Raw genomic sequence first — 104,087 nt, forward strand, 5'->3', positions numbered from 1 at the left:
TGGACAGCGAGAAGAGCAAAGGTTAACTAGCCTCAGGGCAGCAGTTGGGGCTCCTTTGGGCTGCTGAACCTGACTGTGGGTGCCAGAATAGGCCCATAACTGTCACTGAGCCCCCATGCAGCATTGGCTGGTTTTGTATCTGCTGCTTTCCTCAGCACTGAAAATCAGGGTCTGGTTTGACGTCATGGAGGGTGGATGAGCTCATTCAAAGTCACCCTCCTGCTGCGGGAGGGAATCCAGAGCGTGCACCAGGAGGCAATTCTCTTCACATCTCCACTGATGTAATTCCAGGCTCCGAGGAAACTGAATCGTCCAGCACCTCAGAACTGATGAGCTTGTCGGCCTGAGAAGGGGACTCTGCCACATGGTTTTTCCTCGTGGTCTGCAGAGGGTTGCTAGACATCCAGGTTTTCCCAGGACCATCCCTTTTTGGAGGTAGCTATCCTGGGAAACCCATCAGGGTGCTCAGGACACATTGCCAGCCATCCAGTTTTAGGGGCTTGTGATCATCCTGGGTATCCTCTTTTTTTGTACCACAGAGGTGGCATCCCTAGGCCTGCTTGCGCTGCAGTAAGAAACAGACCCAAGCCAGAGAGCTCTGATCTAGGTCTAAACAATTCCTCCGTGATGGCCTCCGTGATGGCAGCCTCAGCAAAGGGGCCAAAGACTGAAGGTGTTATATACACAATATCCCACCTACCCAGGGGAGATGTCTCCAGGTCAAAGTTGAGGTGCACTGGCGGGGCCATTGGAAGCTTGCCCTGCCACCAGCCATGCTGTATGGCTCTCATAAAATCATAGAAGATTAGGGTTGGAAGAGACCTCAGGAGGTGACCTAGTCCAATCTCCTGCTCAAAGCAGGACCAACACCAACTAAATCATCCCAGCCAAGGCTTTGTCAAGCCAGGCCTTAAAAACCTCTAAGGATGGAGATTCCACCACCTGCCTAGGTAACCCATTCCAGTGCTTCACCACCCTCCTAGTGAAATAGTGTTTCCTAATATCCAACCTAGATCTCCCCCACTGCAACTGGAGACCATTGCTCCTTGTTCTGTCATCTCACACCACTGAGAACAGCCGAGCTCCATCTTCTTTGGATCCCCCTTTCAGGTAGTTGAAGGCTGCTATCAAATCTCCCCTCACTCTTCTCTTCTGCAGACTAAATAAGCCCAGTTCCCTCAGCCTCTCCTCGTAAATCATGTGACCCAGCCCCCTAATCATTTCCGTTGCCCTCCGCTGGATTCTCTCCAATTTGTCCACATCCCTTCTGTAGTGGGGGGACCAAAACTGGACACAATACTCCAGGTATGGCCTCACCAGTGCCAACTAGAGGGGAATAATCACTTCCCTCTATCTGCTGGCAATGGTCCTACTAATACAGCCCAATATGCCATTGGCCTTCTTGGCAACAAGGGCACACTGCTGACTCATATCCATCTTCTCATCCACTGTAATCCCAAGGTCCTTTTCTGCAGAACTGCTGCTTAGCCAGTTGGTCCCCAGCCTGTAGCAGTGCATGGGACAGATAAATGCCTATACTCTAGGGTGACCAGATATCAAGTGTGAAAAATCGGGATGGGGGTGGGGGGATAATAGGAGCTTATATATAAAAAAGCCCCAAATATCGGGACTGTCCCTGTAAAATCAGGACATCTGGTCACCCTACTATACTCTCCAGGGGTGTCAAGCTGGCACCTGCACCAGCGCAAAGTTCCCTGCTCTCTAAGTCTCCACCAGACGTAGCACCAGAAGCAGTCTCAGAGGGATGCTGAGCTTGCCTCGTCCATCTCTGGCGTCATCCGTTTCTGCTCCAGAGAGGTTCACAGGAGCTGCTGTTCCAGTGGGCTAGCAGCCCTAGCTGCCTTTCCTGGCCCCTGTATCTGGGCCTCATTTTCTGTCAGCACCAATTCTACTGCAGCATGCCCTCCTTCACAACCCTTTGCCTGATGAGTCATAATCCTTTCGTCTCCGGATCTCCTGGTGTCACTGGCTGGTGGTAAGTTGCTACTGTGACTCTGCTTGTTATTCCTATCTCTTCAATAATCCTGGCTGTAATTAAGCTGTCTACAAGGACTCCATGTTCGCTAGCAGAATCCTAATACCTTAAAAAGCCACATATGGTAAAACACTGGGCCAAATGCCTCTGCAGCGTAACTCCATTGGAGCCATGGACTCACCTGGAGAATCAACCTGACTCCTCCTTTTTGGAAGCAATTCTGGATGGAGATCAGATATTTTCTCATCTCTCACTCTCTCTTTATTACCCACGGAGATTTACAGGCAAAGAGCTACTCTTGTTTCTTCAAAGCCAGTCCGGCTTTGCTGCCTATTCCCCACCTGAAAATGTAATCCCCTGTTTGTGATCTCATTGCAACCGTTTCCACAACAACCCCCAGTGATGTCACCAACGGAGGATTATGACTTCAGGCAGGGAAGGAGCAGCCGGAGCGGATTTACTTGGCAGCTAAAGGGGCTCATCTTTAGCCAGAAAGAAAGGAGGGTGAGGGTGGGTGAAGGGGAGGAAAATACAGAAATACCACAAGACCTAGAAGCAGAATGGCTTCCCGAAGGCATCTCTGGCCCTTCAAACCCAGGTCCTAAGATCCACCAACTCGCAATGAGATAGCCCCTTGTAAAACCAGCCCCCAACCCTGTCACAGGTGGATTGGCCAATTCCGCAGTGATGCTTCCTCAGGATAATATTGGTCTTCCCCGAATAGGAGATCATTGCAGAGCCACACAGCCCAAGCCTGAGGTCCTGTCTCTTAGGCCATGGCTACACTTGCAAATTTGCAGCGCTGCAGCAGGGTGTGAAAACACACCCTCTCCAGCACTGCAAAGCGCCAGTGTGGTCAAAGCCCCACGGCTCCCAGCGCTGTACGTTATTCCCCACAGGGAGGTGGAGTACGGACAGCGCTGGGAGAGCTCTCTCCCAGCGCTGGCGCTTTGACTACACTTAGGGCTTCAAAGCGCTGCCGCGGCAGCGCTTTGAAGTGCAAGTGTAGCCATAGCCTTAGTCCTTATTCAGGCGTGACTTCCATTGTCTTCAAAGACCTGAGTGTTTGGCCCACAGAATCAGAGATTTGAAGTGTCTCTTAAGTCGTCTCCGTGTCCCCTGGCTGTGGGATTGCTGCCACCAGGATACTGCCCTTTGCTTTGTCCACTCCAGTTTCCTGAGCGTGACTTTATTAGACTTTGAGGGGGCTGATTCTAGGTAAAGCCCTAGAGTGACCAGATAGTGTGAAAAATTGGGACAGGGGTGGGGAGTAACAGGAACCTATATAAGAAAAAGCCCTAAATATCGGGATAGCCCCTAAAAAATCAGGACCTCTGGTCATCCTACTGGGCACGATTCTTCTCTTACTCTAGTATAAATAAAGAGTAACTTCACTGAAACTGATGGAATTACACTGATGCAGAGCTGACATCAGTGATATCAGAATCAGGCCCCTTGTACTACACCTTCCTGCGTAGTGAGAGGCACAAGCAGACCCTGGGATCTCAGAAACAAAAATGAAGGAAAACTTTCTAGCCTACCACCTGTTTCCGGTTTACAGAAGTGATCCCATCAAAGCTAGGGAGAGATCCTAGAATATACAAATAGTTGCATGCTTTGGATTCTGCCTTCCCCAAGCTATTAGCCAAGACAGTTAGGGATGCAACTCCATGCTCTGGGTGTTCCTAGCCTTGGTTTGCCAGAAGCTGGGAGTGGACAACAGGGGATGGATCCCTTGATGATTCCCTGTTCTGTTGATTCCCTCTGAAGCACCTGGCACTGGCCACTGTCAGAAGACAGGATACTGGGCTAGATGGACCATTGGTCTGACCCAGTCTGTTTGTCCTTATGTTCCTAAAAGCAGATCATAACCCCTTGAGTGCCAGGAGGAAGAGGAGGCTCCCCGTAGGCTAAACATGCCCAAGGGCAAACAGCATAACTCCCTGGCAGAGTAAAGAGTTTAAGGGGGTGATGTGCCATGTGATTTACACACGTGTGCCTTTAAGAGGTGGGGGTGGGATAGGGTAGGGATGCAGCCGTCAGAACTCAAGGAGAGGGGAGTGCTTTTGCCATCGATCCCAGGGCAGGCTAGCAAGTCAAGGATCTATCCAGGGATGGCTTTGTACAATCCTCACTAAAACCCATGCTGCTGGGCCTTCACTGCTATTTTTAGCCATGCGAACTAGCTCAACGCTAGTACAGGTATGCCTATCCAAGCAGCATGTCACTTTGGATTGCAGGAGCAGTGCCATCTCCTTGGGTTTCCTTCCTGAGCCCCATTTGGGTAGAATCCCAGCCCTGGAGGAGTGACATTATGATCCAACAATAAAGTAGTACATGGAGCATTTCACTTCCACCCCTTGTTGCAAGGAAGCGTCGGCTTTGCTCATACTCCCAGCTTCCAGGGCGCCTGTCTTGCAGCCCCTCTGTTCCCCGCTGGCCTATTTCAAAACCAGGCATCTTTCAGGAGCAATGCTTTCCTCCCTAGATGTGCTGGCAGTTTACACAAGTTGATTTTTAAACGCTCAGAGCCTGATTTTTCAGAGGTGCCAAGTACCCACACTCCAAAGGGAGCTGCAGCTGCTCAGCGCCTCTGTTGTCTCCAGTCAGGTTTATTTTTAATCCTCCCATCCTGACACCTCATCTGGCCTTGGGAGGGGAAGGGGGAGCACATAGGAAGCAGCTGCAGAATAGGGGTGTTTGGGACAGTCTGATACCACTCAACAGAAACCTCTCTGCCTTATGGGTGGGGGGCTCTTTCCTGGACCATGTGTCCCTGTCTCTCCCTGTGCTCCCCGTAGCTCTCTGGGAAAGGGCCTGGCCTGGCACAGAGACCTGGCTTTCCAAATCTCCACCAGCAAGGACCTCAATCTCTCTTCTCGGTGCCTGTCCCCCAGCATTGCTGCTCCTTCTCCCCTCCACGGCTCCTGCCGTAGTTATGGTCAAGCCCTTTGTCACAAACCCTGAGCAATCCCGTGTCCATTCAAGGTTCACCTGGCTGCCCATGAATTAGAGCTAAACTTGGGAGCCAATCCCACCCACTCTCCCCGTTTACCAGCCCAGAGTTGAGACATCCTTCTTGAAAGTGACCTCATATCTTTCTCCAGGAAAACACATTGTGACATCATCATCTCCCCCCGACTACCTGTTGTGACCTCATACCCATCTCGGTGACAACAGGCTGAACTTGGGTCAGTGGCCAAGGAGACGGGCTTGTGCTGGGGGCGGGGGGGCAGTGGTGCATGGAATGTATGTAACTGAAGAGAGCTTATAGCATCTCAGTACAGCATGGTTTGAAGTGCTTGCAGGGCTGTTCCTTTGACATGCTGCCCCCTGGTGTGCATAGCATCCATGTCATCACCAAACCCACTATCACAGAAGCAGGGAAAGATGGTGGCAAGCCATAGGAGAGGGATTGGAGCCAGTGGCAGCCATCTGCCTTGCACCAAGGAACAAAGAATTTGTCTACGCTAAGGAGTTGGATTGGAAAGATGTAGATACACTGCTACCTGAACCATTCAGTGCAAACACCTACCACGGACATGTTGCACCAGTGCAAGTCACTTTGTAGAATAGGGGTTTGCAACAGTGCAGCGATTTCAGTTAAAGAGAATCCAAGTGTAGGAAAGTCCTTTGACACCGAGCAGGTGTGGTGGCAGGGCCCAGAGAGATGCCCCATCTGGGATGCCCCCCGTGGTACTTGTCCCAGTACTGAGAGGGCTAGCTCAGAATTCAGGAGGCCTGATTCATCCCCTACGAGAGTAGCATTCCCAGCTGGACTAGAGAGGCACAGCGCTCCGCTGTGAGAGGCCTAAAGAGAACAGGGGAAGAGGAGATTCAGGAGAAAATGTGCCTCTGATCAACCAAGGCTACGCTGGCCACTGAGAGGTGACTGACCTGACCGATCCAGCCAGGACAATGAGCCAAATCCTAGCTGCTTGTCTCTGATTTTCCTCCACTTCTTCTCAGCACTTATTTGGGGACAGTTATGCCCCCTCCTTGCCCCCATTGGCTTCCAGTGGGAATTTGTGAATTTTTCACCCCCTCCCCGAGGAGTGAGATCTCTAAGCTGACCTGGTGTAGACCAGGTCTAAGGACTCTTGCCTAAGTAAGGGCAGATTAAGAACTGCATGGAGGGGCTCTGATGCTGGGCCCGTGTGCCTTTCCCTTGGCAAAGCCAATACACTACTGTCATGCAAAGTACCAGGGTCCAGCCTGTTTCCCACCTACCCATTGCCATTGTTTTGCCGAAGCTCTCTCCAAGAAGGGGTGCAAACCAGCGCTGCCCTGTGACACCGGGCAAGTCACTTCCCCTCTCGGTGCCTCTTTCCTCTCCCTGCCTTTGTCTCTCTTCTCAGATTAGACTGCAAGTTCTTTGGGGCAGGGACAATCTCCTGACTGAGTTGGGGATTGGTCCTGCTTTGAGCAGGGGGTTGGACTAGATGATCTCCTCAGGTCCCTTCCAACCCTGATATTCTATGATTCTTACTAAGTGTAAATACAGCACCTTGCACAGCGGGGCCCTGACCTTCGTTGGGGCCTCCAGATGCTACCTTGCTATTGCCAATACTACACTAGGAGAGTTATGACAAAGCTTGATTTTGTGACATATCATTCATACATCAAGAGGTCTGAACCCTCAGTGCAGCGCTAGTCCTAGATATCAACAGGACAGTGCTCGCCCGTCATTTTGACCCTTCCATTTGGTGGTGGGTGCAACATCACAGAACGCATGATCCCACCCTGAAAGAGATCGGCCGAGGATGTCGTTAATAAAAAGTCTCTCAACTATCCTCTCAAGACAAGTACTATTAGTCTCATTTTATAGACAGGGAAACTGAGGCATGGAACCATTGAGTAACTTGCCCCAGGTCTCACAGCAAGCCAGTAGCAGAGCTGGGAATAGAAACCAGAAATCCTGACCCCTAGACCTATTCTCCAACTACTAGCCTATGCTCCCCGGCCACAGGTAAGTGCTGTATCAGTTTCCCCTCATGTATATCAATCACTGCATATCAATCCAAACCTAACACCCCAGCTATGCTAGTCCTGTGCCGCACCTCAGCTCTGCCAATGCACTTCAATTCTGCCCTGCATGAACCAGCTGTGATTCCGGACCTCCCCTACCCAGCTCTGTCTGGGTACCATAGTAGTATCTTTCAGCTGAGCCTATCGTTCCAGATCTGGGACCCCATAAAGTTTTGATGCTGCCCCATCACCCTTACCTGCAGCCCCCCTCTACAGTAATTGCATGGTGTTACTGTGATCTGGAGAAACAGCTTCCAGGACAACGGTTCTCACAGCATATTGTTTGGTGGCCTCAGAGTACAGCCATCAACTCTTGCTGGTGGGCGCTCTGAGAATTTTTCCTAAAATACTTAATTAACGTCAGGAAAAACAAATAAATATGCACAGATACACATCCAGATCGTTGTAATTTATTTATGTAGGGTTCTTTTGCAGACTCGATAATAAAAATAATGTACAGTTTAACCTATGTAGACTGTAAGCGCTTTGGGGGCAGGGACTGTATTACTCTGTCCGTGTCCAGTGCATAGTACAGTGGGGCCCTAATCTCAGCTGGGATGTATCACCCGGGGGCCGACAGTCCAGGTTTCCCACACTGCACCATGGACAAAGGACAGGCTACAGCTGCCATGTTTTGGGAGGGCACTAGGAAGTCTGGGATATGGGTGACTGAACTCAGTTCTCCGGACCACAGGGTGGACGCTGGTGGGGCCTGGGCTCCAAATTTCTTAACATAAGGTCAATATGTCGTGTGGATGCTCAAACTCTGGGCTTGGAAACCCAGGGTCCATAGACTCAAGGCCCATTAACCCTGGGCTTACATTGCCGGGTAGATATATCCACAGATCAGGGTGCGACTTCACAAAGCCCAGACCCCCTCCAGTTCAGCTCATCGCATCTGTCCGCACCATGGAGCTGTCGCCGGGTGACACTGCCCAGCACAATAACAAGGGGCCAAGAAAGCGTTACCAGGTGTGGTCTTGCAGTCACTACCTGTTCAGTACCCAACAGCTTCCATTGCCCTCAATGGGGATGGGAGGGAGGGGACTCCCCGTGGTTCTCAGCAGGGGGAGGGGTGTTCCCCATTGTTCTCAGTGCGGAGGGGGAGGGAGGGGATTCCCCATGGTTCTGGGGGGGGGGGTGAGGTGTTCCCCATTGTTTTCAGTGCCTGCTGAGGGGGAGGGAGGGGATTCCCCATGGTTCTCAGTTTGGGGGGGGTGTTCCCTATTGTTCTCAGTGGGAGCTTCGGGATGCTGCATAGCCCTTTGGAAACTGACCTATTTAATCACATGCGTTTTCTTTTGGGTTCTTTTGAGATTCTGTCCCTAGTTATCCAAAGGAGCTGAGTAACTAAGGGGAATTTATAGCCAGGACAGTGACCTTCATCAGCTAGTAGAGATGGCCAGGGGTCCCCAACACCAGAGTCAGAGCCAAACGTCAGCTTTCCCAGGGTTTGGATCCGGAGTTTGGGTCTATCGATTACTGGAATGCAGTCGCTCCCTGAGGCCTCAGCCACGACCATCAAAGAGCTTCAATGCCCTAGGCTCTATTAACAAACAAAACAAGGGAAATGGGGCTGACATCATTCAAACAACATATTGGGTTGATTCTCCCTGGCTGGTGCCTTGCATGGGCATTTATCCCTGTACCCAGTGGGGGTAAAACACCGCCAACTCATAGCACCCACAGGCACACCCACTCTGCACTGGTGCAAAAGACTGCTGGAAATGCACCATCAGGCAGGATTAGGGAGCCCTGGTCCCCATTGCCTCATGTAGTCATTTAAACCTGTGCAAAAGGAGACCATTGTGATTCACACACACTTTGCACGGGTGCAAAGAGCTTACACAAGCTACAGGAGCGACTGTGGATCTGGCTTAAAGCCCCACCACCACCACCACCCCCCTCATTCTGTCAGCATTGCTTCCTTGTCCCCCAAGGAAGAGAACAGCAACATGACTCCTACCCAGCACGCCACCCATGTGCTGCTATCCCTGCAGGGGAGTTAATAAGAATTGCAACCCCAACTCGCACACTCCTGCCTTTTTATATCCTAGCTGGAGCCTTGACACTGATTTTTTTTCCTTTGGATGGCTCGTATGTAGTAATTAAGAGCCCTTCTCTCCCGCCTGCCCAAGTTCCCCATCTTTGGCAGCTGTTGTTTAACTGAAGGAAACCCCCTTTCGTCCTTTCCCCCCACCCCCTTCTGAACGTAAAGGGATGACAGCGCTCCAAGCCAGGGTCTTTTGCATTTCTGAGTTGGTTCTATTAATTGGAAGGAGGGTTAAGAATCTGCAAGGTCGTTTCAATCTACATCTGACCTTCAGAGTAATCCTCTATGCCAACACCAGAGCATGTCATTAAAATGAGGCCCTCTACCATATCCCGGCATCCCTTTATTCTCTCCTTGTGCACATTAATTGCTCATAAGTTGATTTGATCTCCCTATTCTGCAAGAAGTAAATTGCCCTCTTATTTCGCCATTTTCATCCTGTTTTCTTAATTAGGCCCTTAAAAATCTCTAGGGCCTCAGCCGGGCCGCAGGCCTCATCCTGGGAATAAATTTTGATCTCAGTCTGATAAAGAGTGAGCAAACCCAGAGATTGAACAATGTCATTCACCCCCCCTCCTTTCCTCCCCTCCTCGCTATTCTCTTGACATGAAAAGGCTATCAGTTTTTCTCTGTGTTAATATAGGAAATAATTCACACTTCAGGCGCTGTTCTCTATTTAGTGTTCACACTCCCCAGATAAATCAAATCAGGGTTTTTTTTGTAAGTGTCTGAAACTACTTTCTCTCTCTCCTCTCCACTCCCCTCTCCCCCGCCTTTAACAAAGTTTCCAAGATTAGCCTGTGTGATTTTTCCATCCCAGAAGTCTATTTTAAGGTATTCTTTTTTTATTTTATTTTTTTAAATTCTGTTGTCTGTGAGGAGCTGACCCACAGCCGGAACTTTTCACGAGTGACAGACAAAAATGCCGCAGCTCTGCCCGCACGAGTAGCTTTTTCCTAAAATACCTCACTAGCAAAGAGCTCAGTCGCTTGAAACTTTAGACATGTGAGGAGTTTTGGTGAGCATATGCTCAACCCCTTGCTTGTATGGTGCAGCAGGTTGTTATTGAGGGATTTGATTCTGGTTTGATTTGTGGGGTGGTTCATGATAAAACGGAACCTACCTCCCTTGGGTACTTAGCTGCCACCTTTACTGTAGGATCTGAGTGCCTCACGGTCCTTGAGTGGATTTATCCTCACAATGCACCTGGGAAAAGCGGTTATCTCCCTTTTATAGATGGTGAACAGAGCATAAGTTGCCCAAGTCACACAGAAAGCCTATAGCAGAGCAAGGAATTGTACCTAGGCTTTTTGAGTTCCTGACCAGCACCCTAATCCCTGGGCCATCCTCCATCTCCGGCCTCAAAAACCAGGGGATAACATTTTCAAAAGCAAAGTGACTTAGGAGCCTAATTCCAGTTTCAAAAGCAATTGAGGAATTCAAATCCCCAGTGAGATTTAGGGCTTGTCTACACGACACCACAGTCCAGACTACAGGGGTGCGAGTTGTGGAGCACGTTAACTACCCAGCTTAGACCCTGCTGGTGCAAACAACGAGGTACCTCGTGCACATTACCATAGTCCTGTTTGAAACGGGACTACATCAACGCCTTTTAGTTCACACCAGCAAGATCTACAAGGTCACATCCCTGGAGTCTGCACTGTGGCTCCGCACAGACAAGACCTTCGGTCCCTAAATCACTTAGGCACTCTTGAAAATGTCAACCGGCAGGAATATGGAAAAGGCAGATTACATCAGCAAGCTCGTCTCCCTGCTCTGGCAGCTAGTCACCTAACAGAAGGCAAATGAGAAATTAAAACAATATTGCACTTGAGGTCTGGCCCATTGATTGCAATGGGTATTGAATCAGGCCCTCGGTTTTAACCAAAAGGCCTGGAGAAAAAGATCCAAGAAGCTAGTTTCCCCCACTTCCCTCTGCCTATAGATGGGCTCAGATCCAACTCTTGAACTTTAGAGCACGTGACAACTGCACCCAGATCCAGATGAAAATTTTGTCTCATTGGAACGGGATGACCCAAACACTCAGCTCTGAACCACTCCTGTGATCTGAACTACCTGAAGTTCACCCGATCAGAATGAGGCAGCTTCATCTCCTCTCTGCTCCTAAACTTTGCAGCCTGGTTGGAAGGGCTGGCCTGTTCCCGCTGTAGACCCAGTCCCTCTGCTTCCATGGTTGGGGGAACAAGCCACTGTTAGCGAGAACTCCGCTACGGTTGCTGCTGGGTCAACTCAGGGGAGGCCCTTAAATTTATCTCCAGGACATGTATGAATTTGAGTTTTGAGGGGAGATGGCTGGGTGGGGAGAGGCAAACTCAAACTCTGTGCCCCTGCATGATAACATAGGAATACAAAAAAAATACCTGCTCCTCCGTGGAAGTCGAAGGCAGCCCTCTCTGCAGGCTCTAACAGACGCATGCACCACTCCTCAGGTAGGATCTGGTTTGTTTGAGAGACATGCACCCACCTTCCCAGAGGGTTTAATTAGCCAGCTGGACTGCTAATCAGAGGCCTGCAGCTGCAAGGTGTCACCATGGTTACCAGGCCCAGGCACACAGCCCCCTCAGCCACACGGCAGGATGTCAGAATGGGCCCAATGTAAATGGCTGCTTGGTGGGAGGGGGAGTTTGAGGGGCTGGGGAAACTCGGCTTTTCTACCCACGGCAGCCCTGTGGGCCAAGCTGGATTTCACACAGCGATGGGGGAGCTTCATTTGCACTTAACACTAAATTGGCCAAATTCTGATCTTCAAACAGTGTCAAGCTGATGAGAGCCGTTAGTGCTCAGCACCTCTGAAAACCAGGCCATTTGCTATGGGGCAGAGCCTTCGCTATCCAATATGAAAACTGTTTGTCTGATTGCCTGGTCCAAGATCACAGAGTGGCACAGCTGGACAGAGAACCCATGCATCCTGCCTGCTAGCTCCTCACTGTAATGGCTAAACCAGGCTTCAGCCAGAAGCTGTCTGCAGCCCCCAGGAGTCCCGACTCCCAACCCCTCTGCTGTAACCACTAAAAGCTCCACCCAAACATGTTCCATCAGTAGATCTCAAAGTCTTTGACAAAGGATGTCAGCAGCAGCATCCCTATTTTACAGCTAGGGGAAACTGAGGCACACAGCAGAGCCAGGGCTCGAACCCAGGGCTCCTGAAGCCAAGGCCAGTGGGCTATCCACTAAACCACATTCCCCTGCCACAGGCAGGCATAAAAACAGGTGTGTTTCAAACTCTAGTCTCTCCCCAGAGCTCAGCCCAGAAGTCCTGCCTCCGCAACCTTCCCTTTAACCACTAGGGCATTAGCACCAAGGTTACATCGACCTTACAAGGGAGGGGTGAGAGTGCCCTGCTTGGGTACACACATTAGCTCCCATCAAGCTTGCATGAGCATAAACAGCAGCATAGCACAGGTAGAGGCAGTGGAGACACAGCTGGGTATGTGGGCATAAGCAGGGGAACCGCACCGTTGGTTGTAGCATAGATATAGCCCAAGAAATTCAAGGGGAAACTTGGCATCGCACTCTCCCTTTATCCTCAGACACCCTCACTGTTCAGGGAAACCTGACCACACTGCGGGAGAACCCCTGAGTATATTCAGAAGCCGGTCCCTGCATCCCACCTGGAGAGCGTAAATGTTCAGATTGAGAGCTGCAGTCCCTGTGCTCAAGCCAATTACAGCAAGGCTGAAGGTGGGACTCACGCCTCTCCCCAATAGCACTAGAAAGGGTGCTTTGCTCAACAGCTACTTGAAGTGCTTTAGGTAGAGAGAGAGATGATTACCTTCATCTCTGGCAGGCTGGCAGTATGCCACTGACTCAGGCCCTGCCTACACCACAGCAGGGACGGCGGATGGCATGCGTCCATCACCCAGAGGGGTACATTGCCAGCATGCCGCGGAACAGAGCCAGGCCAGACTTGTCACGTTCATTGTGCCCGAGTCTGGACACACTATGGATTCAGGGTTTCTTTCTCCATTAGCACCCCCCCGTCAACTGCACGTACATATCAGAGATCTTCCCAAACTGACCCACTGAGGATGGGTGGCAGCTGATGATACCACAGAGCTGGTGTGCTTTAGAGAGTACAACACAAACTAGAGGGAGAATGTCTACACAGTTAGGGCACTGGCCTCAGACACGAGACCTTGGTCTCTGCTGCAGACTCCCTGACTTGAGGCAAGTCAGAGCCTGCCTCAGTTTCCCCATCTGCACACTGGCTATAATATTCCTGCCCTGCTTCCCAGGGGGGATTGTTAGGGTTTGGTCTGCGTGGCTCAAAAGCTTGTCTCTTTCACCAGCAAAGTTAGCCCAATAAAAAAATATTACCTCACCCACCTTCTCTTTCTACTATCCTGGGACCGACCCGGCTACAACAACACTGCAAACAAAATTCTACAGCATTTAAAAATAACTCAAAATAGTCTGAATTCCCCCCAAAAGTTGGAAGTTTTGGTGCGTCTTTAAAAGGCTTCTGACTGTCACTATTCAGCACACGCGACAAAGGAAAATAATTATAGACCAGTTCCTCTCATTGATTTCTTTGCAGAAGGCGAGTGAGCTCCAGCTTCAAAATCAAAACCTGGAACAGCTATGCCAACAGCACCATCTTGTGCTCCCAAGTCACAAGTGCAGTATGTTTCAAATGCAGTAATAGTGCACCTGTATAAATAAGGATCTGTTTTTTCTCAGTGACAAGCATCCCGGGGCAAAAATTACATCCTGGAAAAGATCCTGAATGATGGATATGGACACAGATTTCTCTACCACCAGGCATATTTGGAAGTCAGGGTTATATTCGTGCATAAAAACTGTAGCATCATTAGAGAAAACGTGCGTGGGAGGAGATGTGTGTAAAAAAAAGTGTTTGACAAATGGACAAACTGAAGGGGATGGATCCTTATCCCACTGAACTCAAAAGTACCTGTGGCTGAGGGCCGTCAGGATTCGAACACTAAGTCCACCGGTCACATATAAAGTGTCCCAGAACTACCGACTCATTGTGGGACCAGCTTTCATCAAATCTCAGCTCTCATTCGGGCACCCAATTAAAACAGATTTTTAGCCCCCAGCAACTCCCCCTTGTGACACTCACGGCCTGATTTTCAAGAACTCAGCATGTACAGGGCTCTTCCAAAAACCTGGCTATGTATCTAGGTACCTAAATAGTTTCATAGAATACTATAGAGTTTAAGGCCAGATCAATTAGTCTGACCCTCCTACATATCCCAGGCCATTCAGTTGCCCCTTAATACCACTATGTTGAGCCCTACAACTTCAGTAAAACTGAAGCATTTTAGTCCTCAGGACACTGAGCTGTCGGGTGCCACAGGCAGAGACGAGAGACCAAGGTGCCACCAATGCCCAAGACCCCTGCAATGTCAGGGAACTGACTAGGTGAAAAATGCCTAGCTGATCCCAGCAGACAAGTCACACCCTGTGCCATAGGGAAAGGTTAAAAAAAATCTGATTCCTGCTAATCTGACTTGGGGTGAGGGGAATTCCTTCCTGACCCCAAATCTGGTGACCAGAACTCTCTGGAAAATCGGTCCCTGATTATGGGAGATGAGCCCTTTTGAAAATTCTGGCCCATGTGACCTTGGACAAGTCACTTCCCTACTCTGTGCCTCAGTTTTCCCCTCTGTAAAATGGGCATGTGATACTGATTTGCTTTCATAAACCACTTTGAGATCTCTGGGATGACAGCCACTGTGGAAATGCATGGGATCACCATGGTTGCTGCCCTTTGCCCCACACAAATAAACCGCTACACACGGATAGGCTGTAAATAAATATATTTTAATGATTTTTTCCCATTCCAGTTCATTCTTTTGTACATTTATTTATAAAACAGTAGTAAAATTTTTGAATCAGAGCACAGTGCATTAAAAAACAAAAACACAAAAGATAAAAAATCCTTGACTGTTCTCTCATGGCATGGGGAGCACCCCACTTCTCACGCAGGCTGGAGCAGGGGATAATGGTGTGGCATGTTCTGCATCCCATAGCCATGAGCTGAGTGCAGTATATACTGTATCTGATAGACATTGACCCCATTCTGCATACAGCACACACCGCAACTCACAGTCCATGAAGCATGCTACACTACGGTATATACTATGGAGGAGCACTTCACGAAGTGTCTGGCTAAGTTGTTCCAAAGTGACTAGTGATTCTGGGTACCCAACTCAAGTCATCTTAAAGGGGTCTGATTTTCAGAGGGCGGGGTGCTCAGCACTGTCTGAAAATACAGCACCCAAAGTCACTAGTCGCTTTTGCAAACCTTGGCTTCCAAGCTTTGCCCTCCCAAATTCACATGCTTTTCTGAGACGGTTGGGTCCGCATCATATCTGAAATCTTATGTCAGGTCTTCCCACACAAATCTTGGCTTCAGTCAGACTACAGACGCTGCAACAGACCAGGAAAAAAAATCTTTCCACTAGATGACATCACTTCCTGTCCCACCCACCAAAAGGAAGAGTAAAGGCATGCCACGGTTTCAGACCTCAAGAACAAAAAAGTCTAAGTGATTCAAGCTGACATCTTAAGTGAAGGTTACATATGTGCCCATCCGTAGTACATACCATGTCCTGAAGCCACTCAAGCACACGGCATAATGCACACGATATACCGCATCCAGTGTTTGCTGAAGCATGCCGTGAATAGTGCACAGTTATAACACAGAATCAACCTGCTGTGGGTTCAGAAAGAGCTTTGGAGTCAAACCAGACAGTTTTATTTTCCTCTAAGGGACTCTCCTCATGAGAGCACCTGACCAACAAAGCACACTAGGCCTGTCTAGGTACGTTCCTCTCAGCCCACTGGCTATGGCTCCACCAGAACTTCCAAGAATCTGACTCTCATCCCATTGGGCACGGCTCCCCACCCACCTTTCCTGGAACCTCACCCTATCTCACTGGCTATAACTTCACCAACTCTTCCTAAACTGGCTCTGACCGTGCACCACTTCCAGTATCTGCTGGATTTTTAGCCTACATCCACAGGTCTACATGTGCGAGGCTCTGCAGACAGGCAGTGCATCCATAGGCACTTAATGTGGATCTATAAGGTTCTATAGGTTCTGCTGCAGAGGATGCATGCCACCTACCCGCAGGCACTTAGCAGAAGTCCACAAGACTCTCCAGGTGATACTTTAAATGTGTACAGGGACACAGTGCGTCCACACAGACGCTTGTGTTGCGTAAAGGAGTTTAATGGCTGTATTGGAGGATGAACACTGCACATCCATAGGCACTTAACACAAGTCTACAGGGCACCAGGGGCTTGCCCTGAAGGACTACTCCTGTTCATAGGCATGTAATGGCTCACTCGGAGGGAGCCCGTGCCCTGGTTTAACGTGGCACAACGGACACTCCCATCACTCATCCTGCAGGCCCCATTCACTGAAAGAGCCACAGAGAATCCTGTCTGCTCACCTCCCGCAGAAACCCTGCATTTATATCACTGACGTTTGCAAGAGCTCCCCTTGCGAGACTCCTATCTCGGGACACTGACTAGTCGTTCCCTCTCCTGTTACCAAATATACGGGCAAGGGAACATAGGCTAGGGACGTCCTTTTCCCCTCCTCTACGCTGACTCTCCTGACTGCCAGGGGCTGGGGACTGCCCATCTCAAGAGGTGAAGAGGGGCTGCCCTCTCTCCCACTTTCTCTCAGTCGCTCTCTTTGCCATCACATGCAAACGTCACTTCCTACTGGCACTGCTCATTGTCAGCTCGGGAGATGCCTACACCCTGGAGATCATCTCACTCCCATCACAGACCTGCGCTTGTCCCACAGCTGTACCCTATGGTCACGTGCACACGCAGCACCCTACGATCCAATTCCCGAGCTCTTTCCTTCTCAGGGAGTTGGCAGGTTGAGTTTTCCCTTATGATTTTAGGTCCTGGCCAAGCACCAGTCACCACGGTTTGAAGTCAAGGGAGCATTGTGTGCGTGCAGAGGGCCCACCCACGCAGCTCTCAGTGCAGAATCAGGGCTGGAGATGGGGCCTGATTTAAAAAAAAAGCCTGGATCCAAGTGCTCCTGAACTTTGAGGATTGGGATCCAGACATTACTAATAAAAGAAGGATATTACATCATTCTCCAGTAAAGGCCCCAAACACTACAATTTGCTGTAGCCTTCCTGCAATACTTAAGGCAGTTACTGGGGTATAATGTAATATCATTACTAGGGCTGTCAATTAATCGCTGTTAACTCACGCAATTAACTCAAAAAAATTAATCACACTGTTAAACAATAGAATATTAATTGAAATTTTATTACAAATATTTGCACTGTAAAAATTATAAAAGAAATAGCATTTTTCAATTCATCTCATACAAGTACTGTAGTGCAATCTCTATCATGAAAGTGCAACTTTCAAATGTAGGTTTTTGTGTTACATAACTGCACTAAAAACAAAACAGTGTAAAACTTTAGCATCTACAAGTCCACTCAGTCCTACTTCCAGTTCAGCCAATCGCTAAGACAAACAAGTTTGTTAACATTTACGGGAGATAATGCTGCCCACACCACTTTCCCTGAAAATTTGATAAAATGCAAAGAAGATACCAAAGTGAAATTTCTAAAGATAAGCTACAGCACTCAACCCAAGATTTAAGAATCTGAAGTGTCTTCCAAAATCTGAGAGGGATGAGGTATGGAACATGTTTTCAGAAGTCTTAAAAGAGCAACACTCTGATGTGGAAACTACAGAACCCAAAACACCAAAAAAGAAAATCAACCTTCTGTTGGTGGCATTTGACTCAGATGATGAAAATGAACATGCATCAGTCCGCACTGCTTTGGATCATTATCAAGCAGAAATCATCATCGGCATGGACGCATGTCCTGTGGAATTATGTTTGAAGCATCAAGGAACACATGAATCTTTAGCGCATCTGACATGTAAATATTTTGCGACGCCGGCTACAACAGCGCCATGCAAATGCATGTTCTCACTTTCAGGTGGCATTGTAAACAAGCAGATGGCATTATCTTCTGCAAATGTAAACAAACTTGTTTGTCTGAGTGATTGGCTGAATGAGAAGTAGGACTGATTGGACTTGTAGGCTCTAAAGTTTTACATTATTTTATTTTTGAATGCAGGGTATTTTTTGTACATAATTATATATTTGTAAGTTCAACTTTCATGATAAAGAGATTGCACCACAGTACTTGTATTTGGTGAATTGAAAACTATTTGTTTTTTACAGTGCAAATATTTGCAATAAAAAAATAAATATCAAGTGAGCAGTGTACACTTTGTATTCTGTGTTGTAATTCAAATCAATATGTTTGAAAATGTGGAAAACATCCACAAATATTTAAAGAAACGGTATTCTATTTTAATTGCATGATTAATTGCGATTCTTTTTTTTTTAATCGCTTGACAACCCTAATCATTACTAAAGATTGCCCCATCTTCCCCATATACCCCTTAGGCTCTTACTGTAGAATACTGTTGTCTTTTCTTTTAAATAAAAGTGATACCCCCACCACTGTTCCCCACCCCAATTCCCCTTGTGGCTGTGCCGACATCAACAACACTGAGAAAGCAGAAAACAATTGAGCTACAAAGCTGTGCAAAGAAACTCTTCAGTGGTTTGGCTCTTTAGACCAAAAACTATCTGAGGATAGCCGGGGGGAGAGGGGATTGACTCTTAGAAGCCAAAGAGCCCTGGCTAAGATTTTGGCAATCGTTACCAATGTACAATCCTCCTCCGCCTGCTTCATACCAGGGTGGCTGCCCTGTTACCAAGTCTCTATGTGGGGGCCCAGATACAGGTTTACATTAAGGATCCAGAAGACATGGTATAAAGACCGATTTGCCTTCTGTCTGAAGAGCCCCAGCTCAGAATTATGATGACATGAATGAGGTCAGGAGCCAGTGCTGGTCATGTTGAAGGAGTCCTCGATTCCATTCTCTTAATGGACCAAACCTTGTTTTGGTCAGGGATGGAAATATCCTCTTCCAATCAGCGAGAACATAGCTTGTGTTGCCAGAAACATGGAAGCAACTGGGGGCGAGGGGGAAGACAGAGAGCCACGATGAGGACACAGAAGAGACCTTTCCCAGAGTAGGATAACTCCTTAATATTTGCTTTTGACCTCAGCAAAGCTAATTTCCATGGTTTCTAGGATGCCATGCCCAGTGAGAGAGAGCCGAACCTGAACATGAAGACACAGGAAGTCGAAGAGGGACTTGTTGGAGGGAAGAGGTTGTTTTTAACGTTCCCTGGCAGTTCCTCGTCAAAGGGATATTGGTTCTGGGATCAACCTCAAGAAGGGGCAGCATGGGTTGGAGGAGCACCCACCTGAGAGATTTAGAACTCCAGTTTCCCCATATCACTGAGTTCCTCAGTGCTGCCCGAGAACCCTGTAGAACAGAGACCTTGTTCTCCTCCTCTTCAGAGCCAAGTTCATTGAGTAATGAACTCAGATTCCTCCTCCATCCTTCCCCTCCACCCTATGTAACTTCCCCCAGCTTCTACCCCTGGGGCTGGCAGGGCCGGCTCCAGGCACCAGCGAAGAAAGCAGGTGCTTGGGGCAGCCAATGGAAAGGGGCGGCACGTCCAGGTCTTCAACGGCTATTCAGCGGCAGGTCCCTTAGTCCCTCTTGGAGCGAAGGACCTGCTGCCAAATTGCCTCTGAAGAATGAAGCGGCGCGGTAGAGCTGCCAAAGTGCCACCAATCGCGGCTTTATCTTCCCCCCCCCCACTTCGCCACTTGGGCAGCAAAAGAGCTGGAGCCGGCCCTGCTGGCTGGGTTTGTGCTCTTCAAGGGCAGAAAAATTCCCTCCCATGGACATTTCAGCAGAAAGCATTTGGATCCAGGTCACTTGACCTCATGTGGCCATCTTCCACGTGTTCGTGATGACACTGAACACACTGAGCCAAACCCAGAGGCCCCTTAACTCAGGCAAAACCTCCCACTGGCCCCAATGGGTGGCTTGCCTGAGTAAAGACTGAGAAAGAAAACAACTCAGTCAGGTTTTTCACTTATTTCACTGGGAGCAGAGGGCACTCAAAGCCTGCCAGGACCTGAGTGTTTTAACGGAAGACGGGATCTAAGCTCACCCTGACGATAACTGAACCAGTTATTTAGGGTGCCTTCCATGAGCTTGATTTGCTAGGTTCAGGCACTGGGGATGCTGGGTATGAGGGTCCTAACTTGGAGGTTTCAGTGCACAGGGGCACATGCAAACCCCTTTTCCAGGTGTGGTTCATAGGGGAGGTTCCCACACACATATGCCCCCAGGTCTCAGGTTCAGATGCAGCCCAAAGACGTACTCGGTAGTTGCAAGTCACTCAGGGCACGGCTACGGGTGCAGATGGGAGCGCGCCTCCCAGCTTGGGCAGGCGAACACATGCTTGCTCTGCTCCAGCTAGCGCACTAAAAACCACAATATAAATGGCACGGCACAGACAGCAATGCATGCCAGCCTGAGTACAAGCTCACCTCAACCCCTGGCTCACAACGCAACAAGCATATTACTGTTCTTAGCCTGTTCACGTGAGCCCCGCTACCACGTGTCTGCCTGGGCTGGGAGGCTCGCTCCAGCTATGGTGACCAGATGTCTTGATTTTATAGGGACAGTCCCAATATTCGGGGCTTTGTCTTAGGCGCCTATTACACCCCACTCCGATTTTTCACACTTGTTCTCTGGTCATCCTATCCCAGCTGCAGTGTGAATACACCCTTATGTGCATTTGAAAAAGCCACCCAAGTGCTTTATAGTGCAAAATGGCTGGCACCAATAAGTGTGGGTGCAGAGCCAGAAGCTGGTATCTGGACACATCAGTAAGGGTTTAGTTCCATACCAGGCGCACACTGATGGTTTTGACCCAATGTCACTTGGAAGTTTCAGGATTCATCTGAACAGACTGAGAGGAAGCAGAGATGGGCCCAAACCAGCATCCCAACCCCCTAAACGCTTTCGAGCGTTAGGAACCCATCTCTAATGGGACGGAAGTTGAGTGGGTCTCAACAGGTCCACTCTCAAAGCCGTTGCCTTTACAAACCCTGGTGACAAATAAATGAGACTGTTGTATCCAACTCCTGCTCCTGGCTTTGAAAGTGTCCCTCTGGTATCACTAAATAATTTGTTCAGATTACCCTCCTCCTCTTCCTCCTCCCCCCTGCACCTTCTTACCCAATGAGCCTTGAGAAACACACCTCCCCTACACCGTGACGGCCAGGGACACCACACCCTCCCTCAGGAAAGCTGCACATCCCTGCCCAAAAAGAGAAGGGGAAGCCTAATGCGGGAACACGGTACGAGGCAGTCTCTGCCGACGTCTTCAGGACGATAGCGCCAGGGCTTGGGAAGACTTTGAGGGAACGCGAGTTCAAGTGGTAAAGCTTGGCTGGATGCACATTTGCAGCAAGGCGCTCTGAGCAACAAGCCCCCTGTTAGCCTCCACCAGGACTCGAAGGCTCCTTCTCATACCGGATGGGCCGGCTTCCAGCCTCCACTCCTGCACTGCGTGTGGCTTGTGGGAAGTTTAGCTGAAAGGCAAGGCAGCTGGGCTGTAAATCTAGGGTCATTCAAAGCCAGGGAGCTCTGCTCAGTTAATGGCAAAGCAAGAAAGTTTGCAGATCGAGTTGTAGCAACAAGGGTCTGACTTTCCCAGTGACTGTGACAACACTTGCATAGAGAAATGTATTTCTATGTAGGCTCAAGTGTGGACTGGGGTCCTCTTGGGTGTGTGTGTGGGTGGTGTCTTCATAGACAAGCCTCACTCCTCGTCCTTTTCCCCAGGCTCCGAGCGGCTCCTTGTCACAGCATGTCAGCATCCTCCATGCTGAAGCTGCTCCTGCGACTGCTGGCCTTGGAGGCCTCGGGAGACATGGCAGAGAACAAGGGGTCAGAAGCCAGAGGTAACATGGTGTCCTCCATCAGCATCAAGTCCAGCTCCTTCTTGGATAAAGAGGGGAAAGAGACATTGTGGCTGGGGTCCAGCTGGTCGCGGAACCCTCTGGAGCCATCGTCAAAGCTCAGGCCGTGGGTAAAGTCCAGCTGGTAGGAAGACGGAGGCAGCAGCGGCAGGGGTGGCTGTTGCTGTGTCTCCTGGTCTGGAGGTAGCTGGGGCTGCTGAGGCTCCATCGACCCGTCCTCTCCGGTCACTTCTTGCTTCACGACCTGCTGAACTAGTTCTGCCACGTTCACGCCGGAGGGCGAGGAGGCGGGCAGCCCATGGAGGCGTGCCTGCATCTCCAACTCCTGTAGGACAGAGCACACAAGCCAGGAGTCCTTACTAGGGGCACCAATGACACAACTGCTCTGTGGGGAACCCTCCCCCAGCCTGAGAGCTGAACTGACACACTCTGGCAGCCAGGCATAATGGGTAAAAGGCGCCACTGTCACATTAAGGACCGCAGGGTTTACAAAGCTGCCAGTGCAGACGCTACAGGCCAAGACTGTCCAAAGTGACTAGTGATTTTGGGCTCCCAACTTGAGACGCCTTCAGAGGGCCTGATTTTCAGACAGGGCTGAGCACCCACCCCTCTGAAAATCAGAATGGTTTCAGATGTCTTAAATCAGGCACTTTTGACCACCTTCGCCCTGACCACCACTCACTCCAAGTACGGCAAATAAGACCCATGGCTCCCAGAACCACTAGCAGCATTTTTGTGGTTACTCCCACCTCTTCCCATTGCCACTAAGAGTGGTTCACTTCAAATCCTCAAGCTTCACCACTCCTTTCAAACATCCCTGTCAGGGGACTGAACTGGTGACAAGGCCAGATGGAAAAGGCAGACAGACGGGGACCTTGGGAGAGGGGTGAAGAGATTCCAAGAGAGACAGCAGAAGAGAAAGATAGCAAACTACACAAAGAGAGGGGGAGTGGGAGGGGATGCCCGGGGAAAGAGAGAAGGAGGAAGAGACAAAGAAGAAAACAGCACTTCAAAATTTAACCTATAAAGTCCCCAGTCCCTGCCAGGTTTGCTATTTCGTAGGCTGAATTCCAGCGGTCAGTGACCCAAGGATAAGGTGAGACAGACATTGCAGGCTCAGTGCTTTAGTGCAAGCAGGCTGCTCGCTACCCTACATGAAATCCCCGGCTAAAGCTGGCGCCAGCATCCCCACCAGGTACCATAAACCCTAGGTCAACCTGGCGGCCTGGTAACCCTCCTAAATCCACACTGAGGCTCCTTAAAAACCTCTCTTTAGGTGCCCAGAGATGGATTTGAAGCCTGCCATTAGCAAACAGGTTTGAAAGCGTTAGCCCAAGTGCCACAGCCCGGGAAGCACAGGTCACCCCACGGCAGGGACAGCTACGAACACAGCAAACCTGGCTCCCATGTGAATGCCACGAGCTGCAAGTGTTCCTTGTGCCGAATGGAACTTCTCCCAAACTAACTCATCCCTATCACTGGTGGGCACCAGTCAGCTGCAAGCCAAGGGCCTGGCCTGGAAAGCAGCACTCACAAGTCAAGAGTCACAAGTCACAAGACAGGAGCAGCCCCCACCACACCTGAATGTCTGCAGTAAGTGAGCTGTGCAAACAGCATTTCTAGGGGCCTGACGCAAAGCCCATCGAAGTCAGTGGGAATCGAGCCAGTGACTTCATTAGCTTTGGCTCAGCGTGTGCATGGAGCATCTCAAAAGGGACAGAAACGAATTTCAGGTGATTCCAGCGTGAGTCTGGACGGACTCCACTTAGGTCAATGAAGATGCTCCAATTAGGGCCCAGAATCTGGCCCAGACCCACTGGGAAGGGGCAGGAACAAGATTGGAGCCCCTGAAGATGTTTTAGGGTATGTCTACACCAAGAAAAAAAAACGGTGGCACCTAGTCTCCAAGTCTGGGTCAACTAAGTCAAGCTCACAGAGCTAAAGACAGCAACGTAGGTCAGGCCAGAGCCTGCCCTCCAATGCCCTTTCTTGCACAGGGCTTCAGAGCCCGGGCTCCAGCCCAAGACTGCACGGCTACACTACAATTTTTAGCATGCAGCTCTAGCCGCGTGAGGCCAAGTCAACTGACCCAGGTGACCTGTGGCCGTGCCATGGGTCTCTCATTACAGTGAGGACCTACCCTCGGGCTGGGTTAGAACAGAGGGACCGGGGGAAGATGGGAACCCACCTGGATACGGATCAGTAACTGCTTATTCGTCATTTCCAGACGCCGAGAGTGATTCTCCAGATCCCGCGACCTCTGCAGGTCCTTCTGCATCCTCCTGATGTAATCAACCGAGGCCTTCAGGATCGTCCCTTTGTTCCAGCGAACATCCCTGGGGTACAACATGGGAGAAGTCATTACAGTCTGTGCTGTCAGTTCCTTCTAACCAGCTCCAAGGCCAGACAAGTTCTGCAGAGCACGGCTGTACTGAAATGCCCCTCTGCAAATGTAGTGCCCTGAATTACCTCCTGGACACACTGATGAAGGGAATGGCACTGGCCTGGGTCAATACACACACGCCATTATCCCAGTCTCTGAAAACACCAAGCACCAGACTCATAGGGAATCCAATGTGGGACCAGACACTGACACCCAACCGGCCAGTATCAAAGCAGTTGCCCAGCTGGAAGATCAGATGAAGGAATGAAAATTCTCAGTGTGTGAAACAGAATCTGACTCGGCACTGGAACAACCTGTTACCAGGACACAGCAGACAATCATCTATATCTAGTCCATCCCCTGGCCAGGGCAGGCTTGATCTCCATAGTAAATCCTCAGGTGCCTTGTCCAGTCAAGTTTTACATGTCAAACAATGGGACCCCCACTGTTTCTCTTGGACAAACATTCAACAGTTGCCATTAGGAAGTTTTCTCCTGATCTACAGAATAAGTTTCATCCCCCAGGACCACACCATTTGGACCATCCTTAACAATTCCTCTGCCATGCACCACCAAATCCACGTGGGATATCTAAGACAAGGCGACTCATACTGCTTGCAGTGATACTTACAGATCATTGGCTTTTGGGATCAGCATTCCGAGTTCTTTGATGCGATCATTGATGTTAAACCTTCGTCTTCTCTCAACTAAAGAGAGGGAAGAGAAAGAGAAAGATGGAAACTGACCCAGGTTTAGGAACTTGGGATCAGCCTCAACGCTCTGCAGTCTGTACCACGCTCAGCCCCCACTGTCCCTAGCCTGGATTATGGGAATCACCAAGTTCCCCAGATTCTCGTCCCTTGTTCTCCTCACCCAGCTTTGGGCGAAGGGACTAGGAGAGCAATTCAGAAGCTGGCCTGTCCCTGTCACCCAAACATGCATCCTTAAATTCTGGAGGACTGCAGTTTACATGTGATCGATTCCACAGGCACAGGGCAGTCAGAGGTGGGGTGGCAAAGGTCTAGATGGGGAAACATTCAGTGGGTGAGGGACGGTTTAGAGAGGAGGGTGGGTTGCAGGAGACATTGGGAAAGGTGGGGCCGTGTAGAGCCACATTGGATGGGAGAGAAGTGGTTGAGGGTAGCATGTGGTGTCATAGGAGGTACTGGATATGACAAGAGGGCTCGGAGGTGGGGTGGGAGAGATTTAGGGTGCTATTTAGCATAGGAAACCATTGAGACCAAGAGCTTAGCACTATTCAAACAAAGGAAGAGACATTTCTATGGAGAAAGAGAATATTAGAGTTACATTAGACATAGTACCAATATCTATGGGATACAAACCCTCATATTTCAGGGCACAAGCCAGTGATGAGGGCCTGACAGTGCTCATGAAGAAACTTCCCCCAAAACAGGTTATCCTATAACTGTCCAGAAGGGACTGTCTCATCTTACTTCGATTGTAAGACCTTTATGGCAAGAACTGTCTCTCTGTTCTGTATGTACAGCCCCTAGCGCAATGGGGGCTTGGTCCATGACTGGGGACCTGAGGCACTACTGCAATAAAAATAAAATAACCACAATAATGGGGTTTCTTATACTTTCCTCCAAAACATCTGGGGCTGGCCATTGTCAGCCAGGGTACTGGGTTAGATGGAGCCCTGCTCGGGGGATGCTGTGGGGATCCCTACACGCACACCATGCACGAGAGGTGCTAGGTGGAATGGGCTGTTCAGACAGATGAGTAGGAAACCAGCGATACAGACAGAGGGGCCTCCAGGAAAAGAATAGGGGTTGGGCTGAAGGGAACTAGGGCAGGAGACCCAGCCGTGCAGCTAGAATGAACCATCCACTCACTCAGGTTGTGATTGTCCTTCTTCTGACGCTCTTTAGCCAAGGCACGGCTCTCGGCATCTACAAGAAAGACCCAAGAGGTCACACCACGCATGTTACAAAGCTGTGTTTTCTCACCATCTCTCCCAGCATCACTCAGTACCTAATGTCAAACAGGCTGGGCAGGATTCTGTTTGACCCTCACCCCACGTGACCCTCCCCACCATCAGTGGCACGAGCACTGACGCAGGATTTGGCCCGACCTGACAGACATGGACACACACACAGGCTGCGGTCAGAACTCACATGCGTTACCTGTCAGGTCCCTCTTCTGAGTGAGGTCGGCGGGGCAGGAACTGCTGGTGGCACCCACCAGGGGGGCCATCAGCTGGGGGTCACCACTATATACATTCATGTGACTACTGGACATTGGAAGCTGAAAAACAAGGGAGCACGTGACTAGTATGGTTCTCGTCCAGGAGGAGGAGGAGCGGGAGATGGGATCAGAGAACTAGAAAGCTCGCTCAGGGCTGATCTCCGGGAAGATTCCAAATCACAAGGCCTAGCATGAAGGGCACCACAATCTAGGGGCTGCATGCAACTGGGATCTGGAAACTCCTGATTTCTACTCCCTGCTCTGCCGGACCTTAGGCGAGTCACTTCACCACTCCGTGCCTCAGTTTCCCTATGTGCAAAATGAGACCAAGGCTACTGACCTAATTCACAAGGGGCAGGGTGCTGATGACTCGGACACTGAATCCATCAGGCTGAGGTTTTCTAAGGGAGGTATTGACTTTCACTGGGCGCTAAGCACTAACTCCCTTAAGCCCCACTGAAAACCCCAGCTAGAAACATTTACAAAGCGGTAAGTAGCCTCACCGCTGCATGATACATTCTCACGGTGGGACGCTAGGTGACGGAAAGGGAGAGGATGTTAAAAATCAATCAATCACTCTTCACCTTGCTATGGTGCCTTCCATCCAAGGACAGGATCTCAAAGCACAATCAAAAAAGCCTCACCACACACCCTGAGAGTTAGGTATCCTTAGCCCTATTTTACAGATGGCAACACAGAGGTAAATGGACTCGCCCACGGAGACACAGTGGCTGAATCAAGAACTGAAACCAAGACTCCCGATTCCCCTGCTCTAACCACCAGACCGTGATCCTCAGAGTCAGGCCAGAAGTTCAAGTGGTAGCAGCCTGTGCTGGGAGTGCAGGCCTCAAACCCTGCTGAGTTTGCACAATGGGGGACAGTCGCACGAAACAGAATCTGGGTTTTTTTAAATCAAGACCAGAAGTCTTTGGGGAAAAAAAAATAAATCAGGCATCAGCTCCCGCACAAGAAACGGTTGAGATAAAAGGAACAGCTGGGAGAGGTTCTAGGGCTGTCGTAGAGGACTAGATGATTATAATGGTCCCTTCTGGGCTTAGAATCTGTTACGCCCTCCCAGCCCTTTGGGGCTAAGTAGGAGCCTAAGGAAAGGGCTCGTGGAGTCTCAAAGCAGTCAGTCATGCAACTGCACAGCTTTCCCCTCCCTCAGCCCACACACAGCAATGCCAACCTGATGTTTACTGTCTCTAGGTCAGGCTGCAGCCAGCTCAGACTAGCACTTGTTGCTGACTTACTCAGCAATAATAATCACTACAACTCTAGGGGCTGGGCAGGGGGAGAGAGGCTCAGTCAGTTTGTACACACCACGACGCATGATTTCCCACTGCCTGCCGGGAAGAGCCAGCACTGACATATGGAGAGTGTGCAGCAAAATCCCAGGCTGCGGCCTTGACAGCCAGTAGCAGCAATCAATGCAGGCACGCTGGTTGCCAGATTCTCAGTTCCAGCCGAGCTCCGCTCAGGGCAGGAATTGAGGGGACAGGGTGGTAAAGGCAGCTTTATGCCTCCGGTGAGCCCCACTATATTTTGAGCCCAGCCAAAAGCCTGTCTGGCCCCCAGTGTGAGTTAGAGCAGCCACTGAGGCTGCTCTAGCTTACTCTCTGCTCCCCACAGCCCCGAGGGGTTGGCCTGGCAGCTGAGAATAGCAAGAACACAGCAGTGCTCCATCCATGCCCCCTGTGCCAGGTCTGCTAGACTGCACCAGTGCATAGCAGTTACCCTGGCTCTCGGCCACCAACAGAAGGGGCAGAGAGCCACAGACAATCCGGCCCAGAGGGTATCGGTAGCAGAGTCACTACTTTCCCCGGAGGGCTCCCTGCAACTACTCTTTAGGGTTAGGGGAGACTGAGCTCTTCCAGCTAGAGCATATATACTGTAATTGTTCCCTAGCCAGCACATGTCAAATGCAGGCTTCTCCCCTTCCTCCAGAGTCAGGATAACAGGCCAGGAGTCAGAGACACTCACGGTGTTGGGCATGTGCATTTCCGGGTTAATATAGCCCAAAACGTCATCCAGACGCATGATGTCATCAATGACCTCGTCTATCTGGAAGAGAAAGTTGCATTTTGATAGAGCACACGGCTGGAGGTGCGGGGTAACTGGGCGAAAACAAAGACAGCTGAGGGTTTCCTCAGTTCAGTGGTTTCATTTTTGATGCTATGTGCTACCTTGTCCATGAAATGCGCTACAGGCGAGTCTCATCTTACGCGGGGGTTCCGTTCCGCGGTTAGCGCGTAAAGCGAAAACCACGTATAGTCAAAATTACATTGAGTTGAATGGCGGGCGGAGTCGCCCACACTACAGGTACAGTATTAAAACTGTTGTTTTTCTCTTTTTGGGGTTTTTTTTGTTTTGTTTTTGCTGACCGTGTAAAGCTGAAATCGCGCATGTTAAATGCGCGTAAGATGCGACAGACCTGTACATGCTAGCTAGGTATTTGTATCTCATGTCCCACCGCGCCTCCTGCTGGGAAATCCCAGCTCTCCGCTCTGCTCCTTATCGCGCCTCCTGCTGAGAGAAGCCAGGACTGGAGAGACCCTGATCACATGCCACTTTTAAATCCTTCCCCTCCTCTCCCCTAGTCATCTTGGTGCTCTATAAAGCCAAGCCATTTCCTTACCTCCCTCTCCGGGTTGGAGCTGATGTTGAGCATGGCCATGGGACTGTTGGGGGCGCTGTTGCCAGCTGAAGAGGACATGACATGGCCGGGCCTGACGCCCGGCGAGGCGGCAGGGGGAGGCTTCGGAGACTGCCGGATAGGACTGATTTGAGCAGCAAACTTGTTCCCGTAGGTTTCAGAGATATACTCCTGGACCTTCTTGTCCCGTGACTTCTGCAGATGATATGTGGTGGGGTTCTCCAGGTACGACTGAACCTAAAAATCCACATACACCCCAGGCAGGGAAAAACAATTAGAGCTCTCAACACAGCCAAGACTTTCCCCTCCCCTCCCCCAGGAGAGAAGGGAACAAACTAATCCGCACTGTACCTTTAAGACCTCTCCTGGCACGGACGGCGGGGATTGGAATTGGACAGGAGTGTTGATGGCAGGCGTGGGGGCCAGCGGCATCTGCTGCTGCTGCTGCATATAATGCATCACTGCCTGCTGCTGCATCCGCTCCCTCTGCTCCTCCTGCTGCGCTTGTTCCCGCATTAGCTGCATCCGCAGGCCGATTCGCGACGCCATGGTGCACGTGTGGGACAGGTTACAGCTCCTCCCGCGGCACAAAGGAATTGCTGAGAGAGAGAGAGAGAGAGAAACAGGATGGGTTGGACCATAGCAAAGGCTGCGATAGGATTAAATCAAGCCCAAGGGATCGAGCTCTAATGGCAGTGCTCTTGGGTTGTGCCCATCACCTAGCTATCTCAAAGTGCTTCATGTGGGGAGAGTCAGTAATGTTATCCCCATTTTACAGATGGGGAAACTGAGGCACAGGGCAGCAAAGGAGTTTGCCCATGGCCACCCAGAATATTTCTCTGTATGACAGCTGCATCCACAGCCAAGTGACCGCTACCACCCAGCCAAGATCAGGGCCCCAGTGTTCCATAAGGACTGCAAGCCTAGTCCTACTAAGGCAGCGCCAGCCTGTGATTATTCCCTGGGGGGTCGTTCTAAAAAGCACGATATAAGGGTTAACTATGAGGACGCGAGGTGCTGTACATACACGTAATGAAGCCCCTGCCCAGAAGAGCTTACAATCGAAATACACGAGGCAAAGGAAGGATTATCATCCCTGCTTTATACGTGGGGAACTGCAGCAGAGAGAGGCTGAGTGACCTGCAGGCAGCCTGTGGCAGTGCAGGGAACTGAACCGCGGGAAGTCAGTTCTCTAACCAGTGTGTCAAACTGCCTCCCCGACTCAGGAAAAGACCCTCTGATTCCCAGTCAACACCGAGCAGAACAGGGCTTCCATCTTTGGGCCCCAGCAAAAACAAACAGCCACAGCAATAAACCAACCCCCAAAAGAGGAATACACAAAAAAGCCATCCACTGTTTCCCATGACAGCTTCAAAAATTGTCCTTCGGTCTGTAAAATCCTGGGGGTTAAAACAAACAAACAAAAAAAACCCCACCACATTAAACTTGGGGCCAAAATCATCATCTTTCCACCTTCAGCCACTGATCTGGAATGACCCACTGAAGGCACTCGAATAAATAATAATCCCTAGCTCTTATCTGGTGCTTTTCATCAGGAGAGCTCAAAGCGCTTTATAAAGGAGGTCACTGACCAGATGGGGAAACTGAGGCACAGGGCAAGGCTGAGACTTTGCCCAAACTCACCCCAACCAAGTCTCCTGAGTCCTAGTCCAGAGCTCTATCCATTAGGCCATGGTGCATGCTCCCCATTCATTGACCCAAACCCCTTTCCCAAGGGATGCTGCCATATCAAGGGAACAAAGGCACAGCCCTCTGCTAGGGAAGGGGGCAGACGAGTTTCCAGTGATTCAGGCCTGATGTTCTCCACCCCACAGACCTCAACAGGCCATCTTCTGCTGAGGGGCTGGAAATTCAGCCAAGATTTTCAAAAATAGGGGTCTAAAATGCGGTGCCCTAGTCGATATTTTGGCACCTAGATAAGCGAGGCCTGATTTTCAGAAATGCCAGGCACCGGAAGGTCCTGTGGGCATAGCAGCTGCACAGAGTCACATATCTAAGTAGGAGCCAAGGAGCCTCAGTTCAGGCCCCTCCATTTCTTTTCAATCTTGGCCTTCGTCTCTCTAGTCCCGCTGCTGTCCCTGCTCTGGGAGAGGAAATGATTCAGGTCTGGACCCTGTGTGTACTCGGATGCCAGGCTCTTTCATGACAAACTCACTTTGCCTTGCTGTCAAACCCGGGCCAGTTGGCAGAAGACGGGGAGAGAGCTCCTAATCAGAGCCAGAGCCCGAGAGAAAGTGGGTGGGTGAAGAAAACCAGCAGTGCGTGGAATCCTTGCAGTGAGGCGAATCCAGACCCCAGCGCTCACTGATCTTTTTGTGCTGGTTTCTCCTGGAAGCTGGAAATCGATGCCCTGGATTGAGGCACTTCCCAGCTCTGAGACAAGGGACCAGTCAGGGTTCCAGATATTCTGCCACCCACCCAGACCCAAGACTGCCTCTTATGTCCATGGAGAGGTTCCAGGTGATGTCTCTATTGCTACAAGAGAAACCCAAGGGCCAGGAACCCAGCTGGGGGTTGGGGTGGGAGCACAAAGGGAAAGACAAGAGAATAGGCCAGAGAGAGAAGAAAGAGGGTAATAGCCAGTTAGTTATTCCTGGATTTCAAGGGAAATCCCATTGATGTGCTGCTGGTCGGACTCAAAAGAAAGATGTGAAGAGAAAGAACATGAACGAGAAAGACAGCCAGAGAAAGAAAGAGGAAGAAAGAAAAGAGCCTTCCACAGGAAGTGGAAGGACACGGTTTAACTGTCTCTTAACTGACCTAGCACGACCCACACCCAGTCTCTCTTGTCCCCTAAACCTAGAGGTGTTTCCCATAGCATGGTGGTGAGGAGGCTGTCAGGAGTAATTAAACCCAAAGCCAGAGGGAAACCTTAACCCTCGAACAATGCGAACAATGCTCCTTCTGTCCCACGAGCCTGCACGCAAGAGTCTGGAGGCGAGAGAGGCAGCACGAGGCAACGGAGAGCGACGCAGCCAGACACAGACAGGGCTCTTGTTTGTCCATACAAAGGGGATGGGAGCCCATTCGGGTGCAGTGAAGCAGTGCTAAAGAAGCCTGCAGAGACGAGAGGGCTCCAGAGGGAGCCGCCCTACCTGAGCCATAACTGAGTGTTACTGACTCATCTCCATCCTGGGAGGTAGGTACGGCTCAGTGTCATTACTCCCATTTTCCAGATGGGGACAGGGAGTCAGTGGGAACAGAACCCAAGAGTCCTGACGTGACCATCTGCTCTACCCACTAGACAAGAGTCGCCCAAATGGTGGGTCCCAGGAAGGTTCTAAGTGGGTCACCACATCCAGGGCCAGATTAACACATCACGGGGCCCTTGCCGAAGCAAACACACACTTCCCCTGGCCCGAGACAGAAGGGAGTTCCTGCAGGGGTGGGGGTGAGCCCGGAGCTTGGCCCGGCCCTGCGGGACAGGAGCTGCTGGGTCAGTGCAGGCGTGGCTCACTGGGGTTAGGGTTGTAGTGCCGGGGCAGAGAGTGCATGTATGTAATGATGGGTTGCAAAATATATATATGCATGCAGTTGGTAAGTCACCTTAGGAAAAGGTTTGGGAACCAATCCACTAAACCACCCGCCCATGCAGGCTGTGCAACTGAACCCAGGGGTCTTGACTCCCAGTCTGCTGCTCTAATTGCTAGCTCACACTGGGACAGCCCATCATCCATAACCTGGGGAAGATGGCGAGTGGTTCAAAGCAGAATTTTCCCTCCAGACTGCAGTGGCTGAAGACATGTTGGGGGAGGAGGGAAGAGGAGAAAAATTAGTAGAGATGAAGAAGGCAGGAGGTGCACAATTCAGCAGTAGGAGCAGTGAATGTGGCAGTGCAGGGAAGGGATGCTTCCCTGTATATTTTGAATGGACTTTTAAGGAACTGAGTGTGGTCAGGGGGAAATGGGGTACCTTTCCCACTCAGCCAAGACATGCCACTCCCACGAATTGTGACACTACGAAGTGTCCTACAGAGGCCAATCCAGAGCAGAAAAATGCAGCAGGGGGAGAGGACTTGTCTAACTCCCATCCCGCACAGTCCTGTCGGCACTTCACTTCTGACCCTTGCCTCTCTCTCTTCTCCAAGGTTTGCACACTCGAACACCTGGGAACCCATGATGCTGATAACCAAGGAAGCAGGAGGAAGGATGATCTTGTGTTTAAGGCACAAGCCTCAGAGCCAGGACCCCTGAGCTCCATCCGTGGCTTTCGGACCACGAGCAAGTCCCCTAAATTTTCTGCGCCTCATTCTCCCTGTTTGCAATGCAAGGCTATTGCTACCTATCTGATGTGGAAGGTGTGGGGTACATGGAGACACTGTCTGAACAGGTGTATTGCTTTTAAATACCGTATCTTTGCTCCCCAACACGCGCGCACACACACAAACCAATCAACAGCTCTGGATAATAATCCAGTCCAGAGGCCAGACAATGACTTACATTTACTGAGTGTTTTTCATTCAGAAAGGCCCCAAAGCATTTTAATATTCTAGGGGGTGGGAACACATCAAAACTGGGCTCAGAATGGAAACTGTCTCTGCCCCTACACTACAGAGTTGCTGCTATATTAGCAATCAGTTCTCGCACTACTAAAATGCAGTCACCTCTGAGGCAAAACACAAGGTGCTGTTTAAGGATGCCCAATAACAGCAGCACTGCATTTTGGAGAAAATGAATGCCGTGGAAACTGCAAAGGGTATTCGTGGAGGCAGGATGCAATTAGCTCAAAGGGAATTTGTCCAGGACACCTGAGCTAACATCACAGCGCTTGCAAAAAGAGCCATACATGACCCAGGGGGGGATAGGGCACTGGAGTACAAATCAAGAGACAGTGGGGCTGAGTCTCACTGATATCAAGGCCCTTCTGTGCTACTCTGGCAGCATAAAGGGGCCTTAAAGGGTGTGGAACGGGCCCCTGAGAAAAGACATTGCACGACCAAGTGTGAACTAGTGAAAGGGCTCCATACGGCCGCTGCTCCCAGCCCCTCGCATGGGGCGTCAGAGGCATGGGCAGAGTGTACCGTGCTGTAGTTATTCTTTGCTTCTCGAGGTCTGTAGGGGACTGGGTAGACCCATGCATGGCTCCAGAATCCAGGCAGTGCAGAAGTGGCTTAAAGCCCTCTTCCCTCCAGCATGAAAATGGAGCAACTGAGAACCAAGCTCTACGGTCTGGTCCTGGCACAGCCACTGATTTACGGTGTGACCTCAGCCAGGCAAGTCACATCCCCATTTAGTGCCTCAGTTTCCCCCATTGGTAAAACAGGAACAATGATACTGACCCACTGTTATAAGAAACTCAAGATCTATGGGGGTGTGGGGTGGGAAGAGAGATGCAGCAGCAGCATCTATCCTTGGCACTTACTGCACCATATATCTGAGTACCTCACAGTCTTTTCTAAAGCATTTCTCCTCACAACCCTCTATGATGCAGGGCAGGGCAGGGCAGATGAGGAAACTGAAGCACAGAGACACTAGGTGACTTGCCCAAGCTCTCACAAGAAGTCTGTGGCGGAGTAGGAAACTAAACCCATGTCTCCCAAGTCCCAGATTAGTACCCTAACCACTAGGCCATCCTCCCTCTCTCATGCCTTACAGGTGGGCAGAGAGTTTTACATCTCAGGCAAAAGACACAGGCCAAGAGTTTCAGAAGTGCAGTGGCGCTCAACCTTTCCATACGACTGTACCCATTTCAGAAGTCTGCTTTGTCTTGCCTGCCCCCAAGTTTCACCCCCCTTAAAAATGACTTGCTTACAAAATCAGACATAAAAATACAAAAGTGTCGCAGCATACCGATACTGAAAAAATTACTTACTTTCTCATTTTTACTATATATTTATAAAACTAATACACTGGAATATAAATATTGTACTTGCATTTCAGTGCATAGTATACAGAGCAGTATAAACAAATCATTGTCTGTATGACATTTTAGCTTGTACTGTCTTTGCTAGCGCTTTTTATGTAGCCTGTTGTGAAACTAAGCAAATATCTAGATGAGTTGGTGCACCCCCTGGAAGGCCTCTGCCTACCCCTGGTTGAGAACCATTGCACTAGAGATTTGGGGGCCTAACTTGAGACCTCTTAAAGGGGCCTGATTATCAGACAGCGCTGAGCCTCTCTGCCCCTTTACGGTGTCTCTAACTAGGCATCCAAAAGCACTAGTCACTTTTGAAAATAAATAAAATAAAATAAATAAATAAATCGAGGCCAGGGTCCATGGGGGGGGAAGAGAACTGCACCAACTAGTAGCTTATTTGGTCTTTTTTCCATTCATTCCAGGGCACAACCTGTGCCAGCCTGATACCAATTTTTAAAGAGGGAACAAAGAACAATCAGGGTAAAGACCCTCTTTGTGCGTTAACTCACATCCTCTACCAAAAGGAATGAGGAAATATTTAAAGGGGAAACATAGAAGCCAAACAACCCGGGTTTACTTAGGAATAAATGTAGTCAGACAAATCTAAAGGGTTTTTCTATTTAAACAAAATACACAATGTTGGCCAGAGGAGATGTGGTGGATACAATATATCTGGATTTCAATGAGGCATCTGATACACAGTGCCACGCGATATCCTAAGGGGGAAATTAAATCAAGTCGGCTTGGACAGAAATACGATTACATGGATCAAAAGCTGGCTATTGAACGGCAAGAGGAAGGTAATTAATTATATGTGGTGGCTCATCTCGCTGGGGGTGAGGGGAAGAGTTGTGAGAGGTGCCCATGGGGTCCCACTGGCAGGGGAATTAAGTGGCATTTCGGTTAGATGACTTTTGCAAACTAGCTAGAAGACACAGCAGAGGACATGGCGAAATTTGTAAGATGATGCTAAGCCTTGAGGGACAGCAGTCAAGGGAAGTGCAAAAATAAACGCCACAGGGATGGAGAGACAAGAGTGGCCTGGAACTAATAAAATGAGGCTGACTGGGGACAAGTACCAGCTAATGCAAGTGAGGAGTAATAATCATAAACATCAAGTGTCCCATGCAAGGAAACGCCTTAGAGCAGCAATGACAACAAATCATATGCGCCCATCTTTGGAGGCACCCAAAAGCACTTTGGAAACGGTCTTGAAATTGCTTCCCTATTAAACAGCAGCTGTTTAAAAGCCACACCGCAACTCTACATAGCCAGGAGAGCAAGCGAAAATTAAACCCTGAACTGGAGGAGCACATTTCATGAATATACCTGGGGCACGCTTTGGCAATGAAGCAGTTAATAATCCCTTCCACTGAGGACAGGGTGGCTTGAGGAGGCTGATAGGAGAACAGCTGTGCAGGTGAGGGATTTCAAATCCAGCCCTTGTGAAGTTGCTTCGTCACCTTTGGGATGAGAGTGGGCCTCGGTCCATTTCCTTGCATACCGGTATCCACAGCACAGAACCCACCAGCACTCACTAGCAGCAACCAGGCCAAGGACTGCCTGGACCAGAGAGGTCCAACTGCCTTCTCACATGCACAGGTGGTCCCCTTGGGTCAGGGAATAGGAGGAATTAGTGCTGCCATTGGAGGCTCTGAATTTGCATCCCCAGCTCATGTCCAAGGCCAGCAGGGGCTGGAAGCGCCCAAAGAGGGGGAAGCTGTAGGAACAAACCTAGAGATGAGCAGGATAGGAGAGGGAGGAGTAGGAAATGAAAGAACAGAATGGCTCTCAGCCTAGTGCATTGAGTAAGCTCTGCTTCCGCTCCAGGATGAGTCTGCCTCTTTGCCGAAACAGAGGCCGGGTCCTACAGGATGCCGGTAGCCCACTCTGAGCCCTTCAGAGCCAGAACAGGCTATCTACTGGGGAGGAAGGGGTCATGTGACGTGCACCAAGCCATGACCACCCACCTCAGATTACAACGCAGGCTTGTCCCTGACAGTCACCATAAACCAGAACCTGCTTCCCTTCCTGCCCCGTCGTTGCAGCCCAAAGTCCACATTCCCATGGGAGCAGACCCAGGCGGTGCAGACAGAATGATGGCATCCATCCCCCATGCCCAGCAACAGGGCCATCCATCCAGTCCAGACCCTGCTTTCAGCGACCCTGTCATAAATGTGGAACAGCTGCGCTGACTTCAGTGGAATTACTCCAGATTCATGGCATCGCAACAGAGCACAATGTAGCCCCTCTCCATCCAGGGTCTTACATGGCCCCTTCATCACTGCAGTACCAGAGCCCCCAGCAACGTTTGCCTCCTCACTCTGCCACGTGATGCCCAAGGGACCCTGCTCCTCCTGACTCCAGGTTTCTGGTTGGGTTTGCATTTCTCCCTCCTTGCTGACGCAACCAAGAGATGAAAGAGAGATGACATGGGGGGGTGAACTCTGTCAGGTGCCGAGTGCCTTCATGTTCCTTTGGGGGGCTGAGGGTACTCTGTGCCTTTCAGGATCCAACTTGGGATTGCCATGAAAGCATCTGAAATATCGGCAGATCAAAGACAACTGGAAGCACTGGGGAGTCTACACGGAAACATGCACCGGCACAGAGGATCAATGCACAGATTAGCAGGTAGCAAGGAGGTTACCTCACACAACTGTAAAATATGCTAGGGGACAAGAAAACCATCCATGGCGTATCTTGACTGAGGAACTTATTTACATGCCCTGAGTCAGCCATCAGTGCCTAGCAGTCGGTGTAGCTGGGCCAGGGCTGACCCCTATGCTTAGGCAAGTCTTGCCCTGAACATTGTTAATAAGAATGCTGTAGCTTGGCATGACCAGATTGCATACACCACGTAAATAAACACAGTTTAAGCCCAGAAGAGGCCACCAGATCCACCAGTCTGACCTCCTGCATATCACACGATGCCACCACCACCACCTCCAAGAGCAAGCTGGGGTTTGCATCTAGTGAGCTAACCAGGCATTGATCTTCATTAGCTCAGAGGGTGCAAACTCCTGCATATCTGTCTTGATGCTTAAGAGGTCACCATCATTGTTCATTATTTCTATGAGAGTAGCACCTCGAGGCCCTATACTAAGGTCAGAGCCGCACTGTGCTGGGTGCTGTACATGCACAGAGCAAAAAGGCAGCCCCTGCCCCAAAGAGCTTGCACTCTACATACAAGATAAGAGCAACAAGCAAGAGTGAAATGACTGTGATTGCTGGCCACTGGTCTCTCACAGACACGACCTAAGATAACCAAAAAATCTGCGCCACTCAGTGCCTCCCTCCTTCCCCTAACTGTGAACTTGCTTTACAAGAAACAGGGGGTGGCGGTGAGTGGAGAATTCTGCTATTTCCCCTTAGGAAATTCCTCAGCCAATCACCTGAGGAGAGGGAGAGGTGAGGGTGAGGGGAAAAGGGAAGCCGAAGTGAGGGCAGGCCCCTGATGTGAAATGGGGAGGGGGAAATCAGGCCGGTTTTAAAATAGCCCGGCTGGTTCTGCTTGGCTTCACCCTCGGCAACGCTCAGCAGCTTCTGCTTTCGCTCTGACTCACCCGCAGCGTGGGGGGAGGCTAGCAGGTCTGACAGAATGAGAATGAAAACCACTGGAGTCACAAGGGCCGTGAAAACCGAAGGCAGCAAGCTCAGCCTGGAGAATAGCCACCACAGACTGGGGTCTCATGAACCCTCCTGAACTAGGCTGCGGGAGGGGAGCCTGTCAGCACTTGGAGGAGAGACCTGCCCTAGGAAAGCCCAAGGTGCTACAGGATGTGGTGCTGGTGATTCACTAGGGGGCGCTCTTCCCTCCGAGAGCCAACGAAATCACTGGCCCAGAGCAGTGCTTTCTTTCAGGCTGGACGTACAAGTGAGGTCCCGGTGAGCTGTTGACCATTAAAGATTCTTGTTATTCTTTGCAAGATGAGTGGCGTTAGCCTCAATGTCATCCAGTAACATCTAGATCTAGAGACAAATAGCCACGGACAAACTAGATCTAAGTATAGCTAGACATAGATGAGGTAGATTACAGCTCAGATCATTCTCAGGTTCCAGCTCTCACCCAGTCACCTTGCCCCCTTCACTCCACCACTCCAGCCACGTTCCCCACTTCTGTAACCCCTTCCCCACCTCTGTTAGCTCCGTCCCTCCCTGCAGCTAGAACGTGATATCCCATTGACTGGCTCCTACCCCGGAGCAGGAAACAAGTGACTCGCAGAGGGGCAGGCCTCTGGCAAGGGGGAAAGAAAAAGGACCCTTCCTCATGCAAGGTCTTACAGGCACTAGTGCAATCGCATCTGAGTCTAAACCCAGATTAAAGCTGGACAAGGACAGGGAGAGGGCCCATCCCAGCTAGGCAGGGCCTGACATGAATCTAAGCAATTGCTCCTCCCAACCAAGCCAAGTCCCCAACCGAAAGGCACCACCTGGCTGCTCTATCTTGGGCAGCAGCCCCCAGGCCCGTCCTCGGGGCTTGTAGGGTGCATCAGTAGTCAGCCAGCAAGGCAGCCCTGCCAATGGGATTGGGTTTCCTTCCAGCCCTGCAACCTGAGCACCTGTTCCCACTGGCCCGGCTCAGAGCAGTGCCTCCTGTCAGTCACTGGGAGGTAAGGCCAGAGGACTCGCAAAACAAAGGAGGGGAAGGGGAGGGAGTGGGAACGGCAGACTGGAAGGAGAGAGAGTGTACAGGCATCGGAGGAGGGGAGGAGAGAAAGGAAGGGAAGAAGAAAATAGAGAGAAGAGAGGCAGGAAAGGGAAGAGAGGGGGCAAAAGAGAACAAATGGGGAGTGGAGAAGAAGAGAAAAAAAGAGGAAGAGAATAGAATTTCTTTGCCTTCTGCCCCAGAATCTGGGACAGGATCATCTGAAACAGAGCTCTGGACACCCACCCCAGAAGCCACCCTCCCTGCTGGAAGCTCAGGGCAGGGGGCTCCAGCAAGCAGGGCAATTACTCCACCACCCAGGCAAGGATCATGTTCTCAGGTTACAATGGGTCTCAATGACCCCCGGGCTGGTGCTACTGCTGCTGACCTGGGGCTGAGAAACGGAGAGGAAGGAACTCACAGGGATGAGCCTCCAGGAGCCGTATGGCTGCCCCAGGGCGGGAGCAGGAGAGGCAGGGACCCACCATGCTTCTGGGAGTGATGCTTTCTCCCTGCAGCAGCATCTGCTGTTGCACTGCAGGAGCCTGAATGGCACAAACGGGGAACTGCCTGCAACCAACCAAACAGCCCAGGTGCCTTCTATAAATCACTCAGCTCATGCTGTGTCCCTGGATGACCCTTCACTGGATTCCAGGCTTCTATATATTTAGGAAGACATTGGATTTCATGTCAACTGTGGGGCAAGGGAGAGGCAGCCAGGGTTGGAAGGAGGTCATATGAGGGCCCCAAGAACACACCCTCTCAGGTGTAGAGGTGCCTTGGGCCGGATCGACCAGTACCACTCCCCTCCCCATTATCAGGTATCTCCAGCCCCAGGATGGTAGACCACTTTACAGGGAGGGGAAGGGTCACTTCAGAGGCCGACCATGCTGCTTACAGGGAAACATTCGTCCTTGTGCCTTTAACTCACCACCAACCACATTCTCGGTTACACAGCAGGCACTAAGGGGTTAACACCCTGTTCCTTTCCTTTTAGGGTCACTACCTGTGGCCTGGTCCTTACGGTCACTGATCTGTCCCATGCTGGCAGGGCAATTCTATTACTGGACATACACCCACATCCATGCGGTCTGTGAACTTTTCTAGATAGTATGTGTTGCTACGTCTGGTCTGACCCCACGCCAGATGTAGGATAACTTCCCCTTTCCCTTAGCTTCACTGCATCTCTTGCACCATGATGAATTATTGTTTATTGTGTGCATTACCACAGCACCTAGGAGCCCCAGTCACAGGCCAGGACCCCATCACGCAGGGGTACATTATGTTTCTCAGAAGACCAGATCCTCAGTGGATGTAGATTCATGTCAATAGAGCACTGCTGATTTACACCAGGTGATGAGACAGCACAAGCAGCTTTCAATAGAGGTGGGGGATTTACATCAGATTCTGAAGATCACCTCCCAGCCAGACTGCATGCGAGCTGTTTCACAGGGCTCAGTCTCACACGGTTCGGACAAAGTCCTGAGCCTGGGAAAATACAGGCATCCGGTAGCCTACGCCTCAGGGAAGCCTGGAGTTGTGCAGAGGGCAAGCAGTAGGGCCAGGGAGACGGACAGGTCTGGTCAGCTGTGGGGCTGGAATACCTGCACAGGAGTCCTCTTGGGATCTCGGAAGCTGGAGTCTTGTTCACACACCCCTACAGACATTGTCCAGCCTATGAATGGTGAGCAGAGGGTGGATCCTAAACTCAGATGGATTAGGGAACAGCAGGGAGGCGGAGGGTCCAGAGCAGCATGGGAAGTGGAGGAGGACGGGAAGCAGGCGCAGAGCAGTAAGGGAGACAAAGGAGGAAAAGAGTCCTGACCAGCAGGAGTTGGCCCAATGTGCACTAGGAACTCGATACCCAGGGCCTGGTCCCCAACTACGCTGCTGAGGGCTGGTGTCTTGGCCCCTTGTATCATCCTGCTAGATGTCCCTGAGCTAACGGGCTGCTCACTCCCCTACGCAGTCTCCAATGGCATCCTTGAACTTGCTCCCTGCCTGGGGGACGGAGTGGCCCACTCAGAAGCAGCGATGCTCTGCAGTTGACGTGCTCTGCGTCCCAACCCCACTGGCTGGAGCTCAGGCTAACAAAGGCAGTGTGTGTGCAGCCTTGAGCTACAAATGGGAGCCTCGCAGAGCCGCAGCTGGGGGTCAGGCCAAGAATTCGACAGTGCAGAGAGCTGCTCCTCCCTGGCTTGCAGGACCTGTATCAGACACATCGGGGTGGGGACTGGCTGATTCATACCTCACGCTAACACAATGCTGATCACCCACTGGATGCCAGCCGGGGACCAAGAGAGGAAGATTCATTCCCTGCAGAATCTGGGGTATATTCCTTGCCTGAGCCAAGGTGCAGGGAGGTTGCTGCTATCACCTGTTGGGGAATTTCCACGTTGATACCATGATGGCATTTGCTCTCTGGCAGGTGGGACTCTAGGAACAACACGTTGGGCCAACAGAGTTATGGCAGGAGAGAACTGACCTATTCCTCTGATTCTCCTCAATTACCCCTGATACTAATGTGGTTACTCCAGATTTACACAGGGATAATTTAAAAGGACAATCAGACTCAGGCCCATCACATTTAAAATCCATTAATCCCAAAGGATCCCAGTGAGCTTTAAAAGTTGATCTTCTAATTCTACATGGGAATCACCTCACTTACCACTCAAATGGAGCTGTCTCTGGGGTGGAATGCGGCAAATCTTTAACAGTGCACACAAGGGTAGGTTTAAATAATATCTGTATGGTTCTGAATTTGGATTCAGATCCAAATTTAGCACTTTAGGACCTATTTCCAGAGTAAAGAGAAAAGAACACACAAAAAACCCAACAGTTTGGATTTATATAGCATGGATCACAGTTGGAGATCCGCTACACTAAGAATCAGTTTTTCTAAAGAGCTGTGTTCCCATTTAGGTAGCATAATAAATGGCCAATTTTTCCAAAAGACACAACACATTTAGGTGCTGAGCCGTTTAGAAAGCTTGGCCCCAATCCTGAGCACTTGTAAATCTAGCCTTCGTATCTTTGGAAAATCTAGGATATATCTACGCTAGAAACACTGCAGCAGCACAGCTGCAGCATAGATACTTACTACAGCGATGGAAGGGGTTCGTCCATCGATGCGGTAAATCCACCTCTCCTAGCAATGGCCACGCTGGGTTATATGGTGGCTTAATTATACCGCACAGGGCATGACATTTTTCACAGCCCTGAGCAATGTAGCTAAGCCAACCTAACTTTGTAGTGTAGACCAGACCCTAGTCATAGGTTTGCAAGACCATGTCCTAAGTTTGTGAAGTGCTTTGGGATCCTGTGGGGAAAAGTTGCTGTGTAAACATAAAATACTAGGCTTAATCCCAATCTCATCCATTTTACACCAGAGTAAATGAGACAATCTCACCCACTGTGATTTTGCAGAGAGGAAGTCTGTAGCATGGGAGCTAACCGCTTCTTTCTGATATCCCCAGTAAATTAAATTAATGGACTGAAATACAACAGATGATGCCAGAATAAAGAATTAATCTTCCTTAAAAGTATCTCACTGTTATTTACTGATGCACATTTTGTTGATGGATCTTTTTCATTTTCACTGGGGTCGTAATCTTATAGTTCTCTCATTTGCACCACTGTCCGTCTGAAGTAATTCCACCAAGAACAGAACTGGTGTAACCACGGACAGAACTGGTCCCTGTCTGTCTATGATCGGTTTTATACAGCATGCGTCACCATGGAATGAAAGCCCTCAGGGTCTGATTCCCTACCTGAGTTGTCCCTTGCACCTGTGCAAAGTGAGTACAACACAGGTACAAAAACGTTACCAGTGGTGGGAGTGGAAGGCTGTGCTTTGGGAGGACTTTGCACTCCCTATGCACAGGTGCAAATGACACTTGTGACGCACCAGAGAATCAGACCCCTGAAGTCGTTTTTACTGACCGTTCATGCATCTACCAACAGACAGCAACTCCTGGTGCATCGGGACAGTTGCTTGGCAACAGGGTGTATTTTCCGAAGTTGCACACAGCCATAGCTCAGCGACTGACCAGGCTTGTGGAGCTGCCTGTTACCAGGCACCGCTGCGCTTGCCCAGAAGCTAATTATCACTCAGTTGGCTCAGTACGCCCCGTGCCATTATAAAATATGCCCCGCAGTTATTTATACAGAAGGAATGGCAGCCTAACACCCAGCGCTGCTTATGGCTCAGCTTCTCCTTCACACAGCAAGGTGCTGCCATTTTGAACTACCCAAGCCCCCAATCTCCTACCGTCCAGATCTCCCAAGCAATGGGACCCTCCTTGCCACCAAATGACTCTGGGGAAAGTCTGAGCCACGCAGTCAGTGGAAGCGAACAAAATAAAAATCAGGACTAAAAATAAAGCTTGTAACGAGCCAGTTTCCAGATATAGCACATGCAAAGCACACAGGATGGCTCAGGTTACAGGCCCCCACCCTAGCCAAAGGGAACCAACTGCCAGCCTGATCCTGGTACTCACTGGGAGGCTGAAAAGGAGGTACGACAGGCACTCCTGTAGGCCTCATGCAGGGCTCCCCTGCACAGGGGTGAATATCAAGGCTCATAGGAGACTTCAGCAGCTCTTCCTGCTAGCCCCTCCATTCTCAATTTCATTCTGTGCGTACAGCGTGTTCCAGACAGATGGGACAGAAGGAGGGGATGCTGCCTCTCCAAGCACTATCTACACTTCTGGTAATGGCTGACAGAGATTCACACAGGCAGGAACACTGTCCTGCATAGCAGAGGAGAAGCTGGGCCTCACCATAGAAGACACATTTAATGCACCATAAATAATATATCTATAGAAGGACCACAGATAAAAGCTGTAAGGGAGAGGGGCCAAGCAGTCACTTGGTGACAGGGCCCCTGGACGCAATATCCTGGGCACGGTTGCCTGTCCCTGCCACGGATAATATACGTCCAGCTGCCAAGGCACATGCACAGCACCATTCTTTCAGGGCACAGTCTGACTGCTCAGGGCAGAGCAGCTGCGCCGTTACAGGGAGGTGAGGTTGTGTGATCTGGTATCACTGATACATCAGCTTTATAAGGAGTCACTCTAACTTACATCCCTGGGCACTGGATGCTACGCACAGGTGGACAGGAGTAACAGATTTGCCTGGAGTGTCCCACAATCCTAGAGCACAGGCACAGGTGCTGGAACTAGGGGTGCTACCGCACCCCCTGGCTTGAAGCGGTTTCCATTGTATGCAAGGTTTACAGTTTGGTTCAATGGGTCTCAGCCCCCCGACTATACAGAACTGTTCCAGCACCACTGAGCACAGGGAGCCAGAGTGCCTGCCCCAGAGACGGATCCACAGTGCCACGTACAGCAGGGCAAGCTTCCTACATAGTGCCCTACAACCCTGCTCTCAAAGGATCTCTGGGGAGCAGGGGGAAGCTCTCTGCTCAGACGCCCAACCCAAGGGACTAACCGTGGTGCCTTCGACACCTTTCAGCTGGAGACAGAACTACGGGCCACCAAACTCATTCCACAAAGGCCTGCTGAACAGATACAAACTGGAGGTCGAGAACAGGGAGGCTTAATGGCCCATTGCTAATCCCCTGAGCCACCCAGCCATGGTTGATCATGGCGTTTTATGAATGGAAAGATCAATTAGAATATTGACTCCCAAGCAGTGGAAAGGTTGCTACAGGAAGCCAAGGGGGAAGGCCCGGTGGGTGGGGGGAGATCTGACCTTTGATACTCAATTTGTGCTGCTTCACTGAAAAACACAAGTGTTTAGGAAAGGAAACAGAAAAGAAAGAAATGAAAATAACTGTTTCTTTATACCAAAAAAAAAAAAAAAAAGCAATCTTCCTTCCTTGTTTCTCTTTTCTGAATGCCACTAAGGGAAGGAAAGGGCAGTGCCCACCAAGGGGTGGCCCGGCTCGGCACCAAAAGCCTCACACAGTTTTGGCAGAGGCCCAGGAAGCAGACCCAAAAGATATACAGACACACCTAAAAAACAGGGGCACCCAAACTCACCCCAGCCAAGCAGCTGCTACTGGCTCAGAGCCACACCCAGTTTGCAGGGCCCTAAAAAAAGGCCAGGCGATCACCACCATCCTCGAGTTTAAAACTTAGGCACAGCCCACAGAGACTCCGGGGCCCAGTGATGCAGGCCCCAGCTCATGGTTAAAAAGTTGGAGGTCACGTCACAGGCTGATTTGGGGGGGGGGGGGGGAAGACAATCTGAGCGTCCCTGCTCTAGATTTGTGCCACCAGCGATGGGCTCACAGGATACCAGAGCCAGGAGGAGTCAAGGAGGGGGCTCTACTCACAGCTGGCACAGAGGCCACTGCACAGTTGCATCTCTCAGCTGGTTATTCCACACTGAGCTCACTGCCACCCTGCATAGCTGTAACAAACAGGCCCTGCACCGCAGATGGCATGGAGCGTTTTATCCCACGGAGGTGCTCACGCTGTGCACGTCACACTGCGAAGGCTGCACTGCACAGCAGGTGTAGGCAGAGCTGCCAGCTGCACCCCCGCACCACCCAGCTGGTGCCCAGAGGGCACTGCAGTGGTGCTGGCATGCACCATGGGGATGAACAGGGAGCAACAACGAGGGAGGCACACAGACGTAGGGGTGATGAAATTGCCCCTATTCGCTTCTGAACCGAATGCTTGTTTGTCTGGTTCAGGATGCAGAGCCGGTAAGAACCAGCAACCGAGACAGGGTGCAGAGCAGAGACGCTTACTCTGCATTGAGATTTGCTCTGACAGGTGCCAGGCCTTTCCTGTCCTCACCCCACCGTGACCAGTGGCTTTGGTTTGTTCTTGTTTTCCCCACTATGAAATTGTAATGGCAACAAACAGCTGAAAGCTCGGACATCCATCTCCCTCTGGACAGCTCCCCCTGCCCTCTGAACCCCCGTCCCACAATCCCAGTGCTCTCTGGGGGCACCACGAAGTTGCAGAGCCTTTTTCCTCCCCACCCAGAACTGGCTACTCTCCTACAAGGAGTCCCAGGAACAGAGCCCCCTGGCACTTTAAACCACACCCGCTCTCAGCCCTCCTTCCAGCATGGGGGGAACCAACAAGCTCTGTCATCACATAGCCCCACAAGTGCCCTCTGCACCCACACCCCCCTCTCCTGTCCTGCAAGGACAGCCACTTGCTCTGCTCTATCTGGCACCCACTGGGCGTGGGGCCAGAGGAACGTGCGACACGCCCGCTGCTCAAGATTATCGTTACCTGAATGCCGAGAGTGGCTCCCCACAGCCAGGAATAGTAGAGAGATGATATCAGATCCACCCTAGGACAGGGACACCCAGCAGCATCCCCCTCTCACTGTCCGGGTAAATCTGTCCGACTCTTAGACCGCTCCTGCATTTCCTCATTTCCTCAGGGCCCCGCTTTTAATGTAGCGCCCGGCAGCAGTGGGAGAGAGGAAGTTGCAAAAGGCCCCCGGGACCGCTTGTCTCATTCTCTTAACGAGACGAAGAAATTACTAAGCCAGGCTAAAATAAATAAATAAATAGACCCAATGGCCACGAGGCGTCACCACATCTCCTGCCCTCCTACCGCACGGACTGTGACCTCTCCAAGATGACACACACATTTCCCGCACCTCCCAACTGCTGCCCGCTAGCTGGAGGGGACGTGAGCAGCCACCTGTGATGTGTAGGAAGGAGGCAAAGCTTCTGCAGTCACACTCAGATGCCCCTTGCATGGGGACAAGAGGTCGAGGGAGCATGTCTATAGTTCCTCTCTGCCAGCATGTAAGGCTTCGGCAGCTCTGTTCAACCCTGGCATAGTCTTATCATGGCACTCATAACAGCCAGGCACTATTATTACATGATATTATCCAAGGATCTCACAGTGCTTTGCAGTCATAAATCAATTAAGCAAGCTTCACAACCCACCACACAAGACAGGTCATTATCCTCCTTTTACAGATATGCAAGCCAAGACACGAAGCAAAGCTACAGAAATTGCCCAAGGCCACACAAGAAGTCAGTGGCAGACCCAAGAAGGCCTGACTCCCAGTCCTCTGCTCTAACCACTAGGCCCACACACATCTCCTAGAGGCTAATGAACCTCCAGTGAATAATAGCAACAAAGAATCCTGTGGCACCTTATAGACTAACAAACGTTTTGCAGCATGAGCTTTCGTGGGTGAATACCCACTTCTTCGGATGCAAGTGGGTATTCACCCACGAAAGCTCATGCTGCAAAACGTTTGTTAGTCTATAAGGTGCCACAGGATTCTTTGTTGCTTTTACAGATCCAGACTAACACGGCTACCCCTCTGATACTTGACAGTGAATAATACTCTGCCCTTCCTTTGCAACTTCTGCCCACTGATATCAAAGTGCTGCACGGATATTTATTAACCAAGCCATGCAATACCCATGTGGCAGGAATTATCAGCTACATTTTACTGACAGGGAAACTAAGGCAAAGACAAGTGATGTGACTTACCCAAGGCCAGGGGGAGTCTTTGGGATACCCGTCCCCACACCTGTACTTTCAGCACTAGACTTGCCCTTTGTCCAAATGGCACTCAAAGCGCTTTACGAATTTGGAGGACTCAGAGTTCCCACAGGTGAAATGCAGCTGCCTCTGGGGAAGGAGAGACTTGTTTAACAGCTGCATAGCAATTCTGAGCAGCAGCAGGAAGAATCGTGGATCTCACTGAAACTGCACGGGGAGAGGGTGGAATTTTAATAGGAAGGATCCAGTCACCCAACTTAGAATTTGCCCAGGACCCTGACACTAACACCCTTATTCTTGAGAAAAATTCCATGTGATCCTTATTGACCAAGAGAGGTCAGGGCCTTGATTTCACATCTCACCCCAAAGACGGCACTTCTGGCAGCAGAGAAGCCCCTGATATGATGCAATCAAGTGTTGTTACTCTGGGTAGAGTAGGTCAGTGACAGGGTTAATGAAACAGAGGCTGCTGAGCTCACATGGCCACAAATGGTGAGAAGCCATGGGACCAACTCCTCTCTCACACTACGCTATCTTCTCCAGTAAAACTCCCCTGATTTCCCCCTAAAACTCCCCCTTGCTATCACCTGCGGGGCTCTATCAACAGAGCCCTATAGTAGACACGGTGACCGCATTTTAACCCTTGCGTCACCTAGACTTGCTCTGAGCAGGGCTAGACATCCCGATGGCCAGACCCTGAGCTGCCAGCCAGAGTCCTGTCTACCCCTGTTGTCCTACCACCAGTGGGATCAATGATGAGGAAGCAGTAGGGAAAGACAGCTAATATGCACCCCGTCATAGCAAAGCTGGGAAATTCAAAGGGAAACAAGGTGCATTTCAGAGATGAGTGAGCTCTGCTATTTGCGTTGGCCCTTGCAAATGAATCGCATTCTAGTCCAGTGGCTGGGCATATTTGGTCAGATCCTGAGCGAGTGTAAGTGAGCGTAGTTTCACTACTTTCAAGGGAGCTGTGCTGATTTACAGCGGCTGAGGATCAGGACATGAGCTGGGTCCCAGCCAGCGGTTAGGAGCTAACGTAGAGCTAAGCCAACACCCCGAGCCAAGCCCTGCTTTGCCGCTTGCAGACTCAATGCCACCTAGGCAAAGAGGACATTGACTGTTGCCCCGAGTGTGAATGAGGGAAGAAGCCTGGTGTGCTAAAGTTTTACACCCACCTTGCACAGGTGTTGTCAGTGACCACACCAGGGGCCTGATTCTCCCTACACCTCGGGGGGTTATTTCCACCAGAACAGAGCAGAGGTAAATCCTTGCCATTCCCACTCAGTAGTGTTTTACGCTCCCTTTTGTGGGATCACAGAGAATCAGACCTTAGAATTTCCAGTGGCCCGGGGCATGGCCGTCAGCTCCCAACCTGACAGGTACAAAGTCCGGATTCGGGTCCAAACTGGACCCCAAGTTCAGGGTGCCTTGATGTGTGTGGGGGGTGGGGGCGGCGTTGGCTTGGCCTCATCTCTGCTCCTAACAACCCCAAGCCCCTGTCCATTCTGAACACACAAACCTGTAGGTTGTCTCATGCTTTGGTCTCCCGCGCACCCATCCTTTGTGGTTTGCACAAGCTGGGGGGGAAAGCACAACCGCCGCAGCTTTTGCCCCCAACCCACGTGAAACAGCACTAGCCTGTCAGGGGCAAACGAGCATGCAAAGCTGCTGCGCTCAGAAAGACGGTGCACGTGGAAAAGCGGGGCTAAGCAGATGAGGAGCAGCTGTGGCTACAAACCAAAACCCCATTTGCAGCATTTCCCCTGCCCCTGGGCACACCCACAGCTGACAGTGCCCAGGTAATGGTGCAGGACATTCACAGCTAGCTCCCATACTCTGGGGGAAGGATGATGGCTCTTGCACGCACGCAGCCAGCTGTTCCTTCCCCAACCCCCCGCCACACTCTCACTAATATCTGCCCCCACCCAGGCTTCAATAGCAGGAGCCTCGCGCTCCCTGTGGCCATCGGAACACTCCAGAGACACAACGGTAGCTCAGACAGATGCGGCATTGACACCAGGAGCCTCTCACTCCAAGCTGGCACCGGCGGGAACCCCCGGGGCGAGAGTCCGATTCAGAGGGGGACAGCGACAAGGACTCTGTGTGAAGGCTCACACAGCTGGCTCCGCTGCCCAGGGACTCCAGTACACACCCTCCCTTGTGGAGAGTCTATTTACTACCTCCCCCCTTTGTGTTTGGGGTCAGAGAGGCCCCTACAGCAGGGCTCCCGCTGCCAGTATTCCCAGGCCAGCTGAACTGAAGGGCCTATCTTTATCTTTCACTTGTATGTGGATTTAAATAGCTAGGAGGGACATGGAAGGCCTCTGTTTATTTACCAGTTAATGCATACAGACCTCCTCCACACGCTGCTGGAGGAGGGTGCGGGGCTGAGCGCCCTTCTCATCAGCAGAATCCTTCTAGGTCCCGTTCACACAGATCAGAACTGGGCACCTACAACTGCAAGCCAGGGGCGAGTTCTCTCCCCGTGTGTATGGGGATGGGGCACAGATCTCCTGGGCATCCTATGCCTCCCTCGGCTGGGGGCCCTCCTAGGGTTTAGGAGTCCCCCATTACGAGCACAGAGCAGGGACAGCACTGGCAGCCGCAAGGCAAGCTTCCGCCACTGGCCCCAGCCTTCCCCTGGCGGGACCCTGTGGGGCATGAGTGGGGAGTTCAGTGTGACAGCCCTTCCGGTCCTTGCCCCTCCTGTTAGACTGACACAAAGGGCAGCACTTCCCACCCCCCTGCTCCCAGCCACATGATGGCAACCTATGCGACCTGGGCACTGGTCTGCTACCCAACAGACCGACTCCCACCTTGATCACGTCACACAGCCAGACGCAAACAACTCTGCCCCCTACTGACCCGAGTGGGATCAGAACCAGTGCCAGGCTCCACAGTAGCCCATCCCCAAGCCAGTCAGTTTACCGCAACACGCATCTCTCAGTGAGCCACGGCAACGAAGGGGCCGGTCCAGCTAATCCTGCCACCTCTCCAAAGGCCTGATCCTGATGGATTCCAAACTGCCATGCCCTGCAATTCCCAGGATCAGGCCCAAAATGAGCAGAGAGAAGAGACCACAAGCTGCCAAAAGCCTCCTCACCCAAGCCCTCTGAAACAGAAGGGTCAAAGCAGCTAGCACCAGAGGTACATCCCACCCCAGGCAGGCATGAGAGGGGCACTATGAACAAGAGGCTAGTGTCCCCAAAGGACTGCAAGTCTTGTTTTACGTGGGGGAGCACAGGGCAAACCTGAGGAGACGTATCCTATGAGCCCACACTGAGACAATGACTGGCTGCTGTCGCTTGGGCTATTTACAGCCCTTGGCAGGCCCTGGAAGACTATCATCGGAAAGCCATCTCTGTGGCTCAGGCAGCTTCCTGCAGCTTCCCGCGAGGCTATGTCTCTTCGCATGCTGAACACTGAAGGGAGGGCTGGCCTGTGAGACACAGGAGGTGAGATTAGATGATCTAATGGTCCCTTCTGGCCTTAAACTCTAGGACTGATCCTTACTACCTTCTCCATAGCGCCTGCCATCTTTGTGGTACTTCTCAGTCACGGGAAAGCCCTCGCGACCCCAGAAAGGCCAATGGCAATAGGGGTTTGCACACTCACATCGCCGGGGTCCGTCTCACGAGCTGGTGGCATGCTGGAGTGCCAGCAGTGTAGTTTGGGCGTACTAATAGTGAAAGAGCCGACTGCTGGTGCACTGGAGGAGCAGCAGTGGCATATTTCTGGAAAACTGGTCATGAATTGGCAGGGTAGCCTTAGTATGCTATTTATGTACTGCCAGTTCACTACTGGCATACTAGCAATGCACCACTGGTGTGCTATTTATGCACCACTGGCACACTTGCTGTGCACTGCGGATGTACTAGCCGTGCACTGGCATACTAGTTGTGCCTTGGTAGTATATCACTGGTGTCCGAGCTCTGCACCACTTGCACGCTCGCTGTGCATTCATGGTTCACCACCAACATACTATTATTATTTTTGTCACACTAGTGACGTTTCATGGTGGGCACTACCGACAGTTCAACCGACTCACTCTCCAATCCAATCCCATCTAGTGCAGGCCCCTAGACTAAGCAACATGGGCAAAACAGGGCGATACACCTATGTGGAAACAATGCCCTGCTGCTCACCAGCAGATGGAACAGGAATGAAACCTGCCAGCCATTCACTTGGCTTTGTGAAGGGGCTGAGATGCAAGGGAACGGAGACCAAAGGGGAAAGCTAATTGATGTCGCTGTTTCCAAACATCCTTGGCACCCGGCTACATAAGCCCAGTGGCAAACTGTGAAATTCTGCCCTTGCTACCTCACAGCTGAAGCAGGCAGGAGCGGAGAAATCGATTAGGCAGATGGACGGAAGACAACTGCCCACAGCCGCATGGGCGGCATCCTGGGCTGGGCCCCCTTCATGTCACCAGGGACACGCAGCCTTGAAAGGGAGAAGCGGCCCTTTAATAGGCATGGCAGGCCCCCCAGAGCCCCTCAGGAGGGGAGACCTTAGCAAATAAGGGCAGGAGGCCAACGAGCGACTGAGTCACAGTGCCTGTTTTTAGCTCCGGCATCTCAGCAACGTGGACCACTGTGTTGTTAACAGGCACTTGGGTCAGAGGCCAAATGTTTTCCCTTCCCTTACTTTAAATACCACAGTCAGAAGCAGCCCAGACATTTAGCACAGTGAAAACATTACCCTCCAGGCGGGCGTGGAACAGCAGGACCTGGGCTGAGGGGGACACGCAAGCCCTATTTACCTTGGGGGCACTTCCACTTGTGTCAGGGTTTCCGGAGCATCCACAGCCACCTGAACTGGACAGGTGCTGCCCCAGGTACACAGGAGGATCCGCTTCTGACCCAATGTGCCAGGTACATCCATCCCCTTGGACAAACCGCCATGCCCCTAGCTGCTCTCTGTGGCAGCAGCGACAGGGTTAATAAAAGCAGTTCTCTAAACCTGCCAGTGCCCTCATCCTAGGTGAGGGAAAGCAAACCCAGGGCAGAGAGATCAATGATCAATCACACTTCAAAGCATGGCCCCCAGCCCAGCTGGAGGTCGTGGCCTCCAATGTGCCTATATGTGGGAGGAGGAAGGAGTAGGATCGGCTTGGCCCCATGCCCGTCCCTGGATCAGGTCCTCCTCGAACACTGGGTGCCTTCGCACTCATTCCCCTCGTCCCTTGACTTAGGAACCATGCATCCAGAATCACAGGAAGTGATTCTGGGTACGCACTCAAGTTGCTGGAAGCGGGAAGGTGGTATGGAAAAACACACAGGGATCACCGTAGCTGATCAACCCAGTGTTCCGCTCTGCCAGGGGAGCCGTCCACCAAAGGAGAACTACTCCGTAGTCCACCTGGCCAGCTGTGCGCTCACAAGGAGGGGTGGCAATCCCCCGCCAGAATTAATCACCACAAGCCAGGCAGCGGGGGAGGGAAGGGGATAAGTGAGCAAAGCTCACTAAAACTCTGTCCTGACCGAGTCACAAGACAAGACCAGTTTTCAGAGTAGCAGCCGTGTTAGTCTGTATCCGCAAAAAGAACAGGAGTATTTGTGGCACCTTAAAGACTAACAAATTTATTTTAGCATGAGCTTTCGTGAGCTGCAACTCACTTCTTCAGATGCATAGAATGGAACACACAGACAGGAGAAATTTATACATACAGAGAACAAGACAAGACCACACCCTGGAGACACGGCAGGAGATCAATCCTCCATTTAAGATAAATCAACTCGAGCTCAGTGACCCAGGAAACGAGGCAAAGGGAACCCAGCAACACCCAGGGACCGAGTGTTTAAAACACCCCCACCCACCCCCATCCTTTTTATCCTTGAGCAAAGGGAAAATCAGAATGACCTTGGCCAAACCCTTGGGAAAGGCTCTCCCCACATACACGGGGGAAATGGCAGCTCTTCAGATTAATTTCGGCAAAAGCCGCACTTTCTAATGGCTACCCCGAGAGGAGCGATCCCTGTACAGCTCATGTGAACGGAGCGGGAGAAGGGGGGAAAACCTACCAAAAAAGGATCATGGTCCAGTAGTTAGCACAGAAGATCAGTACTCAAGCAAAATCTGAATCTGCTCTGACTCAGACAGGTTAAAGGAGATACAGCAATGTAAACTAGGGGTAATGCGGATCAGAATCCGAAAAGCACACTAGCTCCGAGCTCGCATTAGGACTCCTTGAGCTGGGAATTACAGCTCCAGCTCGAAGCACAGATATACCTGTAAGCTCCTGGCAATCTCAAACGAAAGGAACAAAGCAGCCAATTGTTGAAGGAACCTTCCTAAGGGAGATGGACCTACATGAAACCTCCATCCATCCCCCTCCTCTCCCCTCACCTTGGCTGTTTTGGAAGATGCACCACAGTGCTGGGAAGCAGGTAGTATTTATAAATGTGCATCAGCCAGCCCCCACTGGGCTTCTGGGAGGGTTAACACAAGGTGGATTGCATGTAATTGTACCATGCCTGTGTCGCCCCGTGAGTTCTCGGCCTCTCTGGACACAGGAGCTGCAGCTGTTACTCATACCCAATAATAAACAAGTCAAAAGGACAGAGTGTGACTTGACTTCCCAAATAGCCCTCACAACTGTCCCTGCTTTCACACTCGGATCCACCTTTGTCCCAGCCCAGAGCCCACTTCTCAGGCATGTTAATTAATGGAGGGCAGAGTTCCCAGCTGTAAAAATGTAACTGACAGTGGAGAAAACAGCAACACCAGCTTTGCTCCTCCTCCCGCTCCCCCAGCCCTGCATTTTAGTGTTTATTGAAGGTGACGTTTAAGTCTGACCTCAGAGTAATCCCACTGAAAACTATGGAGTGATGCTGGCACAACCAAGATCAGGGTCTAGCCCTAACGGGGCACCCCCTTGGCCTGGGTTCTCAGTGGGGTCGAGAGCTGCCACAAGGCTCCAACTATCAGGTGCCAACTCAAATCACTAGCGAGCTGAGAGATTCTGGCCCAAGCAGCTGGGTCTGATTATCAGCACTGTCACTTAGCTTCCCAAGGAGGGTATGGTGAGGAGAGGCTTGGGGCACAAAGTGACGGAGCCTATGAAAGGAACAATCCAGATGAGCAGAAGGGCATAGATTAGAGTCCTGAAAGTCAAGAGAAGGGCCTTCGCTCGGAGGAGATGGATCAGGCCCCTGTGCCCTGAACCTGTTGCAGACGAGGAAAGAGGTGAGGTGACAGGGCTGTATTTCCCACATTAGTGGCTATTAAATATATTTAGTGGTTTGGAGAAATATCTGGCAATTCGACTGACCCAGGGTGGCTCGCATCATTCTCCCCATGCCCCTCTGGCCTGAGATAGAGCTCTGCAGGGCAATAGCATGGAACAGCTCCCTCTGCGCAAGGTTACACAACTCTGCAGTCCCAATTAATTGGGCATCTTCTGGGAGCCTCACCCCATGGATAGGGTGTGGGTCTCCTCTCACACCCCCTCCTCCCCCCAGTCACTCCATGCTGAAACTAAACCTCACCCATCATCTTCCCTCAAAGGAGCAGGGAAGTAGCCTTCATGCTAGGAGGAAATGGTCTAAAGCTAATGCTGTCCTCAGCGATTCAGGAAGCTAGAGGAATCTCTTCCCATTCCCTCCCACCTTTCCAAAAAGTCCCTTCTCGGTTCTCTGGCTGTAAACATGTCTTTCCAGTCAGGGGAGGGGAGCATGTGTGTTCCTTTTGCCTCCCTCCTCCTCCCCCCCACCCCCGGCTTGCCTGTGGTTTTGCATTATCATCTGCTAATATTACAACACACTGTTTACCTCAGTCTTGCTGCAGCTTTGAGGCCTTTCTGAGAGTTCCCACCAGGCTGCTAGGGAATCTGACAAATCAGTCAGGTGACTGGCTGCTCTGATTCCAGCCTGCACCAATGAGGCACCCTGCTCTCAGAAATACAAAGGATGAATCAGCAATTCCCTCCTCAAGCAAAACCTCACCCACATTAAATATTTGATTGGCTCACTTTTCAACACTGATGGCACAAGTGCTGGTAGTACCATCTAGGGCGCTAGCCCCACATACAACCATGAAGCCAGCCTGGTCAGTTTCACTTTCTGTTTCTGCTAAGTTTCCATCCCTGGTTCTCATGCAACAATTGCACAGTTGTACTTAGCTTTCAACCCTCTGGGGGGCTATTTAAATCCAAAACAGAGCTACTCACATGTCACAGTGATGGAGGAGGACGACGGATAGATTAGATGCATGCAATGCAATAAAATCTTCGTGTAGGTATCCTGAAATATTCTGGGATTCCTCCCTTTAACATAAATAACTACCTATAACTTCAGTTTCAGGATTCTTTATGTCTGAAGCAAATTTTCAACAATAAAAGTGGGGAGACACTCAATCTGCATGAAACATTAGTGACCCTGGGTCTTGGGGTTTATCTATACAAGAAAGTTGCACCAGCTTAATTTAAAGTATGAACTTAAACAGATTAGACTGTAAGCTCTTCGGGGCCGGGGCTATCTTTTTGTTCTGTGTCTGTGCAGTACCTAGAACAGAGGGGGCTGGATCCCAGACTCAGGTTCCCAGCTGCTCCCTCAATACAAAAAATAATAATTCAGTTCAATTCGTCACACCCCTGTGTGAATACTCTTATTCCAACAAAAAAGTGGCATTTTTCAGTTCCGCTTACATTGACTGGGAACAGGTTTCAGACAAATCAGGCTAAGCCGCTCTTAAACCAAAACAGGATCATCAACAATGGCATTCACACCAGTTTAATTATATTAGTTTTAAAACTGATTTAAGTTAAATCAGTGCAATGTTCCCATGTAGACAAGACCCAAGACGATGGACATTTGAAAGGCGTGGATAGAGAGATGCAGAGAAATGCAATGAAATCCATTTCATGACTATTTCCATTAGGTTTGAGCCCGCCTTTTTTCTTCTATTGGACACACTACCCAGGCAAAGTCTCTTTAAATCCTGGGCGTCCACATTCTGTTCCCCATTACAACCGTGGGACCACAGCAATGTCCGTAGGAACTGCACCAGCACTGCATTTGGCTCTAAATTGTTCAAATTTTTTAAGTACCGTATTGTAAGCCAGTTCATTTATAAGCCGACCCCCACAAGATAGATAAGTAAAAATGGCAATTTTTTATGACCCATTCATAAACCGACTCTATAATTCAGGGGTCGGCAAACTTTGGTTCCCGGGCCATCAGGATAAGCCACTACAGGCATGGAGATAAACCTAAGTAAACAAAGTGTCCTGGCCTGCCAGCGGCTTACCCTGATGGGCCGGGACAGCAACTGGTGGGGAAATATTTTGGGAGGGAAGAAGCTGGAGGTCAGAGGAGTAACCCCTGTGACCGCCGCCCACATGACCCCATCCCTAACCTGGAACCTCCGCACATGACCCCTCCCCATGTAGCCCCTTCCTGCCCCACCCCTATCCCAGGACCTCCACACTCTCCCCATCCCATCCCTTCCCACCTTAGCTGGGGCAGGCCAGGGGAGGATGTCTCTGGCTTGGCCGCAGCGTGCTCCAGCAGGCGGGGCTGGGCGGCGCGGTCACAATATGCTCCGGCAAGCAGGGCCGAGCAGCACGGCCGCAGCCTGCCAGCCCCGAAGCTGCAGCTGCTTCGGAGGCTGGGGGGAGAGCAGCTTGGCCAGAAGAGGAGAGACTCTGGCCCCACCTCTTCCCTTCTGGCTCTGCTGCCTCTCCTTGCCCCCTCTGTTGGGGGATGGGGCTGTGTCTCACGTCTCCCCCCTTCTATACCAGTTCATAAACCGACCCCCTTCTCTGGTGCTTCCCTTTTTTACTAAAAAAAATTCGGCTTGTGAACAAGTATATACAGTATATATTTTAAATAAAAGCTTTAAAAAAGGCAAAAACACCACAAATCACTGAATTACCACCCCAGGTGTTTTGCTTCTAAAATTAAAACAAAATAAAAATAAAAATCACTCCAAAGCCTCGTGCCAAGTTTGCCACACCATTTAAGTCCATAAAAGCAAGGATTTACACCACATAACCTAAGTTAGAGCCTAAGCATATCCAATAACCCCCAAAAACCTGCTGGATTTTGCCCTTGTTAATAATATATGATGAAAGCTGATAATACATAATCGACAATAATAATAATACCTCGAGAGTAACTCTTAGCCAAGAGCCTCAAGTCACTTTAAAAATAGTAATGAAATCTCACACGTTCCCTGGGATGCAGTTACGTATTATCATCCTTATTTAGGTGGTATTATTATCCCACTTAGGAAAACGGAGGCACAGACAGAACAGAGAATGAGCAGCATCCTGGAGTTAACCTACTCAGCCAATGAAGGCCTCCCCAAAATATATTTCAAGGCTGGAATATGGTCTAGATCCACATATTTTTAAAATCAGAAGGCATTTTGTGATCATCTAATCTAACCTCCGGTATAACACAGGCCAAAGAATTACACTTCTGTATCACAGACTCATAGATCTAAGGTCAGAAGGGGCCATCATGATCATATACTCTGAGCTCCTGCACATCACAGGCCACAGAACCTCACCCACTTGCTCCTGAAGTAGACCCATAATCTCTGGCTGACTTCAAGAACTTGTGTCTGACTAAAGCTTATCTTCCAGAAAAGCATTCAGTCTGGATCTGAAGACACCAAGAATGGAGAATCACCACTAGTTTGTTCCACTGGTGAATCATCACCACCGTTAAAAATGCATGCCTTATTTCTAATGGTCTAGTAGCTAGAAACAGAGCAAGTTAATGACAGAATCTTGAAAAGAATCCAGGAGTCAATTCAGCACCTGTGGCCAGTGCTAAATTCACTTAAACTTTTCTGAAGATACATTCTTCTGAAGTTCTTGTACTGTCCTCATCACCATAATACGAGTGCTTCCCAGACGTGCACTGAGCAATATGACTAACATCTGTCACATGTGGTTCTTTATCTCTCTCTCTTCCTCTATTCACAGGGAAATTGTGTGGCATTTTTCTTTCTTTATAATGTACTATCTATAGGTACATTACTTGTTTACATCAGCAAAAGCAATGTTGAAATGCAAAAATTTCAAAGAAGTTTGTAAAGAATTTTGGCATTTTTCAAGGTGACGGGTACTATATAAACATGAGATATCGTTGCTATGGGGCAGTCAGCAGATGGCAATGTAAAACTGTGTAACACGGGGGCGGGGTTCTTAGTGTGGGAGCAGTGTCTTTGAAGATATGCTATATTTGTACTAGCTTTTTGAGGCAAATTATCTGGAGGGAGCTGTTGCATACAGCAAGGATTGGTCTCTCCCTTGATCTCTCTCTTTCTAGAGTTAATTCTCAGTGCAGGATTGCTTCTGGAGAACAGGACATAGGTGTTTGATATGAGATTTGTAAAAGAAGGGATTGCCTGTATGGCGTTTGTGATCACCAGGGTTCCCAGACTAGTGTGTCTTTGCGTAAATAAACAAGTCACACTATGAAAACGCCCTCTCTCAGTCTCACTGATTTCTCCTCCAACAGGAAACCTGCAAGGCCTCAAAATCTATCAGGAGGCAAAGGCATGGCATTATTATAAATCACAGGGGATCTTCTGGGGATCTTGCTGAGGAAGATACATGGAGAAAAAAAAGTTAACTCATACTTCTTGTCACTGTGATACATCAGGGGGAAAAAATCCCTTTGTCTTCCAGCACATTAAAGCCCAAACTTCTCTTTCTGCACTTCAGAAAGCATTTCCTGCTATTAAAATAAGAACAGCAAATTTGGACTCTCTAACACGGCCCCCTCCAGCTTGCATCTTCCTCTCAGTCACTATGTGGCTCACCAGAAACCTTTCTTGGGAAACAGCCATCAGCCAACTGGGAAGCGGGACGAGGCAGTGAGAGTTGCCTTCTGGTGATTTCAAAAAGTGGGAAGACGTGCTAACAAGCTTCTCCATGCTGATGCAACACAGTCCTAACCTAGAAGGTGCTAATATGGTACGGTTGGGGTACCATGGTTTTCTATGCTGGCATAGAGTCCTGCAGGCATCAGTTGCCTTCCAGAGTGCACCACTCAGAGAGCCGTCAACTGCAACAGAGCCATCTCTTGTTGTCACCATGGAGAAATGCAGTCTCCATATTCATCCAGTCTTGAGCTTCCACTGAAACCATGTTGTTTCCCCCAACATGACACCAGGCTTAAGCTAGGACCTGAGCGGACTGACCACACCTGGTGCAAGAGGAATCCAGTTGCTCATGCAATCCTAGGTTCTCTCCTCCCCCTCCCCGCATACTGTGCTTTACCAATATCGACCATGAGTACAGAGACAATTGCGTTGTCTGACTACGCCATCCACAGCTTCAAGAGCTGGTACCCCGGCACGTCTGCTTGCCTGTTGCATAGCCCAGCTGCGATGCAGTGCTACGTTAGACGTGCGCTGAGCCTCAACCCATGCACTCTTGTACAATACCATAAAACGCTGAGTATATCAGCTTCTGTAGCTTATAAAGTTATTTGCTTTTGGAAATTACAAAGATGGCACCATGGCAGCCCCTGACCAGAAACGGTGACCGTGAGCCAGCATGAATCAGACCCGGGAAAACACAATCCCATGCTTTCTCCAGCCGGCCTTGCCTTTTTGCACTGGGGAGTGCTACAAATAGGCGTCCTGCCCTGGAAAATCACAGTTCCTGACACCTTGCCAGACTTGGAATAATGGAGTAATCAGTATCATTGAGAGGCAGCATGGGCTAGTGGCTAGGGCACCGAACTGGGACTCAGGAGAGCTAGCTTCTACTCCCAACTCTGCCACTAACCTGCTGTCTGATCTCCAGCAGGTCACTTCCCCTCTGTTTCCTCTCCCACCCTTTTCCCTCTAGGTGCTGCCACAATAAATATGTGTAACAATAACAAACATTACAATAGATGTCTGCCCCCTGGATATGGCTAGATTAGCCCGCCCAGAGAGAATTTATCCTTAGGGCTCACATACCCATGGCAAGGAAGCATTTTCATTAAGAATAGGCCAGGATACCCCAGAGTCTTAACTCCCACTGCCATGACTTACAATTGCCCACATTCTCTCCTACCAGTATAATTCAGATCCTCCTCAGGATCAATTCCAGCAAATGCCCTAAACAGACTTCTTTCTGCCAGCTGGTGCTGCATCCTTTCTTGAGTATGAGAAAGCATCATTGGTTAAATGAGGAAACAAAGGGATGGATGTATCAGTCCCTGACCCCTCCTGTCTGGGAAACACACTTACCCAGGACAGGAAACACACTTACCCAGGACAAGGGGGTTGTTAAAGACTAATGACTTGGCCCTTTAAAAAAAATCAATGGGAGTTTTGCTATTTATTTCTATGGGAGCAGCCATAGTTTCTTGAGGGGGAATTTCTGTGGGAACCCTTTGATGAATTATCAGCAGCATGTTGCAGGGTATCAAAAGCCTGAGAGTTGTTAAGTCTAAGAGGCCAAAAAAATTACTGGTGCAGCACACACCAGAGCTCCAGTTGGATTGGTCCCAACTACCTGAGAGGTCCTCTCTCTCTCTCTCTGGAACCCCCACTGCCCAGAATGGGTACATCCCATCAGAACAATGAAACAATTGACCAACAGGCAAAGGCTCATAAATGCAGGAGATGGAACTTTCACATGAGATTGACCTAGACTGTGGAACTCACTGCCTCAAGAGACTGTCTCATTCCTTGCGCTCCCCTATCTATCTGTCCCCACCTGTCGTCTCTTGCCTTATACTTTGATTGTAAGCTCTTTGAGGCAGGGACCATCTTCTTGTTGCATCTGTACAGTGCCTAGTATAATTGGGCCCTGAGCAACGACTCCAGCTCCTAGGTACTACCACAGTACATAGATAATGAAGAACAACAATGAGATTAGACACACAGGCCTCACCGTGCTCAGAACTAAATGCAAAGCTTAAGACTCAGCTTCCTCTTAGTAATCATCTCATGCACACACACACCCAAAGACAGACACGCAATGCAACACAACGCAACCACATGAACACACAACACACCCACTTGCAGACACACAATTAATCAGGCTATTTCTCCTACAGGCCAGGAGGGAAAAAGGGAGATTTCAGTGCTATTTCTAAACACACTTGGGGAGCACTCAGATGCTATCCAAATGTTGGCCATATAAGCACCTAGACAGACCAAAATCTGGATTGTCAGTGTTGCTAAAGGAAATCTATATGGAGAAGAAAGTGAGACTCACCCTAGTTTTCTGTGTTTAATGGAGGCCTTTGGACTTCAGCTAGTCCCAGTGGGAGATTTACAAATACACCATATCTATGGACAGAAACAGGAAGAAAGTGACCAAGAGCTAGCAACACAGACACTGATGGAAAGAGGGAGCTGGATCGCCCTGAGATGGAATCAGTTTGGTGGGTGTCAGTCCAGTACCTTCTGGGCCCCATCCCAATTCTATTCCAACTAGGTTCCTTTATTGCCCTCCTCACGGCAGTGCGTGGGCACCTTCCAGCAGTGCATTAAATGACATGACTAACAGGTGTGGTTCGCTCACTCTCTCATCCTTATCCAAGGGGGAGAACTGTGCCTGGAGTGGAGAGTTTTGTTTTTGGGGGGCTGGCTTTTTCAGATGGCCGCGCTGCTTTGTGTTTATGTCAGAGAAGGCAGGTTGAAGAAACACACCTTGCAGAGGGAGGGGAAGATAGTGAGGTCTGCGACCATTCTTTATTCCTGTGGGAGTTCGTTCCACCCCTGTACCTGGCCTCATCATCAGGGAAAACCACCAAATAGGCCATGGAGAACTATTCGCTAGGGGCCCCCTTAAAAGCCAGTTGATGTATCGTGATGGAGACGCTTGCCCTGCCATGGCCGGGGCCGTACTCTGAACTAGAAACTGTTATTCTCCAGGGCTGTCATTCTAGCAACTTTCACTAGGACTAAATTAGATTACAAGGAATAAGAGATCACATCACAGTCTGCAGTTCACCACCTACGTTCCTCTCCAGAGCCTCCCTGTCGGCTACAGGTGCTGAGAGACTCTATAAACCTCAGCTAACCATGCCATTAAAGCAATAACCAAACCCCGGGGAAAGCCATGCTGAGCCAGCGCTCCAGAGATCTGCAAAGAGCTGAATGCATCTTAACTGCCAGAGCAGCCCCAGCACCCTCAGCCCAGGGCTGGCATCACACCATATGACTCAACGACCCCGGCCACGGCACCACAACACTGCACAGAGCTTCCCAGCACATCACACAGTGTCATGCCACGAGACAAGAGGTCAACCAACACAAAGCCATGACAGGAGAGCACCGGGTTTCCCAGGCTGAGCCCCAGCTTCGTACTTCTCGGCAGGTTGGGAAAGGTTGTAGGGGAAGCAGAAGGGCGTTTACAGGAGTGGCCCTTCAACCCCTTTCCCCAGCGTGGCGCTGGGGAAGTCCCTTGCATTGCCTCCACAGCCTCTCTGTTTTAAATTATACAATAGGTTCTGCTGCTGCTACTGCTGCAGGTCAGGCTTTACCATTACATCCTCCAAGCACTGTGGCTGACCCTCACCCCCAAACACACACAATGACTAATCACTTCAGTTCCTACGAAATACAGGGCTCTCTCTCTCTTCCCTTTCCAGACAGCGTTGCAGAGAGTTTGCTGTCTCCCCCGGCCGGCTTTGCAAACCTCATCGCAGGGTGGGAGGCGGAGCCTGATTTCAATCGCTGGGACATGTGCGCAGCAGACCTGCTGCTCTGGATCGAAAAACGGAGGCTTCAAACAAAGCATCCGGAAACTGGACTCATGCTGTCCCACCGAGCCACACCTTGGTGTAATTTCCTACTGATAAGGGCAAACCCTGGAATCAGGCGAGCCCAGTGTCCCTTTGAAAACATCCCTGACCTCCCCCGCAAATACCCTGGATGTTAGAGTGTGTACTTTGCAGTTATGTAGACACACAAGTTGACCTGCTACCCTTTTGCTCACCCTCCCACAAGGTGACCGGCCCACAGCACACACACGAATCACTAATACAGCAGGAGCCTCTACAGCAACGGTGGACAAATTTTTTTGCCTGAGGGCCGCATCGGGTTTCCAAAATTGTATGGAGGGCCGGTTAAGGGAGACTGTGGCTCCACGAACAGCCAGGCATGGCCCAGCCCCGCCCTCCATTTCCCCCCCCCCCGCTTCTAGCCTCCAACGGCCCCCCCCGGGACTCCTGACCCATCCAACCCCCCCGTTCCCTGCCCCCTGACAGCCCCCCCAGGACCTCTGCCCCATCCACCCCTCCCTGTCCCCGACCCCCTGCCCCTGACTGCCCTCCGCCACCCCATCCAACCCCTCCTCTCACTACTGACTGCCCCCCGGACTCCTGCCCCCATTCAACCTCCCTGTTCCCCACCCTCTGACCGCCCTGACCCCTATCCACACCCCTGCCCCCAACCACCACCCCGAACTCCCCTGCCCTCTATCCAACACCCCCTGCTCCCTGCCCCCTTACTGCACTGCCTGGAGCACTGATAGCTGGCAGCGCTACAGCCGTGCCACCCAGAGCACCAGGACAGGCAGTTGTGCTGCCCGGCTGGAGCCAGCCACACCACCGCGCAGCATAGAGCACCGGGTCAGGCCGTGGCTCTGCAGCTGCACTGCCCGGCAAGAGCTCGCCACCCCACTCCCCAGAGCATTGCACTGGCAGCGCAGTGAGCTGAGGCTGCGGGGGAAGGGGAAAAGCAGGGGAGGAGGCAGGGGGTAGTCTCCCAGGCCAGGAGCTCAGGGGCCAGGCAGGAGGGTCCCGTGGACTGTAGTTTGCCCACCTCTGCTCTACAGAAATAGCTCAAGTAGCAGTGACAATGTTCAGATACCACAGCGATCATCATGGGATGAATAGAGAGGCAGAACTCTTTGGGGCAAAGAATGTCTTTCTGTACTACAATCAATTAAATAATAATAGCGTAGAATAGTGCCACATGTACATTTATGCATGCAAATACAGAGACAGGTATAAATGCAACAAGTTCCTTGAGTACACGCACTAGAGATTGGTGAGCCATTTGTAGTGAACAATCAGACGCATGAATGAACCCAATATGTTGGGGGAAGGAGTGATTTCCCTTTACAATCTATCAGAATTCTTTGAGGGGGTCAACAACCATGTAGAGGAGGGTGATTAAGTGGATATAGTGTACTTTGACTTTCTGAAAGCCTCTGACAAAGTCCCTCACCAAAGGCTCTTAAGCTAAGAGAGCAGTCATGGGATAAGAGGGAAGGTCCTTACAGACAGGAAACAAAGGGCAGAAATAAATGGTCAGTTTTCACAGAGGAGCGAGGTAAATAGCAGAGTCCCCAAAGGATCTGTACTGGGACCAGTGCTGTTCAACACAATCATAAATGATCCAGAAAAAGTGGTGAACAGTGATATGACAAAGTGTGCAGACGATACAAAATTACCCAGGATAGTTAAATTCAAAAAGCTGACAGTGAAGAGTAGCCAGGGGATCTCACAAAAAAGGGGGGACTGGGCAAAAAATGCAGATAAAATTCAATGTTGATAAATGCAAAGGGATGCACATTGGAAAACACAATTCCAACTACCCATACAAAATGATGGGGTGTAAATTAGCTGTTATCACTCAAGAAAGATTTTGGAGTCAATGTGTATAGTTCTCTGAAAACATCCGCTCGATGTGCAGCAGCAGTCAAAAATGCTAACAGAATATTAGGAACCATTAGGAAAGGGATAGATAATAAGACGGAAAATATCATAATGCCTCTTTATAAATCTATGGTATGCCCACAGTTTGAATACAGCGTGCAGATCTGGTCACCCCATCTCAAAAAAGATATATGAGAATTGGAAAAGCACAGATAATGGCAACAAAAGTGATTCGGTCTATGGGACAACTTCCATACAATAAGAGATTAAAAAGGACCAGGACTCCCCATCTTACAAAAGAGATGACTAAAGGGGGATAGGACAGAGATCTACAGAATCATGAATGGCGTGGAGAAAAAGTGTTATTTACCCCTTCACATAACACAAGAACTAGGGGTCATCCAGTGAAATTAACAGGCAACAGACTTAAAACAAACATAAGGAAATAGTTATTCACACAGCACACAACCTGTGGAACTCATTGCCAGGGGATGTTGTGAAAGCTAAAAGTATAACCAGGTTCAAAAAAGAATTAGATACATTCATGGAGGATAGGTCTATCAATGGCTATTAGCCAAGATGGTCAGGGGTGCAACCCCATGCTATGGGTGTCCTTAAATCTCTGACTGCCTGCTGGGACTGGATGACGGGATGGATCACTCGATAAATTGGCCTGTTCTGTTCATTCCCTCTAAGTATCCAGCACTGGCCACTGTCAGAAGACAGGCTTTGGGCGAGAGGGACCATTGGGCTGACCCAGTCTCATCATATCTTCTTAACAATTCATTGCACAAGCTCCGCCCCTTTTTGCATTTGCAGATTATCCACCAGTAAACATGTTACTGAGCTGCTTGCTAAGGATTGCTCCCTGACTACTGCTTCAAGTACTTGGGATTCATCGTTTGCTTCTGGTGCTGCACAATTGGTCACCTAAATCACATGGCTTCTGCTGTCCAATTGGATTATTCCCAAAACCTAAAGTGCTTTCAACAGTGGCCACTCCATAGCCCTAAAAGTATATGGCACCACTTTTCCTGCTGCCTGCTCTGTGGTTAGCCTGCAGGGATGTCAGTCCAGACCCTTTCACCAACATGAACTCTACATATGTAGAAATAATCAGTTGACAAATCCCTGATCCTGCAGTTGGATCCACTCAGCCAGAGTCCTAAGCATGGAAGCCCAGCCCACATGGATCTGATTGGAGGATCAGGGCCTTGGTAGTCCTGTTCTAATTGTCTTTTAATCAGACACACAAATGCTCTGGAAATAAAGCAAGCCACTACTGCTATTTACTAGATCCGTCCACCTGACAGAGAAAGAGAGAGAGTCATGTTTAGGTGTAGATCCAGCATTCATAAACAGAAGTACAAGGAGAAGCACTAAGCAGGGATCTTTCCACCCAGCCCCAGTCCAAGCCCCCACGGACAGGAGCACTGTGGCATGAAGTCAAACAAACATGGCAGAGGAAATTAAAAGGCAAAAAAAAAAAAAAAACCCAGAAAGAAAAAGCTAACCATTTACCATCTGTTCAACTCTCTTCAATAAAAGTCTCCAGGCCCTCAGAGAGGCAAGAAGCAACCCAAAATCATTGCAAACAATTCAAGGAGAAGCCCCCCTAGTCACATGAAGAATCTGTTGCATTTTAAAAGAAACAATAATAAAAAACCACGTTTTTTTAAAGGGAAATTTCCCCATCATCTGACTTGCTGAGGTTCAGTGGAATCAGGAAACATGCTGGAGGGCTGTTGCAATCCTTCCTGCTTTATAATTAATCAATCAGAGGCTGTAGTTGCACCCAATCTGAATCTGGCACAGTGTGTTCTCACCACTAACAGCACAAGACTGGAAGCCAGGCACCCCTGCATTTTATTCCTGACACTAACACAATTAATTGCTTATCAAGTGACCAGCTTCCCTAGGCCCAACTCACGGTTGACCTGTACTTTGTGGAGTCATTTACGCCAGTGCATCATGGATGTGAAAACCACACCAAATCAGAAGGGCAGCATTTTACATCCACTCTACACTGGTGTAAATAGCAAGGTGCAGAGTAACAGCAAATATGGATTCGCTCCCTCAGTTTCCCCATCAATAAAATGGGGATTAACAACACTTGAAGTCAGTGAAATCAGTACAAGCAAAGGGGTTTACACTAATGGATCCCAAGGCAGGACTGGGGCCTTCTACTTCAGAAGGGGTTGATGAGTACTAGCTAGCTAAGGTTTGCAACATGTTTTGAAAACATGTTAAAACTGCACACAGATTAAGGCTGACAGTGTATCTTCCTTTGTGTCCGGAAAGTGCCTGCAGCTACCACAATCTAAATAATAACAGTAGTGTAATAGCAGTGCTAAGTTATTATTAATAATGCTATTAATAATGAACTCACAATTTAAAAAAATAGCTCTAATACAGCCCGTTGGGTATGATTTGTTGTGTGTGTTAAAGGTTCTGATCTTGAAACAGGATCTGCACAGGCACCACTCACCTCCTCCCAGATACAACTGCAGGATCAGGGCCTCAGAGCCTAAACATTAGATGCAGCATGCATCACCAAACGCATACACTCAATCCTTAGATAGTAAATAATAAAGCACAGGCCATGTTTGTAGAGTGCTTTAAAAGCAAAAAAGCACTGTTGCATCCACACTGCGCCCATTGCGAGCTGGACTCTCAGATGAGCACTAAGTATTTATTCATTATTCAGTCTAAACATCCCACTGCAATCACACAACAACCGCCTAGAGAGTTTGCCACCCAATATTTTCCAAACACTTGTCAGTATCAATAACAGCAGAAAGCTCCTTCCTACTGGACTTCTGGTGCTGTTTTCAAGCACAGGGAAGGACTTTCCAAAGTTGATTTCATCTTTAAAGAAAACCCTGAGCAGTCACTTCCAGAAGGCAAAAGAAACAAGTACAAAACAACTCTGCTGCTTGGCGTTACTGAGAGCAGCGCAGCCCTGCCTGACGCTCACACGAGCACTGGCTTCCCACCGTAACAAGTTACATAAGATCCATAAGACTCACTTTTAATCTGCTTTCTGCGCGGCTGCGAAAGCAGACACCCCCCCCCCAAATACACACACCCCCTCCTGCTTTTCCCCCTCCCACAGCCATGGGGTCTGCTGGGAAAAGGGGTAACTCCCCCCCCCCTTTGCTGTGCTCAGCTCCGAACCCCTGGTTCTGGCACCGGGTCCAGAGTGTGCGTGCCCCCCCCCCACCCCGGGAGGATGTCCCATCTACCCACTCACGCCTGCCCCTCGGGTGCTGGTACCGCAGTCCAGCCTGCCCCCTCTCTCCCTGAGCGGCTACAGACCCCTGCTGCTGCCACCACCACCCCGGCCCGCGGCAGCGACCCCCCGGCTGCACCCCCCTGCCCGGGCAGGGAGCCCACCTGCCCGCTCGCCCCCAGCCGGTCCTGGGTCCGCCACCAGCTCCAGGGCCGCTCTCCGGCCACGCACTCGGAGGGGAGGGGGACCCCAGCGTCCCCCCAACACCCCCTGGGCCCCAGCTGCGTTCGCCCCCCACCCCACGGGCTGCTCTGCAGGCGGGGGCCGCCGCCCCCGCCCCGCGCACTTACCCTCCCGTGAAGGTCAGCGCCCGCCGCGGACTTTCCCCAACTTGCTCCAAGTCCCGGCGGCCCCGCGCGCCTGGCCGGACACCCGGCCGCTCCCCGGGGGGGGCCGCTCCAGCCGCTGCCGCCCGCGCTGCGCCTCCGGCCGGGCTCGTCACCCCTGCTGGGACCCCGGGCGGGCAGCGCTCCCCCCCGCCCGCTGTCAGGCACCTTCTCGCCCGCTTCCTCGCGGCACCCAAAAGAGGGCAGCACTCCCCGGGCGCGCGCCGCCGCGGGGCATGCCGGGGCTTGTAGTTCGCCGGGGCCGCTGAGGGGGGTTTGCCCTTCCAGAGCCACCCGGCGCCCATTGCATGCTGGGGCTTGTAGTTTCGTACTTGTTCCCTGGCGCTTTTTTTTCTCCCCGCCCCCCGCCACATAACTTTTCTTTTAAATTTTTCATCTTTACTATATTTTCCCCCCAGATTGATTGTCACTGGGAAAGCTTTAAGAGGTATTTAGGCCTCTTTTTCTTCGGGGTTTGTACAGCACCGAGCACAGCAGGGGTCCAGATCTGAGACCGGGGCTCCTAGGTGCTACTGCAATACGAAATAAAATAATAATAATAATTAATAAATCATAGTTAATAATGAATATTAATAAATAGAGATGAGACAAACAGGGAAATACATCTGGGACATTTCTTCACACTGGGGTCTGGTCTCCACTACAGCCCTGTTTTGTTATGACTACTTCGCTTAGGGGTGTGAAAAATTCACACCTCTGAGCGATGTAGTTATATCAACCTAAGCGCTATGTCAGCGGGAGAGCTGCTCCTGTCGCCAGAGGTGGATTAAGATTTATTGGGGCCCTTGGCACAAAGAACATTTGGGCCCCTCACACCCTAAGGGCCCAGGGGTGCCAGAGCCAGGGAGGCCGGTAGGCTATGGCTCCCCTTACTCAGAAGAGTAATAATAGAATACAGACCTTTGAATGTCTGGAGACCTTTCACCTAGTAAAGGGTGGAAAGTGGGGATTTTTGCCCACAAATCTAACAAGTACACCACAGTTGCGTACATATCTGTCACTCATACGCACATAAAATGTTAGCCTATGAGGATGTGTACCCTAACATTTCCGTGGGGGAAAGACAAATTTGGGCATAGGAGGAAGAATTTCTCCCTATAAAAAGGGTGATAATACACCATTAGGTAGGCGATACATCCATCTTTCTATCTTCCATCGTCTCACCCTGTCTCTCCCCTACGAAGGCTGTCAATTACAAGTCGTGGTGGTATTTCTTTTCAAAGCTGTAAGTATAAAGGACTCTAATTTCTGCTTTATCTTTAAAAGCATCTAGTTTATAGCGGGTTAAACTTATAACCATTTTATTACTTCCTTTATCAAAGGTGTGAACAACACCCAAGTGTCTATTGCACAGAGTGAATTTGTCATAAGTATATCTCTTATAGAACTGTGATATTTGTAACTTTGTAATCTCAAACTGCTTTTAACATTTTTATATTTACTTATTGTTCCATTGATTTTAAATAAAAGGTCTTGATTGACTGTTTCTGTCTCAGTGTAAGTTCCTGTCATATACCCCAAAACTCCTCATATAAATTCTGTGAAGCCTGATTTAAGACGAACCTTATCTTCTAATCACACATATTGGCAAACCATATCCATATTATTAATATCTATTAATTATTACTAAAATTATTAATTAATTAGAAAATTAATTATCAAATAAAACTAAATTAAGTGGATAAACTCCACTGACCCTACTAACACACCCCAAATCAGGCTACACATGGTTGCTGCCTTGGGCACAAAGCCCAGGCAGCAGCGGGGGCAGCCTGTCACTGGGAGCAGGAGGGACCTGGCGGGGGGCAGCCTGGAAGCGGGAGGCCAGGAGCCAGGTGCAGACACTGAGCGAGCCTGGGCAGAGTGTGGTGGCCGCTAAGGCTGGGCCAGTAGCTGTGAGAACTGTCCTGGAAAAGCCCTCCCTGCTCAGCTCCTTGCTGGCTGTGACCTTCCCAGGGCTCCCCACTGCCTCCCAGCCGGGGCAGGGCTTCCTCTCCCTGCAGAGTGTGTCTGCAGGCCCTGGGGAGGTGTCAAGAGGCCGGAGCAGAGCCCCTGCCCCTGGGTCCCACCAGCAGCGTCGTGCCTTGGGGGGCAGAGACACAGGATGGCGGATGCTTTTGGGCACCCTAGCCCCCGTCCAGGACAGGTGGCGGGTCTAGAGCTCCCCACAGCAGCCTAAGCTCCCTGGGCAGCTCTTACCACTGCCCGTCTCTGGCTTCCGGCCTGGCCAGGGGGCAGGGCCTTGTAGGGTGACCAGATGTCACGATTTTATAGGGACAGTCCCAATTTTTGGGTCTTTTTCTTATACAGGCTCCTATTACCACCCGCCCCCTGTCCCGGTTTTTCACATTTGCTCTCTTGTCACCCTAGGGCCTTGAGGGGAAGAGGAGGAGGAGCAGGGGCGGGGCCACAGTGGAAGAGGAGGAGCAGGGGGCGGAGCCACAGTTCCAGCGCCGGTGTCCCCCCCACTTCTGCCCAGGTTCCGGCGCTCCTGCGGAGACTCTCAAATTGTCCGGGGGCCATGCATTAATCCGCCACTGTCTGTCACATAGCTACTGCCTCTCAAGGAGGCGGATTAACTAAACTGATGGGAAAGTCTTCATTAAAGTGCTACAGCAGCATTTTTTAAGTGTAGACATGCCCTGGGCCTGGTTTTTAAACGTGTCAAGCACACCTCACAAGTCAATGGGGGCTGCACGTGCTCAGCACCTCTGCAAATGAGACCTAAACAGCCAGCTTTCCAAAAGCGCTCGCCTCCCATTTAGGCCTCTCACAAGAAGTTGTCAAAAATGCTCTCATTAGCTCTCATTGTTCTCAGGGGAGGAGGAGTCTCTGTTGTTCTCAGTGGCTGCTGCTGAGCCCTTTTGCAAGTCTGAAGACGGGTCTACACTTCAAAAGCTGCACCGATGCAGCTGCACTGCTGTAGTGCTTAAGTGAAGCTGCTCCAGAAACTCTCCCGTCGGCGTAGTTAATCCACCTCCGTGAGAGGCAATTTTTGTGTCAGTGGGAGACACTCTCCCACCAGCATAGCGCTGGCTACACCAGGGGTTAGGTCGGTTAAACTACGTCACTCGGGGGTGTGGATTTTTCACACCCCTGGGCTATGTAGTTATATCGATATAGGTCTGTAGTGTAGCCCTGGCCGGAGTATTTTTATTAGGTGTCTAAATGAGTGCTGGGCTCTTTTGAATCATTTCCCTGCCACTGCAGTGCCTCGGGCACTGGTGCACCTGAGTCCCTCCTGTTCCCTGCCTGCAGCACATAATAGTCTAGTCTCCCGTGGTTTAATTTCAGTGGGTGGGTCTAGTAGGTGGGTGGTGTTGGTGGCCTTGGGCAGGAGTTCTCAAACTGTGGGTCGGGACCCCATTTTTTATGGGATCACCAAGGCTGGTGTTGGCCCTGGGCCCCAGCAAGTCTCGAGCACAAGCTCCACTGCCCAGGGCTAAGGTTATGTGCCCCGCCCCTCCCCCCATGCCCGGGATGGTGGGGCTTAGGCAGACTCAGTCTTTGGTCCCCACTCCTGGGGTCGTGTTGTAATCTTGTTGTCAGAAGCGGGGGTCACGATGCAATGAAATTTGAGAACCACTAGCCTAGGGTGACCAACTAGCAAGTGTGACAAATTGGGGAGGGGGTAATATGGTCCTATATAAGACAAAGTACCTAATATCGGGGCATCTGGTCACCCTATGGTGGCCTGTGCTATATAGGAGGTCAGACTACATGAGCTGATAGTTCCTTCCCAGCCTTTTGATTCTTTGACTATAAAAGCTGGGCTATAGTGTGTGGTTGGCCTGTGGAACTCCATGCCACAGGAGGTAAAAGAGTCAAATACCAGTGGTTAGATTTTTTGTAAAGGATGGGATACTTTTATGACCAATATTAATGTTTGTCATTATGCAGATAAGATCCCATGTAAACTGATCACTGCAGGAAGCTGGAAGGAAGTTCCCCCTCCCACGTGTAACCCTGCCCAAGAGCAGTGTGGGAGAGTTCCCCATCATGTGACGCATCAGGTGTTGGATTTAGCAGGAAGCGGGAGACTGGGTTTCATAAACTGCTCACCTGATCCAGTTTGTGTCATACCCCAGTGCATGCCGGTGAAATTAAAGGCATTTTTTGTCTTCTCTTTCCCCTAAATAGCGCTATGACTATAGGGCCAGATCTCACTGCAACTGTCTGCAGCTGTCCTGCTGCTTCACCAAGTTGGTATTGCAGTCTTTGCTGTACGGGTTACTTCTGGTCACCCACTAGGTTGTATGCAGTATTGTTGTAACCCTGTTGGTCCCAGGATATTACAGTGACAAGGGGTGGAGCAGGAGATATTTTTTTACTCTCTCATCAACAGAAGTTGGTCTAATAAAAGATAAGACCTCACCCACCTTGTCGCCCTTACCACTAGATTATCAGTTAGACCGCTAGATGGCAATATAGTAGCATTGATATCACCTTACATAAGGCATTGCCTACAGTTACCACCTTCTCCATTTGTCCTATAGGACAAAAATCTGGACATTGCAACATCTAGATGTGGGGTTGCATGTTGGGATAGATTCCAATACCTCCAAACTTTGGGGAAGTTCGAATCCAGAGTCAAGTCATGAAGCTCTGCCCCGCTCTGCTCCTTAATTATTTGCAAATACACATGAATGATTCATGAAAAATTCATGCACGCACTCAAATATTTGGGCACACTTAGTGAATTGTTCAGGAACAGCACGTGAACAGCTTTGAGCAGGGGGTTGGACTAGATGACCTCCTCAGGTCCCTTCCAACCCTGATATTCTCTGATTCTATGTGATCATTCCTGTGTATTTGTGACAAAGCCACAGACACTCCCTTAGGCTAGTGAACAATCAGCAACTGCTCAGGGGTTCGAGAATGCTGTGCAAGCTATTTGCAGGGCAATTCTTCATTGAGGTCCCGATTCTGCTATGTATTTAAGCACATGCTTGAACATGGACCTCAATGGGACTTTAGCATGTGCTTAAATGCTTTGCTGTTTTGGGGAGGGGGGTCTTAAAGCAATTCTGTGGGTCATACTGCTGCCTCAGCGAAGTGATCATTTATCTGTGATAGCAGAGCAAAGGTTGCTGTACTCTTCACTGGCCTTCTGATGAGAAGCTGGCAGCAGCGTCTCCTTCTTCCAGACAACAGGGTGGCAAAGCTCCACGGGGAAAAGAGAGTACGTATGTTGAGGCAGAGCATGAAAGGGAAAGGAAGGGGAACTTGCAGCATGGAGAGACTGAGGCTATAGAGACCCCAATAACCTACCCCAAACTCTTTGTGGCAGGTGCTGGGTGTCAGCTTGGCTGCTGTTATCTGACCTTGCGGACCATTACAGGTAGAACCTGAGCATTGTAGCAATACGTGTTGCTCTCTCGCACCCCCCTGGGCAGGAACAGACTTTGAGACAGACTTCGAGGCATACATGACAGACATCGAGGCATACATTGCTTTTAATGATTTATTGCAGCAAAGGTTATTATTACTGATTGAAGGAAGGAAAAAGAGAGCCCAGAGGAAGGTTAGTTCAGAAGGATCCGTCCACAGGAACTGAAGTGTGTGGGAAAAAACAGACAAGCTGCCCAGCCCAGCTCAAGTGATGATCTGGAGGTCTAGGCAACGGCAGCAAAACCGATTCTGTTGTTGCCCATGTCGTAGACGGAGTAGTACTGCCTGAGGAAGACGTCTCCCAGGATCCAGAGGGGCTGCCCGTTCTGGGAAGGCAGGTACGTGGGCTCAACCCCAACGGAGCAGTAACCATTGTTCTGTGAACCAAGGAGGTAGGACATGATGAGTGAGACTCAGAAAGGTTGGGACATCATGAGCACAAGGTAGCCCTGGGTGGAAAACTGAACAAATTACATCTAACCCATGTAAACACCCCCCTACTTCAGCACCCTCTGCGGGGATTGCGAGAATGCAAGTGACAGGCTGGCCATTACACAATGGGCAAGGAGAAGAAAAACAGGTGACTGCAGCATCCCCAGGCGCATACAGCTCTGCTGACACCCTCTTCGTTGCAGGAGCCAGCTCAGAGCTTCCCGCCTCATCTGTAAAATGCGCCACAGGCTTGTTGCTGCCAGTCTGACATGTGATTTATTTATTATATTGCCACAACGCCCACAATGGGCTACACCTACTCCAAACACACAAGGAGAGAGGATCTCAAACTTCTGCCTTCTCTATACCCACTGTTTGCGTAGCATCAGCCTCCTCTCTGGCCACCCCTATCCATCCTTCCAGCACTGTAGCTAACTAACTCCCTCAATATGGGTGTGGTTTTTAAAAGCCCCAGCTGCTGGAATCTGGAGAAAGCATGAGAGTCTAAGCTTTTTTTTTTTTTTAAAGTACATTTCTAGTTCTCATGGTTGCAAAGAAAAGTTGAAAACATGAAGCAAATGGGCCTTCAAGGCTCAGAATTCAATAGGCAAATAAAAAGCACCCAAAATGTATTGTTTTAAAGTTCTTAGGATTTGTAAGTGAATTTCATGATATTTGCAGTCTCACACATGATTTTTATATGCTTGCGGTTGGCAATACTGGAAGTTTCTCTCTATCTAGGTATTTATACCGCACTCACCATAGCTTTATCTGAACTCCCCACAAATGTCTATTTTATATAAACAAAGAGTCAGATTCTCCATTGTTGTCAATGCAGCTACACCGGTTTACACCAGCTGAGGATCGGGTGCAAAGAAATCTATTATTCTTACTCTTCTGTTCCACCTGTCATGATTCTTTGCAGCTCTGAGTCCTGTAGTCTGGAACTAACTGCTTGTGCCTGCTCTTCATTGATTCTCCATCTCATGCCCAGTCTCAGCTGGAAACATCCCTTTTCTCTTTTGCCTGTGACTATTAATTTTTTTCTCACTCTCCTAGTGATTATTTAGTTGTGTAAAATTATTTGGAACGCAGTTATTGTGTGAAGAAGGCTATGCTAAAAACAATTATATTGACATGCATTCAATTTTATTCTATTGCATTGCATTGCAGTGCACTGTAATACACTCTGTTGCATTGCATTAGTCTATATTGTAGTGCATTGTACTGTACTGCATGATACTGCATTGCATTGCTTTGCATTCTGCTATGTGGCACTGCAGTGCACTGCACTGTATGATATCATATCATCAGAAATATTTCCACACAGTCCCACTACTGACTAAGAATCATGGCTCTCCTCTCTGTCGATCAGATTATAAAGAGATATCAGAGGAGCTTTTCCCTTCCAACCCCATAATACGTACGCTGAGGATGTAGGCCGAGGGAGGCAGAGGAAATGAAACTCCATTGATGGTGAAGGAAATGGTGGGCAAGCTCTGGACACTGCTGCAGTCAACCACATACTGTGAAAAGAAAAGCAAGGTCACATGAACAGACTGTACCAGCAGAGAGCTGGGACTCTGGGAGGGACACTGTAGCACTGACCATGAGGAGGTTCCCTGGCCTCCACAGTGCACTGAGCACTTTCGGAGGATAGAAAAGCTAATTATCAGCCTCATTCCTTCCTCCACCCAGGCTCCCATAAGCACTGGGGTGGGGGGGGCGTACTCAGCCTCACCAGGCCCAATGTGCCGTGCTTCTCAATTCCTGGCATTCCGTGAGCATAGAGCACTGGCTCTCAACCTCCTTACCACTGTGGGCGACATATGCAGCTCTCTGTGTGTTATGTGGGCCTCATCCACACAATATATATACTACCTCTATGACCCTGAGGACGTCACATGGGCCACAGCTGTGTGCTGATTGGGCCTCAAGTAGCCAGTGGACCACGGGTTGAGAACCACTGGCATAGGGATACCATCAGTGACTCTGTAGCGCAGCTTCTCCACCTACCTCGCCGTACTCATTCTCCTGAGCACCTACATCCTGCAGGAAGGTGCTCATGAGCTGCTGTGGGACGGTGAGGAGGGAGGTTCCTGTATCCACAATGGCCTGGCAGCCCTGGCTGCACCAGCCTGTTGCCTGTCCACCGATGGCGAACCTAAGGAGGAGATAAATGCAGCTGGGCTCACGGTGCAAACATTGAGCCAAGTGTGAGAGGCTCCCCGTATACACTAATGGCTTAAGGATCCTTACTCAGCATTGCCTACCTGCTAGGAAGCCAGGCTCCAGTGCTAGCTCTTGGGCCAAGTTATGCTTTGTGTCACACCCCTGAAATCCCACTGAGCTCAGTGGGAGAAGTATGAGTCAAAACAAGGGCAGAATTCAGCTCCTTATTTTGAACCCCTAGAGCCATGAGTTTTCCTTGCTCATGGGGGCATCAGTGCATTTTATACCGAGGATGATAAAGTCCCCTCCTGAGCTGCGTGCAAGGGTCAGACCCAGCGATATGGCCCCACATGTTCAGTTGCAGAAGCCCACTATAGACGATGAATGATTTTGAAATCAGGGATCGGAAACTCAACTCACTCATCAATGCCGATCTGCCAGTACAGCTCTTGAGTGACGGGAGCCCAGTAGATCTGCCCGGAATAAAGGCTGCTGTCTACTCCTCCAAAAACGACCTCCCCACCGTATTGAGAGCTTGGCTGGCTGTGGGCACAAAGGGAAAGGATCAGCTACACACAGTAATCTCTAAATGATCTAGCAAAGACACTGTATATCTGGTGGGATTAGAGACTTTCAGTAGCTCTCCAGACTTAAAAGGACAAGAACATCATTCCCTGCCTGGTGATGGGGATTTGTCAGCATACAGAAAAGCCCCTTCTTGTTTGTCTTTGGTTTCCCAGAAAAGCACATGGGTCTGAGACAGATCGACAGTTAACACGGGGGGTGGGATTTCAATTCAAGGTAAATTAAATGAAAACACGCAAACAAAGGAAGCATGTCCCTCTGGCTCTTGACACTACCTACATTCACAACACAATACAGCCAAGGCCAATGGAGTGCAAGGAAGGGAGCGCCACATGGGCCATCACAATCAACACTGGTTACATCAAAAGTGATGACGTCCTCAGTTAGCATTTCTACAGCCGACTATGTTACCAATGAGAAGAGAAAGGAGACACAGAGAGCGAGAGAGTGGATAGTTGAGGCAGAGAGAAATAGAGGGGAAAAGAAAGATAAAGAAAAGCAAAGACAAAAGAAAAGACAAAGCAGGGAGAGAGACATGAGAAAACACGGAGAGATGGAGCCAGTGTGAGCGTTTATTTCTTGGCACTAAAATAAATAATAGGATAGATGGATGGTTCGATTGCTCCGTTACCTGCTCAGATAGAAACTGAAGATTGGCTGAGAAAGCAGGTTTTCCTGCAGCATCCCTTGCAAAGCAGTGGTAGCGCCTCCTACCGCCAGGCTAGGGTAAGCCATACCCAGAATGCCATCAAACTGAGCATAAATGAAGTTGGTGCCAGGCTCGTTTTCACTCAGACCGAACTCCTGGTTGGTGACAGCGATGTTCTGGAGCTAAAGAGAGGACAGGAAAATGTCACTAAGCCTGTTTGCAGTGGTGGTGTAGCCGTGTCAATCCCAGAATATGAGAGAGATGAGGGAATAGCTTTTACTGAACCAACTTCTGCTGGTGAGAGAGACACAATTTTGAGCTACACAAGAGTTTTGTCTCTCTCACCAACAGAAGTTGATCTAATACCAGATATCACCTCACCCACCTTGTCTCACTGATACAACCTGTGAGGTATGGAGAGGTAGAATGCTTCATGGTTGTCCTATGGCCGAGTGGCCTCACTGATGCCATTCGAGGGTCTCCTTGTCACCTTTTCCACTAGTGATGGGGGTGGGGGACACAGGGAGCAGAGTGGCTACCACAGCCCGAAGGATGAGGGGAAGCTTCCTAAGTGGTGACTGACACCAGTACTAAGGGACTGTGAAAGGCCTCAGATTAGTAGCCACAATATGTCCCGGAGCCTGGTTCTCCTCTCACTCACACCAGAACAACTCCATTGTGAGAGGGAGGGAAGGCCTAGGGATTCACGGCGGAGTGCCACCCCAGGGCTCTGTGTTGATAGGTTTTGGCCAGAAAGATCCTAATGATTGTTAGTCATCACTAGACTGACTCACTTGATGGATTGTTGTGTCACAGAAATAACACTTACTGTCATGGTGTCATAGCCGAAAAACCCAGTGAGACTGCCACTGCCATACTGCAAGGAGAAGGTCTGCCCGTTGGATGAGTAGGTGGAGGACTGGCTGGGGTTGAATCTTGCATGGTTGCCTAGAAACACAATGCAATTTTACCACTAGTTGTCCTCCTATCTTGCTTTCCATATAAACTTGTATTCATATATTCTGTGGTCTGAGAGTTAGAGGATGGGAGTGGGAGACCAGAGTCCTGGGTTTGATTCCCAGCTCTGAAGGGTTGAAGTTAGGGTTGCTAACTTTCTAATTGCACAAAACCAAACACCTTAGCCTCGCCCCTGCTCAGAGGCCCCACCCCCTTCCTGAGGCCCCGCCCCCACTCACTACTTTCCCCTTCCCTTGATGGCTCGCTTTCCCCCACCCTCACTCACTTTCACTGGGCTGGGGCAGGGGGTTGGTGTGTGGGAGGGGGTGAGGGCTCTAACTGGGGGTGCAGGCTCCGGGGTGGGATCAGAAATGAGGGGTTTAGGGTGCTGGAGGGGGCTCCAGGCTGGGGCAGGGAGTTGGGGTGCAGGAGGGGGTGAGGGTTCCGGGATGGGACTGGGAATGAGGGGTTTGGGCTGCAGGAGGGGGCTTCAGGCTGGGGGTGGGGCCGAGGGATTCGGCATGCAGGAGGGGACTGCAAGTTGAGACAGGGGATTGGGGTGTGGCGGGGAGGGCTCTGCGCTGCGGGTGCGGTCTCTGGAGTGGGGCTAGGGATGAGCGGTTTGGGGTACAGGAAGGGGCTCTGGGTTTGGGGATGGGGGTTTGGCTCAGGGGGTTAGGGCTCGGGGTTGGGACATGGTGCTTACCTCGGGCAGCTCCCGGTCAATGGCACAGTGGGGCTAAGGCAGGATCCCTGCTTGTCCTGGCTCCACGCTGTGCCCCGGAAGTAGCCAACAAGTCTGGCTCCTAGACGGGGGTGCTAGAAAACTCTGTGTGCTGCTCTTGCCCAGAGGCACTGCCCCTCCACCACACACCTGCCAGCTCCCATTGGCCGCAGTTCCTGTGTGGAGCCAGTGCTCGAGGTGGGGCACAGTGGGTGCCAGGACAGGTAGGGACTAGCCTGCTTTAGACCCGCAGCACCACGGACCAGACTTTTAACGGCCTGGTCGGCAGTGAATGGAGCCACCAGAGTCCCTTTTCAATGGGGGTGTTCCGCTCGAAAACCGGACACGTGGCATCCCTAGCTGAAGTGGGGGAGCTAGGAGCCCTGACTCCTGGGTTCTATTCCTGCTCCATCCCTCTGGTTACCCATTTGTATATTGGAGGTAGTAACACTTCCTGAACTCCCATGGAGTTTGTGAGGCCTAATTGGTGCCTGGAAAGTGTGTTGCAGTTATCTGGTGAAAGGGCCAGGTATTCATGATTCATTATAGGGGCTATTGTATAGAGATCGGCCTTCAGAATCCAGTTGGCTGTGGCTTCTTGACAGATGAAAATTCAGTATGAATTCAGTTTCTCAGGAATCGAGCTGTCCTGAGGACATGTCTGTGCATTAACTGAAGGCTCTAATCTCCTAGAAGCAAAATTCTTTAACAGCCGACCGGGATGGATTACTCACTGCAGGCCTGGCTCTGGCAGTATGTCGAGGGCACCCACAGGTTGGATGAGCCGGTGTCGAAGAGCACCAGGAAGTTCTGGGGCGGGGTTCCAATACTGATCTCCCCATAGTAGGATGCCTAGAGAGGGCATATTGCAATATGAATTTCAACAGAGGTTCTCCCAGAGAGGACAGTGAGCTGGACTGAGTTGTGGTGTAACTCCCTGTGCAGACAGAGAGTTACACCAGAAATAATGCTGGTCCCTTGTACACTCTGGAGAACAGACAGTAATCCCCAAATCAGATAAATTTCCTGTTTCTTCAGGATGGTCACTGAGGGCTGGGCACTCACAGAGGGAAAGGGAGATTTGAGTCCCAGATGCGCCCCTTGGCCAAATGAACATGAAATGTGACAAGATGCCTGTCAAAGATCTTGCAAGTCGGGGGCATCTTCTCTGGCACATGGTACAAGCCATGTCCCTTAAAGATAATGTATCCTGTGGTGACAGAGCCTATGGAAGAGAGATGAACAGAGTGTTGAAAGAAAAGAAAGAAAGAAACCATTACTCACATCCATATACGCCATTGGTTCAAAAGCAACATTGTACTCATTGAAATGGTACTTGCTGGCTGGATCGATTTTGTGGTGCTTCAGATATTCCACCAGCACTCCCTTCTCCTTCATTACCTCTCGGATAGTCTTACCTTTCTTGAGGGTCAGTCTGCACAGAATGAAGAGAAGAGGCCAGGGACTCAGCAGGGAAATTGCTCATCCTTCAAGCATTTGTCCGTCTAGGGACCCTACCATGATGCTGTTCCCTACTTTTGAGTCCCCCCCCCCACAGCTAATTATGTTGCCACTCACAGGGCTTGAGAAGTTGTGGCAATTAAAGGTTAGCCATGAACTACCACTCACTATGGACAGGGACTGTTGTGTTTAGCATCATGTCAGCAGCTGATGGTTAATTGTAGAGTTTGCCCATGGGTTAAGCATGACTAGCTGGTGCAATGGCCTTGTCTTCATGAGAGTTTAACATTAGTTACCGTGGCTCTTCAAGGGTGAGTTCTAATATGACCTACTCTGCTAGTGATAAAGCCAGGTGCTGCCTTGCTGCATACGTGTGCACTGCTCCAGCTATCTGGCTGGCTAGTGAATTACTCTGACCACAATCACCACCATTGCCTCTAAGCTGAGATACTCACCTCACCAGCCCCTCTGAGAGCTGGAGGCAAACCAGGGCCAGGATGAGCCACTTCATGGTGCCTGGTTTCTCCACCAACCAGCTCCTATACGGGACACGTTGGGTACTGCAGCAGAAGTGAGTTGAAGTCTAGCATCCCTACTTTTATACCCGGGGCATTGCCCCATGGTGCCCTATCTGTTTACACTTCATTTTCCCATATCACTGCACTTACCCAAGGGCAAACCTTTGTGTGTGTTTTCTTGCCTTAAGTATGCTAAGAAAGTCCTTTACAGCTCCACTGACCTTTCAGTAAAAGCAACTATTGCCAGTTACAGTAGCATGAGGTGATTAGGATCTGATAAGGGGGAACAAACTTGCTGATAAATTAGGAAGAAAATTGAGGTGATCAAGAAGTCAAAAGACTCAGTTATTTTAGTCACCTCAATCCAAAGTTTCTTTCAGAAAATAAAACATCCATTAGATGGTGCGTGTTTATAAAATTAAGCAAAATGGATTTTATTTATGAGACACTTCACCAGAGTTTAAATATTTTAGTCCTTGTCCATACTGTGAGGTGAATTGTGTTAAACCAAAATGAGTCTGGAGTAACGGCACTGAAGATAATGGCATTACAGACAGATTTACACCCTCAATCAGAGCATTCAGCTCCTGCGGCTTTTAAACCATGTAAATGAAAATAACATGTTTTTTAAAGTGTTAATGTAAAATATTTGTAAAGTATGTGTCATGTCCTCCTCTAATGGCTGGTTTACATATAGGATAACAGCCTACTTCTGTCGTTTGCTTCATGTCGTTTACTCCTTTAGCTCAAGTAGTGGTAGGGGTGTGTACTTTGGTGCAGAAGTTTCAAGATTCTAAATACTGTTGAAGAAACATCTTTGACCTCTGCTGGTCTTGATCTCAATTTGACTGAACGAGGTTAAAATAGGGTTAGAAACAACATGGACTAGGCTTTATAGGACTGTCTTAGTCAGTCCTCAAGGGCAATGCCATACAAAGCATGCGTTTCCAAACTAGAAAGTCAACCCAATGCCTATCATCTGATTTCACATTCAAATAAGGTGATTGACATATTCATTTGAATGTCCAATGTTTTACATGTATATATGGTTTTGTAATTTGAATGCATAAGCATTCAATTCAATTGTATTTGGGTGCATTGCTGTATCCAGACCGATATACCAGGGTCCACGCATTGTTAATTCCATCTGGACCGGTAAAGTTGAGTTTGCATGGTCTCAGAAAGGAGAAGGGTTAACCAAATGTAACCAACACACCTTCTGAGTGTGGTGTTCTGTCCCATCTAGTAGCACGGAGACCACTTAAGAGAGAGAGGTAAAATGAGTCTACTCTACAGTCTTAGCTAACAGCCTTTAGCTCATGCAGTAGAGGCTCATGCACTAAGCTCCAGAAGCCCCAGGTTTGATCCTACCCATCCATGACTGGGGCTTGTTGCTTTTCCACTAACACGTTTTAATCCACGTTAATTTATTAAAGGCAGTTTTGGAAATTGTGCTTATCAGTCCCCTGCTATTCAGCGGGAGCGGACAGATAAGATTTGTCCACGTACTCACCAAGGAAAATTATCAGTCACAAACTGAATAAACAATGGCAAAGGTTCACCTCAACTTACCAGGTATGTTTTGCTTAAGAAAAATCCAGGAAGGTTTTTTGAGAGCTCATGAAACAGAAAACACCAGGTATGGAGTCTACGGGGTCCAACAAACCTCTGCGTCCTGAGGCATAGAAAAGTGGCAACTTACTATTTTCATTTCAGCCTCCCCTCTTTTTTCTTCTTGTCCCCTTTTATTTGCCCTCTCAGTCTGCCTGTCTACCTGCATTAGTGTTATATGGTCAGATTTTTAAGGCTAGAGGGGATCATCACGAGCATCTAGTTTGACCTCCACCATAACCCAAGCCATAGACGGTCACCCAATAAGTCCTGCATCAAGCCCATGACTTGTGTTTGAGCTATAGTACGTCTTTCAGAAAGACATCCAGGCTTGATTTAAAACCTTCAAGTGATGGAGAGCCCACCACATCCCTAAATAAATTGTCCCAGTGGTTAATTTAACCCTCATTTAAACATGTGCACCAAATTGCTAATCTAAATTCATCTAGCTCCAGTCCACCCACTGAATTTCAATAGGTTTATGTTAAAGAGCTGGCTTGCATCTCTTCCCCAAGATGGTCTCCATCACGATAGTACCTGAGCACTCCCCAGATATTGAAAAATAGAAATGGCTTAAGTTATTCCACGGGCCTATGATGATTGCCAAGGCAGATGCTCCAGGGACAGATTGAGGACTTGCAGGTTCCCCTGCTCAGTGTAGGTGACCAGTGATAAATTAACTCAGCTGAAGGGAATTCAGCCCTCAGGCTCCCCTCCTTACACACTTCTTCAGTATAAATATTTGGTCAAGAGACGGTGAGAGAAGAGAAAGAAGTACAATGTTTGCTCACCTGGGCAGTTCATGAACCAGCTCCATTCCTGAAACAGGTTTGTTCTATTGGCTGCAACTGGGTCCTGCTCAGACCTCAAGAGCATCTCTTAAACCATCTGCTCCTGATGCCCCAGCTACCTCCATTGATTAGGCATGGGAATCAGTGCAAAAGATTCTGGGAACACATCCAGAAAGGGTTGATGGGTGGCTGAATGTGGAAGGGGTCAGGGGAATGAGAAATACTGAATCTGTCTGTAATTGTATCACATAGGAAACCCCACTATAGTAGTGCGAGATCAAACCTTCCAGAACATGGTAATAACAATCACAAGTTCTGCATAACAAACAGTTAGGTTGTTCCTGGTGCCTTGAGCCCATGATACATCTCTCAAAGGAGTGTGATCAGTGAGCCAAAGCCAGCTTTCAGTTACACTCATGTCACACGCTGAAGTAGCAGAAGGGATAGGAGAACACCTGGGCTCTGTTCCCCATTTTGTCACTGATTCACAGTGTAATCTCAGGCAAGTCAATTCCATGTTCTGTGCCACGGTTTTGCCCATTGTAAACTATTTACCTCCTTGCAGGGAAGAGGGGAAATTATCTCACCATTGAGATCCAAAGATGAAAGGCCTCTGTCTGTGCAAAGTATTAATAGACCCTTCACTCTCTCCCGTGGGTCTTTAGACTTAACTTTTCAGTGTTAGTATTTGAAGACAGAACTCATTTTCCTTATCCTGCTGGACCCTGAGCAATCTTTACCCCAGTTTAGGTGAATACAGCCTGTTGCTGAGGCTGGAATTTTCAAAGGAGTGTAATGGAATTAGGAGCCCAGATCTTACTGGCTTTCACTGGGGTTTGGACATCTAGACCTTTCAGACTCCTTGGAAAATCCCACCCTGAATGCATAGGACCTGATGTTTATGTGCTGAAAAGCACTGAGGTCTTAAGATGATAAAGGGATGTTCATGTCACTGCTTTGTCTGCACACCCAACACCTCCTAAGTTAGGCATCTTTCCATGTGGACGGGTTGCTGAGGATTTCCATGATAATGCTAAATGGTGTATATGATGGCTCACTCTGTTTCCTCTCTGCTGTAGTACCTAGCCAAATTAGCCTGCAAGCTGCTTGCAGCTGATGAACCAGGTCGGACAGGGATCGTAAAGCCATTCACCCGACCCTGTGATTCTATGTTAGTAATAAAGAGATAGACTATGAGGACTGAAGAGGAGAATAGAGTGAGGCTAGCAGTTCAGAAGCAAAGCCAATTTGTCTAGAAGTTTGGGTGGCTTAGAACTTTCCTCTCCACACCCGTTCTCCCAATTCAGGCTCATCTCGAAGTGAGAGCAACTGTTCAGGATGAAGTTTTTCAAAAGACCTTCAGACAACCCCTAAAATTGTATCCATACATTTTCACCTCTACGTTTTTGTGTGTGCGCATGCAAACACCTGGACTTGTGTGTGCAAACTGCATTTACACATGAAAATCAAACAGTTCTGTATGTTGCGCCCTGATCGGAGCAGTCACGCCGTAACAGTTGACATTTTTTCAGCTGCCTTCCAGCTGATAATCTCAATGCACTCTACAAACATTAACTAATTTAAATCTCTCAATCCCCCATGAGGTCAGTCAGTGTTATCCCTGTTTTACAGTAGGGAAAATGAAGCCCCTGATAAGTAATGGGTCAAATCCTGAAAGGTGCTGAGTACCTGCAACTCCCATTGAATTCGATGTGAATTCAAGCTATTCAGTAGGTTTAAGATGTGATCTCAAGTGGTCACACAGGGAGTCTGCAGTAGATCAGGGAACTACAGCCCAATTGTCCTGAGCCCCAGTCTTGTGCCTCAACTACATGGTTTCCCCTTCCCCAATCCAGTTTGTGTGCAAAGATGCAAGTGCCAGATCCTCAGCTGGTGTAAAGTGGCACAGCTCCACTGAAGTCAATGCAGTTGATTTACACTAGCTGAGGCGCCAACCTGATATTTGTCCATGTAGAAACATAGACTTGGAAATCTGCTAGTGCCATTTCAGAGGCTGTTTTGGAAAGTGTGACCCTTAAATTAAAAGTTGACTAGGAAGGACTATATTTTCCATAATGCTCAGTTCCCATTTAAGCACCTAAATGAAATGGCAGGAGTTTTACAAGTGCTCAGCACAGAGTAGCACCCATTATTCCCAACAGGAACATAGTGGAGATTTTCCACTGTTCTCACTGGGAAGCTACTGAGGTCTCTGCTATGTTGAAAGTCTGGCCAGAAACATATGACAGAGGGATTAATTTGCCGCTTTATACCCACTGACTAGTTTGTGTGCAATAAGAAGGCTGCAAGACTCACAAATAAACAGCTGTGCTAAATCTTTACTCAACAAAACGCCAAAGACGACAAGAGACAATTTGACTCATTGCCATTTTCTTGCAACAATAGATGTAGAGAGCACTGATTAATATACAAAAGCAGAAGGCAGGTTCACACAGTACCCATGGTACATTTAGAATGATACACTCTGTCCATATAAACTTAGTATGATTCCATCAGCGTCCAGGAGAGAAGATTTAGGCAGGAGAGGGAATGGCGTGGTCCTTTCCAGCTGACTCCTGGCTGATGGGGCAAAGCCCGCTCTGTTGATGGCCATGTCATAGACAGAAGAGCATTCCTTGAGAAGGACATCACCCAGGATCCAAAGAGGTCATCCGTTCTGAGAAGGCAAGTAAGTGATCTCAACCTCGGCCATGTTTCTGTAAGAGAGAAAACAGACAGGGGCAGCTTCCGTGCTGTGGTTTGACTACGTAGCCTAAACCCTGAAGCCCTGGCATAAGCACCGGGAGATTTAAGTGGCTTTGATGGGAGCAGGAGCAGGATCCTAGAAAGTCACATTGCTAGAAGACTAACCCCATCATTTAGAGAGCTGTTAGAAAGGACAGTCTAACAGAGCTGCAGCATGGGGGAAAGGTCTCTGAATCTGCACAGAAACTCACGGGGGCAGAGGGAACTGGGATCCATTAATGAGGAAGGTGATGGTCAGCATGTTCTAGACATTGCTGCAGTCAACCATGTTCTCTGGAAGCAAAGAGACAGAGGGGTTAAGTCTAACAAACGAGAGCAGAGGATGCCCTTGCAGTGCCTATCAACAGAGGAGATTGGCACTTCCAGGTATCAATGCTTCTATCCAGCAAAGGGGAGAAATCACCATGCTGCACTCTGCCATCACACGGGCAGCAGCTTCTTCAGCCTCACTCATGCTCCCTTGTCCCCTGCCTTGCATGGGAACAGCAGCAAGGTTACGTTCAGTAAGCCTGCTTCAGATCTCCTGCTGATTTTACACTGGGCCAGCTGAGGTTAGTCAACATAACTCCTCTGGCTTCAGCAGAGCTACGTGGATGTACACCAGTCAGTGATAGGCCCCCCGGGCTTCAGTAGATTTATTTTTGATTTACAGTGATATAAGGGAGGTCAGGATCTCTCTCTCCAAATTTAAACTCAGAGAAGGATTTTCTGTACTTACTTGCAAATGTAGTTAATGTTGTTACCAGCTCTAAGCCTCCAGCTCCTGGGCTCCTCTATGAATCTTTGCCTGAACACACCACAGCCCAGCTTTATGATCTTGGAGTCCTTGTATCATGCATTGCAAAAACCCTCACAGGACATCCTCAGCATCTGTGCAAACCACTCGTAGCACCTACATCCTGGTTGTTCTGCTGAGCACCTACAGCCTCCAGGAAGTCCCCCATGTACTGCTCTGGGATGGTGAGCAGAAACGTCCTGGTGTCTACAATAGCCTGGGCTGGCAGCGTTGGCTGCACCAGCCAGTCACCTGCTGTCCAATAGTGAACCTAAGGAGGGAAGCCCAAGAGATTTCACTGTACACGTCTGTCAGCCACGAGAATGCCTCTGATGCAGGCAGAGCCAAGAGCACAAGGCTTCTGATACTCAACCTGCAGTTCAGAGACCCTTATTCTATAGAGCCAAGCACTGTCACGGGCCCCGATTCAACAAAGGGCAGAAGCACTCACTTAACTTTCAATGCATGCTTAACTCCCTCTCTGTTCACCAAAGCATGCAGCTAACTTTAAGGGCTTTCATGTATCTAAAGTCTTAGGACATGCTGAAGAACTTTGTTGAACTGGGGCCTAGGATAGAAGCTTTTATCATTATTGGCTCCAAGCACCTTTTGAGAGTGTCTGAAATCCAGATCCCGATGCCAAGCTCACCTGGGCCAAGTTCAGACCTCTCTTTAAGCAGTAATCCCTCCATTTTATCTTGAGGATGGCACAGCGGTTTCTTCCTTTGTTCTGCCTCCTGCCCAGGGAGGATGGGTTGACACAGGGCAGCTGACTCCACTGATGACATCTGGAGAGGCTCCCCAAAGGACAATAAGAAGGAAAAGTTCATGCCCACATTGATAACAGGGATTTGCCAACTGGACTTACTCCTCAGTACTGAACTGCCAGTAATGGATGTCCATGTAATCTGACCAGGGAAAGGCTGAGGGTCAACACCTCCAAACATGATGTCTCCTCCATAATTATACGTTGGCAGACACAGAAGATAGACAAGCAACATTTGGTGATATAGAGAATTATAGCAAGAGAGACAGAGATCTTACCGGGAGAAATGGAAATTGTAGATGGGTTCAGTAAGCTGGCTCTGCTTTGTACCATCTCCTGCATAACTGTGTTGTGTCCTGCTATCACTAAAACAGACTAAACCAATTCCCCAAATCCCACTGAAATAAGAATAGCAGAAGGGGCTGGGAGGCTCATCCTCATTCCGAGCAAATGCCTGGTGTTTGAGGACAATGTTCTGGACCTAGAGGGGAAGAAAATAATTGCTCCCAACTAGAATTTTACACAAAATTATGGCAACTTAATCAAATGACTGTCTCATTATTAAGGGTAAGTGATGCTCAAAAAAATGAGATAAAGCATCTCACAAAGGTTAGATGCTGATCTGATGCTTTTCTTAACAGCTGCATATACTTGATCTGGGGCAGGAGTTAGTGGAGACCACACTGCCTCAGAGAAGAAAATTCAAGGCCACTATATAGACGAAAAACAACAAATAAATATCTATATCTTTATATATACAGACACTCCCCGGATTACGCAAGACCTGACTTACGCAAATTCGCACTTATGGAAAAAGTTCCATAAGCCAGAAATAGGATTTTCAAGTTGCAGAAATTTTTGCGTAACGTATGGCTATACGTTTCCGGCTTACACAAAATTCGAGTTACTCAAGGCTTTCCGGAACGGAACGATTGCCTAAGTCAGGGGGCATCTGCATAGCTGTGGAACTTATGCCTAGTAATGGTCAGTATAGCTAACATTATTCCTAACTGACCCACGCCCTGGTTAAGTCAGAGCTTGACTCCATGAAAAAGTTGCACTAGTTTAACTTAAAAAGTTTTTAAAACCAATTTAATTAAACCACTGAAAACCCCTCGGTGAATGCTCTTGTTTTGATAAACAGTTAGCTTTATTTCAGTGTAGCTTAAGCAAATTAAGCCAGGCTTATGTTTCAAAGATAGCGAGGTCAAATGATTGTGATCCAAACGGCTGCTTAGAACAGAGAAAGCTCCTATCAAAATGTCAGGCCATGGGCGTGTTCCCTCTTTGCTTCAGAGGGGTTAATTTGCTGCTCCGGACCTTATATATCTGTACAGCATCTAGCACAATAAGCCTCAGAGCTGCCCAGAGGATTCAGGGGGCCTGGGGCAAAGCGGGGGAGTTGCGGCGCTTGTACACCCGGCAGTGGTCCGGGTCTTTGGCGGTATTTTGGCATCGGGGGGCCCTTTAGTCACTCCGCGTCTTCAGCAGCACTGAAGGGCCCCCTGCCGCTGAAATGCTGCCAAAGACCTGGACTGCAGCCAGGCCAGGGCTCACGGGGTCCCTGCGGGGCCCGGGGCAAATTGCCCCACTTGCCCCCCCCTCTGGGCAGCCCTGATAAGCCTCAGTTTCAATTCAGGCCTCTAAGTGCTACTGTAATATCAATATTAAGTAATGATAATGACAACAAGGCCTCTAGGAAAAATCCTTCGCCTTATGAAAGTGCCCTGGAATCAAACCACCCTGATTTTTAGATCTCATCCAATGGACCCCACACACATTGAGTGGAACATAATAGCAGAAAAGCCACATTGCACCTTCTAGGAATTTCTTTTCTGTAGAGGTTCTTATCCCATGCTCATCGTTACAGTGTCTGAGCACCTTCTAGTAGTGCAGTAAGTGATGACGTGCTTTGGACACAGACTGAACCACATTGTATACTGTAGTATCTAATCTCTCTCACGCGCTCCAGGCCAGACGCCCCTTTTCACTGGTGCCCACAGGCCAATTAGCTAATCCTGCATTCATGGCTGATGGAGTTTTCTCGTCCATTCACTGGTAAATGATGAAGTTTTAGTAGCCAGCTCCCCACCATCAGCTTCATCACATAACAGAACCTTCCTCTGTCCTAAATCCTCAGCCACTCCAGCAGCCCATCGGTGCTGTCTGCTTCAGTCTGTCTGCACTGCACCGCCGAATCCTGAGCGCATTGAAGTCAATGGCAGAACTCCCAGAGACTTCCACGGGCGCAGGGTTTGCACAGCTGCTGCTCATGGTTTCTTCTAGTCCATCGCCTCTTTAAGGCTGAGCTTGTGTTTCCGTATTAGGTTCTGCACTGGCAACATGTGACACAGTAACAAGTCTCAGGCAAAACTAAATCTACAGAGGTGCAACTATGAGAAGGCAGGGGCACCACATACCACTCCACTGGTTAGGATAGTCTTGGCTAGGAACAGAACCAGAGCCTCAGGACGTCCATGCAGTGTTACAGCATGTGAATTATACTGGCATTAGAAAAGGTTCAGAGAAGGGCAACTGAAATGATGAGGGGTTTGGAACGGGTCCCATATGAAGAGAGATTAAAGAGGCTAGGACTTTTCAGCTTGGAAAAGAGGAGACGAAGGGGGGATATGATAGAGGTATATAAAATCATGAGTGGTGTGGAGAAAGTGAATAAGGAAAAGTTATTTACTTGTTCCCATAATATAAGAACTAGGGGCCACCCAATGAAATTAATGGGCAGCAGGTTTAAAACAAATAAAAAGAAGTTCTTCTTCACACAGCGCACAGTCAACTTGTGGAACTCCTGGCCTGAGGAGGTTGTGAAGGCTAGGACTATAACAGGGTTTAAAAAAGAACTGGATACATTCATGGAAGTTAAGTCCATTAATGGCTATTAGCCAGGATGGGTAAAGAATGGTGTCCCTAGCCTCTGTTTGTCAGAGGGTGGAGATGGATGGCAGGAGAGAGATCACTTGATCATTGCCTGTTAGGTTCACTCCCTCTGGGGCACCTGGCATTGGCCATTGTTGGTAGACAGGATACTGAGCTGGATGGACCTTTGGTCTGACCCAGTACGGCCGTTCTTATGTTCTTATGAATACTGTACATGGGTAAGGAAAATAGAGGGTCCTTCCCTCCTTCACCACAACCACATTTTGTTCTGTTACACCCTCTCCCATCTGAGAATCTCAAAATATATTACAAACATCAGTGAATGAAGCTTCTCTGTGTAAGCTAGGTAACTATCAGCCTCTCCACCACAGCTGTGCAAAGAAAGAGAATTCCGAAATTTGGTTTCCTATAGGAATATAGAAGGAATTCTCCATTGTTCTCAAAGGGTCTGCCTACACTGCAATGTAAGCCTAAGGTTAGTGGGATTCAAGTCAGCTCACCTTGTTTTAAAAACTCCAGGCCTTGAGCATCTACACCACTAGTTCCCAAACATTAACAACCCATGAACCCCTTTCACTAAAATGTCAAGTCTCACGAACCCCCCTCCTAAAAATGAATATTTCCAGGGATTTTCTCCTTTACCTGAGTATAAATTATAAAAGCAGTGATCTTGGAAATCAAGGTGTATCAGATGGGAAACAGCATGAAGCCTTATTTAAAGAAGCCAACTCAGAGTTCCTCCTGCACAAGCATTCAGGTCTTGAACTGTCCAGGCAAACACACATTACAACAAAGCTTAAACTTGTTCTTCATTATAAGTTTAAAAACAATACTAGCTGCCTATTTCATTTTAAAAGCAGCAAAAAATATCCACCTCCCTTTCCATTTCTTCTAAGGAGTCTTGAAGTTTAAATCACCTCAGTGTGATAGATATGCTTGCTTTGATCTGCTGGGATCTTGGAAATCCAGGGACTCTGGGCTGCTGGTCCCGTGCTGCCCGAGGTCCCTAGGGACAGCTCTGTCCGCCATTAGGGAATTTTTTTCCAAGAACCCCCTGTAAAATTTTGTGAACCCCAGTTTGGGAACTACTGATCTACACTGATGGTTAACCCTACGTTAAGAATTTTCTAATCTGGGTACAAACCTGGAGCTCTGGTGCCCACACTGCAGCACGCAAACACGAGTCAAATCAGCCATTCCCCGGACTCCCCAGCACCCTGCTGAAATGTGGCTCTTCTAGTCCTTTCACTGTGGTGTAGAGTGGGAAATCTTGCCTGTCCACCCAGCATGTTACAGGACGTTTGAACAGCCCACCAAGACAGCCTGCCGGGCCGCCATTTTAATCTGTGCGCTCCCATTTACCAGTGCCAGTGTAACCCTTCTGCCGGGCCGAAACAATAGCAGCAAGGGCCGGGTTCAATACATAGGGGTCCCTTCCCCACAACATAATGCAAACCAGCTCGAGCCCCCAACCAGTGACCTGGGAAAATCTTACACACACCCCTGGGCGCCTCGAGGAGGCAATACTTCCCCTCTCGCAAGCACAGACTCTTGGTGTAGCAGAAAAGGCTTAATTACATGAGATAAACAACAAGCATTAAACTGGGAAAATACCTCAACTAGAGTTCATAGGTCAAACCGTGAGCAAAGACCCACCCCAGCAAATTGGGCCGTGTCCTTCTCTCGGGGCCCTTGAGTCCAGCAACCCCCAAATCACCCACAGTCCCAAAAGTCCCACAATCCAAAAGTCTCTGTCCCGGGTCAGGCAGCCCAGAGTTCAAGAGTCTCTCTGCAGAGGTCCCCCTCCCCAGCCTGGGTAGAAAGGGGCACCTTACGTGGTTCGGGGCCAGCTGCCCTGCCTCTTCGTGGGGTTCTGCTTCCACTAGTCGTCCCCGCAAACAGCTCAGCTCCGCTTGCTCTGTGGGCTGCTCCGCTCTGCCAGCTGCTCTGGCCCACCAGCTGTCCTGTGAGCCACTCTAGCCGTCCTCATGAGCTGCTTGGCTCCACTCACCCAGGGCTGAACAAACTGCTCCACTCCACTCTGCCAGCTGCTCTGCTTCACGCTATTGCTTCAGGCTCCCCCACTCATAAGCACTGTACTCAGTGCTCTCAGCTCAGCAAGTCCAGCTCTTCAGTGATTTCAGCTCTTAGTGATTCCAGCTCATAGTAGGGAAGCCCCAGTGCCAGTGAGTTCAGCTCAGTAACCCGCATTTAGATTCTTAAGGGAATCAAAAATTAACTCTGACATTCCACAGTGGAGAGAGGCACCAGTGGGACTGGTGCTTCTGGCTCACACAAGAAGCCTGCACCACTCAGTACAGATCTCTGTCCCCAGCCTCTCTCCTTTCAATAGGTTTTGGAACTCATGTGCCCCATCTAGCAAGCGCTATCCAGCTGACAATGAAACCCCCCATCACAAGACAATTTTGTAGTTCCCCATTTACCCAATCAGGGTGACAACATTTCATTCCTCCTGCCCCAATAACAATGAAATTGGGGCTCCCACAGCTGTGAAAATAACCATCCCATGCTGCTTTGCGGTATGCTAAGTGGGGTGGGAGTACCCATGCAAATAACCGAAATACCAATGCAACACTTTAAACTTCGTTCTGCACTCCCCATAATTTACCACCAGATGTCAGGGTGGGGCTCATCCTGACTCTGCTTACACCAGTAACATGGTGGAGGCGCCTTTTGAAGAGCTTCTGTGGCTTGCGCTTTCACTCCTGTGTCAGGAAACGGGCAGAGCTTCCAGGACTTACTGGTGGACGTTTTGATGGCGTTTTCTGACCCACCAAAGGCACCTGGCAGACTTTATGGATGGATCAGGAAGAGGAGGACACAGACACGGCAGACGTGAACTGGCTGATGTGGCTCAATACAGCCGGTATAGCCACTGACACCGCCTATGCAGACCAGCCCTTCTGGAGCAGGGCCACAAGCACAGACTGGTGGGATCACTTTGTCATGCTGCCCTCAGACGACCAGCAGCAGGTCCAGAACTTGCATATGGACCTTTGTGAGCAGCTTGGCCTAACCCTCCAGTGTAACAATACATGCAAAGGGGCAGCCTTACCAGTCCAGAAGCAGGTTGCTATAACTGTCTGGAAGCAGGCCCTCATAGACCACAGAGGTTGATCTATAATAGGAAAGTTCATGATAGGACCCTAGGTCCAGGACTGAGTTTGAGGGATGTGTGTGTAGACAGAAAGGGGTTTGGGCTCAAGTCTGGGTCTGAGCCCAGGCTTACACTGAAGTGTAGACATAGCCTAAGTGCCCAGCTCTTTCAAAAGTCTGGCCCAGAATGGATAACAGAGGGTACATTTACACTGCAATAAAAAACCCAGGGCATGGCCTGGCTCAGCTGATTCGGGCTTGCGGGGCTCAGGCTGCAGAGCTAAAAATGGCAGTGTAGCTGTTCAGGCTCAGGCTGGAGCCCAGGGTCCAAGACCCCACGAGTGGGGAGGCTCTCAGAGCCCAAGCCTGAACCTCTACACTGTGATATGTAGCCCTGCAGCCCCAGCCCACGTCAGCAGAGCTGGGCTCAGAGACTCGGTACTGCAGGGGTTTTACGGCAGTGTAGAAGGACCCAAGAGATTAACTTGCTGCTTTGTGTCCCAGTGAGTAGTGTGTGCACCATCATAAGGTCTGCACAAACAGACAGCTGGGCTCAACCTTCACTCAACAAACTCCAAAGACGACACAAGACCGTTGGATTCACTGCAGTTTATTTGTAACGATACATTTGGAGAGCACTGATTGTTGCATGCAAACCAAAGAAAAGCTATGCAAGGCATATGAAGAAGGATGCAATCTGTCCATATGAACTTAGTCTGATTCCATCAGTGTCCAGCGGAAAAGAGGAAGGGGAAAGGCTTTGTCCGAATCAGGTGGATGAACTGCTTGTCTAGGCTGATGGGGCAAAGCCCACTCTGTTATTGGACATGTCATAGACAGAATAATATTCCTTGAGGAAGACGTCTCCCAGGATCCAGAGGGGCTGCCCATTCTGGGAAGGCAGGTACGTGGGCTCAATCCCAACTGTGCAGTAGCCATTATTCTGTCAGAGGGAAAAACAGAGAGAGGTCACATCAGGGCTGTTTGACTAGGCAGAGGGCTATGTAGGCTAGCCATGGAAGCCCCAGCAGAATTAGTGGCAGCTTTGCAGTGATTGATGGGAGCGGCAGCAGGCCCTCCTACAAGCTCACAGTGTTGGAATGCAACCACCCCACCCCAGGCAAACAGAGCTGCAGTGCAGGAGAAAGGTCTCTGCATTTGCACAGAAACTCTGGCTCCCTGCTGGGTCACTGTCTCGGTGACATAAAAGTGTTTTATGCTGTTAAAATGATACATACGTTGAAGACGTAGGCAGAGGGGGGCAGCGGGAACTGGGATCCGCTAATGACGAAGGTGATGGTCGGCATGTTCTGGACATTGTTGCAGTTTACCACGTACTGTGGAAACGAAAGACAAATGAGGGTTACAGCTGTGACAATCGAGAGCAGAAGCTGCCCTTACAGGGCCTCCAATAGAGGCGAGTAGCACTGCCAGGAATCGACCCTTCTAGCCAATAGAGGGGAGAAACCACCCTGCTGCACTCCGCCCTCACATGGGCAGCAGCTTCACCAGCCCCACACACGCTTACGTTCACCACGCCAGCTTCAGATCTCCTGCTGATTTTACACTGGGCCAGCTCCTCAACTGGGGTAAATCAGCACAACTCCGGAGCTGTGCTGATTTACACCAGCCAGATCTCTGGCCCACAGATGTCAGTAGAGTTACTTCTGATTTACACTGGGGAAAGGAAGATCAGGAGCTCTCTCCCCAAACTCAGGAGAGACTTCCTGTTCCCCAGCTGTAATTAGTGCCGTCACCAGCTTTAAGACTCTGTCCCTGAGCTCCTCTAGGAACCCGTGCCTGATCACCCAAAAGTCCATCATTCTCATCTTCTTGTGTCTCAAATTCCTCATGTCAGGCATTGCAAAATCCCTCACAGACGTCCTCAGCAGTGCGGCAAGGCACCTGTTGCTCCTACCTCTCCATTGGATTCCTGAGCACCCACAGCCTGCAGGAAGTCCCCCATGTACTGCTGTGGGATGGTGAGCAGAAACGTCCCAGTGTCCACAATAGCCTGGCAGCCTTCGCTGCACCAGCCAGTCGCCTGCTGTCCAATAGCGAACCTAAGGAGGGAAATACAAGAAATATCATTAGAGCAATTTGTCAGCAAAAGGAACTGCTTCTGATGCAGGATGAGACCAGGTTTTGGATACATGATAACCTGCAGCCCCGGGACCCTTATTCTATACAGCCAAGCATTGTCCCTGGCCCTGATTCAGCAAAGCACAGAAACACATGCTTAACTCTTAGTACAAGCTTAAGCCCATCTCTGTTCATCAAAGCACTTAAGCATACACCTCACATTAAGTAAACGCGTAAGTCTCATTAACATGACCGGGATTTCCTCATGTGTTTAAAGTTCAAATTGGTTTGCAGAATAGAAACCTAGGTTAGGAGCTTTTATTACTAGAACCAAAAACCTGGATCCAAATTCCTTTTGAGGGTGCCTGAAATCCAGATCTGATCCAAATTCATCCTCTTCCAGGGAGAGTTTGAGTTGACACAGGGCAACTGACTCCACTAATTACAGCCAGAAAGGCGCCCTACAGACCATAAGGAGGAAAGGCCGATGCCTATGTTAATAAAGGGTAGCGGGGGTGGAGGGGTTGCAAACAGAACTTACTCCTGAATACCAATCTGCCAGTAAACCTCTTGGGTCACGGGTGCCCACGTAATCTGGCCAGAGAACAGCTGGGTGTCAACACCTCCAAAGATGATTTCTCCTCCATAATTATATGTTGGTTGGCTGGAAACATACATGGTTACGCATCAGACATATGTTACACAAACTACCCTCCTAAGGAGCAGGAGCTGTAACATATATGTGGATGGGGGGTGGGATGGTATGTGTGGTGTGGGGGGGGTCAATGGTTAGACAGAGAGAAAATAAACAGAGGGGTACTTATGGTAGTAGACCAACAGAGAGGACATAAGAATGGGCATACTGAGTCAGACCAAAGGTCCATCTAGCCCAGTATCCTGTCTTCCAACAGTGGCCAATGCCAGATACTTCAGAGAGAATGAACAGAACAGGTAATCATCAAGTGATCCATCCCCTGTCACCCAGTGGGTGAAGAGACATAGCAGTGGGTGTGTGGGTGGGTGAGCAGATGTATAGATACATAGAGTCAGATAAAGAGTAGGTGGGTGAGTTGGTATATGATATATATAGAGACAGGTTACAATGTGAAGAAGAAATGGAGTGCTATATGTGGTAATGGAGACAGAGAGAGGGATACTGAGAGAGATCTTACCGGGAGAAATAGAAACTGAAGATGGGTTCAGTAAGCAGGCCCTGCTTCAACATCTCCTGCATAGGTGTATAGGATCCCCCTACTGCCATGGCAGGATAAGCCATTCCCAAAATCCCATCAAAATGAGCATAGTAGAAGGGGCTGGTAGGTTCATCTTCACTCAGACCAAATTCCTGATTGGTGATGGCAATGTTCTGGACCTAGCAGGGAAGAAAATAATCGCTCTAACCTGGAATTTTACACAAAATTACAGTAACAAAATCAGATGACTGTGCCCTCTTATGTTTCTGATCAATTCAGCTATACCCAAATAAGCCACTCTTAAACAGACATAGGACTGTCAACACTGGGGTTTGCACTGATTTAACTAAATCGAATTAAATTCACACCTTAAGTTAAAACTGGTGCAAGCTTCTCATGTACACAAGCCCTTATTGTGTCCCGTATTAACAGGGTCCAATCAACAACATAAAAATCAAATGTACAGGACCAAATTCATCCCTGGCGTCACAACACTGAAACCAATGGAATCCAATCATGGATTCATTTAGCTCATAAAGTGTCCTCAGATAAATGTCCCCAAGTCCCATGCAGTAAAACTGGAGCAATGTGTCACATATTCTAGAGAAAAGTTTTATCAGTGACTTCTGCTGTTTTTAATACTAATGCAGTCCGATGATTTTAGAGATGCAGCCCAAATAGATTAGAAAACATGCCTTATAGCGATAGACTCAAAGAGCTCCATCTGTTTAGCTTAACAAATAGAAAGTTAAGGGGTGCCTTGATTACACCCTAAAAGTATCTCCATGGGAACAAATGTTTAATGACGGACTCTTCAAGCTAACAGAGGAAGGTCTAACACGATCGAATGGCTGGAAATTGAAGATAGACAAATTCAGACTGGAAATAAGGCATACATTTTTAACCATGACGGTAATTAACCATTGGAATAAGTTGCCAAGGGTTGTGGTGGATTCTCCATCACTGGCAATTTTGAGATCAAGATGGGCCGTTTTTCTAAAAGCTCTGCTCTAAAAAATATGTTGGGGAAGTGCTATGGGCTGTGTCATACAGGAAGTCAGACTCCATGATCGCGATGGTCCCTTCTGGTCTTGGACCGTGTGAATGGCGATGCAGGATAGGGCGGTGCGTATTTCACTTACTGTCACTGTGTCGTAACCCAAAAGCACAGTCAGGCTGCCACTCCCGTAGCTCAGGGTGTAGGTCTGTCCATCGTTGGAAAAGGTGGATGACTGGTTGGGGTTGAACCTGGCATGATTGGCTGGATTAAAAACAAGATCATGGTGACTCTCTTGGATTTCACCACCTCCCATCCACCCGGTGACTGAGTAGCCTGACAGGGCAGCACTTCCCAACAGCTGACGTCCCATGGAGTGAAAGAACAGAGCCAAGAGTTAGCCCAGGAGTTTCTGCATAACAGAGAAGAGCACTAATGCAAACCGCATCACCTCATTTTTTAACGTGCGTCTTCTATATGTACCTGTCAGGAATCAGGGCCTGTAGCAGAGCCCTGGGCAACCTAACGAGCACAGCTGGCCTGTGGTAGGCTGCCTGATTGCTGTGAAGAGTCAGCAAACTAGCGCCTAAGGCAGCAGCAGCGGCACAGCATTTGCTCAAAGCATCTGCCTAGAGCTATGATAGCTCCTGTGCCTCCCGCCTTGGCTGGCTCCAGGAAACCCAGTCCTGACTTTCGGCTCTGATTCCTAACTTGGGCTCTCTGACCCTTGCTTCTGGCATGGGGCCTCTGACTCCAGTTCAGACCCTGAGCTCCAATTCCTGACTACCACCTTCTCCTCTAACCTTTAGGCCTGACCCCTGCACTAACCACTGGCCATGAGCGCTTACGTCACCAACATTATCTATCTTCTTATCTCTATTGCCCCCAACAGCAGAGTAGCTAAGAAATTTGGGCAAGATCCTCTGTTGTAAATCAGCGTCACTCTTTGGAAATCAGTGCACCTATGTCGATTTACATCAGCTGAAGGCTGGCCAATAGTTATGCCATTCAAAGCAGTAGTTGTCTCCCAGCGTGACTCCTTGAACTTCAGAATACGCTGCAGCATCACTGCTGACGTTGTCGACAATGACTTTAGAATACCATAGTACCTTTTTATGAGGAAAGAGTGATCCATATTGTCGCCATAGCTTAGTGAAGCTCTCCAGAACAGGAGTAGCAGATACGGGTGTATGACATTCCCAAAGCCTGTCTGAGAGGACCAGTTCTTCTTGCCTGGTTGGAATTTGACTATGCTTCTCAGGAACAATGCACCCAGGACATGCACCTACGCTAAGGAGCTAAGCAGTACTCACAGCAGGCCTCGCTCTGGCAGTATGTAGAGGGCACCCACAGGTTGGAGGAGCCAGTGTCGAAGAGAACCAAGAAGTTCTGGGGCGGAGTTCCAATGCTGATCTGTCCAAAGTAGAAGGACTGCAAAAAAGAGAAGACGTGTGGGCAGGTGGATTCCTTTGCGCTATTAATCATTTAAAAATAATATTTTGCCCTTCTCTAACTACTTCCAGGTGAGGAGCCTAAAGGTTTTTAGTGCCATTAACAAGCTAAGCTTCACAAGGGGTGATATAAGAGGTTTACCATTATCCCCCTGATGTACACTGGGCAAAGGAGTCATGGAGAGGGGAAGTGACTTGCCCAAGCTCACCCAGAATTCAGTAGCACAGCCAGGAACAGACTCCAGATCTGACTCCCCGTCCTGCACTACAATCCTAACACCTTTCTCTGGAAATGTCCCAGAGAACATACAGCAAATACTTGAGAGTAACAGAGCAGAAAATAAATAGCAGAACCCAAGCACCGCTTTTTCTACAAATACTTGCAGTTTTCCAAGGTCTGCGAAGAGGGATCAAACCCTTCTATTGACTTATCGCCATAAAGAAGAATAGGTACTACGCTAATGGGACCATACAAGTACATAGATGTATTAGGTAATTATGTGGGTGGGTAGGTAATAAGCAAGGAATAGCTAGTGAGAGCTATAGATCAGCAAAGGAATAGAGAAAGAGCCTTAATACTCACATCCAGGTAATTGGCTATTGGTTCCTCAGCAACGTTGTAATTATTGAAAAAGTACTTTCTGGCTGGATCAACTTTGTGGTTCTTCAGGAAGTTCTCCAGCACTCCCTTCTCCTTCATGACCTCTCGGGCAGACTTGCCTTTCCTCAGTGTGACTCTGCACAGAATGAAGAAGAGAACTCAGAAATCAGCAAGGAAAGCGTTCATCCTTTCGTCACCTGTCATGTTGTCCCTGCCACGATGCTGTTCCCTCATCTTACGGACCTCTTAGTGGTCAATGTTCTACCACCCAAAGTGAGGAAGGTCGTGCAGAGGCATAAATAGATTTGCCCATATCACAGAAATAGTAGAAGGTCTAAAGAAAGATAAGGGCATGGCTTAGCTGAATACAGAAATGCTGATGTCTGTCTGTTACCTGTCTAGGTACTTCTATGTCCTCATCACTACAATACTGGCACTGGGATACTCACCTCACCAGCCCCTCTGAGAGATGGAGGCAAACCAAGGCCAGGATGAGCCACTTCATGGTGTTCGATTTCTCCACCAGCCGGCTCCTGTACAGAATGTGTCAGTCACCGCAGCAAAAGTGGGCTGAAGTCTGTGATATGGAGTCCCTATTTTTATACCATGGGCATTGTACCCAGGATACCCATTAATTGCTGACACCCAATTTCCTATCTCACCGCACTAATCCAATGTCAACACATTCTGTGTATTTAAAAATTCATTTCTTTTCTTGGGTGCTGAGATTATAAAGCAATTAATGCCTTCGATAGCAAGATCAAATGTCTGAGGTCCAATAAGAAGGAAACTTCTGCTTCTGACAAAGGAATGTCTTATCGAAAAATCAGCACACTGGAATATTATCTGTTTGCTTCAAACACTGGCTCATTCTTTTCAAAAACAAAGGAAAACATTCTTTAGACTGAATGGAAATTGATAATACTAATGAAGGGGCAGTTATATAAAGTGTATAAATGTATATAAAATGTATTTTTTCCTACAAAAAATGTTAATGAAAGGGAAACATTTTAATTTGCATCAAAATTTCTTGACCTTCCATTGAAAAGCAAAAACTTAAACAAAAAACAGTGTAAAGTGTTTGTGTTTCTTTTCTTTTGTTAAAAAAAATTTAAAAATTAAAATCAGAATTTTATTTGGAGCAAGCTTCGATTTTGGGGGGAAAAAAAGCCATTTACGCATTAAAAACAAACAAAAAAAAAACCTTACGACAAAAACTTTTCAACCAGCTCTAATCTGAAGTCACTTAGTGCTGGAAGGCCTTGTCACCATTAGGCAAAACGTGTGGTCTTACCTCAGAAAAGCTGGTATTAAGGGCTTGTCTACACTGCAAATTACTGTGGAGCCAGCCAGGATGTGACGCTACTGGGCCCCATCTTCCTACTCAGTAACATCCCACGCAGCCGCTGCTCTGGCACACTGAAAGTGCGAGAGTGTGGCTTGGCGTACTGCTATTTGAAAGCACAGTGCACCAAGCTGTACCCCAAGACTTTCTGTGCGCTGTAGAAGTAGCCATTACTGTGTGGCAAAAAGGTGCACTGTAGATCGACGCCCTCGCTTGCTATACAGTAATTTACCAAGTAGATAAGCCCTGAAATGAGGTAAAATCTAGCAAAGAAAAGGTGTTATGATTTTAACACGTGACCAGGAAAAGGTAAACCGTAGGCTCCATCACAGTCTTAATCTTGAGCCACTCCAACACATGAAAACTCCTAACTGCCTTGTCATCGCTAGGATTTTACCATCCGTCAGCAAACACGAGGCAGGAAAACCCAGGATTTGAATTCTGTGGAACTGTTTTCCCAGGACAGGATATAAGATACTCCCACTGATTGCAGCCTGACATCACAATCAGGCCCCAACTTCCTAAGGAGTTACTTCAACACAGGTAAGTGTCATTGACACCAACTCATCTTCTGTAACATGAACTCAGGGGCCAAGAAGTCCCACAGTCCTAGATCTGCACAGGATCTCAGGACAAAGCTCATTGTGAGAACATAAGAACGGCCATACTGGGTCAGGCCAAAGGTCCATCTAGCCCAGTATCCTATCGTCCGACAGTGGCCAATGCCAGGCTCCCCAGAGGGAATGAACAGAACAGGCAATCATCAAGTGATCCATCCCCTGTCGCCCATTCCCAGCTTCTGGCAAACAGAGGCTAGGGAATGGGCCATCCCTGTCCATCCAGGCTAATAGCCTGGATGGACCTATCCTCAATGAACTTATCTAGTTCTTTTTTGAACCCTGTTATTGTCTTGGCCTTCACAGCATCCTCTGGCAAGGCGCTCCACCAGTTGACTGTGTGTGGTGTAAGCCTTCCTCTTCTTGCCACTTGAAATAATAGGAAGGGTGAGGCCTCCGGGAACTCTCCAAGATAGCCCTGTAGCTACACAGGTGGACCTTTTTAACCCCTTCTTGGATGGTGGCTCACACGTGGAAGGAGGGATAGCTCAGTGGTTTGAGCATTGGCCTGCTAAACTCAGAGTTGTGAGCTCAATCCTTGAGCGGGCCATTTAGGGATCTGGGGCAAAAATCTGTCTGGGGATTAGTCCTGCTTTGAGCAGGGGGTTGGACTAGATGACCTCCTGAGGTCCCTTCCAACCCTGATAGTCTATTCTATCCCCTGACAACAGCTTTTTACTGATCCTCTGTTTGAACAGATGTAATACAAGGAGGCCCCAGGGACATCGGACAGCAACAGGGGCACAGGCAGCAGTGCATTGGGA

The 104,087-nt window shown here is 49.4% G+C and overlaps 3 protein-coding genes and 1 pseudogene across 5 annotated transcripts; all 4 read right to left on the reverse strand.

Moving 5' to 3' along the window:
- Positions 1–20,135: 20,135 nt before the first annotated feature.
- On the reverse strand, positions 20,136–69,522 carry TFEB (transcription factor EB). Of its 2 annotated transcripts, none has more exons than XM_045015767.1 (9): positions 69,371–69,522; positions 29,586–29,833; positions 29,217–29,471; positions 28,562–28,642; positions 26,518–26,638; positions 26,227–26,283; positions 25,002–25,077; positions 24,177–24,324; positions 20,136–22,313 (listed from the first exon to the last, which is right to left on the reverse strand). In XM_045015767.1, the coding sequence occupies exons 2-9, from the start codon at positions 29,781–29,783 to the stop codon at positions 21,870–21,872; spliced, it is 1,380 nt and encodes a 459-aa protein (XP_044871702.1). In that variant the 5' UTR covers positions 29,784–29,833; positions 69,371–69,522; the 3' UTR covers positions 20,136–21,869. The 2 variants fall into 2 exon arrangements, with proteins under 2 accessions (XP_044871702.1, XP_044871701.1); XM_045015766.1 differs by having other exon boundaries at positions 26,509–26,638.
- A 5,423-nt stretch (positions 69,523–74,945) lies between these two features.
- On the reverse strand, positions 74,946–84,848 carry LOC123369801 (gastricsin-like). 2 transcript variants are annotated; one of them, XM_045015768.1, is made up of 9 exons: positions 84,719–84,848; positions 81,622–81,772; positions 81,072–81,189; positions 79,486–79,604; positions 78,639–78,838; positions 77,843–77,965; positions 77,267–77,414; positions 76,678–76,776; positions 74,946–75,195 (listed from the first exon to the last, which is right to left on the reverse strand). In XM_045015768.1, exons 1-9 carry the CDS (start codon positions 84,742–84,744, stop codon positions 75,043–75,045), a joined length of 1,137 nt encoding a protein of 378 aa, XP_044871703.1. In that variant the 5' UTR covers positions 84,745–84,848; the 3' UTR covers positions 74,946–75,042. The 2 variants fall into 2 exon arrangements, with proteins under 2 accessions (XP_044871703.1, XP_044871704.1); XM_045015769.1 differs by lacking the exon at positions 84,719–84,848 and adding an exon at positions 83,889–83,992.
- A 2,538-nt stretch (positions 84,849–87,386) lies between these two features.
- Positions 87,387–93,258, reverse strand: LOC123369073 (annotated as a pseudogene).
- A 2,497-nt stretch (positions 93,259–95,755) lies between these two features.
- On the reverse strand, positions 95,756–101,866 carry LOC123369802 (pepsin B-like). Its single transcript, XM_045015770.1, has 9 exons — positions 101,811–101,866; positions 101,344–101,497; positions 100,623–100,740; positions 99,455–99,573; positions 98,292–98,491; positions 97,661–97,783; positions 96,956–97,100; positions 96,276–96,374; positions 95,756–95,980 (listed from the first exon to the last, which is right to left on the reverse strand). Exons 1-9 carry the CDS (start codon positions 101,864–101,866, stop codon positions 95,828–95,830), a joined length of 1,167 nt encoding a protein of 388 aa, XP_044871705.1. The 3' UTR covers positions 95,756–95,827.
- Between the last annotated feature and the right edge of the window lie 2,221 nt (positions 101,867–104,087).

The sequence above is a fragment of the Mauremys mutica genome, chromosome 4 (assembly GCF_020497125.1).
Source record: "Mauremys mutica isolate MM-2020 ecotype Southern chromosome 4, ASM2049712v1, whole genome shotgun sequence".
NCBI classification, from domain to species: domain Eukaryota; kingdom Metazoa; phylum Chordata; order Testudines; family Geoemydidae; genus Mauremys; species Mauremys mutica.

Coding starts and splice junctions, on each gene's coding strand:
- TFEB (XM_045015766.1), bottom strand. CDS start 29,783: ATGGCGTCGCGAATCGGCCTGCGGATGCAGCTAATGCGGGAACAAGCG. Junction 29,472..29,585: donor TGCCAGGAGAGGTCTTAAAG/GTACAGTGCGGA, acceptor GTGGATTTTTAG/GTTCAGTCGTACCTGGAGAA. Junction 28,643..29,216: donor GCTCCAACCCGGAGAGGGAG/GTAAGGAAATGG, acceptor TTTCTCTTCCAG/ATAGACGAGGTCATTGATGA.
- LOC123369801 (XM_045015768.1), bottom strand. CDS start 84,744: ATGGAGCTGGTTCATGAACTGCCCAG. Junction 77,966..78,638: donor TTCAGTTTCTATCTGAGCAG/GTAACGGAGCAA, acceptor TTGTGCCCACAG/CCAGCCAAGCTCTCAATACG. Junction 75,196..76,677: donor CCTCGGCCTACATCCTCAGC/GTACGTATTATG, acceptor CTTGGTTCACAG/AACAATGGTTACTGCTCCGT.
- LOC123369802 (XM_045015770.1), bottom strand. CDS start 101,866: ATGAAGTGGCTCATCCTGGCCTTGGTTTGCCTCCATCTCTCAGAGGGG. Junction 101,498..101,810: donor CTCTCAGAGGGGCTGGTGAG/GTGAGTATCCCA, acceptor CATTCTGTGCAG/AGTCACACTGAGGAAAGGCA. Junction 96,375..96,955: donor CTCAGGAATCCAATGGAGAG/GTAGGAGCAACA, acceptor TCGTTTCCACAG/TACGTGGTAAACTGCAACAA.